Here is a 143,390-nt window from a genome sequence, read left to right on the forward strand (position 1 = left end):
TAGTGAAGCTAATTATCCACACACAGTCTTCTGTGTAGAAGTGTCCATGAATTTGTTTATTCAATGAGCTGATGTTGTGCACTTGTGTACGTCATCTTCACATTAAAGCTACATCAACACAAGTTAATGTCAGATGATGAAAAACAGAAATGCGCTGATGTAACAGTATTTAAATGAAAATAATGTACGTTGTTTATTCATTAATTTATGCTCTTGTTAGGTTTGTAAATTAGCCTTCTCATTGATCATCTTTACACATTAGACCCTTTTAAAACTATTCAAACAAAAACAGCATGGTTTTAACATTATTTCAGTTTTTCTGCCACAGGCAAAGGTACCAAATGGTAGTAATTTGTGTAATAGGCTACAGTTTAAGTTAATTGACGTATTATTCATACAATATATACACATAATGTGGTCCCATATTCCCTTTATACATTCAGCAAGCAAAAATATAACCTATGCACTCATTTAAAAAAGAAGACTTAAACACCTGAACTGAAAAGAACTTAAATGGGCATTAGGTTTGTTCTGGGAAATGAGCCTGAGCCACTACTGCACAAACAGGTCTTATTTCGGTAATTCAGGATTAGGCTGGAGACTGAAAGAATGGTCAGCCATTATCTCACCTTCGAGCTCGGATTAGCAAATCCACGGCGGCAAACCTATGCTACCTGAGTGGAGGGAAGGTCAGGAGAGGGGCTCTGGGTGAAAGCTGCCCTAATGTCAGCTCTAATTAGAGGGAATCCCTTCAAATCCCACTTCAATCCCTCCTATCTTCTACTACAAGCATCTGCTTATGGATAAAAAAAAATAATCAATACCAACACACCGTGGTGTCACCCAGATTGTGTTCTTTTCTGGTTTTAAGGTTTGCCTTTATGTAAAACAATTAAAAAAATTTAGTGGCTTAACAGTAAGTCCAGAGTACCCTGATGCGCCACCATGCCTGACGGATCTGTATTTAATAATAATACAGCAGGCCGCTCACGGACCAACACATCAATGCACACTTGTAGACAGACAATACTCAGACAATAAAATCTTTTTTTTTTTTATAAATCAGAAGTCCAGTTGAGCACAAGCTTGTTTCTGTTGATTCCATGATTATTTCCAGCTGTTATCCATGACCCAACCCCTGCATTAGCTTATGAATAAAGTGTGGGTTCCAATGAGAGGAACTGCAGCCAGTTAACAACAAAATACCAAAAATACTCAATTGTATTATGTTTTTAAGAAACCCTTTATCCAGACATCCTTTATCCGGATGTGAGCAATTTTGTGGGCATAAATATCCAAAACTGGTTTTAAAGAGAAATTCTGGATGTGTCCCAGGCAAACCATTAGTACAATGCAGTGATTTGGACCAGAGGAGTTGTGAGTGAATGACGATGCTTTAAGTTTCTTGCCACCATCAGAGTGGCAAGGAACCTTCTGTCTGAGCATCTCTGCAGTCATACTGTAGCCAGGCAAACATAAAAATACCATCTAAGGCTTTAAGTGTTTCAAGAACCACAGTGAAACTGAAGAGGCTTGGCCCAAGCTTGAACCTAATGTAATGGTCAGTCTAAAAGAGCTCCAAATGTCCTGTGCCCAGATGGGAGAACCTGGGAAGCACTTCATGAATCAGGGCTTTATGACAGAGTGGCAAGAAAGAAAGCACTGTTAAATGATACAACAGGCCACCTACACTTTGCTGAACATTATGTTAAAGACTCTGGCAACATGAGAAAATTCTCTGGTCTGATGAGACCAGCTCAGCAAGCACTATGTCTGACAAACAGGCACTACATATCACCTGGATAATTCCATCTCTATAGTAAAACATGATGGTGGCAGCATTGTGCTATGGCAGTGCTTCTCAGTGACATGAGCAGAGAAAGTGGTGAGAATTATGGGGCCAATAAATGCAACCAAATACAGAAACATCCTTAAAGAACACCTAAGACAGAGTGCAGACAGAGACAAACTCCAACAGCATACAGCCACAACAACAGTGGCTTTGGGGCAAGTCTGTATTTGTCCTTCGTCAAGTGGCCCCGCCCAGAGTGAAACCAGGTGTGCAAAGCTTGTAGAGACGTATCCGAGAAGACTGGCAGCTATAAATGCTGCCAAATTGGCTTTTACAAAGCCTTGAACAAAGGGTTGGGATTCTTTTGTGAATATATGTTTTCATGTTTTGGTTTTTAATTCAATGTTTAAAAATCCAGAAATCAGAAGGCTGCTTGTTCAAACCGCCACTGTGCATCTGCTGCAAGTCCCTAATCCTGAATTGCTTGAAATGTATTCAATCATAACTGTAAGTGGCTTTGGATAAAAGCATCTGCAAAATGCCACACATGTAAATGTAAATCATTTTTACAATGTAATTATAGTTGATTAAACGTAGACTTAGTGTAAATGGAATTTATAATAATTAACGTATGCATGTAAACACATAAGAGTGACCTTTCTAGGACACTTTTTAACACAACCCATCTGATTAGCATTACTGTGAAACATCTTAAAAATAAACTTTTCCTCATTTTATTCTTCCACATTACAAAGTTTAAAATTATACAATTTAAAATAAATTAACAGAACATGATTTCCCATGTTGCATTTCTTAACTTAGTTAACGAAATGTTTCTCAATCACTGCACAATTCTGTAGGTTCCCCCATTACAACTCCAGACAGGAAACACTGATATGTACAAGCAGCAGGACTGAAAAACACCGCCACAATACACATTAACTTAACCAACAAACACACACACACATTTTATATATAAAGTCATAAAAAACCTTACAGTCATACACATGCATACAGTTATACAGGCATGCAAGTGCACACACACACACAGTCATAAAACCTCATACATTCATTCACACTGACACACTCATAAACAGACTCATAAACAGTCATGTACAGTCAAACACAAACTAAACCGAGGCCGTTACTTGTTTTTCTGTTCCAATGAGCCGAACGAACTGTACATTTGACAAGGAGGACGCAAAACAGGGGGCGCCAAATTACAGAAAGGTATGTGTCCCGTTATTTCCTGTTCTTTTACACAGACAGATCTGCAAGAAATAATAACACTGTTATGACTGTGAGTAGGATTACTTCAATCACTAATGTTCCACAACCAGAACTGTAACTGTAAATGTTAAAAAACGTTATATCAAAACAAAAAGGGGGGTAAATGTGATGCACTGTGGTGCAGGATGTTGTTAAAAGTAAATTCCAGCCCCAGAGCGCTTTATTCCAATTAATCTGGCTCTGCTTGCTCTTTCATTACTACATTTAAAAATAACGTTTGATGCAATTGGGATTCCCATGCTTCAGAAAAAGGATCAGAAACGGTAGAATCAGGCTTCGAATCAGGTCTATTGCAAACCGCTTCAGTCTCTCACATACATACAATGCACACATGCCTGCACATCTACGCGCAAGAACGTACGCAGGTAGAAAACAAGGCCGTGGTCGTTGATCAGTCATTTCAAGTAGAATTATTATACCTAGAAATACTTCTAACGTTAGCTACTGCTGCTGTTTTGCACGACTCCGCCACCTTGCTTTCGATATAGCTGAAGCACCAGCTCACGGAGCTCCGCCCTTTTCCTGTGCACCTGCTGCCGTGGAAACCAGCGCTCCAGTCGCAGCGGGAGGTCAAAGTGCACAACTGGATTCTACAAAACAGAATTAAAAACATGTTTGGAGAAATAAGGATCTTCACATAAGACATCAATGTGAGATTTTCGCAGTGTTGTACAAGCTGTCCAGACACACAAGTCCAGAAAAATGAGTACTAGTACAATCTGAGTGTGTGTGTGTGTGTGTGTTTCTGCAATTGCCTAAAGACTGCACATCCATGGTGTGTGTGTGTTGTGTGTTGTGTGTAGTATGTGTGTGGGGGTGTGTGGGGCTGTATTTGATGGGACAGGAGAACATGCCTGAATGTTTCTGCCAGTGCCTAAAAGAAACTGCAAACCTGTGTGCTGTGTGTGTTGTTAATGTGTGTGTGTGTGTGTGTGTGTGTGTGTGTGTGTGTGTGTACCTCCAGGAAGCTCTCTACATACTGCAGCAGGTAAAGGCCGCAGTCACTGCTGTTGTCCTGCAGGGGGACTTTACAGTGGCTGCCCTTGATACTGTCTTCATTAAAAACACGAGGAGTCCCCCGCCGCATTTCCCACTCCACCTGCAGGTACCTGAAAACCCAGAGCATAGGTACAGCTCCTTTATTTGGGGATCGATCCAAGGACCTTCTGGCTGTGAGGCGACACTGTGCCGCCCGCCTAGGGATCAAATGAATGATCTAAGCTGCTGTGTATTTTCGGAACACTTTTGGGAAAGGCAGTTTAAATGTTTCATTCATTCAGAGGAAACAAACAAAAATAATTAAAAATCCCTTAAAAACGAATGTAAGGTTTCATCCCTACCTGAGTCACTGATCGATGCAACATAAGACAAACTTACTCTCGTAAAAGCATATAGATGCGATAATGGTAGGAAAGTTTCAGGGAATCCATGATCAATATGCAGGGCCTATAGACAGAAAGAACAATCACATCAGCACCCCTCTCACAACTGGATCTGCTAAAGCTCGTGCCATGTAAGCAGCACTACAGTATGTGCTTGAGTACATGCAGTAGCATACAAATGGAGGAAATTCAGCAGTCACAACTCTCATTGCAAGTAAACGTCCAGCAAAGATCACACCACCAGCACAATGTGAAATATCAGAGATAAAAAGACCCAAGACCTGCACAATTCTGTAGATTTTATTATTCAAGATAAAACATGTTTGTTTTTATGGCTTGAATACAAATCAGATTACATTTTATGAGAAATGAATTTAAAAAACCCACATTGCAAAAAGTTTAAAACAGTCTCCTGCTACTGTATACATGATCTGCTATAAAGTATGCTTAACTGAAGACTCAGGGTTTCTTACCTTCTGGTGACCGTCTCCTTTTTACAGCTACGTGCTGTACAGTCCTACACACAAAAACACTTAAAGGCTGTGTTCCAATTCAAAGACTTATCTTTAAAGAAAAATGTTCTTTATCCACTTACACCTGATCAACAGACCATACCGCATGCATATGTACAATCTAATATACACATATACAATGTGTTGAAAAAATTTGAAGTGGTTTTTACCGGAAGGTCATAAGATTTGCCATCCTTTGTTCTGCCCTTTGTTTCTTCAGTACTTCCTGCAAACAGTCAAAACACAACAACATAACACTGTAAAGAAAAAATAAGTTTTGTATTCACTGTGAAAACACTGCCCACGTGGCAGGGATACACCCTAAACAGGGCACCTGCACACACTCACCTATCTACTCACTCACATATAAGAAGTTTAGAGTAGCCAATGCAACATGTGAATCCGGCAACTCGTACAGGTGCTTGGACTAGAACGATAACACAGCGACAGCAGGAAGAGACCCTGTACGACATTCCCTTCCTCAAATACAGCCAACTGTGTTTGTGTGGATGCCCTGCCAGGTTAATAACTCTGCTGATAGTAAGTTAGACCTCTGCGCCACTTGAGGGCCCTTGTACTTTAATTGTTATGTAAGGTTAACAGGATACAGAATAGGCCAGCACTAGTTTGAGTCATTAGGGAAAAAAAACACTTTAAATAGAAAACAAAGCTCTTGCTGACCTCTGATCCATAAAAATAAATAAAGCTTTCTGCATTAGTTTATATACCAGTGACATTAGTTTTTTTTTCTATTAAAGAAGATGGGGACAGAAAGAAACAGAACCAGATGGATAATTTAAAAAAGAATACGCATGCACTGTTTTAATGTTCTGTTCATTCAGTTACTGTGTTTACACATCACACTGTTCTACAGACCAAAGCGAGATGTTTTCACACCTTGTTGAGACATTAAGACCATATGTGAGACCATGTAGCTGAGTAATTAATCCAGACTTGTGTGTGTTTGTGAAGTACCTGCTTGGCTCGTCCTCCACGTCACGCAGTCGGTCTGCAGGAGCCCTGGGAAACAGATCACTACCAAGTACCAGTGAGCTCTGGATTGAAAGAGAAAGAGAGAATGGTAGAGAGACCTAGACATGTAGAGAAAGGGTAAACAAGTCTGGCTCAAATCTTCTCAAACAAGTACAGGGTGTTCCACAGACGTACAGGCCATCTCATGTGTAACAATTCAGCTGGAATACACACAAAGATAAGTCTGTGGCTGTTTTTGTGTGCATGTTTGGCTGGCCTCATTTTTTACAAGAACATATTGCTATTGTGCACAATGCGTGCCCTGGTCATTGTCATTGACTATCATTCTCTCACACACACACACACACACACACACACACACACACACACACACACACACACACAACACACAAACACACAAACACACAAACACACACACACACACACACACACACACACACACACAGGAACAGTAAGGTAGTTTTTGTTCTGAATGTTCCTGTTTATTAAAATCAACACAATGTTCCCCTTACCTCAAATGTAATCAGCCAAGTCAGATCTGGTGTCTGATGTTTGCTTTTTTACTTTGGCATCAGAGCCACGTTTGTAATGGCGCTTGCACAGACTCAAATTGATTTGGTTCCTAACACTACACAGACTTGCTAATGTGCTTCAGGGATTCAAGTCGGGAATGGACTGATTAGACCAAGCACCTGGGACAGGCAGATCAGGCCTTTGACTACTGGTCATAGAGTGGTGGAAAAAGAAGTTGCAAAATTTGGCTAAAACAGTAGAGACTCTCAGGACCATTATTTACATTAACAGATGCAACCAAAGAAACTTTTTCTGCATGGCTCAAGTTTTATCAGTTAAATGATGCAGCAAATGAACAAAAATGAATTACGAAGTATTTGACAAGGAGCAAGACATGTTTATTACTCCTACGTCATAATTATTCCACCCCCACACCAGGGCTGTCCAAACTACGACCCGTTACTATTTTTGAAACAGTGTGTTTGCATATTTTTTTACTCAATCTGGCCCCCAGCAAGAAAGGTTTGGACACCCCTGCCCTACACAATACTGCTGTGGCTAATTTTAAAACCTACTACTAGTCTGGATGACCTAATGTTGGGTTACAACATGATTAAACCATTGGGAGTTAATAACCACCTTTGATCTGCTTCAGCTTTAATGGGTTATATAAACCACTCAGACATACAAGTGATCCAGGTGTGTTGCAACCATGGTGGAAACTAAGATTTACAAGATCTTTTATTTTTTGTGGGGTTCCAAAATGTTGTTGGGTCAAAAATATACATAAAGTGACTAGATTGATCATTTGCTGGTGAGAAAAATACTACGTCATTCAACCCTGAGACATGACCGTTTAAATTCTACCACTGGTAACTTCTCTGCAGCCATAGATTCAGTTTCAATAAAACTGGTTTCTTTGCCAAGTTCGAGAGCAAAAAAAAAAACCCCAAACTGTCAACATTTACTGAGAAAAAGTTGTTCATATGTTCCAAGAACCACAAAAAATCCCAGGTCTGCCATGAATTAAAAGTGGTTGGAAAACAGGTGGCACTAGCCACAGTATATCATGCTTCATATCACCCTGGGATTTGAGGTTGCCACACAAGAAGGACGCCCAAAATCAGCACTAAATCAAGACTGAAGTTTCTGCTGATGACACTGACAAACCTCTTCCTTATACGAAAGCCTTTAATCTCATGGCAATGTAAGCCTAGCTTAATTGTAAACGGAGGTACATGTGTTCCCAGCAGCTTCTAGTTTTTTGTGGTTCTTGGGTGTCATCTGACTATCCAGGCAATTTCTTCATAGTAAAAGGCAACACTTTTCTGTTCTTCTTGGCATTCACAATGTATTTTTAATGGGTGCTAAACAAATCCTATTTATATGAGTACAGAAAAGTCAAAGTCACAAGAAATTGAGGGTTTATAAACGTTTGTATTCAAGCCTATGTCTAAAACAGCACTTACTCTTGATTGACAGGTATAAAGAGGAAGTCCTTGCTGAAGATGTCAACATTCCTGGTCCAGGTTCTTACTCTCTGATGGCGTCTGTACTGCGCCCTGTAAAAAACACACAGCCAATGTGAATACATTTATATACAGAGTACAGGTGTAATACATTATATGCATTTTGTGCGTGTGTGTGTGTGTGTGTGTGTGTGTGTGTGTTGCTCACGTGCCACCTGCCTCCTCCTCCCTGATGTTGTCCTTGCGAGTGAGCTGCTTGTAGAAGAAGCTGCTGAAAATGTGAGACCTGTCAGCTAAATCCCGATTTTCACTCTCCAACTGCAGGTATCTATGAAAAAACTGCAACCTTTAGTACCTGCTTATTAGATAGAAGCTGCTAAAACATGGGTGACAGCATCCACAGTAAAGCAAGCAAGAGATTGGCAGGCTATATTAAGAAACTGAAATTGATTAAAAAATTAATTAACAACGATGGGTGTTGGAAACAGACTTACTAACAAAGAAAAGGTATGCAACTTTTTTACTTACAGAATTCTTGAATCTTATATCCTTGGCGTATTATTATTTATTTGGACTGCAATACTCTGCAAATAAATGTCAGAGAAAAGCATTTTGCACTAGAAAAACACAAGTGACTCACTTGAGGTAGAAGTCTATGATGACATCGTTCAGAAATTCACCATCCCTAAGGCACTCAAGATCTTCAGTAGTCACAGTAATGCCACCCTTTGAAGGTGGAGGTGGATACTGTATTAACCTAAACAAAAAAGGGTTTTAAAAAAGGACTTATAAAGACTTAGTCAGCATAAAACAGGTCCAACACAAACTCCTGCTAATCAGGTTAAGTTTGATTGGAAAAACATTCCTTTCTAACTCATGCGTGACAGTGATGGCTTACAAATCACTAAGCTTTAGTACAAACTCTGGTATAATAAGAGGAGTTTTATTACAAAGAGACCCAGAGCAGTGACATGGAAAAGTTTCCAGTAGGGAATACAGGTACCAGCTCCAACCAAAGCAGCAATGAGCTTAATCAGCTTACACAGTAATCACTATTTTACAAAATCAAAGCTCTGCAGTCAAAAGAGCGTGGATATAATTGTAAAGTCTTTATGTTTCTGAACTGTTTTGGTAATCACTACTAATACCCACAACACAAGTCACATTACAAGTAGACAAAGTCATCATTAGCAGCTTATGGTCAAAATCAAAAGCAAACTGAAGATTAAGAGATGCAATGAAAATTATCATCGCAAAATAGACAAAACAGTGAATATGAGGATATGAGGAAAAAGTAGAGCAAAAACAAAAAACAAAATGCATCAAGGGACACAAGTGTACCGAGATAATAGAAGAAAAACTAACAGCAAACCCAATAAATCAAAAGTACTGAAAAACAAAAACAATAAAACCAAGGAAAATATAAGAACCAAATAAACTTAAGAACCAGAGTATAAAATAGATGAGGAAAAAGGATTAATAATGTTTTAAAAAATCAAAAGGAAAAATCACAGAAATTAATAAAAACATAGACAACAACATCAAAAACAAAGATCACTGGTAATAGATCATAAAACTGATGGGTGTACCTTCGAGCCAGAGACTGCTGCTTTGAACCGCTGCGGAGTGATGCTTGTCTCGTACTTATGACCCCAAGCGTTTTGCCATTTTTGGTCCCATTTTGACTCTCCTGTAAACAAAAAGATTCGACAATGTCCCACTAGGAATCTGGGATGGACTCTACATGTATTGCCACCACAATGACAAATTTACAATTCTTGCTATTAGGTCAATACCACAGCAGTCAGCAAAGCCAGTTAGAACAAACATTTATTTATGGACGATATTAATCAAGTAAAGATTGTTTTAAATATAAAACAACATATTTTAACAATTGCTCTTTTATTTCCAATTAACAAGACAGTATTAGAGAACTGACAAGTCGCTACTATCAAAACTTTAGAAAAGTATTAAATTTCTCTATTTTGTTGTCAATCTGTCACCAAAGGAACAACAAGCGACATACCTGATTGGTCCCCATTTTGTGTCTCAGCAGAGTAAGAAGGTGGAAGCCACGAGGGTGGCTCTGAAGCCGTTTCATCCCTTCGGCCAAGGATAGAGGATTGCTCAGCTCTGAACGCCCAGTCTTCAGAGCCATCATCTCGATCAGAGAGACCAAGGAGACATGCTGTATGTCCTCCAAATGTCCAACCAGAACCACCAACACGAATGGGCTAGGCAGGCCTAGAAAGGAGGACAATAAATTCTTACCTCACAGTCACCCAAGTGGTAAGAATCAAGTGTGTGAGATATATGTAATATGTATATCAGATCTTTATAAGATCTTTATGTGCATAGCAGACTTTCGTGGCTTTATGTTGAAGTCCAGTCTGGATTAGTTCAGAAGCTTCAATAAAACTCAATAAAACATCAGGGTTTTTTTTAGTAGAAGAGATTTGTATGATGTGTGTGTGTCTTACTAGCTGTGTGTGTATTGTGTATTGATGAGAGCTCGGTGTGCAGCAGTCGGGCTTGAGCATCGGTCAGTATAAAAAAGAGAAAGGATGACGATGATGAATCCTGCTGCTCAATCAGTCTACAGCCGTCCTTCTTCCATATGCCGTATGCTTGCAGCTCTGAGGGGACGATTGACACTGAAACACTCTTACTATCACCTTTATCACCATCACACACTGCTCCTAAAAGAGAGAAAGTGTTTGTCTAGTGAATATTGTACAGTTTACTTTTTTATTGTTAAAAACAAAAATACAGAAAGCTGTCTGCTGGACACTTTTATCTCATTAGAAGTCGAATTATTATTTGGTGCACCAGCCTAAATAATCATCACAGTCTTTCTCTTAGTTATGTAATGAAACTTTACCTTTCAGTGGTATAGAGATGCTGTCTTCTGTGATCTGTACAACAGACGGGATGGGGGTCACATCAGTGCAAATAAAAGAATAACAGCATAGGCAGTAAGCAACAAGTCCAGTAATGAAAATGTAAAGCAAGAGTAATAATCATCCACAGATGATTTAAAACACTCATGTGTGACACGTGACATCAACTAAATTGATGTCAAACAATTAAAAGTAAAAAATATTAGATAATGTCTGAGCTCTGGCACAAAAAAATCATTATAACATTAAAACATTTTTGTGAAGCATGGGTGACTTGCATATACAGTGTATCACAAAAGTGAGTACACCCCTCACAATTCTGCAGATATTTAAGTATATATTTTCATGGGACAACACTGACAAAATGACACTTTGACACAATGAAAAGTAGTCTGTGTGCAGCTTATATAACAGTGTAAATTTATTCTTCCCTCAAAATAACTCAATATACAGCCATTAATGTCTAAACCACCGGCAACAAAAGTGAGTACACCCCTTAGTGAAAGTTCCTGAAGTGTCAATATTTTGTGTGGCCACCATTATTTCCCAGAACTGCCTTAACTCTCCTGGGCATGGAGTTTACCAGAGCTTCACAGGTTGCCACTGGAATGCTTTTCCACTCCTCCATGACGACATCACGGAGCTGGCGGATATTCGAGACTTTGCGCTCCTCCACCTTCCGCTTGAGGATGCCTCAAAGATGTTCTATTGGGTTTAGGTCTGGAGACATGCTTGGCCAGTCCATCACCTTTACCCTCAGCCTCTTCAATAAAGCAGTGGTCGTCTTAGAGGTGTGTTTGGAGTCATTATCATGCTGGAACACTGCCCTGCGACCCAGTATCCGGAGGAAGGGGATCATGCTCTGCTTCAGTATTTCACAGTACATATTGGAGTTCATGTGTCCCTCAATGAAATGTAACTCCCCAACACCTGCTGCACCCATGCAGCCCCAGACCATGGCATTCCCACCACCATGCTTGACTGTAGGCATGACACACTTATCTTTGTACTCCTCACCTGATTGCCGCCACACATGCTTGAGACCATCTGAACCAAACAAATTAATCTTGGTCTCATCAGACCATAGGACATGGTTCCAGTAATCCATGTCCTTTGTTGACATGTCTTCAGCAAACTGTTTGCGGGCTTTCTTGTGTAGAGACTTCAGAAGAGGCTTCCTTCTGGGGTGACAGCCATGCAGACCAATTTGATGTAGTGTGCGGCGTATGGTCTGAGCACTGACAGGCTGACCCCCCATCTTTTCAATTTCTGCAGCAATGCTGACAGCACTCTTGCGCCTATCTTTCAAAGACAGCAGTTGGATGTGACGCTGAGCACGTGCACTCAGCTTCTTTGGACGACCAACGCGAGGTCTGTTCTGAGTGGACCCTGCTCTTTTAAAACACTGGATGATCTTGGCCACTGTGCTGCAGCTCAGTTTCAGGGTGTTGGCAATCTTCTTGTAGCCTTGGCCATCTTCATGTAGCGCAACAATTCATCTTTTAAGATCCTCAGAGCGTTCTTTGCCATGAGGTGCCATGTTGGAACTTTCAGTGACCAGTATGAGAGAGTGTGAGAGCTGTACTACTAAATTGAACACACCTGCTCCCTATGCACACCTGAGACCTAGTAACACTAACAAATCACATGACATTTTGGAAGGAAAATGACAAGCAGTGCTCAATTTGGACATTTAGGGGTGTAGTCTCTTAGGGGTGTACTCACTTTTGTTGCCGGTGGTTTAGACATTAATGGCTGTATATTGAGTTATTTTGAGGGAATAATAAATTTACACTGTTATATAAGCTGCACACAGACTACTTTTCATTGTGTCAAAGTGTCATTTTGTCAGTGTTGTCCCATGAAAAGATATACTTAAATATCTGAAGAAATGTGAGGGGTGTACTCACTTTTGTGATACACTGTATGTGTGAATATACCATTGATGCAGAGGTGTGCATTGGAATTTAGTGAGACACATGCTGTTATAAAGGTGAGGTCTTTTCCTAAATTGTCCATGATTACTTTAGCAAGATGATGCCAGGCCTCATTCTACACATGCTACAACAGCATGGCTTTGTAGACACAGAGTGTTGGCACAGATTAAACAAGAAAAACAAAAGCCGACCAAAAGAGTCTAATAAACGTAGTCAGTAATTCATTACAGTGCATGTAGTAAAACAGTGCAGTGTCTTTAAAAGTCCCACAAACTCTCACTATGTTTTTTTACTGAACACTTATATGTGGACAGGTGATCGCACAAATATTTGAGTGTGCAATTGTGCCTCGTTAATTGTTTATTAGAGCTAATAAAACAATCTAAAACGCATGCATACACGGTGCTTGAAGAATTTATAGTTATTGGAGATGTGCTCTGCTTTATTGGTGCAGATCTGTGTGTACCGGGGATGAGCATATTCACTCAAGACTGGTGCTCATGTTGCCCTTAAGCAGATGCTGTCGTTTTTTTTGCAGTACACATGAAGCAACTTGATTTGGAAAAATTAAGAGACGTTCTATGATGTGAATATTTGTGAGTAAAAGAGAGACCCAATCTCTTTAAACAACATACTAAACTAATAAAGAAAACAAAATGAACTCTGAACAGGTGAACTCTGTCTTGATGGGCGCATTTCTTTGTAAAGGCCACACACTCACTGTGATGAGTCCGTTAGCGAGGGCCCGCGTTGTGCCAAAGTGGAGAGTGGAGAAGGCAAGTTCAATGATGGACGGGGATAAAAACTGCTCTCCAAAAGTGGCACTGCTGCTTGTTTTCTGAGATACAAAGAAAAAATATTTTGGCTATGTTTCAATCTAATTTAATTTATTTTCATATATGGTGTAATTCAAACATTTACATACAATGCATTGTAGTGCCTACCAGTTACTATAGAATTAGATCATCTATTTTCAGCTGAGGATCTTAAACATAAACGATTTGTATGGACCTTTGTCCTTCATTAATTTGGTCAACCAACAACAACCAACTGAACTCACCTGAACGCTTTGCTGAGCACTAGCACTGCTCACTGCATCAGTGCATTGTTTGTCTGCACCATCTTCATCATCACTGGAGAGCACAACTGCAATAGATTAATAAATTCATTAATCTATCATTACATTGCACATTTAAAAGACACATTGCCTATAGAAGTCTGGTGATCCATTAGATCCTTTAGAGCTGTAAAATGCTGCTACTGGTATGGGTTACTCCAGCACTTCAACATTAGAACACAACCACACACACTGCAACCAAGTACAACAAAAGGCAGAAACCTCTTTAAATATACTGAATGTTAAATAGGCAGACCAAAAACTGATTCTTTAGTTACCATTTTCAGAACACACAGTTAAAATCAAAAGTTTACAAACACTTGCAAAAGAACAGTCCAGTCCCTGTACTGTTGTTATATAAAATAAGTTTTACAGTATGTTTAGGATTATTGTCCAGCTAGAACACCCAATGTACATTTTATTATTAAGTGCATGTAAACTTTTACCTTTATCCTTTTTTCCCAACCCTGCATCCAAAATACCATGATGGTTCTTCAATTAAAAATGGAAAAACATACTTATTGCACCTTTAAAAACAAGACCAAGTCCCAGAATAAAGCAGAACACTTTTTCCAGCTACACTTCCAGGAAATGCAGTGGGGTTGAGTTAAGTCATTCAGCAGCACTGATCTGAAGACCTGTGTGCTCGAGGAGAACTGTACTGTCCCTAACGTCTGAGTTTACAACAGAGAACTTACATTGTTCCCTCATTTATCAAACAGTTCCAACATTTATCAATAATAAATGCAACACAATGTGTTCCTTTTTAGATGAAGTATTTGGGATGAGAATGTAACACAGATAGACAAACCTGTTGGGAGTTGTTCTTCATTCAGGAGACATGATGTTTCCTTGCTGCAGTTCCTACGATGTTAAACTTTTACCTAAACATAAGCTACCTAAGCATTTTTAAAACAATCAGACTTTGAGTACCAAACATCATCGCTGACTCATGTATGGATAAGGCAGACACTAGGTCTACTTTTACTAAAGTTAAAGAGTTCTTACTATATGACCACCCAAAAATGAACTAAAACTGAATTTCAAATAAACCTTAAGAATTAAATATAATCTAAGCTTACAGTATAACAAGTGAAAAGGCTTAAATAGAGAGTCTGGTACATACTGGGTTCTGTAGAGCTTTGTTTGATTCTCTGGTAGGTTTTAGATGAAAGTCTAAGTCTGAGCTTCTTTCCTGAAAAAGGCCAGTTATGGTCAGTTTTTCCGCCTGGAACAGACGAGGCACCTCTGTTCTTGGGGGTCTTTTCATGCTCCTCTGGAACTTCCTTTTTCCTGCACTGGTCAGAAGAGGAGTGTGCACTTTGTCCATTCTGCCTGTTTTCTACACCCTTGTTTATCTGTCAAGAAACATCGACTTTCAACTTTTAATGGACGTTCAAAGCATCTGCATCTTACATTTTAGTACAGAGTTCTAATTTAAGTAAAAAGCCAAAGCATTAAAGCCAGAAATTGAACTCTCACCGTAGACTCCTGTGTGTTTGTACCATTTGCTTCACTTGCTAGAGAGACTGCTTTCTTGTTTTTGTCCTCATTGTCCTTCTTGTCCTCGGACTCCGAAGACCCAACTGTCTCCGTAAAGTTCAATTCTATCAGACAAAAAGAGAGCATGAAGTGGCAACAGTGCCCCCCAAAAAGTAGATTTCGTGTACAAGGCCATGTACAAGACTCAGTTCCACTTTTTGGTGAAAGACCATTAACTTTATATTGCCCTTACACTTTTAGATTAAGCTCTTATTACCAGTACTGGTTTAAACATTGTCTTAAAAATTATATAAAAAAGGTAAAGCCTGAAAATAGGGTACTGGTAGTCCAGTGGTTAAGGTACTGGACTAGCAAAAGATTGTTGGTTCAAGCACCACCAAGTTTCATCTGTTGGGCCCCGTAAGCAAGGCCCTAGCAGTGCTTGCATTGTATTCACTTTGGATAAGTGTCAGCTTGCTCTACCAGTCGAACATTCTGGAAGGTGGAGCTTTATTTACATGTGCACTGATGGGAGGTGGGGTCAAATAAACCAAAAATAAAATCATCTCGATGCAGCTTTAATGCTGACACATGCTGCAAAAGCACCTGCTATGAAGAACATCATTTAGAGAATCTGAAAGTGTAAGAAACTACAAGTGGGAACAGCAGGACATTTTAAAGGGCTTCTTAAAGTTAAACTAGTTCTTTCATCAGTGATCCAGGGCCAGGAAAATGCAGCAGTCGTCCAGCTAAATGTGGGCAACTGAGAAAGAGAAATAAGGACAGGGAGGGAAAAGAGGGAGGGACAGGGTACATTTTTTTGACTTTAAGAGCTCATTAAAGCACCGCATAAGCAAGTTTCCCTCATTAGTTTGATATTAAATCACGCCAGATACAAAGCTAGAGGTTTATCGTGCTTAGCTCCGAATGAAAATGTGCGTCATTGCTAATTGCGTTATGGTGTTGTGCAAAATATGTTTTAAGAGAATTTTAAAAAACTTGCAGTTGGAATTTGTGCATCTGCTTTCACCAAACAGTTACATGTAAAAACTGCAAACACATTTTGGAAAACATTTTCATGTTTAGCCATGCTGCATCTGTTCATAAAGTATTCCAAAAAGGTCAAGTACATATAAAAATAAACACACACACACACACACACACACACACACACAGAGAGATTTATTTGCAAACTACAGTTGGCTTGTGCAATTGCACTGTTTTCCCCCATAATGAATCTCCAAACTTTGCTCTGTGCTTGATGCTACCAAGCAAACAAGCTACCAAGCGTTTTAATAAGTACAGTTAATAACATGTAAAAACAGTCATATCATTTATTTTTGTGGTAATTATAATTCTATTGAAAGCCATGAAAAGCATATTTTACCCTTACCCCTTTGCTTCTTAGCTGATAAGGGATGTTTGTCCCCTTCATGCTGACAAATTGAGTCTGATGCTCTCTTGGGTCTCCAGCTAAAACACAGACATACATACAGATTACATAATTTTAATGTCTACAGATAATTTAGTGTATTGTCAATGTACTTGTAAACCTTTGAATTTTAGTCCTGGACTAGAAAACAATGATTTATTTGTAAGTGGAGGCAGCGTAAGGTAATCAACACAACACAAGGAAAGAACATCATGTCTCACTACGTTTCTGGCTGCTGACAAAAGCTCGATCTTCTCCAGTACATAATCAGTTTTAAGGAACAGATTTAGAAACAATAAGTGAGGTGCGCCATCTGGTGTATGTTTTCTAAAGCACTTTTAGGGCTGATGTTGGGTTGGTTTGCACTGGTCAAGTCAATTAACACCATCATTAAGCTACGATGGATGAAACCCTTGGCCAGATATGGATGTGATGACTGAACACTAAAGAAGGAGGTAGATAGACAAATTCAGGCTGAAAATCTAATGGAGTAAGTTGATCACCACTGAGGCAGTTTACAAGATGGCCAAAGCAGAAAAGGAGCTACTGAACCACATCAAGTCCCACAAGTTATACTATTTTGGGCATGTGATAAGGAAATTATGGTGTGAACAAAAAAGTTAGGAAAGGCAGGAAACCAAAGAAGCTGGAGGAAGCGTGTGCAGACATGAAAACATGCAAATCATTTGCGCAAGTCTAATCCGCTAATCCTCCATCAGTCTTAAGTTTAGAATTACATACAGAGGTAAAGCAGGAGAGCAGCTTGGTCCTCTAAAAGTGATGAAAATGTGTAAAGCCTTTTAAAACTCTGATTCCTGTCATGGTGTTCTTCACTTTTGTTATTTCCTTATAAACAGCCAGTTTGTTGACTGTTACTCTTACATGAACAATTATGAACAATTGATGAACAATTATCAGCTCTTATTATTCTCTCACCTGTTTGCTTCAGGAGATCCAATGTTCACGTCTCTTTTTCCATTAATACAACCATTTCCATTCGGCTTTTTTCCATTTAAAACTTCTCGAGTCCAGTTTGACTGAAATAGACAGACACATATTACGGATGGTTCCAGACAATTCCATATAACTAATTATGGATGCACAATTTTATACTAAAGATCGCTTTTTGTATAATGGCATTGCCATGCAGAAATAGAAAAAGGCCTTCCCCAAATTGTTCCCAAAATTTTGGAAACGCACAACACTCTAGATGATGTAGAGTTAGGATTTTCATTTAAAACTAAGGGGCCATTGTCTGCCAGTGTGATTAATCACTCCAAAAAATGTTTTCTGCTTCAGAGTCCGATGTCAGCCCTTTACACCACTATGCATGGCGATATTAGGATTGTGTGCTTTTATTTGATTGTGGACACACAATCCTTGACACTCCTGAGGAACATTGCTTGTAGTTTGAAACTGAGCTCCTGTGAGCTTCATGGCTGAGCTGCTGCTTCTCCACTCAATGGCACATCTGCATGACACAATGTATTACCAAGGTTTATCTAAGGTTACATGAGCATATAGTTGATTTTATGCACACAATGGTAATAGGTGTGGCTGAAACAGATAAATCTACTAATTATAGCAGGGCTTCTGGCTAAACTTGCTTAGTAAATGCCAATAGGTCAGATTCCAATCCTAATCGAACTCCAAAGCTTGATGTCAGCATTAGCTTTAATAGCAATACATATAATCCAATCAGCTATGGTTAAATAATGGAATGAACTGTAATTATAAAAAATAAATGAAACATCATACTTTAGACGTGGTGTTATTCTGGAGTCGGGAGAGAGGTGAGGTCATGCCAATGACAGATGAATCTGACAGCTGCTTTTTCTTAGGGATCTTATATGGGCTTCCCATCTGAAAAAAAGAGTAGGTGAAAATGCAGCAATATATTTAGTGTTTATTTATTAATGTTCACATTAAATATCAGTACAGCTGTTATTTAGTCTGGTGACCTATAGTTGGGTTACAACATGATTAGGACATAATAACGACCCAATATTTGCTTCAGCTGTGTTAAATACCACTCAGAGGTTTAAGTGTTCAAGATGTGTTGCCACCATGATAAAAGTATCTGGCAAAATATGAGAGAGGGGGTTAATTCATTGTACCAACAGGCAATGGGTATTAAGAATTTGAATATTAAAAATTTTATCCATTGGCCTAAGCAATTGCATCACAGCAATTAAGAAAAAAAATGTTACTGCACAAGACTTACAGGATGACCTGAAGAAAGCAGGAACAAATGTGTCAGTGGCAACCATAAGATCACCTAATAACCAGAGCCATCAACCCCTAATGTGGAGCAAGCTTTTGCAGAAAAATAATACTAATTATTATATTAAATACAATATTTCCAATTGTATGTATGTATGTATGTTGATTAATGGGACATTAATCCACCTGATTTAAAATACCATGTACTAGTAAGGACAGTTTTAATTACTTGTACCTTTAAGATAAATAAGGGATAATATTAAGGATAGATAGGTCACCTTATTAATTCCAAAAGGAAAGTCAAGTATGTGTACAATGTTATGCAAAGACTGAAACGTTGTAAAATATATGTAGTTGTACTTTTGTACTTTGTAAGTACTTCAGTACAATTGCAAATGTACTTTAACAGTGAGTCTAACGTCGTGACCACATAGCTGAGTTTGCTGGTAAGACATTTATTATTGAATATATTTCATATATTTCAGCAAATAAAGCCGTAACTGTGCATCACAATGTGCCTGTGTTTGTCTTTTGTATTTGATGTGTTTGTTTATTTTTACAAATAAATATTTTGTGTATAATTTGAGAATCTTTACACACACAAGTTTAGTTTGTATTTTTAACATGTACGTTGTTTACAAACTGGGCTACAGATGGCTACATACGAACCACTCAGTGTTTATGATGTTTTAATGATTTAAACAGTACATAAACATGAATGTTACCTTTCTTTTTGCTGGTCTCCAGTTCAGACTCGTTCACTTTCACGCGTTTATTATGAACTTTTATCTGCAACATGAAGCTAAAGCGCTACGAATGCTAATAACAACACATCCTTCTGATATCTAGTAGCTACATTCAGCTGACTGACAATATTATAGTTACACAGCGGTTTATGTTATTGATTAAATTACTAGTAAGTACATGTTTTTAAAAACCGAAACAAGTTTTATTTTAAGAATTAAAAAATATATTCCGTTTACAGCAGAAACTAGGAACGGGACTTTTAACATTGAAGCTTCGATGCTCGTTTCAGTCGAATCTAAATGAATCGACACAGTGTTCAGTCAGACTATTTTTACCACGTGACAGATGACGAATCGAGCTTTAAACGTCACTAATGCACCTTTTCCATTGCACCGTTCGGTACGTTTTTAAATCCGTGATCCCACAAATCGCCACTAGAGTGAGACAATGTACGCGGCACTTGATTAGTTTGACAGATGAAAATCAGGCTAGAAAAAGCAGATAGATTAAATAGTAGAAAGAAGTAAATCGATTTTGTTTAAGCAGTTCACCCAGTTGCAGGTACGCTGGGATACCCAGACTCCAGCGGTGGTGGGATAGCGCAATAGACTGCTGCACCAATCCAAGCACCTAATTATAATTTTAGGATATGCAGTGTGTTCATGCAATTCCTTATTTTAATTTGATTTAAAATTCTACAACATTCAGTCTTACATATGTTGTTGTTTAATTCTTAACGCCATGTCAGCTGCTTTGGCTATTATCATGGCTAGCTAATGGTCTTTAAAAGTCAAAGTGGAGGGCCGATTTGCTTTCTTAAGTCAGTGTGGTGGTTAGAGTGATTATGTAACAATAAGGGTATAGAGTTTAAAATAATTTTACATATATAAACTGAAATGAAACTGACAGAAAAATGTATGAAATAACAAAACCAAAAATAAACAAAATAAAACAATAGAAATAAAACAGTATCATCATCAAAACGAAGAGTAAAGGGAATCTTTTTTATTTGATTTAAAGTTCCATTTATTCACAACAATAATAACAAATAACCTTAAATGTATTCATTCATCACTTAAGTAACATGACAACACTTTACTAAAAGTACTTGCTGTCTTTATGGGTTTTTTTTTTACTCCATGTTCCCCAATTCTTAGTCACTGCCAATAACCAATTACTAAATGATGGCCACCAACCTGGGAGGGTAAATTCTTCAAGAATGGTAAAGTCACTGCTTCGTTTTAAACGTCTGCTAATGTACAATTAAAGCTCGTCACTACATAAGCATTCAGCAGCTCTAACCGCACTACTTCCAATCCACTAACTCCCAGACGCCAGAAAACCAGTCATGAAAAAAAAATGTGTCCCCTCCCAGTCGAAGAACAAGCAAATGTTTTACTCTTACATTTCAGACTGAAATAATCCTTTCAGTTTTTATTTACTGGATTCTGAATGCAGATTCCATACTTTGTTCTGTAGATACAAGCATTCGACAGTCATGATGAAAGTCCAGTGTATTAGTATTTAAAATTAAACCAACAAATCAGCAATAAATAAAAATGACTCATTCTGTTGAAATATGAACACAATACGATTACAACTCTACAATGACAACTGCTCAAAATCATATTTACATCCTGAATTCTAATTTGGCGAATATTTGCATTTTATCGATTCGTTTTTCTTTTAAGTTTCTAACCTTAACTAAAAAGTAGGCATCAATAAATATTTTTATCCTACATCTATACGTCAGTGTGACAACCACAGCAATGTTTTCAACAGCATAAACACGTACCAGCTATGTTCACATGCAGTGGTTTTCAAAGCTTTTCCTCCAAAACTCCAGTTACATTAAGAATTGTAATGGAATAAATAAACACACACACATGTTTAAGTATTGGTTTGTTTAAATGAAAGGTCCCAGAGCACTTGGCTAATAACTTTTCTCATATTGATGCTTCTAACACTTGTAATAGAAATCTAAAATTGGAATACACTGCCAAAATCTGCATGTAAACACAACCACTGAATGTTCAGCTGAGCTGTTTGAAAATGAGAAACATACACACACGCACACACACACAGAATACAACACTATTAGGAATGCATGATTAATCCATGCGGATCTTTTGATTGGTCATCCTGTAGATGATGCTGTCGTAGCCGGGGTCCATGTTCCACAGGTTGTACGAGATGACGATGACGGCCACAGCCAGCACGATCATGAGCCACAGTACAATGTTGAACACCACAGCGTACTCAAAGTTGTATTTGTAGGCCAAATTGTAGGGGCTTCCAGGGTTGCTCTGCACAAAAACGTACAATTTACTGCCTTTATTAAGGGATAAAATTAATATAGAGCAGAATTAAGTTCAGCCTATTGGTCCTGCCCTCCACAACAGTCCCAGTTTCTGTAATTGCCCACCCCTGGTGTATATACTTATATACTCACAATCTGTTTGCTCTCCAGGATGGAGCGTGACTTTCTGGTAAGCAGCGCCTCAAATGTCTTTACTGTCACCACTTCCACCACAGCGTTGTTGGTGTAAACACCAAAGACATCATCGGCAAACTAAACCATGAGAGGAAACAGAGAAAGCAGGATTAGAACTGTATTCAAATTCAAACATGATAATATACACATGCAGATATCCGAGTGCACACCAGCTGTGATTAGCTACCAAAGTCTTTAGAAACTCCCACATGTTGAATGGCTTTATGTTTGCTGCAGTAATTGTTACAGTAGAAAACAATTCCAGTACTAAGGTAAGTTAGGTTGGCATAAAGCTATCATTTTCTTTTAAGTATATTATAACTTATGTATTTCTTATTTAAATCGTAGCAACTGTTGGGGGAGTTCTTGTCCTGTTTTAAAAATGAATTGAATTAGCTTTGGATCGTTTACCTTCTGCAGCGCAGCGGCTAGGATCTTCCTGGCATCCTGGAACTGGGGTGATTCAGTGCCATAGCGTCGAGCAAGTTCCTCCATACCGGCCAACTCCAGAGAAAAGAGGTCAGGAGCCTGGTCCTTAGCCAAGTGCTTATGTCTTAGCAGCTAAAGACAGGTAAAGAAATATAGAGTATGACATTTATTAAATTCTGATTAAATTAAGACAGTCAGTCGGGGGGTAAAACTTACCAGAGCAGAGATGTCATGCAGCACTTGAATCTCAGACAGAAAGAGCAGATCCGCCTGCACACGATGGAAAAAAATAATCACAGAATTATATTTACTTACACTCACACCCACATCAATAACGACTGAACTCTCACTGACTATTCATCAATGACTTAGGTCATTAATGAATATTTAACTAAATATGACTGTTTAAAAAGCAAAACATACAATGTCTTAACAAAGAAAGATAAAACCATAAATTAACATCATGTTTAGCAATGCATGCAGTATTTCTATTATTCAGCTCACCAGAAATGGTTGAAGGTTGTAGATACAGCTACTAATGTTAATTCAGTACAGAGGGAAGATTATATCACTGTTCTAGCGCTACAATCTGTTTGCTTTACCTCATTGTTTCGGCTCAGTGAGTTGAGAGGGAGAGAGTGCAGGACTGATCCCTCCTGTGAGAGACGAGAGCGTATCTGCTGCAGAGTGACCGGTAAATCCTCAAACACTGTGTTGGCCATGCCCATCATATACAGCCTCTACACACACAAGTTGATCTAAGTATTAGGATTTTAATGTCATGTTTTACACACTTTGGTTACATTCATGACAGGACAGGTGGTTACTGATTACACAAAATTCAAGTTTTATGTCAAACACAGTCATGGACAAATATGTATCTCCAGTTCATCTCACTTGCACGTCTTTGTACGGTGGAAAGAAACCGGAGACACATGCAAACTCCACACAGAAAGAACCCAGACTGCTCCACCTGGGAATCAAACCCTTCTTGCTGTGAGGTGACAGTGCTACGGAGCCACCGTGTTTGGAGTATTAATCATAGCAAATCAATAAGACTTTGTTGTAAAGATTTGTAGCACAGGTAGGTTCTGGATAATGACATAAACACATTTAGAAAGTCTGTGTGCTGAACGGTGCCCTAAGCACCACGAGTGCACGACAGCCTGTGTGCAGCTTATACAGAGCTTAAGGGAGGAGCAGAATCATGTCTTCACTGCTCAGCAGCCAATGAGTCAGATTAATTTACTACTCATTTCCTATCTCCGCTTTCCCCTCTGTTTGTCAGTTCCGTTCCACTAAAGAGCAGCAGTGTGGGAGAGAAAGACAGCTGATGTCATTTTACCATCCCTCCAGCCTATAACGTTTACCTCGTCGCTGGGTGCAAGCTGCAGAACCACAGGAGTGCCTTCAGCAAACAAACTGTGGATGGAATTAGCAACGCTGTCCAGGGTAAATGGCACCGGCTAAAACAAAGAGTAAAAAATACCAATTAGAATTAAAGAGAAAAAAGAAATCAGAAAAAAGGAAACAGTGTGACACCAAGACTGAGGATTACATAATAGTTCACATGGTCATTTGTCAAGAGAACTAGATGTTTTTCCATCGAGTTTGAAAATGACCTCAATATTCTTTCTCTTTTTACAGAGAGTTCTTGAATATATTTTCATTTAGTTTCATACACATCATCATAATAGCTTTTAAGATGAATGGGGTATCTGTGTATTTATTACAACATACTAGTTCTGTCGTTATTATCTTTGTATTTAATATGACATACTATCCTATGAAAATACTCCTAGACATTTCAGAGTGGTTAGAAATTATTTAAATAAGAAAAAATAAATGTATTACAATAAAAATATAATGCTGCAGTTTTTCCAATAAATATGTAAAACAAATTAGATGATATATAAAAAAACAGAAGCTCAACCATATAAAAAAACAAGCAAAAATTGTTGAGATTTAAGGAACTTACATTGTCAAGTGGATATGAGGACATATTGGAGGGAAGATCCAGACTGTCGACACCACGTACAGCAATCAGGGCATTGGCACGAGGACGCTGGAACAAGGAACCAGCCGCTAGGCCTGGCCATCCAAGATCCTGCACAAAGAAAATGTGCTTATAAAAAATAAGGTCTATAAAATAAATATTTTTTTTAAATGATTAAAACCTCTTGAATGGCAAATTGTGATTACAGTGTTTTTTACTTGTATCAAATATGAGCGAACATTTAAAACAAGTCAGAGGATAAATTGCACACACCTACTAATTTGGCCCGCCCAAAATGTATGCCACCATCTAACATTTATAAAAATGGCATACCTCATGAACAGAAAAGCCCATGGTAAGAGCCACCAGGTCCGGGATCTTCTCTCCTGATATCGGCCAAGTTCCCGGCTTAAAGTTCACATACTGGGGACTACGCAAAACGGTCAGCTGGTCTCCAAAAACACCTGCAGAACATACACACTACTGAAATGCAGAGTACTAAAAACAATACTAGTGTAAAAGGTTGATTACGTTGCAAATGATAAAAAGTACAGACGTTATGGAGTACTTCATCTGTTCTTTTATATATAAAAAAAAAAGAAAGTTGGCTGTTTATTTCATAATTTTAATGCACCTGTAAAATTCACACAAGACATTTTACCAGTGTTAAACTGGTAGCTATACACTTCTCTTATCTGTTCCTCAGATTACCATCAAAACTGCAGTGCAAACCAGAGAGAAAAAGGACCGAAAGCAACATGTTTAGAATAAAATGCCTTTATTTTTTATGACGTACAGTACAACGAAATTCTTTCTTCGCATATCCCAGCTTGTTTGGAAGTTGGGGTCAGAGCGCAGGGTCAGCCATCGTACAGTGCCCCTGGAGCAGACAGGTTTAGGGGCCTTGCTCAAGGGCCCAACAGTGGCTGCATTGCAGAGCTGGGATTCGAACTTTTAACTGTCCCCATGTTTAATAGATTACACTGGTGGTAAGAAATACATTAAGTATTCTTCATCAACCCCAACTATTAATCCATCACATGACAAATACAAACCCAGGGCTGAGATGTCACACATTCATCACTTCCCTAAACCTCTTTATATAGTCACGTGACTTGAGTCATTTGCATTACTTACCGTCCTTAACTGCAGTTTAAACTTTACAGTTATGTATAAAATAGCATATTATTATGTCGAGAGGGGGTGGCGCATAGCATCTTTGTCCTAAAGACTAGGGTTTGAGCCTCCATAAACAGTTAGAGATCTGGCATGTCCTTAAGTATGAGCGAGTAATGCCCTTGTACAGCACTAGGACCGGCACCGAACCCACCGCGACCCTGACGCGAATGAAGCAGTTAATAAAAAGTACCGAATTCAACATTTCATCAATAGTTGTCAGTTAAGTTCATTAAATTAGTGCAGCGTTGCTTTTCGATGCATTACAGGACGGTCACTATGTAAAATACACGGCTGTATCCCAAATCACAAGTTACTGAGCATGAAGTGAACTAGGAAGTCTACATACTGCATTAATACCGATATTAAAGAGTGCAGTAGTGTAGGAAGCATCACGCGATTTAGGATACAGCAGCTACCAGCCAGCAGGGAACTAGCATCCTTAGTCAACCGTCTATTTATACCCTATGTAAACACATCTTCGACATAAATAATCTTATACTGTTTTACAAATGTTCAATAAAAGGGTTACCTGTTAGTACAGATGCAAAAAGAGCAAAATGAATCAAAATAAAGCGGTTCATCTTGCTGGATCTGTAAAGCGATACTTCTTCCCTGCACCGAATCAGCTGACCGGCCCTGCGCAATGACGCTTGTCACATGACCGACCATAAGTAGTACGTAATGACGTCAGACTACCCGTTCGTTGAGTGGGATTCGAACCAAGGCCCATGCATTACCTACCGAATAAACCACCACTCAGCCAAGTAGGCACTACAGGGAATAGCTCTACTTAGGTGGAAGTGCTTAGTTGTCTGACTGTAGAGCAGATTAACTAAAAAAAAACTAAAAAAAAAACAAGGACTTCTAGAGTGGGATTTGAACCAAGGCCCATGCATTACTGAGCAAATACACCAACACTCAGCCAAGTAGACTCTGTAGAGAAGTGCTCTACTGAGGTGGGTTATGAACCCAAATGCTTAGTTGTCTGCTTGTAGAACAGATAATTAAACTAAAAATAAACAAAGGCTTCTTGAGTGGGATTCGAACCAAGGTCCATTCATTACTGAGTGAATACACCAACACTCAGCCAAGTGGACCCTATAGAGATTAAGAGGTTAAGAGCTGAAGTGCTTAAGTGTCTGCTTGTAGAACAGCTAAACAAAAAATGGACTTTTAGAATGGTATTTGAACCAAGGTCTATGAGTTACCAACCAAATATCCCACCACTCAGCCAAGCAGACTCTATAGTGAACAGCTGTACTCAGGTGGGTTAAGAACCTAAGTGTTTAGTTGTCTGCTTGTAGAACAGATAATTAAACAAAAAAATTCTTCCGAAGTGGGATTTGAACCAAGGCCCATGTGTTCTTTAGCAAGTACTGCAACACTCAGCCATACAGGCTCTATCAGAAATGACTCTACTCAGGTGGGTTAAGAACCCAAGTGCTTAGTTGTCTGATTGTAGAACAGATTAACTATAAAAAAAAAACAAGGACTTCTACAGTGGGATTTGAACCAAGGCCCATGCGTTACTGAGCAAATAAACCACCACTCAGCCAATAGAGAAGTGCTCTACTCAGGTGGGTTATAAGTGCTAAATTGTCTGCTTGTAGAACAGTTAATTAAAATAAAAAAAAGTCTTCCCAAGTGGGATTTGAACCAAGGACCATGTGTTATTTAGCAAGTACTCCAACACTTAGCCATACAGGCTCTATCAGAAATAGCTCTACTCAGGTGGGTTAAGAACCCAAGTGCTTAGTTGTCTGCTTGTAGAACAGATAATTAAACAAAAAAAACAAAAAACTTCTTGAGTGGGATTCGAACCAAGGTCTATGCATTACTGAGCAAATACACCAACACTCAGCCAAGTAGACACTATAGAGATTAAGAGGTTAAGAGCTGAAGTCCTTAGTTGTCTGCTTGTAGAACAGATAATTAAACAAAACAAACCTTCCCAAGTGGGATTTGAACCAAGTACCATGTGCTATTGAGCAAGTACTACACCACTCAGCCATACAGGCTCTATCAGAAATGACTCTACTCAGGTGGGATAAGAACCCAAGTGCTTAGTTGTCTGATTGTAGAACAGATTAACTAAAAAAAAAAACCAAGGACTTCTAGAGTGGGACTTGAACCAAGGCCCATGCGTTACTGAGCAAATACACCACCACTTAGCCAAGTAGACTCTGTGCTCTACTCAGGTGGGTTATGAACCCAAGTGCTTAGTTGTCTGCTTGTAGAACAGATAATTAAACTAAAAAAAACAAAGACTTCTTGAGTGGGATTCGAACCAAGGTCCATGCATTACTGAGCGAATACACCAACACTCAGCCAAGCAGACTCTATAGAGAACAGATCTACTCAGGTGGGTTAAGAACCTAAGTGCTTAGTTGTCTGATTGTAGAACAGATTAACTATTAAAAATAAAAATAAACAAAGACTTCTTGAGTGGGATTCGAACCAAGGTCCATGCATTACTGAGTGAATACACCAACACTCAGCCAAGTGGACCCTATAGAGATTAAGAGGTTAAGAGCTGAAGTGCTTAAGTGTCTGCTTGTAGAACAGCTAAACAAAAAAAGGACTTTTAGAATGGTATTTGAACCAAGGTCTATGAGTTACCAACCAAATATCCCACCACTCAGCCAAGCAGACTCTATAGAGAACTGCTGTACTCAGGTGGGTTAAGAACCTAAGTGTTTAGTTGTCTGCTTGTAGAACAGATAATTAAACAAAAACATTCTTCCCAAGTGGGATTTGAACCAAGGCCCATGTGTTCTTTAGCAAGTACTGCAACACTCAGCCATACAGGCTCTATCAGAAATGACTCTACTCGGGTGAGTTAAGAACCCAAGTGCTTAGTTATCTGATTGTAGAAGAGATTAACTATAAAAAAAAAACAAGGACTTCTATAGTGGGATTTGAACCAAGGCCCATGCGTTACTGAGCAAATAAAGCACCACTCAGCCAATAGAGAAGTGCTCTACTCAGGTGGGTTATGAACCCAAGTGCTAAATTGTCTGCTTGTAGAACAGTTAATTAAAATAAAAAAAAGTCTTTTCAAGTGGGATTTGAACCAAGGACCATGTGTTATTTAGCAAGTACTCCAACACTCAGCCATACAGGCTCTATCAGGAATAGCTCTACTCAGGTGGGTTAAGAACCCAAGTGCTTAGTTGTCTGCTTGTAGAACAGATAATTAAACAAAAAAACCAAAAAACTTCTTGAGTGGGATTCGAACCAAGGTCCACGCATTACTGAGCGAATACACCAACACTCAGCCAAGTAGACACTATAGAGATTAAGAGGTTAAGAGCTAAAGTGCTTAGTTGTCTGCTTGTAGAACAGATAACTAAACAAAACAAACCTTCCCAAGTGGGATTTGAACCAAAGCCCAAGGCCCATTGAGCAAGTACTACACCACTCAGCCATACAGGCTCTATCAGAAATGATTCTACTCAGGTGGGATAAGAACCCAAGTGCTTAGTTGTCTGATTGTAGACAGATTAACTAAAAAAAAAAAACAAGGACTTCTAGAGTGGGACTTGAACCAAGGCCCATGCGTTACTGAGCAAATACACCACCACTTAGCCAAGTAGACTCTGTGCTCTACTCAGGTGGGTTATGAACCCAAGTGCTTAGTTGTCTGCTTGTAGAACAGATAATTAAACTAAAAAACAAAGACTTCTCGAGTGGGTTTCGAACCAAGATCCAAGTGTTACTGAGCGAATACACCAACACTCAGCCAAGTGGACCCTATAGAGATTAAGAGCTGAAGTGTTTAGTTGTCTGCTTGTAGAACAGATAATTAAACAAAACAAATCTTCCCAAGTGGGATTTGAACCAAGGCCCACATGCTACTGAGCAAGCACTCCACCACTCAGCCATACAGGCTCTATCAGAACGATTCTACTCAGGTGGGTTAGGAACCCAAGTGCTTAGTTGTCTGCTTGTAGAACAGATAAGTAAACTAAAAAAAAACAAAGACTTCTTGAGTGGGATTTGAACCAAGGCCCATGCGTTACTGAGCGTCTTAAACTGCATTATTTGTGGCCCGCCAGCACAGTTAAACAGAAAAATAATAAAGTATATTAATTCAAGATGTAATTCCCCTTTTTACCACATGGTGGCAACAATACTGTGTCAGTCATTCAGATGCAAAGCGGCAAACTCGTGAATAAGACGTACTCATGTACGACGTCATAAAAGCGACACAGTCTGTACAAACAACGATTAACGGGGACAAAATTTAACGTGACGTGTTAAAACAACGACTTAAGCGTTGGAGTGGTGGAGAGAGTGGTTTCTTTGAACTTTTTCCTATTCGCATCATATATTTGGGACGTTTAGACATACGCCAAAATGCAGTTATTATTGTTCTAGCATGTTCCAAATATGAAATATAAACATTTATATTTTTCATAAATTTGGACCAAATGTTTGATCTTTTTCATATTTACACCATTGATTTGGGACACTTAGACATAAACAAAAAATACAGCTTTTATTGTTCTACTATGTTCCTAAGTGGAAATATGAAGGTTTAATTTTTTATATATTTGACCCATTGTAATATACTGTACAGGCATTGATCACATTCAGTCAAATGATTCGGTGTTGATTGCTGCTGAATCTGTGGATTGAATCATTGAATCATCTGACTGAATGTGATCAATGCCTGTATATTACAATGGGTCAAATACATGAAAAATTAAACTGCATTAAACTACATTATGTGTGGCCCGCCAGCACAGTCAAACAAACAATAATAAAGAATATTAATTCAAGATGTAATTCCCCTTTTTACCACATGGTGGCAACAATACTGTGTCAGTCATTCAGATGCAAAGCGGCAAACCCGTGAATAAGACGTACTTATATATGACGTAATAAAAGCGACACAAGCTGTACGAACGATTAACGGGGACAAAATTTTACGTGACGTATTGTACTAAAACAACGACCTAAGCGTTTGAGTGGTGGAGAGACCTTATGCCAGTGGTGTCCAAACATTTTTCTAGGAGGGCCGTATATGCTTTGGTCATTGTTTTAGTACAATACGTCACGTTAAATTTTGTCCCTGTTAATCGTTGTTTGTACAGCTTGTGTCGCTTTTATGACGTCGTACATGAGTCTTATTCACCGGTTTGCCGCTTTGCATGTGAAGCTGAATGACTTACACATTCAGATTCACATGCCACCATGTGGTTAAAAGGGGAATTCCATCTTGAATTAATATATTTTATTATTTATTTCTGTTTGACTGTGCTGGCGGGCCACAAGTAATGCAATTTAAGACAGAAGACGCGGCCCGTATAAAATTTTACTTCGGGCCGTGATTGACCCGCGGGCCGGACTTTGAACTGGTCTGACTTATGCGCAGTAATAATTTAGAGAAACTCAGAGTTCCTGCCTTATAAGTCGATGACTTATTAAAATCCTCTCTACTTAGGCAGTTGCCTATGTAGACAGCAAGGCAGCTCCCTAGGTTTTCGAATACACCCAAGAAGAGTCCCAGATACTAAGATGGAATCTAGTCTCTATTAAAAGTTTATATACATCCACAATTATTGCCACCTCTGCATGTACTACTTTATATAACCTCTTTTTGCCTATTAAAACAGCTCTTAGTCTTCTCTTTTAAAAACTTAATGTTCGAGAATACAGAGCAGAGCAAGGAATTCGATACCTTTGGGTGCAAAACTGAACTACAACCCCAGATCCCCTCACTCAACTAGTGACAGTTGAGAAGAAAAAGCAAATTATCATCAACATTTTTTGGAAGGTATAAAAAAAAAAAAAGAAAAAAAAAAAAAAAGAGTACCTTCAGAAGACACACCAACATTGAGAGTACATGCCTCATCACAGAGGTTTTGTGTGGCTGCGCCACTTAATTGTGAGGATAAACAACCATACACACCACTTTTTTAATGCTCAACATTGTACACAGACAAATCATTAACATTTGTGACATAAAGTTGCCATGGAAACTGGTTGACCGGTCTCTTGACCTCTGATGCTTGGCGTTTGCTCTCTTGAACCATCAGAGTCACGTCCTTGTCGTCCAGGATTCGCACTAAATCTCCATCAGGGTCACGGTAATTCAGTGCAATGTCCTCGATTTGAAACACCTCCCTGATAAAAAGAGTTCAACAACAAAAAACAACTGTAACATGTCAACTGTGCATACAAGCCAAATACATGTATTTAGAGTAATTAACATATAAAAAAGAGTCAGTCTCTTCATCCTGGTTCAATGAGAGTTGGGTCTGACGGCTATGTGTAAGGTAAAAACACATCTGGCCAGCGCACACGCGCGCACACACACACAAAATGTGTTGAAACTGAAGTGTTGGAAGAAAACCGATCACTTGTTGGAAGACTGGACTACTGCAACTCTCTCCTGGCATGTGCTCCCATGTCCACTATTAAACCCTTGCAACTTAGCTGCACACATTCAGTTTTAACAAACAAACCAAAAATGGACCAGCTCCAAACTACCTTGGAGAACTCATCACACCCCGCTCTGTACCCTGCAACCTCCGAGCCTCTAGTCTCGCTAGATATGCGTGTGTGTGCATGTGCATTTGAAGAATTATAATCAGTTAAGTCAATAGGATTGCAAAATTTCCCATTAGACTGAATTTCCTTTGCACAGTCAATCATCTTTCTCTGAATGAGCTCTGAATGTGCTTTACGCTTGCTCAACTGCATCATTGGAGAGTAATAATAATAACAATAATGAGGACTCTGAACAGCTGAGAAATAAATGAGCTGATATGCAATGTGAAAAATGATGATAATGGTCATAAACAATTTAACTTAACAATCTAGCAGAAAATGAAGGGCGGTGAAATAGAAAAATAAAAAAATTTAAAAATAAGCAGAATACCCTGATGAGTGTGTATTGTATTGTATTGTGGGTTTATTTAGTGTGTGGTACAGTGGTAGTTTATAATGACTTTTGGTATGTTTCATTGTCTTCCTGTTTTGGTCTGGGTACACTGATATCATTCCTCTCACCTAAACCATGCAAAAGGTGGATTGGCTGCTCTAAATAGTGTCTAGGTGTGAATAGGATAGAAAATAGGAGGAAAAGACAGTAAACACACATTCACTGATTTTAGGTGAATGAATGTGAACATAAAGTCAAAAATTTACATCAACTTGAAATACTTAACGTATTTTATAGCAGTCTTGGGATAACAATAACAATAATCAGGAATTCTGATCCATGTTACAAAGTTAAAGGGCATTATAGATACGTTTCTGTATGTATATGTTTGACACAACAGAGTTCCAAAAAAAAAACCACAATAAAAGTATGAAGGAACTAAAATTCATATATATGAATGTGTTTAATCCATCTAGTCAAAAAAAGAATAGCTGCAGAAATCACTAAAATCCCAACACTGCCGTAAAATGCTTTTCTGTTTCTGTGTTGGAGGAACATTTAAAAGCAGACTGGTGGCTTTTATTTAAAGAAGTGTGAGATGTGATTTACCTCATCTGTGCAAGAAGATCAAAGTATGATGGCTGGATAGAGAGATCTTCCTCAACACACACATCCCTGGAACGAACACACACACACAGAATTATACTGATCACGTCTTAATTTGCCTACCATTCACTGCTCCAAAAGAGATGCAAAATGTGTAAACCTGATTTCAAGATTTAACTTTCAAGGAATTTTAAGTGAAGTGATGTGGCCACAACTGATGGGAGTTGAGTTTGGTGGGTCTTATTTTCCCAATATTTTGAGGAACATAACTTTTATTTTTATGTGGCCTTATTGAACATTATTAAAACAACTGTTGCTTGTTCTGAACTTTGCCTTGCCACAATTTGATTGATCCACAGACAGTTCCTTGGAATACATGTTTTTTCTGACCATGCAGTTTAAATTTTGAGCCCTTATAGACCCAGGTATGTGCATTTCCAAAACTATGTCCAAATACATTAAACTGCAACAGAAGAAATTCTAGACAAAGGTTGTCTAGTGGAATTCGTGTTAAGTTGTACCTCCCTAAAAAATAACTAAACATTATAATTAGGCTAAACATTATAATGAGGTGTTATGTGAGGCATAAGCCTGTATAGGAAAGGTGCAAAACAAATAAAATTACTTTTTACCATCAGTGTTATATTAAGTACTACAAACATTTGTATTCTAACATTATTTAATTATTGTTATAATTATGCAATAGTATATTATTATTTTATTATTATTATTAACATTGTTCTTTTCATAATCATCATTATTATCATTATTATTATTGTTGTTGTTAAACTACTTTTCTGATTATTATTATTATTAGTAGTAGTAGTAAACTTTTAAAATGTTTTCCTATTTTGGCAAATTAAATATTTATAAATGTGCACCAGCAGATGGCGCTAACTAATACATTACGATCTTGTTTTCTCAGTTTTTGGTCAGACTTTGGTCAGCTGTGGGTCTCAAAAACAAGGCTCGATGTGGAAACACACCTAAAACTAAACATCGGTCCCTCTCAGGGTAACACAGACTTATAAAGGTATTGACTTAACTCAAATCTAATAAAATTTTAAACAATCAGTCCACCTTCTTCAATATTTTGGGGGGTTTCCAGAAACCTACAATGTCAAAGAAAGAACATTCCAAACTTCTCAAAGACGCTGACCAGACTTCAGAATTAAACCCAGGCTCCCAGGACCCAAGTGTAGCACCCACTTGATCAGCTGGCTTTTTTTTTTTTTTTTTTTTTCACAGGGTATAATGTAAATCGTCGTCTTTTTAAGCCCTTTATCCTGCTCATGGTCATTGTGGGTATGAAACTGGAGTGCCCAGAAGAAACCCATAAGAACAGGAAAAGAACATCTTAAACTCCACACAGATGGTATCTGGGATTAACCCAGGTTGAGCTGTTTTACAGCCAGAATGTGTTTGTTATTCCTCTGACCTTTCATCTATTCCTCCTGAATGCATCAGGCAGCAGTGAAGGCAGCTGTAGGAGCTTGGTGCTCCATTTCTCTTCTTTGACGTCCCACCCTCCTCGTCTGAGTCACTTTCAGGTAGAGGCTTTATGATCTCCACAAACGACTCTGGGAAAATTCCAATCCTGTCTTTAACTGTACCCTGAAATAAAGAAAAAAAAGAGGGGTGGGGGTAGGGTTAACAATGTGATTTATAAAAGGTACAATACACATTTAAATCTATACAATCAATACAAGGTGTGCTTTTGTTGTTTTTAAAAATTCACTGCACTCACAGGTACAGAGGTTTCAGTTTAGTCAGCATTGTACAGGATTGTACAAAGTACTCTGGTTTAATGGTGCACTGGTCCAACAACTGGTCTGCGGTTTGTCCCTCTTAGGATCACTATGGGTGGCTAATCAGCACAGCTGCCTGTGAGCACCACTTGCTGTTTTGGAGATATTTCAACCCAGTCATCTGGCTATAACAATTTGACTCTTATTAACCTCACTTGGGTCTTTACACTGATCATATCTTCTGAATTTGACCCTTAAATTACAAGTAACTCCCATCAGCCTAACATTTAATATAATTCGACCATCACATGTACAATGTTATGAAACAAGCATTGCTTTACACATTTTAAAGGTCCAAATGTTCTGGCTTATTAGTGTAAATCTTAAATTGTGTTTTGGCTGAAGTAAAATGGTATCTAAATTTAATCTTTCTAAATCCACTTTTCTCTTTTCCGATGCTGCTGGACTCCCTCTGTCCTCTCTGTGCTCTGGTATGTTCTCTTTATCTCTCCATCACTCTCTAAGCTGAGGTCATGACTGATGATGAGTCAGCACATTTTATTTTCACCACTGCGGCGGCATTGCCCAGCAGGCTGAACTAACACGTATCAACTTCTGCTTTCTGAACAGATGAATTAACCTGAATATGCAGAGCATTTATTTACAGTGTATGAGATGACCTTCAGAAAAGGTACTTAGTAAGTGCCAATACGTTTTTAATCACAGTTACATTTATGCAGCAATTATAACTAAAAACAAACATAATTCATAGTCTAATTCATTTTCAGCAAGGTTGAGGTCAGGGCTCTGTGCAGGTCATTAGAGTTCCTCACACCTACAGTGTATCACAAAAGTGAGTACACCCCTCACATTTCTGCAGATCTTCTTCTTCTTCTTTCGGCTTTTCCCTTTTTCAGGGGTCGCCACAGCGAGTCATCCTCATGATCGCTCATTGATTTGGCACAATTTTTACGCCGGATGCCCTTCCTGACACAACCCTCCCTAATTTATCCGGGCTTGGGACCGGCACTACAATGCACTAGTGCATCTAGCGGCTAGGTATCTATAGGACAATTCAGTGTTTCCAATTAACCTGGTGGCATGTTTTTGGACTGTGGGAGGAAACCGGAGTACCCGGAGGAAACCCACGCGGACACGGGGAGAACATGCAAACTCCGCACAGAAAGGACCCGGACCGCCCCACCTGGGGATTGAACCCAGGACCTTCTTGTTGTGAGGCGACAGTGCTACCCACTAAGCCACCGTGCCGCCCCTCACATTTCTGCAGATATTTAAGTATATCTTTTCATGGGACAACACTGACAAAATGACACTTTGACATGAATGAAAAGTAGTCTGTGTGCAGCTTATATAACAGTGTAAATTTATTCTTCCCTCAAAATAACTCAATATATAGCCATTAATGTCTAAACCACCGGCAACAAAAGTAAGTACACCCCTAAGAGACTACACCCCTAAATGTCCAAATTGAGCACTGCTTGTCATTTTCCCTCCAAAATGTCATGCGACTCGTTAGTGTTACTAGGTCTCAGGTGTGCATAGGGAGCAGGTGTGTTCAATTTAGTAGTACAGCTCTCACACGCTCTCATACTGGTCACTGAAAGTTCCAACATGGCACCTCATGGCAAAGAACTCTCTGAGGATCTTAAAAGACGAATTGTTGCGCTACATGAAGATGGCCAAGGCTCCAAGAAGATTGCCAACACCCTGAAACTGAGCTGCAGCACAGTGGCCAAGATCATCCAGTGTTTTAAAAGAGCAGGGTCCACTCAGAACAGACCTCGCGTTGGTCGTCCAAAGAAGCTGAGTGCACGTGCTCAGCGTCACATCCAACTGCTGTCTTTGAAAGATAGGTGCAGGAGTGCTGTCAGCATTGCTGTAGAGATTGAAAAGGTGGGGGGTCAGCCTGTCAGTGCTCAGACCATACGCCGCACACTACATCAAATTGGTCTGCATGGCTGTCACCCCAGAAGGAAGCCTCTTCTGAAGTCTCTACACAAGAAAGCCCGCAAACAGTTTGCTGAAGACATGTCAACAAAGGACATGGATTACTGGAACCATGTCCTATGGTCTGATGAGACCAAGATTAATTTGTTTGGTTCAGATGGTCTCAAGCATGTGTGGCGGCAATCAGGTGAGGAGTACAAAGATAAGTGTGTCATGCCTACAGTCAAGCATGGTGGTGGGAATGCCATGGTCTGGGGCTGCATGAGTGCAGCAGGTGTTGGGGAGTTACATTTCATTGAGGGACACATGAACTCCAATATGTACTGTGAAATACTGAAGCAGAGCATGATCCCCTCCCTCCGGAAACTGGGTCGCAGGGCAGTGTTCCAGCATGATAATGACCCCAAACACACCTCTAAGACGACCACTGCTTTATTGAAGAGGCTGAGGGTAAAGGCGATGGACTGGCCAAGCATGTCTCCAGACCTAAACCCAATAGAACATCTTTGGGGCATCCTCAAGCGGAAGGTGGAGGAGCGCAAAGTCTCGAATATCCGCCAGCTCCGTGATGTCGTCATGGAGGAGTGGAAAAGCATTCCAGTGGCAACCTGTGAAGCTCTGGTAAACTCCATGCCCAGGAGAGTTAAGGCAGTTCTGGGAAATAATGGTGGCCACACAAAATATTGACACTTCAGGAACTTTCACTAAGGGGTGTACTCACTTTTGTTGCCGGTGGTTTAGACATTAATGGCTGTATATTGAGTTATTTTGAGGGAAGAATAAATTTACACTGTTATATAAGCTGCACACAGACTACTTTTCATTGTGTCAAAGTGTCATTTTGTCAGTGTTGTCCCATGAAAAGATATACTTAAATATCTGCAGAAATGTGAGCGGTGTACTCACTTTTGTGATACACTGTAACTTATCAAAACTTTAATGTCTTTAAGGCCACCACCTTTGCATACAGTAATGCAGAAACAGGAAAGGACCTTACCCAAAGTGTTTAATTCAATTTAATTTTACGACTAATAACTGAGGGTTTTTATTGACTAGTAAGTGTGAAAATTTAAAATGGTAAAAACTGTATTTTAAAAAAAAAGTAAAAATTGAATAAAATTTTAGAAGATTTTTTAGGGGAACTGGGAAACTTAGGAGGAATATTAGTGGTAATGAGTGGGCTTTACATTTGGTAAAGATATAAGTTATAGATATAAGTTAATATTAGGAGATGTGGTATTACGGGTTTTAAAGTAATAGACATGTTTTGGGTGGGGTGATACAGTGAAAGGAGAGATTAGTATAATATTCCAACAGATTTCAGGAAGAACTGGAAATTCTAGAAAAAAATCTTAATGGTTTTAATAGATCATATACAGTAGATTCATTTTGAGAGTTTTATGATAGATTTATGGTACAAAGGGAAATAGAAATGTTTGGCTGTAACATTGAATTCAGTAAGTAAAGTTAATTCAGCATTAACTTCATCTAGTTCTTTTTTCAGTTTCAATTTTTATGTTGAGCTCAAGGATTCTAGCTGTGAATTAAAAAAAACAAACCTATCACCATTGGCTGAACATCAGTGGGTAGAAGATGCCCACTGTACCCACTCCTACACCAAAACCAGCACGCTCGTCCTCCTCAATCGTATCTCTTCTTTCTCTCTGCATCTACTGTCAATTTATCCCACATTTTTACCTTTTATACTATTTAAAATTTTGTCTTTATTTCTCGTTCTCTCTTGCCTTCATCCCTCTCACTTCTCTCATCCATCTCTCCATTATCAGTGTGTCTCTTATCAACTCTCTCTCTCTCTCTCTCTCTCTCTCTCTGTCTCTCTCTCTCTCTCTGTCTCTCTCTCTCTCTCCCTACTGTCTTCTCTTTCTCGCTCATTCAGCTCACCTCCAGCCAGTCGGCGTTGACTCTGCGCAGGAGGAAGATCACATCTCCAGCCTTTAGGTTCAGCTCCAAGCGCCCATTACCATTAAAGTCGAACACCGCCTAAACACACATACACACACGTGTTATACACCCCTAATACATATATACAATATACACACTTACTTACATACACCCTTATACTTAACGGACAAAACTCAAGCAAACAGCAGAGTGAGGACGCACAAGGTAAGATAAAGGTCTCCTTTCAACTTTCTCATGCGTGTGACTGAAGAGTGCAAGTGATGAAGTAAATGTGATAGAGGGAGTGTGTGATGGAGTGGATGTGATGGAGTTTGTGTAATCGATGAAAGCTACAGAAAGTGATCAACTGTTACAATATGTGTAACTCTTGCCAAGACTTCTATTTTACTCAAGAACTGAACCAGCGCTACATGGTTTAAAATAACAATATGATGATTTAAAAAGGGTTTTAAAATGCATAAATACATAGAATTGCATAATTAAAACATGCATAACATCTTATTACCTGCACAGAATCAATGAGCTTTCTTTGTTTCTAAATTTTTAAAACATAATAAATAGCATTAATAAAAAGTTGCAAGCTATGCCCACCCACTGGGTTTCTCATTAAAGCACATTCTAGTAGCATGTACACTTTTAACGCCCAAATGAGTTTAACCCACAACATAATCATTCCTTATTATAATATTCAGTAGGGTTTTAAGCACTGAGCTGTTGTTGCTTCTAAACATTTGTACTTTACCCTGGCAACTTAAAAAGTAAATATATTGTAGACTACAAGGTTTTTCTGATTGTCTTGTTTGATATGGATAAAATGATACTGTTGGCTTTATATTTTTATTCCAGCATTAACAACAATGGATTTAAAAAACAACACTACTGCTGCACCTGCTACACTAATCCCATTAAAACATGTACTACAATGTCCTAATTATGTGTCAATGCAACACTGGAAACAGCCCACCATTCAGATAATATTTGGGCAGTCAGAGTCCTATAGAGTTTCTTTACAGTGATTGTATAAGTCAGTAATTTTATAACCCCATACTGTGTCTGTATGCATTTATTATATGGTCAATAAATGCAAGTGTAAGTTAGTAGTACCTAAGTGTACCTAAGAAAGTGGGCATTGAGTGGGTGTACTTTAATGTGCACTGCCCTGATCATCAATAATTTTACACCCACACACGCCTACACACACAACCACACTGCAAAAGAAGAGAAGGACCTAAAACAGACAATAAAAAAATGTATGAAAGAATCACCTGTCAGAGCATGTTCCTCTAATACTAGTTATTTATTTATCCCCTAATTTTTACTGCTCTGTGCTGGTCAGGGTTGCGGAGGGTCCAGCACTATTCTGAAACACTGGGCACAAGACAAAAGTATGCCTCTATCTTGGAAGTATATATTTTTTTATATATATTTTAACTCCATACCATATATTTGTACATTGTAGATATACAATCACTGGCTGTAGCCTGTGTGTTGTTCTTTTACTTATTATTCAATTAAAAAACTCCCATAGGATCTCTGCTGACCAGATGTAATTTGGGTGGTGGATCGTTTTCAGCACTGCAATGACAGTACTCTGGTAGTGACAGTGTGTTGTACTAGTATTAGTGTATCAAGTGCAGCGGCATATCTGGGTTCCATTAACAACAAAGGATTAAAAATCCCAACATGTCAGTAAAATGTCATGACCAGACTAAAGTTAAAGCAGGGCTGGGAATGGTCTACCACCCAAATAATATCTGTACAGAGAAACAAACAGGCTACAGTCAGTAATTGTACACACCCATATTAATAAATCTGATCTGGTTACTAAAGAAATATTTAAATGAGCTGTACCTAATACAGTGGCCATTGAGTGTGTAAGTATTAGAGATCTGTGTTGGTTCATTGGAGTGGGAGTGAGTAGGTGCAGTGCTGTTACATATCAGCTAATTATATATTGGCAATTAAACTGTAGTGTGTGTTTTTGTGCGTTTGTATTTGTGTGTGTGTGTGTGTGTGTGTGTGTGTGTGTGTGTGTGTGTGTGTGTGTGTGTGTGTGTGTGTGTAGGCTCGTGAGAAGTAATGTACTGTACAGCGACACAGAGCTGGTGTTAAAAGCATGTGCTCTATTCATTAGAGTGAAAGCACACGGTAATGCAAAACACAGTGGTGTGAAAAAGTCATTGCACCCACTCTGATTGGCTCTGGTACTGCATATTTGTTAAACTGGATAATTATAGATCATAAACAAAACCAAACAAAGGTAATGCACATCTTATAACTTGATATTAATGAGACTCTATCGGATTTGGGTCATAAACTTATCATTTCAGGTTTTACCACAGTATCTTTTACTGGGTTCCAGGCAGCTCAGAAAATTGAGTTCTTGCTAAGCCCTTGGAAAGATTTTGACAGGCAGTCACTTCTAAGTAGAATATTGCTCTTATGTCCAGTTCCCATTGTAGGTGCTTTCACCAAAGGTCAGGAGTTAGCATGATCACTTCAACTGGCCTGTGGCTACACAGCCCTGTACACAGAAAGGTTTGATTCACTGTGTGTTGTAGCACATTCACCTCATTAACAGGATTAAAATGATCTGCAATTTAAGCCACAGTAGCTCTTCTGATGGTCCATGCCAGTTCTCTTGCCTCGATGAGGCTTGGCCGCTCAACAAACTTTCAGCTATTCATGTCTCGTCACTCCTCAAAGCACTGTTGTTGTTGGGTACTCATCACAGCTGGCTGTGAGCATCCCTTGCTGTTTTGGAAATACTTTAACCCAGTCACCTGACCATAACAATGTGAGCTTTATCAAAATCAATCAGGTCTTTATGCTTCGTATTATTATTTGCTGCATTCAACATGTGAATCAAAACTACTCAGCTCAACGTTTAATAGATCCCTGATACTCACATGCACAAGATCGGTCTATAATCAGAATTATTAAACAAAAAAATTACACAAATGAAACATGTATCTGTAAGTGTCCTGCTTAGAAGCTGGATACTATCAGGGCCAGATTATTCTAGACTGGCACGAGAGAGAACACCTAACTTTAGACATGGTTTCCAATTAAGGAGGTAATGACCTGCTAAACGAGCTTATTAGCACATGAATGAGTCAGTAGGGAAGAGGGAGATGGGTTCCTCTGGTAAAATGACTGACACACTTCAGTTTCGGGCGTCTCAAGAGAACCTGGGCTGATATAAAGAGATGACTGTGGGCCCTGGAGCGCTGACATGACACTTTAAGACAGATCCCAACAGAACTAAGGTTATTAATGTGCAATTATTAAGAATACCAATCCTTTCCCACATCTGTGTCATCTTATTGAATACGCAAGCGTGAGGTCAGAAAAGTGTCGTTGGTCCTCAAAGAGCCAAAGATGGATTCTGAACCTAACCCTCATGTTCTGTTCACTAATTAAAAATGTTCTCTCATGATTAAACGGTTAAGACACCTCTAGAATCAATGACTTTCTGCATTAACTGTTATAAAATGAGGTCTGATCTTTATCTTCATATAAAGTCAAACATTTACAAATGCAAGTAGGAAGGTACATGTGAGTCATAGAAGTCTTTGGGTTTTATATTTATTCCTTTGTTTATATGACCAAAAATGTACATTCTGTTATTTAGATTTTTAATTCTATTTCACTTAATTCCTTGTTTGTGATTATAAAATACAGGGTTAGTTTAGAGGCATCTAACTAATTTAAAGGCAGAAGCCTTCTGCAGGATTTTTTTGTGAAACAAAAGATTGAAACAATAAATGATTGGAGGACATAAGGCGGGACATTTAAGCCCAACAACACTGCACCTACTGCATCGCATGTTGGTGGTAGTATTATGCTTCAGAAGCTAAGAACTGGATGAGGTTTGTATATATACAAGCAGTGCAGCAGTTTTAATATACATAACACAGTAATTTTGTGTTTAAAATCTGGTCTTTAACCCCGGGTGTGTTTCAGAGCACTTAGAGCAGCTCATTGAAATTCAGTTAGTTGCTCTGTCCAGACATTTCACGCTGCAAGAGCAGGGAACCGTTCAGCCCTCAGAGAGAGAAGAGTTTATAACATAATGGACTTTCACATCTCGCACTTCACACTCCTTTGCTCAAATTTCACGTTTTGTTGATGGTCTAAGTAAAAATAAGTTAAAGCATCATTTACAGCAGTGGTACCACTGTTGGCTCTCCTCAGTGGCACTAAAGAAGACCTTGTAAAAGTCTGTGTCATACAATATCTTTTTTTGTTTTCAAATTGTTTTGAGTCTACACCGAAACTATACGTCACAAAACCCCTTTCAAAATCTCAATGAGTCTAGAGCTAATAACGCTCTAACATTATTAACATCTTTTGTTAAACTCAGCACAGCGTTGTAAGTGTAAGAAAAAATGGATTTACTTCTACAAAGAACCAAGGTTGCAATTCTAAACTGGCTTACCTCCTCACTTAAACGCTTCCTACACACAGATGTACTGTGTAAAAGAGAGAGAGTGTGAGTGTGAGTGTGTGTGTCCCATGTGTTTTGGTGAAATGAACTATAGATGATCATTTACTGGTACACATACCTGATTTAGCAACCACTCTTATTTTATCCGGGCTTGGGACAAGCACTAAGAGCCAACTTACAAGTGCCACTTCCAATAACTAGAGCCCTGACCCTAACCCCAGTTTAGGGGTCTTTTCGAACACCTAGTGATCTCTCTACATAGACAGCATTTTATGTCATCCTATGTGCGCTCCCGAGAAGAAGGCTGTCCGAATTCTTAAATGCAAAAAAAGCTAAACTACCCTACATTAAACATTAAAAAAACTGTTTTAAGTTGCAGGTCCTTTTGGACATCCTAAGGTAGTTGTTAAGGTGAACATCACAAACACGCTCTCTTCTCTATAAGAGTAAGGCGGCTTAAGGCTGGAGGAGATAAAATAGGAGCGCTTGATAAGATCAGATCACATTTAGTAGAGCCTAATATATTCATAATGGTTCTTTCTAGAAGAGCATTTATCCAGGTGTGACTGTGGTAGGACCAACAGGATCTCTGAGAAGAGTCACATGAAACCCATGTAATAAATAAATAAATCTGTAATAAAGCTTTAAAGGGAACATCAGTGGTTTTTAAAAAGACCACATTTCCCCACAAGTTCGATTAGACAATCTAACATTTTCCTTCCTTCATCCGACTTATTACAGCTCAATGTATACATACACACACTATGAGCCACTATGAGCCATCAGATCAGCTTCAGTGCTCCTTGGCATTGATTCTACAGCCATTGGAACTGTACTGGACAGGTAAAAGAGCATTCTTTTAACATTCTACTGGTCTCAGTTCTTTTATTAATATTATAGTCTCAGCCAGTGTGGGGGGTGGTGCAGGTGGCAAGAGAATTGCAATAAAGAAATTGGTAATCATTAGAAGAACAATTGGGAAAATAATATATAAATAATACTTCATATACACATTAGAATATTTAAGAATAACCTGCCAATCCATCACAGGACTTTAGTACCCCCTTCCTTCTCAGACACAGCCAATCATTTCTGTGTAGATGCCTGGTAATTCAGGTGATCTCAGTGGTGGTGGGCTAGCACCGTAAATATACACAGACATTACTGGGGTGTATTTTATGGCAGGGTGAGTACCCAAACCCACACACACAGCCAAATGACCGTTCCTCTGCCCCCCGTACTTGTGGTGTACACATGCAGTCGCTTAGTTGTTGATGATATATGGGAGACCTTTATTTGATTATACACTATATAGCCAAACGTATTTGGCCACCTAACTATGAGCTTATGCCTATTCCAAAACCATAAGCATTAATATGAAGTAGACCTCTCAACAGTCTCTGCTCCTTTGGAAAAGCTTAGGCTTAGAAGAGTTTAGGCACTAATGCTGGATGAGTAAACTGGCTTACAATCAACGCTCCATGTTGGATAAGTGTGTGTGTATGTGTGTGTAGGCGTGCTAATATACAAATGTAGCTTTGTTTTAACCTCTGCTTACATGCGAATCCCACGCTGCTTTAGAGCTGTGTGTAAAAATGTTTTTACTGCAGTTTACTGTGTGTGTATGTATGAGTAGGTGCAACAGTTGTGTGTGTGTGTGTGTGTGTGAGTCCAAGTAGTCCATGGTGTAATGAGTGTAGTGTGTGCATGAGTGTGTGTGTATCTATTGCACAGTGTTAATAAGTGTGTGTGTGTGATGCATGTGTTTATGTAGTGCGACTATTCATGTGTGAATGTATGTAATGAAATTAATGTGTGCATGTAGTGCACATCATGTTAATAAGTGTGTGTGCATGTAAAAAAAATGCAGTGTGTGCGTCTAGTGTTAATAAGTGTGTGCCTATGTGGTGTGCAATGCATGTAGAGTGTTTGTGTGTGGGTGATCAATACTGTGTGTGCATGCAGTGTGTTTGCATGTATGTAGCAAGACTATTCGTACAGTCTGTTTGTGCATGTATGTAATGTAATGAACGTAGTGTGTGCATGTACATGTGTGTGCATGTACATGTAGTGCACAATGTGTGTATGCAGTGTGAAATGTATGCAAAATGTGTGTGTGTGCTTGTTAAATGTATCGTGTGTGTAGTGCACATGAGTGTTTGTGTGTATGCAGTGCTGGTGTGTGTTTATGTGTGTGGTACTAGTACAGTAGTGTTACCAGGGAAACAATAGCAGTACCTCGGCTCTGGGGGACGAGAGCAAGTCCGTTTTGAGTTTCTCGCTTTTTCTGCAAAGAGAAACAGAAACACAGAGTGAAAAAAAAGTTCAAGTGGCTAAAAATAACCTTCAAGCTTTCTTATCCATGCACATAATACAAGCAGACCCATCACACAAACCAAATCGTAAACGGTTTAATAAACTCCTTAGTATCAAATTTTAATAATAATAATAATAAAAAAGAATTGAATGTCTGTCATATATACATATGCACAGCATATAATCCGCATATTACAGTTTGTTTGAAAGCTGGAATCATAGAGCAGGATCAGCCAATGTACAGCATCCCTGGAGCCGAGAAAGTTACGGGCCTAACAGTGGCTGCATGGCAGTGCCAGGATTGGAACCCAATACATTCCATTCTTTAGCTTAATGTTCTACCCACCAGGAGACCACTGTACCCCCAAAACCTGCAAACAGTTTCTTTGTGGCTCTTTTATTAGAAGACACTTTTAAAAAGACAGGTCCTGCTGCTAAGAGAAGTAACACCAGCCACAATGCAAGTGTTCACAAGCATAATAATGTTTTTATCATTAATTATAAGCATGTGAAACCAGCACACCTTGCCTTTAGGCATGGGGACTCCATGTGATTAAATGGTTGCGTAACTATTGTTTAAAGCTGTTTGGTGTGTTTTCATTAATATGCCAATTTTGCCCTTTTGGCACCACCTCTACTGACTGTCAGTGTGAAAGAAGTTTAGAAGTGTGCGAATGAAAAACGTCAGTAATTATCTTACACTCTGCGGGTGGGGGGTCGGAGTCGCCGGAGAGCTTTAGGAACCTGCAGGCTGTCGTATTCAGTCTGATAGAAAAACATCCGAATCAAATCATCCAGCAGAATCCAGGTGGGTAAGCACAGCAATTTCTACAAAAAACAGAGACAACAGAAGAATTCGTAAAATTTAAAAGCTGATAATGACATCATAAGTCAAAATTGGATGTGGCGGGTCCGGTTCTCTCTGGAAACACTGAGCAGAGCTAGTATACACTGGACAGGGCAATAGTCTAACAAAAGGCACCCCAAATTCCATCCAGACAAAGCCTAAAGTTTTATATCTGTATAGATCTGTAGTTTTGGGCCAAATTTCACACACAATAAAAGAGCTAATATTATTTATAGTTGATATTGTAAACTATATGCCTAAAGTGTGTGGACACCTGACCATGACCTTGTTGCACATCCTATTCCAAAACCACATGCATTAAAATCTCAAGACTGCCCTGATTAACACGTCCCATTTAAGAGTTAGTAAACTCTTAACTGTACATGTTGTACTTTAAAAATCTAAAACTAGACTGAGATGGGTAGAAGACAGTAACTAAGGATGTATTGGAAAGGAGAAGTAAACCCCGAAAAGAGGAAATGGGGGAATTTTAAAACATTGCACTGCTGTTACACAAAAGCCACAACAGAAGGCCTTTAGTAAGAAAGCCACTTTACAGTAAAATGAGTAACAATCATTATGAGGAAGCTCACCTTCATGTAGGTGTTAAGTTCCGGGATTCTGCTTTCAGCAATTTCCTGTTTGTTTCCCATGTACACTTTGCCTGTAGATAAACAGAAGAATTAAGATTTTAAATCAATCAGCATCCAAAAATGGATTCCCCAAAGAAGCAAAACATCCAATCAAATAATTTCCTGAGGCTTGCATGATAACTCATGATAATTAGCCTCGAGAACGTAAATGTCAGAGGAAATTACTTTAATGTTTATTTAATTGTCTGAAACATTTTGGACCTAGAACAGTTCCCTGAGGCACACCAGCCTAGGAGTTTGAGCGTAGTGTACTCCTCCCAAGCAAATATTTTGAAAGGACATCCAGTATGATGAAGCTAAATTTAATATCTGCAGTCTTCGCCTTCAATCTCTTTCTCATTTATTCTTTTTAATAGACTCAACTGATCAGTTTCCAGAATCCTAATTACTTTCAATTTAACACTTGAGGATTTGAATGAAAGGGATGGTTAGGACCAATGTGAGTTCTCATTACCACTTCTTAATGAAACAATCATCCACTTGGACATTTGGGTCGCTAATGTAACTGTTTTTATTATGTTTTATATTGTTTTGTATTTTCACGTACACGACTACCTATCACCACCCTGGGAATTAAAATCAGTCTTTTAGGAGTAATTTGTAAGGAAGCAAGCTGGACTCAGAAAATTACTATGCCTAGATAGTACAACATAAGACACAGACATTTGCCTTGTGAAATCATGCATGTGGTTTACAGTCAAGGACAAAACATTTAGATACACAAAGTATGTGTCTGTATTTCATGGCATGGTATTTTTCTGTACATGTTAAATGTCATTTAACATTTTAATGTTATTTAACTTTCTGCCATGATCTAGTTTTTTTCTGTGATGATTTACTATAGCTGGTGATGTCTCAGTGCCCAGATAAATGGGGATAGTTTGACTACACATTACATTTCACTAAAAAAAAAAAAATGTCAAATTGTGCTGGACTAAAACTCTCGATGATCAGATGAATTAATACAGGGTGACAAATATGAAATACCAGAGGCAGATAAAAAGGGAAAAATTACATAAATATTCATAAATATTTAGCTTTCAAAGGAAAGAGTTGTGTAATGGAGAACAGGAAAAGCATCTGATTTGGTTTGTTTTTTACACAAACAGGGGGTTACAGGCGGGGTCACTAAGGTAATTACTTACAGCTTTCCCTTTTAGCCAGACACCCAGGTTTGAACCCTGTCCTCCGAAGCTATAATGCTAGATACTTTATACGGTGCATTATGTTTGGAAATGTTTTTTGGTGTGTGGTTGGGTTCATAGCTAATCTGATGCGCCAGATAATTACACGTTGAGACGGTTTTCTGTCGGCACCCCGTCCATTAGAGTCATTTCTGTCTGCACCAACACAGACTGACAGACATTCACACCATCTCATCAGAACTGAAGAATTACTTCAGACCGCTTTGTATTTAAGAGCTAAACTTTAGCACTCACTCCAATAAGCTCAATGCAGAAGTGGCTCCAAACTACAGAACTGAATACTGAGTAGAAGGTAGAACTAAAGTGGCACTAACCTGGCAGAGTGGGCAGTACACCAGTAGAAAGCCGTGTTCCTGACTCAGGAAAGAACTTCTGCTCCAGGTTCTGGTGCAGGGTGTAGAACTCACGATACCTGCGATAGATTAGGTACTTGCTTCCACCTTTGGTTTTCACTTCAATTACAAACCTCTACAGAGACAGAAATGAAACCATAAACAGCAACGTCTGGCAATAAAACACACTTGTCAACCTTTAGATTTGATTCAAAGTACAACCCAACAGCCAAAGCTGCTAAGTTAAATAACAATAAAACTTCTTCACAAGTGAGATGTTATGTGAGTTTGATACTAACCAATCTCTTGTTTTACATCACTTGACTGGGAAAGACCATTAAAGCACACTAAACACACTAAAATCAAAACAGTTCTAGTTGGCTGGTACTTTGTTGCACAAAGCATTATGATTTCAAAAGTAGCCACTAAAAATGGTAAATTGTGCCCATATAGCACATGCTACAGTCAGCAACAATACTCAGGTGGGTTGTGGCATAGGAATTCCTCCACTAGCAGCTTAAACTGTTAACAAATACTTACCATTGCTACCGCATATTGCAGAAGAAATTAAAATTTGTCAGACCAGGTGACCTTTTTTAGTCTGTAACTTCAGTTTTTAGTTTAATTGAACCTTAGACACGATTTAATGCCTTGTTTATTTAGAAATACTGTTGTATTTCCAGTCAGTTTAGCTATTCTCCTTAAGCTCTCTCATTAAAAAGTTGTTTTACCCAATGAGCTGATACTCTTGATGTTTTTTTTCTTCTTTTGTGCAACTGTTGTGCGTAAAAATCAGATCAGAAGTTACAAACATACTTAAATCAAACGGCCTGAGACCAACAATAATGCCACAGTCAAAGGCACCCAGACTATTCATCCCATTTTAATATTTTATTGGAATTGTGCAGCACTTGGCCCATATTGATTATCTTCAGCATTAAACCTGACTGCCTAAATACATGAGTAAATATATGTACAGTATATATGCTCCTCATACAGGAACATCTGGACACATGGTGTTGTAATCAATTCCAAAGCCAAACTGTGCTGGACTTTATACATACATAGACGTTAACTGGACACACAGATAAATAAATGAACAAAACTCACGTAGTAGATAATAAATCCTCTTTTCTCCTCGATGTCGGCAATAGTGGCGCTGACTGGTACATCATCAGGTAACTGCTCAAAATCACTAAGACGAATAAAAGCAGGTGAGCAGTCAAAAAATTATATTCATACAGCAAAATAATCCCTATTGTTGCAACATGTCATTTACAACCTTCAGCAGTAACTACCAGTTCCCAGTAACGAAGTCGTTTTTGCGGAAGTTCTGTGTAACTTTGCGCACAAAAATTAGGGCTCGGTAAAGTTCATTTTCTTTATTCAGTAGCATTATTAAGAGCATGTGTTTTCTTACCTCTCGTCTCGGAGTTGTCGGGGAAGAGACATGATCAAGTTTCCGAGTTAGGGCAGAACTTACAGAACAGTCGGCGCTCCTCAACTTCTGTGACCGCGGCTGCTGCGCACCCGGGCGTGTTAATTGGGTTGCCAGATTGAACCAGAAAAGAAAAGAAAAACAGAAAAAAATACACCAAAACTTGATGGACATTTCAACACCGAAAACTGTCCAAACCCGTCTGCAGTAACGTTTCTTTTAAGCTTGTCTGTGGAAGCGTGTGTTCATTCAGTCAAAAAGCTGTAGTGAGGACAGGTATTAATGGTAGACGAGAAGGCCAGATTCATCCCAAAGGTGTTCAGCGGGATGAAGATCAGGGAACTGTGCACACCGAAGTTGTTTAACCATGTCCTTATGGACTTTGCTTTTGTGCACAGAAGCTCAGTCTTACTGTTGGAGGAAAATACTTTCTCTTCTTTCGTTGTCACTAAGCTGAAAGGATATACAGGCTAAATTGTTTCATATAATTAATTTTATCTACTTTGACCAGGTTAAACAGTTTTACAGGTGAAAAAAACATTTGCACATACATTTGAAACAGAAATTTAATGGGTATGATGTAGGCATACTTGTTTAGTTCATCAAATGTGATTTAAACGTTCATACCAATCTGGCAACCCTGAGTTTGAGGAACCGAAACTGCGTTCGTGCAAACAGTAGCGTTGTAATAACTCGGGTAAAAAGAGAATCGTAAATTAAGTACAAAAATCTATAAAATGTCGAATTAATTTACTTTCTTCTCCTGACAATTAAGGAATTGAGGAAATTGCAAAAACAGAATTGAAAAATACTTTTCTTTTAGTAAATTAGACCACTTTTTATTGTACTAAGAACAATCACACTGGCTTGTTTGTACATTTGTATTTTCATGCACAACAGGGAAAATGTTTTTACACTGTATTTAAGTTACAATACCACCAGGGGGCGCCAAAACATATTAAGGACCAACTGGTCAGTTTTACTTTTAAAAACCGTGTTAATGCGTTGAATGTAATCATTTACATCACAGACTGTTTTTCACATGAATTAAATCACAAAACACAAACAGAGAACTAGATTCAAACGTCACCCTTGATTTCTATCGGCAAGAGTTGACATGTTCTCCCCCCTCCCGAAAACAAGACATTAGGTACATTTTCTGCTCTAAATTGCTCCTAGGTGGGAGTGAATAAGTCAGCAATTGAGTTTTTCTAGGTTCTCGGTCTTCCTCCCAAAACAATGCAGATGGTGGATTGGCTGTTTTAAACTGCCAATAGGTGTAAGTGATTTGGTTGTCTAAGTGTACCTATTCTTTGCACCCAGTGGTTCCAGGTGGTACCAAGACCCAACATGATCCTGATCAGGATAAATCAGCAAATGATATGAAGCTTCAGCTTGTTGAATAACCTCTGGTGTGTGTTTTGTCCTCTAGCTGTCCCACTTAGCACATCTCCTTATTTATTAGCTGGATATCGCTGCTTCTCGGATCCTTTTGCATCTATTTTTGTCTTTTCTGTTCCTGCACACTGCTCTTCTCCAAAACCACAACCTCCTCTCACAGTGTGTGTGTGTGTGTGTGTGTGTGTGTGTGTGCGTGCGTGTGTGTGTGTGCGTGCGTGTGTAGGAAGACAAAAGTGCAAGAATATTTCAATAAAATTAAATAAAAAGATAATGCATTTGCTGTTGAAGGAAGTGTAAGGCAGGAGCATCACCGCATGCTGTGCCATCAAACAGTATCTTTATGGTAATTCTAAATTTAAAAAAATATCATTATTAATACACACTGATGAGCCTTAGGATTCACTGTGATTCTTACATGCTCGGCTTACTGCTGTTCCTCTTAGTTTTTCATACAAACCACAGTTCATACAAACTTTAGTTTTTGCATTTATAACTAATAATCATGTCATGCATGAGGCTGACATTGACAGTATATTGGGGGGATTCAAATAACAAATGAGGATTGACAGAGTGAAAAAGAGAGACTGACAGAGAGAGAGAGAGTTAAATTTGGGCCTTGTGGTTTAAAGCCTGTTATGAAAGGACTATGATGATTGAGGTTCATTAACAAGAGGTACAAGATCAGATTACTCTCCACTCTTATACGTCCACTGCTGTCAAATCACCTGGGATCTGATCTGATTATGGAGCCACAGTAGATGAATCATGACTGATAGACAACTCGATTCTGCCGAGCTTCTTTTATCTGTTCTGTGCAGTCATGAGAGACAGGGCTAGAATAGTAAGTATTCAGTAAATGCTTTTAGTAGAGAAGTACATCTACTCAGTCCTACACTATAGTATGCACGAAAGTATGTGGACATCTCATCTAATTATTGAATACAGTTCTACACCCAGATTTCCAACTATGTGGAAACCGCATGGCTGGGCCCCTGTGCACAAAACAAGGTCCATAAAGACAGTTAAACATGTTTGGTGTAGAGGAAATCCAGCGGTCTACACAGAGCCCTGAAACGACATATCAGTGGTGAGTAAGACCTTCTCGTCTAACATCAGTGCTTGGCCTCAAATGTGGGCTAGCACGTTAGACTGCTGCGTCACCCAACCACCCCACCTTTTACAAGTTTTCGTAGGGTGGGACTCAGTGGAAACCCACACAGACCCTGACAAAATTCTTTAAGACACTGACTAGAAGTAAAGATAGAACCAGAGACAGTTTAAAAGCACTTTGCAATGAAGTTGGCATTTTTACATTTCACAAACCCCTTTTCATCTAAAGTGACTTATTAGTTGAATTTGGTTGATATTACAAAGACCACAGCATAAGGCATAAGATAGACATCACTCTTTGTATTAAGCCACTGATGTGTGTGTGTGTGTGTGTGTGTGTAATGTGATCTCCTCAGGCTGTCAACAGGAGTGTTAAGTTAATGATTGAGAAGTGATATTATTTCCTCTGTTTACGTTTACACTGAGGAGAAATGTTCAACCACATGGCCTTGTAAACAATTATATTTTTAAAATATTAATTGCTGAAAATAAAATAGCATTATAATAAAATGCATAGTTGGCAAGATTAGATACATTTAATTTCTAGATATTAATAACGCAAATTAAAAAAAAATTTATATTGTGGATATTGCACCTGGTTTTTATGTAAGATGTTACCACTGTTGGGTAGAATTTTAACATCATACCAAGGTAGGAAAGTGAACAGAAGCCGGCAGAAACTTTTGAAAAAAGTGTCCGTCAAGGATGGAACAGTGCAGAGACGATCTTTTTGCACCCCATGCAAAACTTCATGCACAGACTGGGACATGTTAGAAGAGAAAATATTGTCATTAGCCAAAAAATTTAAAATGTGAAGAAACCCAGGTGGTAAAGGTGCTTTCATGATCTCCAGCTACAAATTCCAGTGAAAATGTATAGAGGGTTTAGAAAAAGTGAGTTTAGCAGTGGGATGCTTGTAACCTTGGGAAATTAAAGAGCAACTACTAAAAAATGGGTAAAAATAGAACCACAATGCTGCAAAAAGCTCAACATTTCTGACAGTAAATATCTTTGCAACAAAGCATTAACCATATTTATTTGTGGTGAATGACCTTTTCCACCTACTACGTACCATTTAAGAAAGCAATAAATGTAGTCAAACGTGGGTAAAATAAAAGGAACTTTAAGGGTCAATTATTATACATCTTTAGTAGCGTCGATGTGCTATAGCTTAGCATCTTTAGTGTTAGAAGGAAAAGTACAGAAAAAGTTATAAAAACAAAACAGTGGCAGAGAAAAACAATAGAAATATAAAAAAAAACCCAACATGGTCAAAATGCAAGCGACTGCACTTCAGCACAATCTGATTATTAATAGTTTGATTCGTAAGAGAGTAGCTGAGAAATGAACACGACCCCCTCACACACATAGTTCATCCTCAGGGTGTAGAACAGTGCTTGAACTCCTCCTGAAATAGCTGCTGTATATAAGACTGAGACTGACCTTTATTTCTTACCTCCATCTCCCTCTGTTGTCTTCTCTCACGCCTCCTCCACCTGTCGTCCTTCACCCCTGCACCCCCCTCAAAACTCAGGTAAGACCAACATCCAGCATTCAGAACATTCAGTCCAGTGTTAAGCTGTCTGTCTAATTCAGGAAAATTATATAAAACCTGCAATGCAAATACATAGAGAATGAATGTAAATATATTTTAAATGTCACTCTTTATCTCAATGTACTAAAATTGATATATTAAGGATTTTATTGCTTCGAACAGATGGAATCTGGGTTTCTTTCACTACTAGATTTTTAAATGTAAACTCTTCTTTCAAGCTCACAAGACCGTTTTTTACTGGGCTTTAGATCTGAGATGTCCATGGCAAAAGTTTAATTCTGCTTTAAAATTCAAAAAAGTTTGCGTCTTTAACTATGCTTCTTACTGCGCATCCTTTACCGGTGTCTAATTATTGTGTTGTAAAAATGAGATCACAGTGATATAGTATCTTATAGATGTGCATTCAGTTCTTTTTAGGAGTCACAGCTGTCAGATTAAGCTTGACGGTTCATGCACAGCTGCTAGAACAGTTTGGAGAGCCACGTCACTCATGTCATCACCTGCAGCCGAGAGAAACGAGTCATTTCTAAAACACGACACCTTTCACCACTCGGTATCTGACTTGGCATCCTTAATGTCATCTTAAACCCAATTTGCACTTCTAAGGAAAAGGAAGGTGAATAGATGCTGGGTCTGTTAACATATGGATTTAAATGGCTTATGATGTAGTTGTATGCAAGTGTTTGGACCCCTGTGGTCACATGACATTTTGTTGTCTTGTAAAATAATAAACTAAAGTTCGACAGCAAACTATTTTCAAATAGCGATGCACAGTTAATAGAAAAAAATACAAAAGTATATGTGATGTGCAAAAGTTTGGAAATATTCCTTAATAATTTTTTCAGGAAAAGTATGGTCATTAGGGATTGTCAGCTGATGACAATAATGGTTTTAAATCTTGTGCTAGCATTAATTATCAGAAGCTTCTTAAAGCAGCTGATTAGAATCTGAAAAGGAAGTGTATTGGTACATACAAAGCAAGGGAAGAAGATCTAAATATTTTAAAGCACCTCAGGCTTGCAATTTACACAGTCTGAAGTTTAAACTGTGGACGTCAAAGCAACATTAAATAGTTTTTGTTTTTTTTGTTTTTTTTAATGCTCAAATTGTAGATAGAACATGTGTTGACCAAAGCAAAGGACGTGCAGCTATGTTTAGCCAAATAAACAAATCAATATCATGTCGTATGTCAGATTGATTGGTATTTTATTAAGAAATACTAATTGTTTAGCATAATAATGGATCAAATATGCTTTGGGTTGTGTCAGCCAGTGACACAGGAAACAATGCACAAGCCAATGGATAAATTATTATTTCCACAAAATATCTTTCAGAGAGGCCCCAAAATTCACCATAAACTATCTTTTCTTCTTTTATCCCCATCTTTAAAATTTCTAGCATACTTTCTCACATTTTCACTACAATTTCACCCTGTTTAGGGTCACTGTGGCTCCAGCAACACTGTGAGAAACATTTCTTCAGTAAAGCTTGCACTTGACTGATAATGCTGACATTAGTTCAGCTAATGCATTGCGTTAAACCAATCAACAGTGTTGACATTGTGTGAAATATGACAGTAATGCACTGGCAGCCAGGGGGTGGGGTAGCAAAAAAAATAGTAGGCTCACTGACCCAAAAAAAGAAAGAAACCCTGAGGTTGGTTGTATTTGTTTGATGGAAACAGTGATCCCCGAGGAATTTGGAAACCCTCTTGAGAAACTCTACATGAGTCGTAATCGTACACTGATCTGTGTGTGTGTGTGTGCGTGAGTGATCAGTGGATATAAAGTTAGATGACATTTGAAGTGTGAGATCTTTACCTCTTATACTCTCCCAGGAATTTCATTGCTTGACCTCAAGCACATTACAGACCAACAGATGTAACCTCCTAACCTGTCTCAGTTGTTGGGTCTCCACTGTCAGAATAGCTTTGGTGCACTCTCATTTTAATTCTAAAGTTTAGAAGTATGGATGTGTTACTGTATCGTGGAATACAACCCAAGGCTGTAGTCACAATATACTAATGTAACAATGATAAACATATCCTGACATTACACAAAGCTAGTGAGTGGAATATGTCAAGTGTTTCCATCAGTTGTTGATACAGCAGGCATGTTTTAGAATGGCTAAATATTTCGTTCACGCCAATGTTTATTTCATGGCTATGACCTTGAGGGCAGGGAAAATTGCTTAGGTATTCTTACTGCGGTATGCCTCTTATACTGTATGTAAGAATCCACAATTGTGCTTTCAACAGAAAGAAGCTTGTGTCCGTGTTCGCTGTCTGTCCGAAAAATTCCACTACAACTGCCAATTTTATGTTAGTTGAAACAGCATTTTGTGCTTGATGACTTGCTCTAATTTAAGCTGTTTAGGAAAAAACAACTTAAACACCATGATAAGTCCATTACTAAATGTACTGAAGGGCTTACTGTACTTTTAAAATGTAGTCTAAAGTTGAAGGGTAATACATCAAATAAATATTTAAGTAAGAGAACAAGTACTTACTTGAGCTTGAAGTCCTTTCTTTCTGTCTTTAGTTGCCGAGATGGCGATGCACGACTTACTGAAAGCTGATGACATCAAGAAGGCCCTGGATGCATTTAAAGGTTTCTGCTTTCCATTTGTAACTGAGCAGAAGTGTGTTAGACAGAAGAAATAAACTAAATACACAGTCAAATAAGATTTTTGAGGAAATTTTGGCTTCATTTACAGTATGCAGAAAATAACTTACTCTGATGTTAGTAATTTGTCTAAAATATGATTGTTTGTCTGTGTGCTTTAGCTGCTGATTCCTTCGACCACAAGAAGTTCTTTGAGCTGGTTGGACTGAAGGCCATGTCTGCAGAGAACGTTAAAAAGGTCTTTAAAGTGCTGGATGTTGATGCCAGTGGCTTCATTGAGGAGGAGGAGCTCAAGTGAGAAACACACACAATCTCAGAGAGACAAGAAATGGTTTTGTTCCCATTATTTATTTCATGGTGTTGACCCCACTTGGCAGTTTAAAGAAAATGCATTACATTAGCATGCAGGGTCCCTTAAGTTTCAGTCCTTGGCACCTCTCCAATTACTGCTGGATCACCAAACTAATTAGCATTGCTATTTAGACAATATCCAGATCTACACTATAATAATAACTAAAGCCCTATACATTAGGGCTGTCACATATCAGTGCAACCTTAGTTTCAGTACCAAGCCCGGATAAATAGGCGGCATTTGGTAGAGGGGCATTCAGTGTAAAACTGTTCCAAATCAAAATATGCTGACGAATGATCTAGTTTTTATGCCTGAACTTTAATAATCCAAGTTAGGAAGTGACACTAAGGGTTCACTGATAGGTGTTCTGCCAATGTTCACGTAATGCCATGCGCCTTCCGAATTTTGCATGGGAATCAAACCCACCAAACTCAGGCAGCTCTTAGCATTACGCCTCACAAGCTCAAAATGTGTTCCATACACTCATGCAACACAACACTTAACTGTCATTTAATTGTGTGTATGTGTGTGTTAGGTTTGTGCTGAAGGGATTCTCTAAAGATGGTAGAGATCTGACAGATAAGGAGACCAAAGCCTTTCTCGCTGCCGCAGATAAGGATGGAGATGGCAAGATTGGCATAGATGGTAAGAGACAGAATCAGACAAAGGGAAAGAGACAGACAGAAAAGTAGACCAGTGTAAAAAGACAGACAAGCAATGAGAAACCTTGTATAATATCCGGGTTAATAGTGGGTCAACTCAGATGAATAAAAGCTGATAGATTAGTGGGTTAGAGACACACTGATTTAATGATCAAAATCAACTACTGGGATAATAAAGGTCTTCTGACATGCATCTACTCTGTATCTGTATGTAAATCTTGATAATACATGTAGACCTGAAACTTACCTATGAAGGAACATAATTAACTGGATCCAGCTTTAAAAATGTCATCATTTCTATTTAGGATTTTCTCAGGCGGACAAAACAGCAACTTAACAGACTGAAATGTTTCCATGTTGTCACATTAAAATGGACCAGGCCTTCAACAAACAGACAAACAAGCACAGATGTACAGACAACAGGCAAAGACAAGCTAGAATAAGATAACCAGAATCAGATAAACAAATAAGCAAGCATGAAAATCTCAACGTTAATAATCATAATAGTAAATCCTGCATTACCTACCACCATGATTTTCTTGTGTTTCAGAATTCGAGGCAATTGTGCACCAGTAAACAGAACAGACCTGGCAACCCAGCCGCAGCCTCTTATCTCCTCTGTCAGCCATTCACACCTATTTATTTGCATCTTTTTATACACATACTAAGAATACACGAACTGCTTCTGTTTATCTTTTCCTTATATTCCTCTTTTCAGTTTCTCTCTCTCTATCTCTATCTCTCTACTTCTTCCTCTATTCAGCATCACATCACTCATCACTTCTTTAGTCTTTCTTCCTGCCCGCTACTGCTCCTTATTCCCTGGTAAACAATGAAAAAGACGAACAGAAAGTTAAGCTGTAAAAGTAAGAAAAACTCTGAGAAACTGAGAAAGAAATAAAGTGATTATTGAAACCTGCGACATCTTTAGATGTACTATTCAGTGGAATTGTGTGGATCTCTAATTTCTATTTAAGCATTAGTTACTCAAAATATACACACTGTGGCCAAAAGTGGACAAATGATCATGAGCTTGCTGGACATCCTATTTCAAAAACAAATGGTATTAAAATTGAGTCTTCTTTCATTTAATTTTTTATTATTAGCTTACTACGCTCCTGAATAAGTCAATTCTTCCTTTGATTAACACTTATTCCATGTAGACATTCATTGTTAGCATATTCATAACATCACAAGAGCATTTGAAAAAAGTTAGAAAAACAATCATTCCTTTTTATTAAGCTGCTTAATATTTATATAACTCATGCATATAACGTATCTGGCAACTCTGATTAAACCATAACACAAGATTTGACGTTGTTTATTTCAGCAGTGAATGTATTTTTTCCAAAATGCTGTCAAGGTGGAGGCTTATAATTTTTATAATTAATTCTGTGAATTACTTACTTTTAATTTTTAGTCTGGAGCATTTTTGAATCTAAGGTTATTTTCAACATGTCATTTAATCATTAATTTTGACTAACAGCTTCATCCTGATCAGAGTTGTGGTGGGTCTGGTGCCACCCAGAAACCTTGGAGGTGAGGCAGGAACAAGCTCTGGGAAAGCCTAATATATTGCAGGACATCTATCAACACACTTACACATTCATTTACCCATTTACACATATAGGTCATCAAATCCCAGCCAATCCACCTTTTGAATGTTTTTAGAACACATGAAGTGAGGATGATACCCAGAACCCAGGTAGGGAGGGGCAGTATTTCTTAACATGTGGTACGCTCAGCATCTTTAGGTCATACATTAGATGGTCAATGGATTTTTGGTGCTGATCTGTCATTGGTCACCGTAGGGCGAAGCTTCACCGTGGCAAATGGATTGGATCCTCTATAAAGACAAAAGACAAAAAAACCCTATTGTATACACATAAACTACACACAAATATCACAATGCATGGTATAGATGTGCTGATAGTGTGTTTGTAAATAACATATTCGAGCAAAGAGTGTGCTCCCAAAATACAACTTTCTTTAAGCTGTATTTAAAAAAAATTTCCATTCAACAAATTTGTTGAAAATGATCATTTAAAAGCACCGCAAACAGAATGGTGACAATAAACAATTATAAAGGTAACAAGAGATAACAGCAGTTATAGTAACGTAACAATAGCTCCTTTTTTATTAGTTGTATTAGTTACTTTTTGATGAATAGACCATAAACTCCATGAAGAAACAATGCTAAGCTTATGTAGTGCCAACTTTTCAATAATATTGTTCCTCTTAATACACTTTAACTTGGTGATATGCAGATTTCTACTGCAGCTCATACAGTTACAAATTAGCATAAGACATTTAAAGAATTTCTGAAGCTTTTGGATGTGACTAAAACATTGGAATTTAATTTTGTTGATAATTATCAATTTAATTGTGTCTAACAAGTGTATGTAAACTTGTAATTTTAACTTGACCTAATTGGTTGGAACTGCTAAATGCATGAATGTCATTAATGAATTTAAAACTCAGACCAAGTTTACCTGGGAAAAAGACGATTTTCCGGCAGCCCTCCATGAGGATTCGGTCTCTAAAAATGAGCAATGCAAAATAAATTACACTTATTTTAAGCAGTTCAGATTTCCCTTAAATAAGGTCAACATTTAAATGTCCATTAAACACACTGAAAGATAAAGGTAAAAACCACAGCTAACCCAGAGACACATCACATCTCGCATTCGAAAATAAAACACCTTAATATAGGTGTTGCAGCATATGCTCTTTTTGACAAACTAACCTCCATGCTGGGTGCCGCCCTTCTCTCAGGGGTGGAGTAACTCTTCACTTCAAATTTACTCTCAAAGTGAGACTCTGCCCTCCTGTCAGGAAGTGGAGAGCTGGGCTGAAAATCCCCAGAGGATCTTCGAAGAGGCTGGGCTGAAGGAGGAATCTCGCCATAGCTCTTAAAACTGGTCTTCGTCTCATAACCAGAGTCTGTTTTTCTTTCAATAAGGGGTGAGACTGGGCGAAGGTCAGCTGGGCTTCTGGAAAGGGGATGTGTTGGGGGTGGGAGTTCGGTGTAGTTTCGAGGATTGACAGATTCTGATGGGCCGGTTAGTTCTAGCAGGTTGTTTGTGTTCTGGAACTGCAGAGATGATCCACTGTAGGAGAAATCAAGTTACAGTAAATTCAAATATCAGTAGTGCAAAAATAAGCAATCAAAACTATAGACAGACAGATTCTTACCTTGAGCCTGAAGATTGAAAATCTTCCATTTTAGTAACATATGATGCAGGAAACCAACCCTGGCTGCAACAAATGAATTTCAGATTTATATTTCATGACACAAACTTATGAACAGGTCAAAACCAATACTGATTTTATATAGCATTTCAGAATGTTTGGTCTGATTGTGGGGTGGTAATATAATGAAAACTGTGTGTGGAGAAAATTTAGAAAATAGAGCAGGAAAAAAACTATATTTGAGGAAGTTTACATGGTGGTTGCTAGGGTGTTGCTAAGCAATTGCTATGGTATTCCAGATGGTTGCTAGTGTAATACAAGGTTCTAATGGTGTTCAGGTGGTTGCTAGGGTGATGCACTGGTATCTCATGTGGTTAATGGGGTGTTGCTGAGTGATTGCTACCATATCCCAAGTGTATGATAGATATAATTTGACAATCCAGGAGATTGTATAGTACAGTCCTGACTCTCACCGTAGGGTTGCATCATGGCGTCCGTACATCCAGCCGTTACGAGGCTCTGGTACGAGGAGTGTAAGTGTGTCTCCACGAGAGAATGACAGCAACACCGGGTTTGAAGAGTGGGGGTAAGAGACGACCGCTCTAACTGACTGGCCTCCACCCAGACGCAGCGATTCACCCAGCGATTCACCCACCGAACCTGAGCGAGAGCGACTCGTTAAGGGCGAGGGTGCTGCAGAGACAGACAGAATTTCATTCAGTGACATTCCTGAAAGGTTGTTTAAAGAAAATCAGTGGTTATTTTGACCTAGGTGGCCATTCTTACCTCTAGAAGGTGCTCTACCCAGCAGCTGGTGGTCTTGCCCATGCCAGCCATCCTCCCTGTCTCCAGGTTGGAGTAGAGAACTCACCGTAGACCTCAACTAAAAAATAGAAAAGGTGTAAACAGACCTAGAACAGGTGACTTACTCATTTTTTGAGTAATACAGGCTCACATGCTCTCAAAAGTATGCATCGATTAAATTATTCCTAATGTTAGATAAAAAGACGTTCTTCTGTGATGCCTTTCAAATAATGTGTTGGCATAAATATGGCATGCTAGTGACTAAATATTTGCCTCTTTAATAATCTCTTACAATGCATGTGTGGAAGATACATTTAGTTATATTACAACTTTTTCATTTTATTTTTTTCAACCATTAACCTGGTCAGGAACGTAACAGGTCCAGTTCCATCAGGAAACACTGGGCGTAAAAACAAATACCCAGAACAGGGTTGGCAATCCATCTCAGGGCTTCTACCTGAACACTGGGTAGGATCCTCTTTGCTGACAAAACCTTCATTTTGTTGATTTTTTTTTATATTTGGTCTATGTTGACATGATTGCATCACATAATTCACTACATGAATCTGAATCCAAGGTGCTCTGTGGAGACCATTATGGTACACTAAACTAATTGGTGTTTTCAAAGTCACTTCGAGTAGACTTGTGCTAAGTGACGGTGTATTTTTATGCTGCTAAAGTGTCTCGTTACACCCCGATCTCTGCTTTTAGTTTTGTAAATCAAGTGCAGTTCTCACGTGCGTATCCTGTTCCACTGGTGTTGGTGTACGAGATCTGGAGTTCTGACTTTCGTTCACTTGCTCCTTCCACCCTTCAGCTTTCTGCTGCAGAGATGCACCAGACTGTCGACACACATACACACATAAATAAACAAACTTAAGTTAGAGTGGACTATATTTAGGTTTTCAAAACAGAGGCCATTTGCCAGGATCTTGCAGAAAGAAGAAAGGATACTGTTCAAGAAGGGGGCAAAAGGATGGTCAGGTGACTTAAGTACTCTGGACAGTATAGTGTTTGTGCTTCTGTGTCTGTGTGTACCTTGTTAAGGAGGTAGAATAGCGACTGTGCTAATCCACAGTGTTTTTCAGTAAGAAAGCGGTATCTCCTTTCCTCCTCTTTCAGGATCTCATGCTGGCTCTGCCTCAGGTACTGCATGTATTCACTACCCTCCTATAAATACACAAACACATCCCTTCAGTCACTAGATATAACTCACAGCCCCCTACAGTAAAACAAACTCAATAAACAATACTTTGCAGAACAACTTTGCAGAAACAAGCAAAACTTACATAAATCAAATGCACAATCTATATACGCACACAAACACACACTGCCTGTAACATACATATACCCAGGGAGCGCGTCCTCACCAGAGTGTCTCGGTATGCTCCACGTCTTAGCTGTCTCTCTAAAGCCGCTGCCTGATTTCTCACCTCCAGCTCATACACTCGCCTGCTGCCCTGCTTTCAAACACACAATCATACACACACACACATACAGGTTCATAATACTAGCTGGATACTGTATATGTAATTATGTAAGAACTTACACATATACACTATTGGAATTTGGTCTTTCCTTTTTATTATACTAACTAAATACCACACAACACACACTTTCTTAAAAACAGAATGATACTCACCCCTATGTACTCTTCATCAAGCTTGACATTCTTCTCCAGAGCCTGCAATACATCCACATGGAACCAGCAGAACTGCACAAACCCACAAATGCTACTTTGTAATTGTGATATTATGCAGTCAGGTAAAACATGTTACATAAAGTTTCCAAATTACATCAATATATAAATGAATAGCAAATATCAGAATCATCACCAGGTGAGGAAACATCTATAACATCTGCGAGCTTAATTAAACGAGTGCAAATGTCACTTACCAATCCATCCACCTCTGCTGTAATCTTTCTTTGAGTCTCTGAGATCTGAATTAGCACATCACCTGTTTAATTAATCAACAATCAATTAAATAAAGCAATTACTCATTAAACAAAATGATCCACCAACAAACCAAGGCCAAACCAAATTGACAAATGTTTATTTATTAGGATTTTAATGTTTTACACATTTTGGTTACATTCATGTCAGGACAGATAGTCACTGTTTACACAAGATTTAACAGTTCAAGTCAGTCCAGACATGGGGAGAACATGCAAAATACACACAGAAGGGACCAGGACCGCTCCACCTTGAAATCATACCCAGGACCTTCATAGTGAACTGGATGTGGAATGTAAAATACACAAGGCAGAAATACACCCTGAAAAAGATACTACTTCATCTCAAGGCATCCCGTATAATTAACTCATTTAAGAAGACAAACTAAAGAAACAAGGTGCAACTGTAAGGCAGCAAAATGAAAATGTAAGTAGTGTGTGTAACCATACAGCTGGAGAAGAAGGATATAAATTGCTAGTGTGTAAGTAAGTAAATGTGTGTGGGTGTGTAGGAATCTGCACTTCAATTATTTAGCCAAAACAGCAAGTGTCATCTGAGACTTTTTCCCAACACACACACACACACACACACACACACACACACACACACACACACACACACACACACAATTCTGTAACCTAAACTGATACAGCTTGTGATGCAACAAATATCACAGCTGCATGAATTGTGGAGTGTGACAATACCTTTTCTTGATTCTCACAGACACACATTCACACACATACACTCTTACCAAAAGAGCGAGAAGACAGTGTATGAAGAGCCTGTTCGCCCATCTTTGCCAGTGCACCAAAGTAGGCCTCACTTGTCAACGTCAGGGCTGGAACACACACCAGGTGTTCAGGTGGAGCATTCAAAATCAACTATACATTAATACAAACCCTGTGTATCTGTGTGTGTGGAGGGTAGATTAATCTTACCTTGAAAAGCTTTGACATAGCTGTTGCCTAAGGTAATTAGATGTTGCAAGCTGGGATTGAACTGCTCCATCAAATGCTAACACACACAAAAAGTTGATGGTGGGGTTTGAACCAGCAACCATCTGATCAATAGTCTAGGTTCTTAACTACCAAGAGTAAATGCATTCCCATTATTACAAGAACAATTGTACACACACACACACTCACTGAGTAGATGCTAAGGGTGGAACGATGCAGCTGGTCACTGTTAGCTCCAGACATTGTCCTACTAAATTAAACAGAACACACACACACATTTAACAAAGCAAATAAAATACATAAAAATACAATACTTTGACAAAAAAACTAAAATTTCTTCACAAATAAAAGGCATGGGTGTATCAGACTGTACCTGATGCACTGATGATGAGTCTTCGTACACAAGTATCCAAGTGGTTCTACTGTACCCACTCTGATGTACTGTATATTTAGTGTGTATATAGTTGAAATAAGGATGATCTGGAATTGCTCTCTTCAACGCTATCACAGAGAAAGAGAGAGCAGGAGGATATCTGATCCAGGTTTTAAATGATTAACATGCTAGGCCTTCACACCCGAGCGAGTACGGCTACACACCGTGATACAGCTGATGCGCTTTAGCACAACACACAACATACAATGAAGAGCAAATACAGTGTCTATGAAATAAATTCACTTTATTTAGCATTTATATACATTATATCATTTATTCAATGCAAAACTTAGTAGAAGTATAAAACACCAAATAAGACTAAACATGCTTAATTTAAACACAAATTAAATATTAATAAAATGTCAATAGGATGAAATATGGTTACAAATAAATAATATTATATTCAAATGCTACATTTCTTCAGGTCAAGAATTTCATACCCTTTTTTAAATTACTTTTCTATTTGGACCAGACATCATTTTAACTAACACCTTGTATGTGGTCTGATATAAAACTCAGAGTTAAAATGGTGAAAAGGCTTTGGCACTCTTGCTCAAATGACATTTTGCAACTGCCTTTCAATTACAAAAATCCACTAATGTGACCTGAGCAGAAGTGCCCAAACCTTTGCATACATCTGTAAAGATTATATGGACTGGACATATCAAGCAGTTTGGTTCCCTTGAACACAAAGCCATTAAAATGAATGCCCAAAATTAGCACGCTAATTCACACTTATAATGTAAAAATGCTGACCACGCAACACAGGATTTGAATAAAAAAAAAAAAAAAAAAAAAACAAGTACTGGAGTGATGTTTTCATATACATACCAAGTAATCAAAACGGTAAAGAATGAGGTTTGCGGTGTTCACTACAGTAATAAAGACTTTAATTTTAGTCTTAAGAAGGTCAAGTTCACGTCATAGATGCTTTAACTGCAATCCTAAAAATAATGTAGCACAAATTTTATATAGCCGGTTTAACAGTATAGTTCAAGAAAATACCCTCGTGTGAATTTAATTAGCAGAAACACGTTAGCTGTGTGAATGTTAATAATTTGTTTTAAAATGAAGCTACAAGACTAAAAAAGGATTTTTATAGATGTCCACATTACACACTTACAGCTAAAAGCAAAAGTTTACATACATTTACCAGGGATGTGAATGTTTGACCCAGCATACCGTTAGTGGATTCCAATCGTTCAGTCACTAAAAAAGAACAGTAGCAAGAATCCTTGTAATTTCAAGCACACTAAAAAAAATTGATGTCCCTTAAAAGCGTGTGTAAACTTTTGGGTTTGGCTGTACAAGTGGTCATTTAAAGGTCAAGTATTTAGCAAAGAAACTGAATGTATACTGGCTGAAGTAAAAAGGGGTTCTGTTTGGAAAGTGCAGCAATTTGTCACTATTATCATTGGTTACTATTACGGTTACTGGTACTCTCTGTTTCACACACACACAATCAGTTTAACAGTCCCCCACAGACTACTGGCAATGATGTGATGAGTTTGACAGACAGTCAATCACTACAATATATAAAATGCCATGCATGTGTGTCATACAATGCTATAATTTTTCATAAAAAACTCTAATCAAAGGAGTGGTGTTTACATAGTGTACAACAGTAAACAAACCAGTTCTAGATACAATTTTCTTAATCTGATTAGCAGGCGTATCATAAAAAAACTCTTTAAACAATTGGGTTTCGTTGTATTCTTCATATATTTTACCTATTTTTTGTTAAAAAGAAAAATGATTAAATATTGACAAGTGCTTTCCGAAAACCACCATGTATGTAGAAGCTTAGAATGTGCACCTTAAGACGACACGATTTTAGGCTAATTGGAGGCTGAGAACAGGATCTACCATGATCTTGGTAAATGACCAACTTATTCCAGAGTCTTCTAACACATGTGCACGTGTATGTGTTTGTATGTGTGTATGTGTTAGTACTGCAAGAGTTGCTGAGCGAGAGCGTGTATAAGCTCCCTGTTTTCGTAGAGGTACATCTGCGTCTCCCACAGCATGTTCACCAGAACAGCATCGCTCACTTCATCCAGCAACACTTCAGCTGAAAGCTGAGGACTCAACCTGAGAAGCACAGGTTTATTTATTTTAGTGACCTAAAATAGCTGTATCAATCAAACATATTTCCTTTTTTAATAATGAACACATCTTGTTTCCAGCTGTGTAGTTAATGGTTACATACATACATGGAAAAAGGAAAGCACACCCCCCTTTTTATTAGTGCCTAAATAATTAAGTCATTTAATTGTGAAGGTTCTTACCAGCTTTCATAATAAATTGAGCCACAGTGCCACCCCAGTGTAGATGTAATCCCACTGATATGGCAGTCACATGGTAGTGTGTAAACACCACTTAGACTTACCTGTGATAGTTAATATCTGTCATTTCACACCAGGCTCTGGCTCGGTCTACTGCACATCCATCGGAGTCAGTGCACTACAATACCAAAAAAATAAATAAATAAACACCAAACCACCAATTATTTGTCTTCAGACTTTCTTGAAAATGATCTGTACAGGAACAGACGACAACAATATGGCAACAGTAAGCACTAATTTATCTCAGATGCATTTCTCCCATGAATGACTGCACCAGCTACTGGTTTACTGTGTTGATGCATTTTAAATTTGAATAAGGCTAAGCCAAACTTAGACAGCAAGAGTGAACCTGGAGTAGATGTGCTTACATATCACTCCGTTATTTTAATCCTGCTTTATCTCAAATTGATAGTCACATGAAGGATAGTGTGGCTCTCTGCACACGGTACGGCTGTGTGTGGGAACACTAGCAGGTGATAAGAAGCTGCCACAGATTGGACACGTGTCAGAATGATCGTGTTGTAATCTGGATCTCATTGATCAGACAGGAGTTTGTGCAAATGGCAGCAGATTTACAACCAGGACTTGGAAATTACTAGATTTGGAGGGGGAAAATCCACACAACGAGTGAGCAGTAGGTTTGTGAAACCTCACATGAAGAAAAGAAAGCTGGATCATATGAAGAAATGTAGCTTTACCTTATACTAAGCAGTATAAGCTAAATGTGAATACGTGTTTGTGTTCTTGCTTACACAGTCCACCAGCATCTTGCCCAGCTCTTTAACTCCGACGAAGCTCTTGGCCAGTTCCAAAGGATTGGATGGTCTAAAAACATCCACCGAGTTCACTGGCACCTGTGGTGGTTTACCTGTGCCTAAAGACACCACCACACCGAGACGAGAAACCTTATCTCCCCGACCCTAAAGCACATAAAATAGTAATTCATTCATTCATTCATTCATTCATTCATTCATTCAATCTTGTGTTCAGAGTTGCAGTGGGCCTGGTGCTCCTTCAAGGAACACTGCATAGGGTGCCAGTACATTGTAGGACATCACTTGCACATTTACTCAGTCTCTTAGTCTCTGAGCAGCCAATCCACCTTTCGCATTGTTTCAGAAGAAGGGAGGAAACCAGAGAACCCAAGGAAACCCACATGGACAAGGAAAGAGCATATACAATTCTTTACAGAGGCTGAGTTCAATGTTTAGTGCTGCTCCCAGACTACCTACTGTACCACCATGCCACCTACTGATGGAAAAAAAAATTATGCCTTGTTAATATTCAGTGTGTGTGGAGATGAAAGTGTGTGAGACCTGAGCTTTGAGAGATTTGTTGTACTGGTGAATCTCAGTCATGGCATCTAATGTCGGGTTGTTAGCCAGCAGCCCTCCATCTAGGAAGCGGCCCATTGGTCGAAAGTATGTAGGGGCGGCGCCACTGGAGCGAGCAGCTCGCCACACTACTTGCTCTAAAATTAAAAATAAACACACATAAAAAGAACTGGCAAAAGTTTGTGGACACCTGACCATTATCATAGACATCCCATTCTTAAGGCATGGGCATTAATAAGGAATCTTCCCCTTATTTGTGAGATCAGGCACTTTTGTTATTAATGTACAATTAATCATTAGAAAGGGTGTCCACATACTTTTGGCCACATAGTGTATATTTACTAACATAAAAAACAAGCTAATGTCACCCAGGGAGTGTGGATTATTCATCAAGTGTCTTGCTCACTGTGACCCTCACGTACTCGTTCAATCTCACACACACGCACACACCTTCATCTGTCACCTTTCTACGCTTTCTGACAGGTTCCTGAGTGTATCCCACTACCAACACATCCTCATCCTCCCAGCCTGCAACAACACCACCAACACAGTGGCAACACACAGATCAGCAATGCACACAATTGTTAAAAACCCTGATTTTCCAGTGTTGCAAGGATCCCGTGATGCAACAGAGTAGGACACTGAGCAATGCCAAAGAATATAGAACAGAACTCTCTATTATACTATGTACAATATCCTGAAAACAAGCCGACACTTGGAATTATCTGACTACGGCGGTCCATAAGTTTAACCTGTCCGACTAGCAAAGTGCACTTTGTTTAGAATGTGACATTAATAGGGACATTACAGACCTGCCATTGTCTCAACATTTAAACATTTCATATGATATAAAGAGCGGTTTTTGTGAAATTTTGTGCGGTATCAACATTGTCTTAGATAAAAAAGGAAAGATCAAAAATAAAGAATTAATCACCATTTATAGCTGATCTTCCTGCATTTGTTTATAGACGAGTCGTATTGATTTACATTTTATTACTAAAATGTGACCATGTCGTTTTGTTGCATAGCAACAAGCCATGTGGTGGTACTATTTCTAGCTAAAAAATTAAGGCAGCTATTTTTTTTAACTTTGCAAAGCTGCTGTATAAAAGCAATCAAGTGATCTGATTCCCTGGCGTCAGATTACGACCGAAAAGCCATTTAAAATGACATACTTACATGTATTGCTAAATTACAGCACAGTACATGTGTCAGTACACAACGCTCAGCCCCAATTTGAGTCCACAATGACAATAACACATCCGAATATTGTGTGTGCACATGCAGGTGTGTGTGCTTTACCTTCTGGGACAGTGAGGGGTTGAAATGAGGCATTAGAAGCATATGGAGGGACTCTGGGTAGTGCTGGTGGATCATAGTTCCTAAAGATATGCAGCTCACCAGGGTGTCTGTCTGCTAGAACACTAGTCACCATCACCCTGGTATGAAGCGAATGAAGAAATGTAATTCAGCTCTACTATTCAAACACAAGTATCTCCCCTTACAGGTTCACACTCACTTGGGATGTTTGACATCTGTCATTTTGGTGTTCTCTCCAAATTCCTGCTGGAGGAACTCCTCCAGAGGGGCTGATTCATACGGGCGTGAGCCTTTAAACACCTGGTCCTTCATCCTGAAGTACAGACAGCGCAGGTACTCCATGGACTTACCTAAACACACAAACGACTCGTTCACAACACAGCAATAGTGCCAGTCATTTTCATATGTGTGAGTTTGTGATCATCTCAAACACTCGACCCACCGTGAACGACGGCCAGAGCCAAGATGCCACCAGTGCTGGTACCAGCCACCCAGTCAAACAGCTCTCTGATGGGCCGACCCGCTTCTTTTTCTAACGCAATTAACATCTGGATCAGAACCAATCCTTTAATTCCTCCTCCATCTAAACACAGTAAATTGTCCATTCTACAGACACAGACAATTAAGCATGATTGTATCTGTTACGAGGAAAGACAATGCCCTGATAACAAAAAAAAAAAAAACACAGTAACTACAGGTGTGTGCTTAAGAGAAATTCACATTTAAAGTACTGTAAAAAGTGGTCAGCATTATGAGCTGCATTGCCCAAAAGGAAATTGATGAGCCCAAACATTAGTGTGCATGGCAATGCATATTTCATTACAATCATGCATGTATTGGTCAGTGATCTATTAAGTGTTGGGCTGATGGTTGTTTCTTGTAGTTCACATGTTGAATGCAAAAAAAATGACCACAGTATAGCCACTGTTTATAGGGCTGCAGTTTAAACACAGGTCCCCAGACTCCCTGCTACACTTCTGTGCCTCTCTTCATTCTTCATATGGCTTCCAAACTACACTAAAATGAATAAATGTCATTTGTTATTACTGCATTCTTCAGACAGACTCACATACTTTCTAATTCCAGATTTCAGGCCGTCCACTTCAGTATACCCTCGGCTCATGGCGGCAATGGCAGCTGCTGCATGCACAAGGCCATCAAAACCTGCCAAAATGTCAAAGGTAAATGAGACGTCAGCTGTCCAATCTAACTGCAGCAAAACTTACTATAATAAAGAAGAAAGCTACAAAAGCTGTGGGTAACCATCTATTTATAAGTATTCCTTAGATAAAGCAGCGACTGGGAGGATAAGAGGTGGGGGAAATGTAGCAATTACAGTTAAACTTGGCATTTTTTGAAGGAAACTATGCACATTTGATCCTTTACATATTCACTGCTTTAATCTTTGGCAAAAGGTTTTTGCAAGTTATGTAAAAGAAAAGAAGAGAAAAAAAGTGAGGAATAAAATGGAAAACTTTAAGTTTGAAAGTTAAATCATCTCTGTATGCTGATCAATCATATGATAAAACAAAGCAGTAGGAATGTAGGAGAGGAGATATGTTCTACTCTCTAAATGAGCAATAAGGGTAGGAGGCAGGGTTTTACCTATAGCAGGGGCTGGGGGTCTGCTGGTAACAGGGGATGGGATGTCGGGGGAGGATGGACCACATCGCTCCAGCCCGACGCTACACAACATGTTCAGCAGCACCTTACGGTTGGAGCCTTAAAGCAAAGCAAGGGGTGCAGACCATGCAAACACAAACACAATCATGCACTCACTTTTATTATATACATGCACGTACTCAAAAGTTCATCATTTTGTCACTGCTTTCTTCTTTTGCTGCTTTTGCCTGTTTAAGCCATAATGTTCAGTATTTACCTTTTAGCATTTTTTATAAATGTAAATGACTAAATAAATCCACAGTCCATGATCACAGTGAGTAGCTAAGTTAAGTGGAGCAGAGAAGCAGCCATACAGACATTATGATACACATCTTGCACATTTTAAGAGCAGTGTGTGTGCGCCAGTGTTCAACTAAATTGTCAGCACACTTTAAGTTAGTAAAATTAGCAATTGCGCAACATCAAAACAATCAGAAAAAAGGAAAAGACTTTCACAAATCACAGTTAAATAGCTTTAGCTGTTTTTACAGATTTTTAAATTTGAATTATTTTTTTTTAACCCTCCCTTTAGTTCTATCCGGTCCTGTTGGAGTTGTGTTGATTCAGGCATTTAGTGGTTGTCAGTATTTCTTATTGCACTTAAAAAAAAAACATCTTTTTGACCAAAGACTAAAAACTGCAGAATGAGACAATGCTTTCATATAAGTACAAACTCTGAAACAAAACTGTTTTACTTCATCAGAAAAACTCTAAAATTACAATGTAGAAATTTGTATAATTAATAAAGTAATAATGTATAATTAGTTTTCAACCATAATTAGTTAAACTGCACTGTTAACTAGTCTCTGTACAAAATGTGCTTAGAAGTGCAAATTAAAATGCATGGATTAGTAATAACTCGTACATAATTATTACAGGATTTCCAATAAAAATCAATGTGGGAAACCCAGTGAAACCAAATGCCAGTAGGGTTACTGATGTTTGGCATAAACACGTGAATACTGTTCTGACAAACTAATATATGTAGATCACCACAAACTGTATATTTTGTCTCTGACCTTTGCTAGTGCGGGCAGCAATCAGACCCGGCGTCTCGCCGAGATCATTGCGGATCTCCAAATCAGCTCCAAATACGATTAAAGCTTTAATCAGGTCCATGTGGTCCAGCTGTGGAACAGAAAGCACAAACCAATTTTTAAAAAGCACTGCAGTCACCAGCTGTCACATACTTTCTGTGTTCTCTGCTGTGTTCTCTGCTTTTGATCATTTAAAGTGGGTCACTAGTATAGTCTAATGTTTCTTTTATGTTGCCAAAAAAATCTTCAGAAACATGTTGAATGCTAAACTGGCTCTGGTCAGTGTTTATGTTCATCCTACTGTTCCACTTTACTGCCATGTTTACTACATCACTGTATTTTTCCTGAAATTAGGACTTAACTTTGACGTGTTTTATATTTTGATGGGACACTATGATCTTGACGGTTAACCGTCGAACAATGGCGGTCAGTTATTGGTCAGTTAAAGAAAATGGCAAAACAATAAAAAAATTTTAACAAACATAAAATATTTCAGAGTTACCATACATAATTCTGCATTTATAGATTTCTAAAATCTACCTTCATGGCCAGGTGCAGTGCCGTATTTCCATCCTGTCCTTTAATGTTTGGGTCAGCACCATGGGTCAGCAAAATCATGGCAGCATCGTAGCGGCCCTTCTTCGTCAGGATGTGTAACGGACTGTCTCCGGTTTTACTCAGGTAGTTCACACTGCAGCCACGATCGAGCAGCAAACGAGTCATCTGTAAATGACCGATTACGAACACGTTTGTTGAATATTTTTTTTAGAAGTAATTATACCTCTTGCAATTGTAATACCAGCATCTTACAGGTCTATTGGTATGGCAATGTCTGTCAACAGAATGGACCTTAAATCATGTAAAAGTCAGGGATCAGATCATAGAGAAGCACAGATCTGAGCTTAGTGACAAGCATCAGAAACCGAGCGGCAAATCTGCACGATAAGGTTAGCGCAGCTCAAGGTAAGCAGAACCTCCCTGCTAATTCCACAATGACTATGTGGGTGCTACTAACCTCAGCATTCTTGGCCCAGTGAAGAGGAGTTCCACCATACACAGGATCCTCAGACTGCAGTTGTTTAACATTAGAAGCCAAAATAGCCTCAGCACAGCTAGAGAAAGATCAGACGAATGAGTACAAAACCCATGATACTGAGGTGGGTGGTTCAGATCAGCCGTAGTTCTAAACCAGCTTAGTTTTGGCTTGAAAGCAATGTACAATAATATTTGTATTTAAATTTTGAACTTTTTACAATTCTTAAGTATAAATTATGGTTTTAATTGCAGGTGCAGTTTTAATTTTTATTATTTAGGACAAATTATGTGTCCTTATAATACACATACAGGCCATAACAAAAAGAAACAGCTAGATGTAGGGCTTACCCTCTAGAGCTGTACTTCATGGCTGTGTGGATGGGATAGCCAATGCCCCCTATGATGTCACTTTGAGCGCCACCTCCCATTAGCGCCCTGGCCGTCTCTGCCTTCCCCAGATGGCAGGCTACGTGCAGGGGTGTCTCGCCAGCCTTGTTCAATTCATTCACACCCACACAAAGCTGAGAGCACAGCACCTGCAACCAGAAAACACATTCTTTCATTCATATCACTGGACTGTCAATACTGCATAGTATTCTCATTTCAAATATTTTAGTCACCAAGTGCAACCCATAGCCACCTTAATGCAACCCTTTGTTTAGATTCATTGATTCCAAAAACACACCCCTGAAAAACTTCTACACAACACAACTAAACAAACCTGAATTTCCAACCACACACCTAAACCCACCTGGGATATGTTTGCATCAGCCCTACCTCAATAATCCCAGCTGAATCCTGCTTGGCAGCACAGTGCATGGGTGTATCACCGTTCATATTTCGGATATCAGTGCGAGCCTGGCATTCCTCAAGCAGCTCACGCACACAGTTAGCATCTCCACGCTCACATGCCAGGTGCAGTGGCGTCTGGCCCTGACTGTCCCGCATGTTTATTTGACTGCACACAGAGAGCATCAGCATGGACTAGATGAAATATTTAATTCACAGGTGACCAGCAAATGTTCCATAAATGTATATTACTGCCCATAGAGTATAAATATTCCTGCAAACGGTTCTCCTGTCTGTAGATAAATTAGTAACTTAAACTAAGTGACTTAAAACAAAAATTAATGACAAAATTCTGATTTTGTGTCACAGGAACCAAGTTTGTCTTCTATCTTTTATTGAAGTAAATCATCAGAAGGCAAAATCAGAACTGTATCATTAATTTTTGTTTTAAGTCGCTTTTTATTAATTTAGCCAAGTGTGTCTGCCCGACACAGAATCAGTATAAAATAACTGATTACATACACTTATTTTCTATTTAAACAACGATTCACATTCAAGTCTTTCTGCTTTTTATCCTCTACCTTAAAACATAGTTGTGTTTGAGGCATTCCCGCAGGCCGGTGTCCACTGCAATGTGGGCGGAGCTCCAGTCAGGGTGGTTCCGCAGACAGTCCACTATTTGCTGAAAAGTGTCCACTTTAAGAGGTGGACGAAGCGTTTCGTAAAACGGCCGGAGCTTGAGGGAATACTGAGGGAACCAGTTTGCAGCATCTTCTTCCGATGTCACCTGAAATAACCTAATAAAATTAAAAAAAATTTAAAAGAAAAGTAATAAACATTTTTGGTTGATATTATTATTAATTTACAAAAACACCAAACTTTTTTTGTCTGAAACAATGGCACTGTGCACTAGACACCACTGCAAGACTTAAATAAGCTTGAGCAATTAGCTCACTACAAGTTTGTTCAGTACTAATATAACCACTGTTAGCAGTTTAAACAAAGAACAGTGTTTCACTCATCTTCATCTGGTTAAAAGCATTGCTTCAATAACAATCTGCAATTGCTCACTACATTTTGTATGACAACTGCATAAACTTGCTATGCTCCATGGCAGCCTTCATGTTAGAGATCTCTGGTTGTAAAACATGTTCTTTTACAGTAGACACAGACACAGTAATGTAATTGTTCTAGTTTTAAACATCTTTTTTCTTAAATGCTTTAGGGAATAACATCTAACATCTAAAACACTTTACACATTTTAGCTTATGAAGTCCCATCAAAGTAAAAATTTGCTTTTCAAAATTAAACAAAGAACATAACCTGTACCTCAGTGCCATGTTTGGACTGTCAGGCATCATGAGTACACAGTCCCATGCCTGCGAGAAATTGTCCCTGTAAAGTACCGTCCTCCCTTCTTGCTTCATCCTTACTTTACCATTGTACTCGGCCGGTTGGACCTCCTTAACCCGGTATGGGTTGGTGAACAGGCCGGAAACAAAGCGTCCCAGGAACTGCATTCTGACCTGTGATGAAAGACGTGATGAAGGGTAAGTAAACAGCTAGGTTGGCTCATACACTTGGCTTACTTTAACATCAGATTATGGGTAATTTATGTAAATATCAAATAATACATTATCCACTTGCAAAATATCAAAACAACTGCACTGATGTATTTGTTCAGAGTATAATCCCACCACCACCATGCGTGACTGTGGATAGTAACATTTATATTCCAAAAGCCTCTAAATCATGGCATACCTGTATTTGATGATTCTTGGATTACATCTGACCAATAATGTTCAGCAAGTAGTCCAGTCTTTTGGACACAGAAAAATCTGCAGTAGAAATAATTAATACATCTCAAGACTACAGCAACATGCAGGTCTTTCACACGTGTATGTAAACTACCAAAGGTCAGTCTCTTGATCAACTTTCCCAGGTCCAAAACTAAACTAAACGTCTTGCTGCTAAAAAAAAAAAAAGAGCTGAAACATCTTTTTTACGTGATTTAAAATAAGATTAGTGTGAATGAATGCATAGCATGAGGCCCTTCTATTGTATCAAAAGGGGAAAATGAAAGTAGAGCTTTATTTAATTATAGATTTCTGACTCTTAAGGTGTTTTATGGTTTATAAATAATCTAAATAATAATTATAAAATACAAAATCGATGAAAACATTTCAACTTATCATTGTTTAGTCACAAACATAATAATTCTCATTCACTCGAACGGATGTTTGCAACCTAAACCTATACTACCGTACTAAATAGTATGTAAAAGCTGTAACGACGCCATATTTATGTAGCATACTATATAGTACGTTAGTATAGGGTGTGAGAGGCGAACAAGGCTACTAACTCTCTGGAGAAACTTTAAAAATAGTAACTGCGGAATAGGCTTAAATTTAACCCGAAATGCATTATAAGGCTATAATAAACAATTCAATTAAACACTTTAATCGACTACCGTCTTCAATACCGAATAATCTGTTTGCCTGGTAGTTAAACCGGCTACTTCATCCGACGCCATTAACAATTGATTCGCTGACTTCTGACCTCAACCTCAATGTATTAATTGACGTCTAAAGGAACCAATAAAATCGCAAGAACACGTCTCGCGAGATTGCTTGACCCAATCAACGATGAGAAAACGAAAACTAGTGGTTTACTGTCGTGCTTCAAATCGTATTGTAATATGGTAAAAAGTGTATAAAGAAGTGCACTATTATGTCGCTTTGTATAGAGAATGACGTGTACGAGAGATAGCATGTCGATTGGAACACATCCATATGTCGTGCCTACAATTTCATTCATGACTGTAGTGTTTTTGGTTTTTTTTATTATTATTAAATTAACACAATATACAATACAAGTCGGGGAAACAACAATAATTAAGAAAAAAAAAATTACAAATAGAAGGAAAAGCAGTGAACATCACAAGTAATCATTCAACTAACAATAAAAAGTCGCAAGGCAAAAAGAAAAGATAGAGGAAAAATGAGGAAAATGGACCAAATGGAGCACAATTAGAACAGAAGATATTTTCTCATAGTCAAAAGCAGGTTTTTTTAGTCTTCTTGTTAGGTTTCTTCATAAATGAAACACTGCGAAAGAAATGAGTGAAGTCGCAAATAAATAGATTAAAAGAGGGTCGGACACTTTTTCCATTTACAAATGTGGATATGATATTTACCCAAAAGGATAATAACATTAACTAAATCAAACATGTGTGGCTCCTGCTGTAGTGTTATTTCCTTGACTGTTGCTTTTCAGTTTCTTCGTTATGGTCTTTCGACAATAAAGTCTCGATTTGATGGTTTTTTTTATTTAATTTTGATGTGTTTTATGGACAGATCCCATCATACTGATATAATTCACATAAGAGGGCCCGGTTATCCATGGCAATTTATTTATTTATTAGGATTTTAACGTAATGTTTTTACTTTGGTTACATTCATGACAGGACAGGTAGTTACTCGTTACACAAGATTCATCAGTTCACAGGTTTAATGTCAAACACAGTTATCTCCAATTCACCTCACTTGCACATATTTGGACTGTGGGAGGAAACCGGCGCAGACACGGGGAGAACATGCAAACTCCACACAGAAAGAACCCGGGGGACTGACCTTCTTGCTGTGAGGCGACAGTGCTACCCACTATTCAAGGCAAGAAAGTGACCGTTGCTATACATAGTTAAGTGTGTTGAACAACAACATAGGTCCTTTGAACCTGGGTTTGATCCACATCACGTCAGTAGTCTTAGACTGTGAGGAATTTGGCACGTTCTTCACGTGTACGTGTGGGTTTCTTTCAGGTACTCAGGGTTTCTGTTTTACTCTTTTAAAGCAATTTTTAATGCCAAGGGGCGTGGCCGGGCCTGGATCACATGGCGCTCTTTCCTACGCTCCTCCTGCTGTAGTGGATGTGTAAGTGTCGCCTCCGCGCGGTCAGCACTGAAACTGTATAATCGGGTAAGAGCATGGAGCTGACCGCCATCGGGGAGCGAGTATTTGCCGCCGAGGAGATCCTAAAGCGCCGCGTCCGAAAGGTGAGAGTCCGGGGGTGTCGGGGTATCCTGTCCGCGAGCGGACGCCGGGAGGGTGGCTGGCTGAAGCTCGCGCTGTGTGGGCACACTGAGAAGAGACCGTTTAATGACGAGGGGGGAGCAGGCCTAGTTCTAAATATTTCCATCCCCCCTACGAGTGTAAATGAACAGGACTGTATAGTGTTAGTTTGCATAAACTAGTGCGCTGTGCACTTTTGCATTGTGTAGAGTTCAGCTGTTCAGTTGTGTTGCAGCTGAACAGTTTGTGTCGCCTAGATAGGACAAAGTGCATCCAGCAAACATTCAGCCATTTTCGAACATGCACCAGTGCATTACGTCTAATCACCAGTTCATGCATGCATGCATGCATGCATGCATACATACATGTGTTCTGAATCATTATGATGCACGTGTATCAGGTGCAAAAAAGAATGTAAAAAAAAAGATTAGTGATGCACTGAAGCTTTAGGTAGTGTTATGCAATACATAGTTTAATACACACTCACCCGAGCACTTTATTAGGTACACATATCTTTTACACACATTACAGGTAAACTGTGTGGGTATACAACTACTGACTGTACGCCATCTATTGCTCTTTGCACTGTAACCCTACTGTACCTAATATATCAATCCAAATGGATGACCATAGGACCCCTATTGAGCAGATAATGTTTGGGTGTTGGACCATTCTTAGCACTGCTATGACACCAATATGACAATGACATGGTGTATGTTATACTTGTAAGTGTAGCAGGTGCAGTAGTATTGGAATTTTTAAACATCTTAAAATCAATGCTTGGTGATCAGAAAGTGGGCATTAATAAAAAAAAAAAAACACACATTAATATGTTATTACCATGTTATAAGTGATACCATGATAGCAGTGCTGAGAATGGTCCATCACTTAAACAGCATCAAACACTGTTTGTTTTTGACATTGAACTTGTGAACTGATGAATCTTGTGTAACGAGTAACTACTGTTTTTGTCATGAATGTAACCAAAGTGTGTAAAACATGACGTTAAAATCGTAATAAATAAATAAAAAATGACAAATTGCAAAATATCTTATTATTATGGTTCAGCATATAACAACCAAAGTACAATCTTGCTTAGAGGTCCCTGACTAAATGGCAGACATAGGACTCGAACACACCTTTGGATTAATACCCAGAGCTTTGTCTACTCAGTGTATTTTGCTAAATAAGTTATGTAGTTTTATAATGCTAACAAATAGTTATTTCAACATAATTGCACATTTAACACTCCTGCTGTTTTCTGTAGGGTCAGATTGAATATCTGGTGAAATGGAGAGGATGGGCACTAAAGTAAGTAGATGGTGTTTATTTGTAATGTTTATAAATTAATTAAACCTATACTGTTCTTTTTTTTTTTTAGAAATCATGAGCTGTTTAGTACTGTGTTTAAGGTAACCTTATATGTAACGTACAGTGCATCATTTGTCACAGTAAAAAGTACATGTATGCATTTCTGAGCAATGAAATCATTGACAGAAAACAATCTCACATGTGCTGCATCTGGTATTTAAGCAACAGAAATTATGCATTAAGAGATTAGTATTGAGCAATAGAGGCAAGGAGGATAAACTTGCATTATGGGTACAGATGGATGTACAGTTACAGTTAGCTGAGCCCTTGATTAAATGCAATGATTAAAGTCGGTTTTACTTAATAATATGACATTATTTTTGTGATTGTATTTGACAAATTTCTCTCTTTTGTTGCAGACACAGCACCTGGGAACCAGAGGAAAACATCCTGGACGATCGGCTCATTGTAGCATTTGAGCGAAAGTAGGTTTATGTCAGTAAATTGTGCCTTCCTGTCTTTATTAGTTCTGCATATAAGTGGAACTATTAGGACCCTGTAGTCTTAATAGTTTTGGCTCAGTGGAGATGTACACCTGCATTCTTATAACAACTTCTTTCATGTCTACATACAGGGAGCGAGACAAGGAGCTTCATGGCCCAAAAAAGCGGGGACCTAAACCAAAAAACTTTATGCTCAAGGTTTGAGTCTTTCTTTATTTTGCCTCACTGTTCTTTATTTTAGAAAGTGTTAGGAAGCTAGGACAGTCCCGGCCCAATTTTTTTTTAGGTGAAGTACCCTAAGGCTGGTTCAGGGTAAAGTGTTTGTAAACCTATATACGAAACGTGCCAAAATGAAAATAATTTAATGGTTCCAGACAGTGTGTGCAGAATTAGATTTAAACTATAAGAGAAGATGTACCTTCTGTCAAGACGTATCAATGACGCTCGTGTTGAGGAATGACCAACCCAGTTATGCCATCATTTCCACTGCAAATTAGAAAAAAAACAAGAAGAAAAAACAGTCATTTATTATCTTCACCTACGTTAGGGTCACTGGGTGCAAAACAGGCTTACCAAAACAGGATACCTGTGCATCTCAGGGCATTACAGACTCACCCAATTTACTTACTCACTTAGACATAAAGGGAATCTAGAGCAGCCAATCCACTTTAGTCTGACCACTTCTGCTATTTTTTAATATTGTTTTCTTGCGTTTGAAGTTAACATCCACCTTCAGTCACAGATGCTGACCTTTGCAACTATATCCGAGTACTTTTTGGTGTCATATCACTATTTGCAACATTTAAATAGTTTAGGATTTAAGAACTTTTTAAAGCACTGTATTTATTTAGTTTTTCATTGCGTCTGCTAATGATACCATTCTATACCACTAGGCACGATCAAGTGTGACATCGACCCGTGTTTCCAGTTCCCATCAAGCTTCTCCGTCCCCTTCCTCATCAAGAGTCCGTCCAAACTCTTCGTCGTCGTCTCAGGCGCCAACGCCCAGGTTGCACTCATTAGCCAATGCACACAAACTGAAGAAGGACATCCATCGGTGCCACCGTATGTCCCGCCGGCCTCTGCCACGACCCGACCCGGACGGCTCGTCGTTTGTCTCCCGCCTGCCGATGTCACCATTCTCCGAGACCGTGCGCATTTTAAACCGCAGGGTAAAGCCACGAGAGGTCAAGCGGGGTCGCATCATTCTCAACCTCAAGGTCATTGACAAATGCACCAATGGGGCAACCAAAGGACAAGGACGGGCACAGATTCCGTCTCGGAATCGCATTATCGGGAAGAGGCAAGCAGACATGCCCTACAGGCCGTTCCAGCCGCCTATGAAGATGCTGGGATTTCCCATGTACGGGCAGCCATTTGGGCTTCAACCGTGCTTACCAGTTTCAAACCAAGCTGGCTCCAGAGTTGGCAAAGCTGGGGGGCGTTCATCAGCAAATTCGTCCAGGGTTCAGACCCAGTCGAATCCTTCGATGGCCAATAAGAGATTGGCCACTGAAATCCAGCCTTCCTCTCTGACATCACCACCAGAGGACAAACCCAAAAAGAGGGGCAGAAAGAGAAAATTGCCTCACGATCAGCCTGCATCTAAAACGAGAGCAGCAAAACATGGTGACCCTGACTGGCACCCAGAGCGAGCTTCCAGCTGTTCTAATGTCGTCGTCACAGATGTCGCCACGAACCACCTTACTGTCACAATTAAGGAGTTCTGCCAGTCTGGAGCGGCGTCCGAACCCCCATCACCACATCCTGCCGACAACACAAAATCTTCCACCACCTAGTAAACAGTATCCCACTTACGACTGACACAAGAACTCGCTATAAGAATATTCAACTTCCAAAATTTACATATTTTTAAGCGAATTAAAGTATCTATACAGATTTTTTTTATTACACATTCTACCCCATTTTTGTCCCAGTTTTGTTCTTACCCACTAGTCTCTCAGCTCCAACATGATGGTTACCAATCTGGATAAGTAAGGGCTAGCACATGGTCCCTGCAAAACGTGTGATGCCGCAGCATCTTTTCAAACCGCATTTCATGCAGCATCAATAAGCGAATTAAGGTGCTTGGCAAAGGGCAATAAATGCACCCTTTCATACACACAAGCTTACGATTGGGTTGCTCTCTGAAGTCTTGTTACAGTGTCACCATGGTTTAAACCCACTTTTAATGATGATCAAAGGAACTGTTTATTGTGTGCACCACTCAGAAGCCTTGTCTTTTTAATTCTTGGTGTTTAGAGTTGGTCCAGCCTCCGTAACCTTAACATTTCTATTTGTACAAATCAAGTCTTACAGAAGTGCAATCATATGACATTGGTTGCACTGGTTTACAGTGAGGCTATGTACAATACGCAGGGACATTTTTAGCATCTGTCAAAAAGGCCACTTTACTTTCCATAAAGTATATTATTCAGGCTAATATTTCTTGATGCATTTTCACTTGTGATTCTGTACGTGATGGAAGCCTTTCACTGTGTTAATGAGCATCAGTGAGTCTTCTGAAAAAATAATCCATCATAATCATTTATATCCACCAAATAAAAGACTTGCTGTGTCTTAAATCACATACTACAGTACTAAAAAAGTAGCCTGATTTGTGCTTTGGCTGTTACTAATTTGATGTCTATTTGGCTGTTTTCCTTTTGTACTTAACACCTGATTTAAATAGATCGTGACTCACTACTCATGAAGAGTCTTAGTTTGGCAGCCCACCAGTGTATACACATGTCTACTGGACATGTGGTTTTTGCTAATGATTATCAATGAGCATGTTGGTGTTCTCATTGGGAAGACGCTGATCTCTGTCTATAATAACCAGAAACACAACACATATAAATGCGTTTCTGACAGATGCTAAAAAAATCCTTGTGAACGCAGTCTTATATGAAAATGTGAAGGGCTGCTAGTTAAGGACTACACTATTGCTTTCATGTTGCTACATGTTTTAATTGCAATAAGCCTCATATTTATTGAATAGATAGGATTTTTTAGTTTTAACCTGCATGATTTGAATGGTTTTAGCTTTTTGGATCATTAACATTCTGTGATTGTGCCAACCACACATCTTTAGCATTTAGAGATTGTGTATTACCGTCTTTTGCAATATATTTATATAGGAATTGTGACATTTTATTTTGCAGATTTAGAGTTGTGCCTGCTTTTGGTTTGGTTTATCTAAACACAGATGTCAGCTCTTGTTTCATCCAATGTCTATTTTAACCTAGACCAACTGCACTTTATGGGGCAGCCAAAGGAATTAAATAGTCCAATGTCATGGTGGACAGTTTGGTACATCCTACTAAACGGCTTCCTTTCTTTTTGCCTCTGTTACTGCATATTAACCAGTGAAGGAGTTTTGAACCAGTCAGCCGTCTACATACAAACTAGGCTGCTGTATCTCTGGGGCGAGGCCTCGCAATGGATTGGCGCCCCGTTAAGGGTGTGGAAGTTTGTTGTAGCTCCCCCTGATACACTAGTTAATTTTAAATAGGGCTAGACCTGTGGCATAGTGTTTTTGTAGAAACAGAAATTTGCTTTGCTTGTTAGGAAAGGCTTAAGATGATTGAGCTTTCTGTTCTGCCTGGCTGGCAAAAATTAAGCCTGATTGCATGATCGATTACCTTTTGGATGGATGTTATAAATCATTTATAATAACTTTCTTTGAATAACTCATATGATTTATAAAAACAGGCTGAGCCATTACCCAGGTCCACTTTGTGTAACATCTTTAATTGATCTGAATGTATTTAGTTTGACAGAAATGCAATCACAGAGGCCGCTAGAAAGGAGACATTTATTTATTTATTCAGTTTTAGCTGCTTGCTGGAAAAAGAAAAATGTCGACCATTTGTTTATGGAATATGAACGTCCCAGCATTAGAATGAGTTCATATGGCAGCTAAATTAACTATGGAAGGTTAAGTTAAAAAGAAAGGAAATACCATGTATGATTTAATTAAAAATGACAAGCAACATGCTTTGCTAATCCCTAATGAATGTGCCTTTGGGAATTTTAGGGGTGAGAGAATTTTAGGGATAGGCAAACTGCAATTTCCTGTCAGTAATTTAATAGCCATTCTATTAAATTAGACAGGTGATAAATATAAGATTTTATGTTTGTCCACTACCTAACAGTGTTGGCCAGTCTTTTAATAAACTGCTCTGCCAGAACAGACTGGAGATAAACACGTTTGCTTTGCATCATGAATTGCATTTATGTCCTTGTGAGTTGACTTTATTCTAGCCATAGGCAGGCAAGCAACAAGGCATTTACAACCTGAATGTGTGTGTGTGTGTGTGGGGGGTTTGGGCTTGGCTGGGGTCCACCAACAGAGAACTGGGCGCATGTATACACAAAAACACACAAACATGAGAATAAACTTTCTCAAAAATCACTGGAATTCTTAAATAATAACCTTTTGCCACAGTGTATCAAGGCCTTTAGGTTTTAATGTTCTGTTAGGTTATTTGATCTACTATTGTGTTCAGTACGGTTAATTTGTTCTGTTTTTTCTATGTTTAGTCAGATTTTGCTTTATTATTGTATCAAGTTAGGTTACTAAATCCGTTATTCTTTGTATTCATGTTTTTAAGTTTGTTAAGTGAAGTTTATGCGAGGTCTGAATGAGATGAGACTCCATGACTCACAACATTTTCCGGTGCTGCCCGTACGCAGGGCACCTTTTGTGGTGCATTTATATATTATAGTGCTGGAAAAACAAAACAAGGAATTCCCCTTTTTCTGATCGCCTCTGTTACTACATGTTTGTCACAGAATGATTTTAGGTTATTCAAAAATGACATTGTTACAGAAAGGGAACTTGATTAAACACATTTAAGACACAGTAGTTCAACTTAAGATGATACTAGATACATCTGCAGTTGTCCAGATGTTGTTTAGGCTGTGTTGTGAGATTCATGGACTGTTCTGTGGTTCGGTCAAGATCTTGGTTTTGTAACCTATTTTCAGTCTAACATATTTTAAGAACCTTTTTTCTGCTTAGATATTCTGGAATGTTCTTGCATTTATGTCTTTGGAAGACTATATAGTTCAGAATGACATCTACTTTTTTCCTGATGTTGTAGGGGAGAAAAACCTACATGAGCTGAGAATGATAGCTGGTTGACCAGAACTTCTCTGAGTTTTTTTCTCTGGGCATAGTGTCCCTGTAGAAACTTCTGTAGGAAGCCTCGTTGTTTTAAAATGTATTGTGGTGTACTGATAGAGTTGCCAAGAGTAATATCAGTGTTGAAGAACTGTGTGAATAATCCTGACATTGTAGAAAATGTATAATGGACTTCTTTTAAATGATCTGAAATCGTTTGATGTGACAAATATGCAGTAAAAGTCTATCAAAAAGAAGTTACTTATTTTACTACAACATATGAAGGTAGATAAAGCATGTCTTTGGCCATCACGGTCTTACTATGAAATGATCCAAGTTACAGGAAGTGGAGTCTGTATATGTTTACTTTTGTGTGCTATGTAGTGAATAGCTGTAGGTACTGTTGAGGCATTTCTTCCCTAAAGTATCCAGTGGCCTGTGTACATTTCTAAGAGGGCTATTTTTATAGCACCAGTTACAAGAAGTAATTTCAAAACGTTGAAGAGAAAAAAAAAACAGGACTTGACAAAGCAGAGGAAGTTTAACATTGAGTTTGTGAGGGCTTTACTTATTTCTGTACTGTAGGAGTGATGCAAGTGCAGCGTTTGCCATCTGTGTTCTATTTTACTAGTCCAATTTGGGTTTGGGAGACCCAGAGCTACATGTGATGTATGAAATGTAACTGTATGGTTTTATGTATAAGGTGATGAAGTTATTGTTATCGATATTAATAATGGTTTATAAACAATGATGTATCTGATGCATGTATGGAAAATCTTAATTGTACAGCTCATTCGAATGTCAGTTATCGATGTTGCTTTGTGTGTTTTTCTTGTAAAATGCTTTTAATAAAAGTCAGCCTAAAGACATGGTTCGTCTGTTCCTTTTAATAGATCTGCCCTGCACAGGTAATGTTTTTGTTGTTCTTACTATTACAAACAATGGGGAACACACTTTAAAGCCAAAAGTATGTAGACACACCTTCTTAAAATTAAGTTCTTTGTATTTCAGCTAGGTCATGTTAAGCAGTCTATGTCATGAGCTTATAACCATCATTATGTAGGACTGAGTATCTCCTAGCAAACAAGTTATTTACAAGGTTTACTGGCTCTCTGTCAAGCAGAAATAAGAGGTCCTGCTGTTGGCTTTGGTTAAAGCATGATGCTGTAATGTAGAAAAATTAACAACATTACTTACTTACATAAACTTAAAACAAAGATAAAACTCTAAACTTGATTAATACTAAGTAATATACACATATTTACCTTACTATTTACCTCGTTATCCTGCTGCTTTTCTCTCTACGTTTTTGGCTAGTAGATAAGTTGGAGTCTATGCAGCGCACCCTGCTCCCAGCCAATCAAATCAGTTATTCTGTTAGAGCAGACATGTCCGGCCCAAGGTTAGATTTTATACGGCCCGCGTCTTCTGTCTTAAATTGCATTACTTGTGGCCCGCCAGCACAGTCAAACAGAAAGAAATAATAAAGTATATTAATTCAACATGTAATTCCCCTTTTAACCACATGGTGGCAGCAATACTGTGTAAGTCATTCACATGCAAAGCGGCAAGCCCGTGAATAAGACGTACTCATGTATGACGTAATAAAAGCGACACCGGCTGTAAGAACAACGATTAACGGGGACAAAATTTGACGTGACGTGTTGTACTACAACAACGACCTAAGTGTTTGAGTGGTGGGGAGAACTTATGCGCAGTAATAATTTAGAGCAACTCAGAGTTCCTGCGTCGTTCTTTTAGTACATAAAGCCACGTTAAGCTTTATTTCTTCTTTTATTTTTTATTCGTCTTTAAAGTTCAGTTTGTGTTTTTTTCGGCGAAATTTTTGACTTTCTTTGATTTTTTTCATATTCGGATCATATATTTGGGACGTTTAGACATACGCCAAAATACAGTTATTATTGTTCTAGCATGTTCCAAATATGAAAAATAAACATTTATATTTTTCATAAATTTGGATAAAATTTTTGACTTAATTTGATCTTTCTCATATTTTTCAGATTTGGGACACTTAGACATAAACATTGTTCTACTACGTTCCTAAGTGGAGATAAATATATATAAAGGTTTAATTTTTTATATATTTGACCCATTGTAATATACAGGCATTGATCACATTCAGTCAGATGATTCGGTGTTGATTGCTGCTGAATCTGTGGATTGAATCATTGAATCATCTGACTGAATGTGATCAATGCCTGTATATTACAATGGGTCAAATACATGAAAAATTAAACTGCATTAAATTGCATTACTTGTGGCCCGCCAGCACAGTCAAACAGAAAAAAACAATAAAGTATATTAATTAAACATGTAATTCCCCTTTTTACCACATGGTGGCAGCAATGCTGTGTCAGTCATTCAAATGCAAAGCGGCAAAGCCGTGAATAAGACGTACTCATGTATGACGTCATAAAAGCGACACAGGCTGTACGAACAACGATTAACGGGGACAAAATTTTACGTGACGTGTTGTACTAAAACAACGACCTAAGCGTTTGCGTGGTGGAGAGAACTTATGCGCAGTAATAATTTAGAGAAACTCAGAGTTCCTGCGTCGTTCTTTTAGTACTTAAAGCCACGTTAAGCTTTATTTTTGTGAATGCGCCCTATCTTTTTTTTTTTACAGACTTTTTAAAGTTCAGTTAGTAATTTAAATGGTTTGTTCTGTGTTCTGATTAGTTCATCTGAATGCTTACATTTGGTTGTTGTTCGCTGTGTGAAATTACAATTAATAAATAACAGCGTATTTATATGCATATTTTCTTGTTTTAAATAATGTCATCAGGGACTGTTGGCCCTCGGGCCCTTTCACATGATCAAATCTGACCCTCCTAGTAAAAGTTTGGACATCACTGTGTTAGAGTCACACAGGTGAATCATTCTGGGAAGAAAACCTATATTTTAAAAAATTAACTAATTTACTTAAAAAAAACAGAAGATTATTGTTGTTTATAATAATATTGTTACTATTATTTGTATTTAAAAGATAAAAAATGTTGGTCAGTGACCACAGGGGAAAATGAAGAGCATAAAAATATGGCCAGTGAAAAGTAATAAACTAGCTTGACCAGCATTAAAACTATAAAACAATATATGCTGCTTGATGGCCAGTAAAAACAAGTGTGACCAGGCTTAAAAACCAGCATAAAAATATTACAGATGTTGGTTGGTGATGAGCAAAAACTAGCACAAAACCTCACAAATGCTGAATGACTAGCAGAAAACAACATAAAAAGCATATAAAACAACAAATGCAGGTTGGTGACCACTAAAAATGCTGTTTATCATGGTTCCTGGTCATGATTCGGTGTGTTGTACACATTTACAGCATTTAGCAGACGCTTTTATCCAAAGCGACTTACAGTACTGTGACAGTATACAATCTAAGCAACTGAGGGTTAAGGGCCTTGCTCTAGGGCCCAACACTGGCAACCTGGGAGTGGTGGGGCTTGAACCGGCAACCTTCTGCTTACTGGTCGAGTACCTTAACCACTAGGCTACACCTGCCCTGTACACAAAACCATTACTTTCCAATTTTAACTGGTTTCTGTCCAAGATGGTTTCTGCTAATTACTAATCTATTACTGATTAATGTTGTGTGTAGTTTTGTTTTTGGAGGGTAAACGTGACCCGTGGACAAAATACAAACGTATTATTGGGGAACAGTTAGGGAAATGTAAATGTAATGTAAATGAACAGTTGGTTGTCTTGATGTGACAGTTTTGACACTATTATGTGAAATCTGGCAACCCTGAGCAGCCACAGTGCGCGCTGGTGCTGCATTAATAACAGCTTCTTCCTTCCATCCTCCGGCCTGTACACAATTCAATCTAATTCAGAGGATTTGAATATTGTCTGGACTAGACTGACGGACGAAGAGAGAATATAAAATTGTATACAGTTAATATTCTAGCGGAATAGCGCAGGTTGGTTATGGAGGTGAAGTCAGGCGCTCCTGGGCCCGGATCCGCTATCTCCGAACAAACGCGTAAATCCCGCAAAAGGAGAAACAGGAGGAGGGGCAGGAGACGGAGGGGTAAAAAATCCAACGAGCCGCCGCCGTTTTTACCCCCGGAGGTACCGTTACAACTCCCGCAACACTCAGCTTTAATAAAGCCGCTCTGAGGTGCGGTAATTCACACACACACACACACTTGTTCCTTGGTAGCCAAGGTCAGTATAGACTGTATGACCCTATTCAGGGTCGCGGTGGTCCAATTCACTGGGCGAAAGGTGGGTAATACCCCGGGCAGGTCGCCAGTCCATCACAGGGCACACAAACACACTCACATCTCCAGTTGGTCTAACTACATGTCTTTGGACCCGGAGAGAACATGCACAGATAAGGTACTCGAACCCAGGACCTTTTTGCTGTACAGCGACAGTGCTACCCACCGTGCCACTGTGCTGCCCAAACTGATTTGTTGTTTGAATAAATACAATGATGTGAAAACATATTTGCCAAACGTGATATTACACAATGGGAACTTGAGACCAACAAAAGCTTAAGTAAAACCAGTGTCATGTTAAAAAGTGCTATTAAAAATGGTTATCAAACACCCATATCACCCCAGTAAAAAGTAAAATCGGCACCAGGATTATAAGCTATCTTTTACGCAGGAGTGGACAATGGAGCCAGTATATGGTATATAGTTCAAAATAAAATGATTACACACGCTTTAAAGGACATGTATGTCACACAAATTTGATACAGACTGTACTCTAATATAAAAACATTTATTATCTGTTTCAGGCAGAGGAAGGAAACATTGAATATAAGGTATGATGTTTCCACATAATGGCAATGATTAATACAAACTGTTAGAAGAGTTAAACTCACAGCTTGCTTATGTGTTCCATTCTTAGTTAAAGCTGGTGAACCCGACACAGTACCGATTTGAGCACCTAGCCACGCAGCTAAAGTGGCGTCTGCAGGAGGGCCGAGGTGAGGCCGTCTATCAGATCGGTGTAGAAGACAATGGACTGCTGGTTGGACTCAGCGACAATGACATGAAGGCCTCATTAAAGACACTACGCAGAATGGCTGAGAAGTATGGAGAAATCGTATCTTTTGTGCTACTTCATATCCCTAACCTTGTACCCTGATCCAGCATGGTGACCCAGTACATTAACCCTGTAATACCCTGTATTACTACCCCTCAACGGTGTAGCCTGACTGTGTCTCAACCCTGTAAATATTTTTTGTTTGTTTAGTGGTATATATGTGTGTGTTAGTATGTGTGTGTGTATATTTGATTTTGCAGGGTCGGAGCTGACATCACACTCCTGAGAGAGAGGGAGGTGGACTATGAATCGGACAAACCAAGAAAAATCGCAGAAGTTCTTGTGAGAAAAGTTCCAGATAACCAGCAGGTAAATATTTTTGCACATGAACAAAATGTGGGTCACTTGAAAAAAAGTTTGAAAAACCCTGATGTAATCTGTACTGTACTGTACTGTATGTAGTTTCTGGACCTGCGCGTGGCTGTGCTGGGAAACGTGGACTCAGGAAAGTCCACTCTTCTAGGTGTCCTGACGCAGGGCGAGCTGGATAACGGACGAGGCCGCGCCCGGCTCAATCTGTTCCGACACCTGCACGAAATCCAGACGGGCCGCACATCAAGCATCAGCTTCGAGATTCTTGGTTTTAACAGTAAAGGAGAGGTGAGATGGATTAGGGGTTACACAATGTGAATATTTCACACTAATATGCAGATAATGAATCCCAAAGTTCAAATAAGAATATATGTGTGTTTGGATTAGGGATGGTAGTGATTAACCTATAATCAAATAAATTGAGAGCAGAGCTCCAGATCTCTTACAACCATCAGCAGTACCACAGAGTACTGCTAAATCTCGTCACCTGCCTTCCCTCATATGCCCCATCTGACGTACGATTAGTCAATGGGCACTTCTGATGGTTCCTTGTGCAGACAACTTCGACCAGCTAGCAGGGGCCACAATACCTGCAACAATGGGGAACCCCATTGATCTTCCTCCCTCAGGCACAGCCAGTTTTTAAGCTGTGAAAACAGCATTGAAACCTAACATAGATGTCCAGTTTTCCATTTTCAGTTACTCTAGTTCAGATCTGATATGCTAGTTCATATATATGCATCTCATTTGTATTTTATGTATTTTATGATTGCCAGGTGGTAAATTACAGTGAGTCTCGTACAGCTGAGGAGATCTGTGAGAGTTCGTCCAAGATGATCACCTTTATTGACCTTGCCGGCCATCATAAGTATTTAAAGACCACCATCTTTGGCTTAACCAGCTACTGCCCTGATTTTGCCATGCTTGTGGTGGGTGCCAACACAGGTGTCGGTGAGTGTGTGCAAGTATGTGTAGATCTTCTGGTATAAGTGTATTTATTTCTGTTCTGGCCATTATGTAAGCTTGCTCAGTGGTCATCATCTTCTTCAATGTGATTTAGCAGACACTTTTGTTGTTGGAAACTTAATGTGGTCAATTTAGTGATTTTACTGTCCTATGCCAATTTTGAAACAATAAGTGCTCTAATATAAGGTGCCTTATTGTGCAAGTCACAGTACTTTCTTTTTCTCAGCGGGCACTACACGGGAACACTTGGGCCTGGCTCTGGCACTGAAGGTGCCCGTGTTTGTGGTGGTCAGCAAAGTGGATGTGTGTGTGGGTGGTGCTGTACAGAAGACTGTACGCCAATTGGAGCGGCTTTTGATGCTGCCTGGGTGCAACAAGGTGCCCATGCTGATTGCTAACCGGGACGACGCAGTCACCGCCGCCCAGCGCTTTGCCCAGTCCTCCAGGTACATTTCCTTTACATATCTGTAGTATTTACCACAGTGTGTGCATTTGGATGTGTTCCTGTGGACCTGTAGCAGTGTTTGTTCATAACAATGGGAAATATACTATTAGAATTTAAAAACATAAAAGCATGTAGATTGGAACACACTATCACCAAAAATTGCATCCTTACAAGAAATTGCATTTATTGTGGACTGATTAAAGTAATAAACGGAACAAATAACCAAATATTTCTGTATATTGCCCACCCTTAATGTAAGTGAGTAAATGAGTAAACTCGGACCTGCCTTGCTGTTATTCATTTCCCCTCACGTGCAGCATCACTCCGATTTTCACCCTGTCGAGCGTATCAGGAGAGAACTTGGAACTGCTGAAGATTTTCTTTAATATTCTGCCTCCACTCAGCAACAGCAAGGAGCAAGAGGAGCTCATGCAGCAACTCACAGAGTTTCAGGTACACAGTCTGGCATAAATAAATTAAAATAAAAATCACTTTTCCATTAAATACAATAATTGTGTATATGTAAAAAGATATATTTGTCATAAGTGTTTTGGGATTCCTGCAGCTGTACATAATATGTGACTTATTATGTAATAATTAATATGTAATAAGTATATTAGGTAAAATGAGATGCCTACATTTTTACTCAGTCTTTCTTGCACATCTATTTTCAGGTTGATGAGATCTACAGCGTACCTGATGTGGGAACAGTGGTCGGAGGAACTCTATACAGGCAAGTCACTATACACTTCAACCTAAAATGGGTTAAATTACTAAACTAAACGTAACACTACATTTTACTATTGTTCAGAATTTTTACATTTTTGTAACTGTGTGAGACCACAGCTGTCAGCTTTTATGAGATATAAAAAGAGCTATTTTGATTGCACCCTTCAAAAAGTAAGCTTGGACAAAAGACTAAAATGGTCATCTTAGGGCAAGAGGAAATTAGTCTGGATGGCCAGATGTAATCTGATAGCCACCAACAACAGGTCTGCCATAAATTAGAAGACACTGTCCAGAGTTAGGCAGTCTTTACATTGCTGCATCCAAAAAGCATCTGCTTCAAAATTAATGTTCGAGTTGACCCGAAATTAGGTGCTGATGACATGGACAAAGATAAAAAAACAGGAGAAACAATGAGCATGTCACCCAGGGCAAACCAGTATGAATAACTAAATCATTGAAAAACTTACACATTTGGTGAAAAACAGTAAATATTGGACAAAAAGTAAAAACAGCGAGCTACATATAACAGATTTTCTGCATGCTTGGTCTGTGTATGTGTGTATGTGTGTGTATAGCGGTGTGTGTCGTGAAGGAGATCGATTAGTAGTGGGACCTACAGATGATGGGAAGTTCCTGAGGTTGAAGGTTTGCAGTATGCAGAGAAATCGATCAGCCTGCAGGGTGCTACGAGCGGGTCAGGCAGCTACTCTCGCACTAGGCAACTTTGATCGTTCACTACTACGCAAGGTAATGTTTACCTCTAACATAGCATGGATAGGTATTAAAATACCAACAGCTGTGGAAATTTACTGTAGGGATTGAACACACCAATCTAAAAATGTAACATAGATATTAAATGAGATCTAGGTTGAGATCTGGTGACTGTGAAGGCCACAATTCTGTCTTTTCCGTACCCATTTTACTTTCTGTTAATGTAACTGGCTTGTGATAACAGACGTGCTAATCAATCCTAATAACTTTGTCTGTGTGTGTGTGTGTGTGTGTGTGTGTGTATGACAGGGAATGGTGATGGTAAGTCCGAAGATGAACCCCACCATCTGCTGGCAGTTTGAAGCAGCCATAGTCCTGCTGTTTCATGCTAAAACGTTCAGACGCGGCTTCCAGGTTACGGTGCACGTAGGAAACGTTCGGCAGACAGCCACAGTGGAGTGTTTACTTGGAAAGGTATGTGTCCACATAGTATTGCATAGTACTGCATCTCTAATTTTGCATTGCATTGTATCTAAGACAGACAATCATGATTCTAATCAAACCAGCACCCTTGTATTTTTGCATGCGTGTTGTGCAGGAGGAGTTGCGTACTGGTGAGAGGGCTGTAGTGTGTTTCAGATTCCTGAAACATCCAGAGTACCTGCGAGTCGGGGCTAAGCTGCTGTTTCGAGAGGGGGTGACCAAGGGCATTGGTCATGTGACCCACCTTGTACCTTCTGTCCTTAATAATGGCCCTGACCAGAACCACAAACTTCACCAGAGCCAAAACAATTAGAGGAGAACTAAACAAAAGAGATTGTGAGGGTGTTTCTTGCTGTAGTTTGCTGTCCACAGTGGCAAATTAACAGCTTCTGTTCCTACATAATTGTGAGGTGTGGGGTGATGTTGAAGTATTGACATGCTCAGAGGTATTTCATTACTTTATATGTGTCTGATTTATCTCACCTCTGACAGAGGGTTGTGTTGGGTGTTATGGGTAAAAGAAAAAAACCCTTACTACAGTAATGACATGTGAATATGGCCTTGAAATCACATCGCAGTGTCACATCAAAGTTGCACAATGCTGTGTATGATAATGCAGTTTCTTTATGGTTATGCACATTAGACAGTATAGTTAGATATATTATGGATATTAATATTTATTACACATATTAACATTTTTTTCTGCAGCAGCGAGAGATTAGCAGGTCTAATAAAACTGGCTGATGAAGTTACCAAGTTTAATAGTCCACGACCAACAACTTTTATTTGCACAGTTGCCAAATATTACCAGATGGTTTCATAGGATAGATTTTTTTTGCTTTATAAATAAAAAATTAAATTATTTGATCATTTCCAACAACGTTTAATGATGTGTGTAACTAAATTACAAGCTAAACTGCTTGTAAATGCTGTAGGCTCTTAGCATGGATATTATAAAGAAGCATAAATAAAACCTAACATGAATTGTTCTAAACTATAAATTTTTTGATTGCCTTATCTGATGCAACACTCCACATTTTATCCGAGCTTGGGACTGGCACTGAGAGTGCACCAACAAGTGCGACTCTAAATAGCTGGCCCCTGAGATATAGCCAGTCATGTCTGTGTAGACACCTGGCTGTTGGATAGCACAGCTTGAAATTCAAAGCCAGGATCTTAGTGGTAGTGTACTTTACCACTTTGCCACCTGAGCATCCATGTTCTAAACTACAATACACTTAAAATAAAAGTAAAATAAATTAACTAGCTTCATTAAAAAAAATAACTGAAGGAATAAAAACTAGGGTGTGGGCAGACTTAAATACATTAAATGTTTGTGGCGAATTAAAATGTTAACAGGTTTAGAAGGAAAGATTTTTTTTGGATAAAATATGGTGTTTGTTGAGGGCATCTCTGCTTTGTGAACCTGTAAACCCTTGCTAATTCTCTAGTTCATGTTTTGCACTGCTTAAAACATTTAATATTCATGTGTGTACAATATTATTCATCGTCATCTTGCACAGCATTAGGACGGTAAACTGCATGCTGTGCTTATTCCAGCTATAAAATATATATAAAAACGCTGCTGCATCTTGTGAAAGCTTCAGATTTAACAGAAGCGTTCAGTTTGCACTGTACTGTACTCACATGCACCTTACAAGAAATAAAGTGTTTCATTGTGTGTTTCTTTTTGAGTGAAACTGTGTTACTTACCTCAGATATAGTGGATCAGCCAGCAAGTAGGTAAGACACGAAGTTATGATCTTGAGATAGAAAACAAAACATATTAAGGTGACAAAAGACGAAAAAACTGAATTATTTATACATTCTTACAGAGATTAAGTAAGAGGCCGACACGAAGTTTGTCTGCATTACAAATGGTTTATTTTCTTTTAAACTTTATGCTTGAACTTCAGACGTCACTATGTACAGAAAGTAGCAGTGTAATTCTGTATTATTAAGCACCATCGAGATGATTTATCCTTTCAATAAATTTTCATTTGCCTTAACTAATAAATACTTTTTGTTATAGAACACAAAAATACATTCAGTTTAAATTGCAGAACAGGGGGAATTTGAAGAACCTGATGGTAGAAATATGTTATTGCAAGTAACTTAAGAAACATTTTGTAACATTCATTAATGGTACACCTCCCAAGGGACAAATTACATACAGTACTGCAGTTTTTAACAAACTGAGGTTAGTCACAAAGAAAAAGTGATTATTTCTGTACATTTGTACTTATCTGTGCAATTATTTTCAACACTTTTTTCTCTTTAGAAAGTAGTAACAAACATTCGTTAGCTGTAATATGAAAATCCACATCCTATTGTGCTCATGAATTTTACAGTTCAGTCCAAAACATGGTACATCATCATCTGGATTGCTAATGTGGTTTAATAAAATGCTTTCTTTTCACTTCCTCCTATTTTTCTCCTATTTTCTTTGAACTGAAATGTCTTTCTCTCCACACAATGACCCACTTAATACAAAGTGAAGTTCAGGAATGCAGCAGCTTGTAGGAAGAAGCACTTTGGAGTGTATTTGTCTTCAGCTGAGAAGTGTGCACTATAACTGATGGCACATTAGCAATTTGGAACTGAACCATGAGGATTTAGGCTAAACTCCTTTGCCTGGGCTTGATCCGTGGATAGAGCTGCAAGAAAACACAGATTTTAGCATAATAATAATAAAATCTACACATACACTTAAGGTCAACTGTTTACAAACACTTGTAAAAAAAACTATTGATTTTTGCAACTGTTCTTTCCTGTCAATACACTAATTGGACACCATAAATGTAAAATAAAAGGTTTATCATTATAAGAAAAATCTGCAAAGTTAAATATTTGAACACATCAAATTAAATTATTACTTTGGTTTTACAACAGTATTTAACTTATTGAACACACTCTTAATTACTATGTAAAATGTAAAAATCTAAGGAGCTCTGAACTCAACATTATTCATACAAATTATAGTACAAATGTTAGCTTTACATCAATTTGCATTAACAAAAGTCCAACAATGTGAAAACCCAACACCACTGTATGTACTTTCAAGCATAGTTATAAGGTGGTAGTGTTATACTTTGTTTTGATGACAAAAAACTGGTGCAAAGATGACCACAAAATCCTTGAATTTTGGACACAATTTGGTGTTTCAACAGAACAATGAAACTAGTTTCAAAATGGTTAAATCTGGCTGAAACTAGGGTGTGGAGTGGCCATCCTTAAATGTTTCTGTTTTTTGGCAGAAGTGTGTCAATGGCTGTAAAAAGGCAGCTAACCAAGGTGAAAAAAGCTTGTAGACATATAATCACAATCCAGTCATGAAAAGTCATTACATGTGTCTCTTACAAATGTATGTAATATGTTAACCTTAACTGTTCACACACACACACACACACACACACACACACACACATACCCCAAGCAGGTTGCGAGGGATGTAGCCCTCGTCGTCCCCACATTGCGCCCACCACCATTCAGTCTCTTCTTCATCGTCACGTCTCAGCACTGTAACGCAGTCGCCTTCGACAACCAACAGCTCGTCAGCTGTTTGAGCTTCATAATTCCACAGAGCGTACACAACACCCCGATTCATCACCCCCATCTTCTCCTGCACACCTACACACATGTACACAAACGAAGGTCAGATACACTATATGTCCAAAAGTATGTGGATCCCTTTTAAAAATTCAGTTATTAGAAGTTCTGTCCTCTGGCAACAGGTACCCTGTCCAGGGTGTGTCCTCGCTTCACACCCACTCAGCACAACCTCAACCAGCATAAAGTGATTAGTGAAAATAAATAAACTATGTTAACTCTGCTCACCATAGAGAAACTGTGAGCACTGAGCGTATCCCTCTTCCAGTTCCTCACACTTCTCCGCCGCAGTCTGCATGTCACTGTAGGTGGTGGCGAACACAGCCGCACCCGATTCGACCAGGAACTTACAAACCTGCACATTATTACACGAAGCAGCACAGTGCAGGGGTGTCCTAGAGAACAGAAAATATAAGAGCTGTGATATACAGGTGGTGGACAACAGATAAAAAGCAGCTTGACTTTCATTTAAAATTACAATTACAAACAGTACTGTTGAAGTGAGCCTATTAGACAGTTTTATTAATAACAGTATGCATTAGCTATAAAAGTGCGCTGACAATTCCCACTCTAATAAATAGGATTTCAGGCAACCAACAGAGGTCCAAATATGTCCCTTCACAGAACTTGCATATTTGAATCTGTGATCCCATTTTTAGTGGTTGTTTCCATTCCCAAGTGACCTGAACTGTACCCTAGTACCAACGCTAAATTTGTTTACATTTCTTGACCAGAGACCAGTGCACGATGCCCTGTGTTACAGAATGCTTTTAAATCTGTGATCCCACATTTAGTGGTTGTTAAAAATGCACCATTGTTAAATATGGTTACCCTTCTTGACCAGGGGTCGAGTGTACCGAAGTGAGCTGTATGGGTGGGGTGAGAAAAAGTGCAGACCGTTGACTGGTCAGACAGGATCATTGGAATAAAACAATACAAGTGCCAAATAAAGAAACTGGAACTGGAATAAAGAAACCTCATATTTACAAAATTGAGTCCCCTGAGCATTATAAAACGTGTATATAATCTAATTTATGTTTAGAGGATTATACGAAGAAAACAATGAGAAACTAATTGTAAACTGCTAATTGGACAGAACAGTGCTAGAATTTCTGGTCCTTACAGATCACCTCCTGAGTAAGTGTATAGCTCAAACAGTTCACTCATGTTCTAGTTTCTTCTGTTTTCTCTTACCATCCATCACTGTCAGCAGCATTAACGTTTACTCCAAACTGAACCAGAAACTTTACAATTTCTGTATGTCCTGCACACACTGCATTGTGAAGCGCTGTAATGCCCTCATCATTGGGTAAACTGGGGTCTTCAACCTGCTCACGCAAACACACGCGACCACACACACACATAATTTTTTTTGCACAATATGTGAAGTTTTGACTGAAGAAAATTAACTGCAAGGTAATTAATAATAATAATAATCAATCACCTCATAAATGATCCTTTGTACCAGGTCATATTCCCCCTCCAGGGAAGCATCCAGTAGCAGTGCCAGTGGATTAAAACGTACTCGCATACCATGGCTGATTCTATCTGACCCCGTCTTCCTCAGGTTCGTCCTCTTCCCCTACAAAGCAAGTACAAAACGTTTGACATTTCAGAATGTATTTTTTTTATTCAAGAAGCAGTTTAAAAACAAAACAAACACTGAACCATAAAGTCACTTCTTCCGACCATAAAGTAAAGCCAGTTAATCTTAATTTCATAATCGTATCTAAAGTACGTACCGCTGGTAGCATGACCTGCCCCATGACCTCTGGTGCTTTAATGCTTCTGTCCTCAGCCACATCCTGTCCTCCTTGTTTACTTGCACTGGGGTAGGGGGGTGGTGGGTAAGGTGGGTACTCCTCTGGGACTGATCTTCCTTTCTCCTGCTCATCATCCACTGGTTCATCTCCTCTGCTCGCCTCTTGGATAGAACCGTGCGGTTGAAGAGAAGGCGGGCTCAGATCTTCTTCCTCTACCTTTCGTTCAACATCTGGTCCTTTCGAAGTGTCATCTGAAAGTGTCCCTGCGTCATCAGTTACCCCTGTGGTGGCCTCAGGCATCTCCATGGCTGCTAGGGTGGTCTTCTGATACAGGAGCTTCTGAATGTTGGGTCCTCCAGGCCCCTCGGGCTCAGTGATGGAGCTGCGCTTCTTAAGCGGGCGTGGCGCGTGATGTAGGCGTCGGCGTAGCACTTCCAGGTCTGCATCGCTCTGCAGGCGATGCGGGTGTGATAGAAATGGTAGCAGCTTGGTGGGGCTTAGTGGGCGAGGTGGCCGATCAGGGTCAGTGATCTCAGTTGGTGCGTTGCTGGTACCTTGGTCTACCAGGTCAGCCTCAGCAAAGCTGGTTTTCTCACTGTGGCTGCTGTCCTGGGTGTGTGAGTGCTGTCCCCCACTGGATGGGATGACTGGCTTTCCGTATACTGCGAAAGGATTGTTGGAAAAATCAGGTGCCAGGAAAACTCACTGAAAATATGCTTCAGTACGTACCCCATTAGACTGGGAAAAGAGATAAGGCACATGCTGACATATATTCATGTTTTACCATTGCCACCCAGCTCTATATTTCTTTATTTAGTTTACATAAATGCCCCCCACCCCAACATAAGCCGTGTAAGTCAGACTTACCCCGAGGTTGTGAGCGTGTAAGTGTGCTCTGGCCCTGGTAGCCCTTTGCTAGGGAGCTGTGCTGTGTGTACATGGAGTAGATGGAGCTTGCTGCTAGAGTCTGTGGCTTCTGGATAGTGGATCCTTTGCTGGTTGAGCCCTCCACAGTAAATGGTCGTACAGTGGCAGCGGGCATCGGTGCTTTCTGGATGTGGGTAGTGAGCTGGTACGTGGGTCTGGCTTTGCCTGGGAAGGTGCCAGTGTTGAAGCCAGTCTTAGAAAAACCAGACTGGACTGGTTTGGGTTTGCTGGGGATGGGAGGAGGCGCTTTACCAACACCCTGAGAAAAAAGAACAGATAAGATTCAAATGTGTCAAGAATGACAAATGAGCTAAAATGGACATGGACTGCTGCTGGTACACAGTTACACATGAACAGACAGTGGGTGTAGTCAACTGGTCAATCATCACAGGTAAAAACATAGTGGGTGTGGTCAATTAATTAACAACTATGTCGGAATAGTGCTAGAAGTCTACTGGTCATCAATCAGACTTCAGCATAATCCAGTTTAATTGTTGACCAATAGTCATACTTACTAACAGGTTACATTTGATTACTGACCAATAGACCCTCGATAACCCACTATAGAGTTGATTTAGTTGGTTGGTCACATTTAAGCACAGAGTGAAAGTGGCCTATTGGTTAACGATCAAACTGGATTATAATTGTGGCCTATTGGTTGATCATATTTAAGCAGGGACTGGACTAGCCTTTTTGAAATCTTGCTTTTTTGTGCAAGTAGCCTGGCATTTATTTAAGTACATACCTGGCTTTCACTTAAAAGGTCCTCATTGCTCTGATTCTTCCGTAACGGAAGTGGTGGAGGCTTCAAATCTGCTTCAATATCTATCCCAAAATAAACCATCATTAATATTTATTAACCTCATGGACAGTTTGCATGCACAATGTATAAAACAGACCTGACTGTTAAAACTATATTTACTGTAGCAAATGTTCTGCTAAAGTTCAGCTACTGTTTATGCATAGTTACATAATATTTCATATATATAAACACCTTCAAACATTTTATATTCATAAACACAACAGTTGTACAGCTTGCTCAGAAAGCGTACTCTTATATGTACGTCTGTTGGCACAGAAAAATACCTTTTTCTGTTGATCCATGATTGCTCATGCGAGGCAGAGTGGAGGCGTAACCTCTCGGAGACCCGCCCAGAGAGCCGTTATCAACACTACTGCTCCAGTCCGAAACCTTGGAGAGCTTACCTGTGTGGGAGGGGAAAGGATGCAAACTGGTTCTTAATGGTGAGAGGCGCTTGTGTGAGGTATAAAATTACAGATATATAACACAAATATTTTAAGCAGTCACACTTTTAATTGTGTGTGTGTGTTTACCACTAGATTTGGCAAGTGGCCTTGGCAGTGTGGCAGTACCATCCGGGTAGGCTGGCTTTACCAGGACATCCTGCTTAGGAGGTAGTGGAGGAGGGGGGGACTGAATATAGGGACCAACAGCAGCTATTCTAGACGGAGCAGAGGAGGGATGTGTGCTCTGTCCATCTAGAGGCTGCTAGAGGGATGAGACAAAAATCAACTTTTCACTTCTACTCACTCCAGTAAAATATTTATATATAAAATGTTTATATAATATACTTGTATAAATTCAATTCAATTCTATTTTAGAACATGCCGATCTCAAACACACAGGTAGGTTTTCCTTTTGCTGAAGAGCAGCTTTCTTTTTCCAAAGTCTCGCTCGCAGTTCAGCCAGTCGCCGCTCCATACTGGCTGCTTCCTGGCTACGTTTACTCAGACATTCCTTCTGCTGCTGGAGCTTAGCACTCTGCTCCTGGTTTAGCTTGTTCCTTAGCTGCAGAAGAACATAAAGAGCAATGGTTCTCAGTCTTGACACAGAACATCCAGCCAATTTTTTTGTACTGTTACTTCTTTACATAATTAGCTAAATGATGCCCGTTCTGGACACTGCTGCTATTCAGGTGATACAAATGTAATCATCTGCGCAGATGTCAGACACCTGAAGTTCTTTGTAGAGTCGCTCGAGCTCGTTGGCTTCGTCCAATTTGCCACTGCGTAACATCTCCAGCTGCCTGCTGAGCTCCTCCACCCGGGACACGGCCCTTACCAGCTCCCTCTGTTTCTGCTGGAACAAACCATTCATCTGCTCAATCTCTTCCACTGCACACAAAGAGAGCAGGAAAGATGGACAAGTTTTAATGCCAGTTAAACTTTTAAACTTTCTCTTCAGAAGGTGCACTGCAGTGATCACTCACTTAACGTATAATTACTATTTTTAACTTTTGGCCCTGCCTGCGAGGCATGGCCCTGAGCTGCAGCTCTTAAAGACCATTGGCTTAGCATGGCCCTGATTCTGGGCGTATAGCAGGTCTAACAGAAAACGTACAGATACAGTAAATGCAAGATCTGAAATATCCAAGAATAACAAGTTCTGACCCAGTTTGTTGTTGTTAATCCGTTTTTGTTCCACTTGCCCCTTGAGGGCACGTACACGTCTCAGTTTGGCCTCCTGGTTTTCAGCGTTCTCGCGCAACATACGTAGTTTGTCCTGCTCGCGTTGCTGCTGTTCCTGGAGCCTCAGTAACCAAAGGCGTTGCTCCTGTTGACACAGTAACCTTAAGCTGAGGTTGTTTACACACACACGTTACATGAGTAATACAGCAATTAATCATTCAGCTATTTAAAGAATTAAAATTAAACAAGGCAGTTGACTGCTTAAATGTTCTGTGGTCTAGGTGTTGCATGTTCGACTCAACACACCAGCCCATAACTACCCAAAGGTGTAGATCAACCAGCAGTTAACTACACTAACATGTTTTTTTTTTTCTTTGGTAGTTTAGAGCACCTTGGAGGCCAGTAGCTGCTGCTGGGCATTAATCTGCTGCTGCTGGCGAGATGCCATCTCCTGTAGCTCTGTAAGACTGATGTCCATGGGAGGTGGAGCCAGCTGAAAAAAAACAACAGGTATTTAAGAATCATTATGCTGTGATGCTCTGTCATAATTATTACTTCTTCAAGTTGCCAAGCTATATATGGACACCAGACCCTAAGCTTGTTGGACATCCCACTCCAAACCAAAGTTTATGTAAGGCAGGGATAAAAACAAACTCAAATTTGCTGGAATTTCAGGTAAACATTGTCTACCAACAGGTTATTCAATACAAGTCCAATCCAGTGCTCACTTTCGGTGGAGCATTTGTGGCTATGGAAAAAAAAATATCACTACCAATTCTTATTCCTTTCAAGTAATCAAGAATTCAAATACTCACAGCCATCCCCAATCCTGACTGAGACTGTCTTGCTATTTACTCAAGCAGCCTCCTCCCAATTAGAGCAAGTGTATGAGTATATAAGTGTACATGATAAAGGTATTGTGTGTTAAACATTGTGCTATAATTTAACACTCACCCCGTTGTCGAGATGTCTGTCTGTGGTCATCGTATTCCTCAATAGGGATAGCTCTGGAACTCTGGGACTCCCTACAAACACACACAGAAATAAAAGGAGGTAAAAGTCTGCATAACACGAATAATTAATCACAATTAATGAGAAACTTGGTCCCATCGAGGTTCGGATCATTACTCTGCATGGGGTGCATCATTTAACTTAAACCATAATTAGTATCAGTGAACAAAATGTAATTTGTTTTCCTGAGCTACACCACAGTTAAAGTTAGCACCAGCCTGGCACTAAAGAGTGAAAAGGGTTTTTCTGGCTTAGCACATTTATTCTGGACCAAAGACCACAAGACCCAGAGTTAAAGAGATTTGGGTATGCACTAAAGCAGTTTTTAAGCTTTGGTGTGGTCCCAAGCTCTTCTAAGTGGTCTGTGACTGCAGTAATATAGAAAATGATTTCTGCTTTGTTACTGTACACCTTTAAGAAAAGCAAATGATTCGTACAACATACCAAGCTATCTGCCCATCTGTCTATTGGCGAACAACAGAGCCTGGCACAAGAAGGTGGTATTTGCTGGCGCACACACACACTCACAATCTCTTAGTGAAGGCAGTGAGGTGTTGACCCAAAAAGTATGAGGACACATTTGTGTGTGTGTGTGTGTGTACTTTATCCCACTGTGCCAGGCTACAAAATTAGAAATGGAACTGGTGCTGGTTGTGCAGTATATTTTGGGAGCTGGAGGCCTATGAGTCTCTGTGAGTCCATGATCGTGTGTGTGTGAAGTTTGCTAGATGCTACTAGAACATCGACTGGAGCCTGGTTCTATGGTCAGATGAGGGGAAAAAAAGATTATGTTTATTAACAAACACTCATGACAGGGTTGTGGAGTAAAAAGCTGAAAGATCAAAGATTGCAAAGATTTTTGCAATTGAGGATTAAGGGCCTTGCTTAAGGGCCTAGCTGTGGCAATTTGGCTGTGTAGGGGTTTGACGCAACAATCTTCAGACTATCTGTCCAGAAAACTAACCACTGAGATACTACTGCTCCGTTAATGATCCATGTGAATGAACTAGATGTTACCTGTTTCATGGCTGGGTGCTTGATCATGGCGGAGGACGAATCGAACATCACTTTTTTGTTGTCCCCAGCGCTGCAAAACCTCAACTATTCTCTCACCAGGACCAATCACACGCTCTGCACGGCAGATGCCAGGTTTATAAAAGATTTAAAAACAGAAAATAATTAGATAACAAAAGATACCCTGAACAAGTCAGAGAGCCAGAGCAAGACAATGGCTTTCCATTAAGCTTTTGCTTCATGCATGAAAAGCTTTAATGTCTCCTCTTATACCAGCAGATATTCAGAGCAAATGTACATACATAAACACCAATCAGCCAAAAGAAATCAGCCACCCAGCAGACTCGGTGGCCAATTCTGTCCGCTGCAGGTACTGCCAATTGTGCTGAAATACCTAACCTTAATAATGATGAGGGGTGTCAATATTATTGTGGCCATACAAGATATGTGACTTTGCCACTATAGCACCCTAACTTTAACTTAAAAAAATTTTAATAAAAAGACATCTGCTCTTACCTGATCCCCTCCAGGTCTCAGCAAGGTAGCAGTCAGTCTCTCCAGGTTCCTTACAAACCTCTACTATGTCCCGACACAGAGTCTCAGGGGTTAAAGGTACCTCTGTAAAGTGCTTATCGCTGTTACTGAGGTACACAGTCAAAAACATCTGCACACAAAAGACAAACACACAAAAGAGAACTTTTTCTATTATCTAATAGATCATCTAATAGATCATCACAAGCACAGGTTTAACTGTAAGTGGCTAAATCTTAGGTAAAATCTAGGTTCTGGAATTGGCGTAATTAAGAGATACAGTGTTAGGACCTTAAACAGGCAGTTTATGTCTGAAAAGCCTTCTGTTGTGGCTGAATTAAAGCAACCCTGCTAAACTTCTGCACCAGGTATGGATGAAGAGCATTCTCCCTTCAATAAATAAAATCATCATATTTAAAATGCATTGTGTGTTTACTTGGGTTATCTTTAATACATTTAAATGTTTCAGATCATTAAACTACTTTGAATACTAAGCAAATATTTGTTTCAACTCACTGCATATTAACATTTTAAAATGCCTTTTAAACAAGAGGTGAGAAAAAAAAGTGTAAATACAAAACTGCAGAAACCCAACACAACCTGTGCATCAATAATTTAACCTGATGATATTTAAGCATCTGCCAGGCAGGGTTAAAAACCAACAAGCTGGGGAGTGTTTTTCTTTCACTTTTATTGTATTTCAATAAATAAATGGCTCTTACTCTAAGCTCGTTAAGCTGATGGAAAATCGAAGCTGAATTAAGTTGGCTGGTTTCTGTCAGTCTGCTTAATGTATGACCATCTGAGCTGATGGAACTGACCATATGGTCAATGGACAGATTGCATACACAGTGTCACATGACAGGGGTTCACCTTTGTGTTCTGCTGACCTCAGAGAATAAGATTATGGCACTAATCTTTATTAAGCACAGTGGAGAATCTTATTTGCTGGTTAATATGGTCTCCCAGTTTGACAAGTATCCAAAAGCATTCTAAAGACCAATCTGACCTGCTGATGATATTTACCTGCTAAGGCCACTTGTTAACCCAGGCTGTTTTTTTATTTACTTTAGCAGGGCCAGTTTCCTGACCTAAAGCCTTAAGGAAGGCAATGAAGAGAGGATCTAAAAGCTTGGAGGATCAGATGAGAATATAGATTGAGTGCTCTCAGATTTTAGTCTAGATCTTATCATTCATTATAGAGTATTTTAATTACTTTCAGTTAATGGTTTCTCTAATAAGAAAATCAATCACAACGGCATTAAAAAAAAAAAAAGTGCCAATAATACTGGAGCTGACACATAGAATAGTGAGAATATACTTGTGGAAAGTAAATACAGTCCATTACCAATTAGAATTCATGTTTTTCAGTCAGTGGGGAATCCACTGCTAGGCAGTGACTAGAACACTGGTTACCATGGAAGGCAGGTTACCATGGTTTTTGTTGCCACAGAGACGCCGCCCAGCACTTGATTGGTGCTGTGCAGAGTTCTGACTCTGCCGTCTAAAAGCACGTATGTGTAACGTTTTACATCTTCCATGTCTCACCAGCAAACTGAATGCAACCACAATATTGGCGTTTTTGCAATCATGGCATTTTAAATAAATGTTTATGATAGAAGGAAGGGTCAGGAATTGAGTTACATAGAGCTAATGACATTTAATACATTTGCTGCATAATGACCTTCCATTCATGTGTCAAGTCAATGATTTAGGGTTAAGTCTTACAAAACCGACAAAAAAATTACCCCACGCTGACTGGAAAAGACAAGCTGGCTGACTTCCCCAGGAAGCTACTGACAATGCTTATACATCTTGGGACAATGGACAAATTTAAACAATAGCCAGTTATTTCCTGAATATTAATGAGCTGGGAAATCCCAAAAAGTTTTATCTGACTAAAACCCTTTTAAAGGCTGAGTGGTGGTACATTGTTATTTAGAAATTATTTTATGTAACTATTTCATTTACTTTTTATTTCATTTTCATGTTTTCATGGTTTATCACTGGTTTGGATTGCAGTGGGTCTAGTCTCTGAGAAATTACTGGGCGCAGTGCAGTAACCCCAGACAGGACACAATTTACCTAGGGGTCTTGACCATCTCTCAAAACCTAGTAACACCCCAACCCCATTCAAACATAGTTAATCGTGTTTGTATGTAGACGCCTGACTAACTGATAGCACAGCTGGGGATTAGAACTTGATTCCAGCATGGTGCAGCGTTATCCAAGCTCTATTTCATAATAGTTTACATTACATATGACTTATATTTTGTTCATATTTGGAAATCAAAACTCAAGACATTATGTTTACATGTGGTATGTTTACATGTGCGCTGAAAGTTTATAAAATAAAAGCAAAATTGGCTAAGTAATTGTTTCCCCCTTACCATATATCTGTTTTAAAATAGCTCAGGTGTCTGCAATAGGGCTCTTATGTAATCATTTTGACATGCCTAATAGTAATGCCGCTACAGTTTTATGTGGCATCACATACTGTCCTCTTAAGAAATGTCTTGCATGCTTTACGTTTTTATGGAAATACAGTGCCAACCATCTGTTTTGACCTTTGGCTGTAATGCAATGCATTTTCTGCTCTGATCCCACTATGAGCACAATGATTTTCTATAATTAGCCTGTATAGACATGCAGGAACTTGTGCAACAACAATCTCTCAATCTGGACTGGGAATTAAGTCCATGTACAACGTCCCAGTGGGTTCAAGACATTCAGAATTGTTTTAACGGGTTAACAAATGGTTTAAATCAGACCCAATCTGTAGTGCCAGGGCTGACAGAGTTAATATTACCAGTGATACTATTTAACAGAGCCATTGTCTGAAAATCTCCGAAGAAAACGATACTCCCAGAGGGTAGCCAATTGAACCCAGGTCCTCAAACCCAAGTTACTGTATGTGTTATGGGTTATTTCATGAAGATTGACCTACTAAGTCAATTAATATAGATGAGGAACATCTCCCTTGCCACACTCCTGTTCCTACACCACACAAAATCCACCCAATATCTGGTCTGCCATACTTCTGCCATAAAAGTTGAGAAGATTTTACATGTGGAGCAATGATGGTAAAAGTGGAGGAACTTTGTAAGTCAAGAAATAAAATGATTACACAACACTTAAATAAAAACTTTTGGAGCCATAGAAAACACATTCACCAATTCTGTCAAGACAACATGTTCAATACTTTACAAGTGAAAGGAAATCACAAATTGTTCCTGGATATTTGCGCCACAGATGTTTTGCAACACAGTCTAACTATTTGTAAGAAACGTAATAGAGAAGACAGCAGTCACTCAAAAACAGTTCAAAAACCTAAAAGCAACAACAACAAAAAAAACACAGAACAATAAGCAATGAACTGCACTGCAATCATTTTAAATTCTACACCTCACACATACAACAAAACAAACCTAAACATACCTCACAGCAATACCAATACCTCATTGGTTTTTTAATGAGAGAGAGAGAAAATCATATATATACACACACACACACACACACACACACACACACACACACACACACACACACACACACACACACACACACACACACACACTTACATACATACATGTGTGTGTGTATATATATATATGATTTTCTCTCTCTCTCATTAAAAAACCAATGAGGTATTGGTATTGCTGTGAGGTATGTTTAGGTTTGTTTTGTTGTATGTGTGAGGTGTAGAATTTAAAATGATTGCAGTGCAGTTCATTATATATATATATCTCACTCACCGGCATCATATTGTCTGTAATTCTGGTGATAACAGTGAGCCTCCTTTAATTCCTAATGCACGCTCTATTGTGCTTTTTGCAGCACCCGCACCTGTGCGCCGGTATATATCCCGGTGTTGTTGATCTTTACGGTGTATTCAGCGGATCGCTCTTTTAAAACCTGTTGCGGTGTTCATTAATAAACACAAACTGCATCACCTACATTCAGCTAAACATACCGACAAGCGCTAATTACCCAACACTGTTTCATTACAGCACCGAGTCTATCCTCACGCTTCACCCACCTCTCTGTACTGACATGTAGGTAACTCTCTCTCTCTCTCTCTCTCTCTCTCTCTCTCTCAGGGTTGCCAGATTGCTTCAATGTACAGCATTAACATTAAAAAAAAACGTACAAATCATTTAAAACAGACATGTCCAAAGTCCGGCCCGCGGGACAATCACGGCCCGAGGTTGGATGTTATACGGCCTGTCTTCTGTCTTAAATTGCATTATTTGTGGCCCGCCAGCACAGTCAAACAGACAATAATAAAGTATATTAATCCAAGGTGTAATTCCCCTTTTTACCACATGGTGGAAGCAATACTGTGTAAGTCATTCAGATGCCAAGCGGCAAACCCGTGAATGAGACTTACTCATATATGACGTCATAAAAGCGACACAGGCTGTACCAACAACGATTAACGGGGACAAAATTTAACGTGACGTGTTGTACTAAAACAATGACCTAAGCATTGGCGTGGTGGGGAGAACTTATGCTTAGTAATAACTTAGAGAAACTCAGAGTTCCTGCGTCGTTCTTTTAGTACATAAAGTCACGTTAAGCTTTATTTTTGTGAATGTCTTTTATTTTACAGAGTTTCAGAGTATTTTACAAAGTTCAGTTAGAAATTTAAATGGCTTGTTCTGTGTTCTGATTTGTTCATCTGAATGCTTACATTTGGTTGTTTGCTGTGTGAAAATACAATTAATAAATAACTATTAAATATTAATTGTTTATTGTTTTAAATAATGTCATCAGGGACTGTTGGCCCTCGGGCCCTTTCACATGATCAAATCTGACCCTCCTAGAAAAAAGCTTGGACACCACTAATATACCTGGTATCTAGATACCTAAACTGACACAAAAATGTTCAGAATAACAGAATAACGGTATCAGTAAATACCGTCTCATTAATACTCACAAAAGCTTTTTCGATTAAACGGGCACAAACTTTCTCCGACACACTCCAAAAATCTCTATATCTATCTATCAAGCGATCTGTTTGCTTGGTTCTTTCTTTTTCTCTTTCACATCTGGTTAGATTGTGAAACAGACGCATGTGCAGAACCCCCCTAGGAACTAATACCCTCATCCCAGCCTTTTCTTTCTATCACTCATTCATCACCCCCCTCAGAGCCTCTCATACCTGCCACTTTTACTTTTTCATCTGTTTTCACCTGCACCCGCTTCTTTCTTCTTTGTTCCGTTTCACCTGCATGTGATTATCTGTCTCTGTCACTTTTCCTCTCATATTCCATTTCAGCTCTCTGTACGTGTCTTTTCATCCCCATCACTTACCTTCTCTTTGTACTCTTCAACGTTTACTTTACTAAGGCGACTCTGAATAGTCCTCACCGTTTTTTTAAGAATGCATAGAAGCCCAGTTTCAAAATAATAGTACAGCAAATATTAAGCTCATGGTTTTGAAGTGTGTTTTTAGGAATTTGTTTCAATGAGGTTAAAGTATCTATAAGGTCAAATATTGATGCTAGACAAAAAGGTTTAGCCCATAAATTATGTTCTAATATCTTCCTAGAAGTGTTCAGTAGCGTTGAGGTCAGGGCTTTATGCAAGCCAAAGTTCCTTTGGTACCGCCACATTATCTTTTGGGTTCATGTCAGGACCTCAACATTTTTAGCTATTTAAATGTAATTTTACTTTTGTATTTCCGTGTAATGTTTTTTATGCTGCATAAGCCAATCAATTTGACAGGCCCTAATAATAACAAATAATAATAATAATAATAATAATAATAATAAATAACTGTGACTCCTGCTGTCTGGTTAAGCTACCCACCACTGGTTGGTAAGGAAAGGAAAATTGCTGGCTAAGCAATAGAGTTTTAGATAGTGCACCTTTTCATTGGAAAGAGGTGTTATGTTTTATGTACAGTGGTATAAATGCCCTCTTTCTGATTGCCTCTTTTGTTTCAGACTTGTCTTGCTAAATGATTTCATATCATTAAACAAACAGGATATTACACAAAGGAGTAAAACACAGCACATTTTTAAACAAATTTATTCAAGAATCTAGGTTATCCTACACATATCACTCTTGTAAACAAAGTAACTGCCACCTTTACCTGGTCGGCCAGATGGAAACTTACACATAAAGAGCTCCTCACAGCCAGTTTGAACTCAGAGCCCTCGGCTGGTGTGCAGCACTGACTCTACCAGTGGCCTGTTCACCAGATTTTGATCAACCAAATCAGCTATTTAATTTAGCAGCCCTGTTAAATATGAATCATACTCATTTTAAGCCATCTAAGTCAGGCAGTCACTTAATAGCATATGTTTTTGACCCTGCAGGTGTGAAGCTGCATGTGGTCATCTGAGGTTGTCTGAAATAAGGATAACTATGTTTTTCACTAAGGAAAATATAGTTGCAGAAATCATCTGAAATTGAAATAAGTTAGGTGTCCTTCACAAGTGTCTGTAGACTATTGACTTCAAGTTGTAATCAGCCAGTTTCTATCAGCACTTGGAGGTCTACAGTAGTTGGTGAGTGAATGCAGTATTACTTTGTGTCTTTGTTCATCCTCTTCTCTTTTTTCTTTCTTTCTATCTCAGGCGGATATGGTGATGAAGTACAGCTCTTTATATAGCCATGCAGAGACTGATGAGAGTCATTACTGCTGTGTGTGTGTGTGCGGTCACATTCATTATAAGTGAGAGTCCTTGTGAGCAGAGATCATTAGGCACTAACGTTCATTTCATCAGCACTAATGGAACTATCAGGTTGAATCAGATAGAGAGATCAGACTGGTGAAAGTGAACAAGAGGCTGAGAGTCACTGAGTTACGTGACAGGTTATTTAAAGTTAATTAGGTACTGTGACTTATATTAGGTACGCAAGCAGTGCACACAGTGCCCACATGACAAGCAGTCACTGGTCCTTTTTAGAACGCCTATTATTAATTGTCACATAAATGCCATAACTGTCGCATTAAATGACTTGTGATCATTAAACAATAAATAAGATTGTTTTCCCTAATCTAGGTTATATTATGTATGCATGAACATGCATGATATGCATGACTTCCATGACAAGGTTAAAGATAAATATGATTTTCCTTCTTACAAAGCTTTAAAATTAAGCCTAACTGGTTTAATCTATATTTGCCTACCAGTTTCGCAAGGTTGGTACGCAAGTTGGCAAGTTTGTTTCTTTAGAAAAAATAGTTTTACATAATGTTTTACAGTGTAAAAGCTTTAAAATGTTTTCTTTTGTAACCTGAAACCATTCAATGAAAGATCAATAAAAGAGAAAATATGAGTCTTAATCAGAACAGTGAGTCTTTTTAATGAATACACTCACCATACCCTAAAGGCACGACTGCTTAAAATTCCCACATGACATCATTCAACCACAGATTGAAATAATCTCATCACAATTAGCTTGTCTGATCCAGGATTTATGACATTTTTAAATAGAGTGCGTCAGCGAGGGTCCCTGAGTCAGAGATTCCAATCATTTCCACATTACACAAAGTGTCTGTCTTTTTCCAAATATTAATAATATTTCACAAATTAAGGTTGAAAGTGTATGTACACTTGTCAGGGAGTTTATATCATGGTGGTCTTGGAATTTTAGGTGTTTCTACAATTGTTCTTTTTACTTACTAAAGAATTGGAAACACATTTTTTTACCTTTTATAAATGTATTTTGGCTATCCTAAATTCATGACTGTCTGCTTGATCGAACAATATAACATCACACCTAATAGTTTGTGTCCAGAGATCTGTCCAGAGCTTCAGGACCTGGACAACTCTCCATTAGTGCAGGAAAAATAAATTCCACTCATTATTTACAAAGTGTATTATTATGATTGAAAGTATGATTATGAGTTAGATCTGAGGAGTATTTCTGTTATGCAACAGAACAATGATCAAAATAAAAATGTCATTTATATTCTAATGGCTAAGAAGAAATTTATTTATTTTAAAAGCCAAATTCTATTCTTATACTTAATAGAGATGCACAGGTGAAACCTAAAAGAAGCAGTTTAAACTGTTTCAATAAATTGGTCCTTGGTCAGGTTCATGATGTACTGAGGATACACGTTTTACGTCCAGCGTTTTTGTAACTGATGCTGTGTGTGCCGGCTATTGTCTTTCAGCTGTTTTGTGTTCAGCTTTCTGACTGTGTGTGTGCTCACACCAAGACAATGCTGGAATGTCAGGAACGCAACTTGTACTTCCTGTGTTTTCATGTAGTCGCTAGGTACCACTTCCTGTTCTAAGGGGTCGAAAACACTGGACTCAGAGGTCCCAGAATATCACACAGACACTGTGTATCTTAGGCTGTCGGTCAGTCAGTGACTAACAGCTGTTTTTTCCGTTGTGTCCTTGTTTTCCAAAAGATCCATCATCTTCCAAAAATGACAAAAAAACCTTTTCTAGGAAAAACCTGCAAATGTGTCTGCATGTTTTCTGATTTCTGACTTTGTTGTCATCATTTTAATAACAACATTACAGTAATTTGCTGTATTATAATATTACAGTAAGGTGGTTTACAAACCCAATTTTCAAAAAACATTAGAAAAATTTTAAATAAAAACAACAGTAAATATTTTTGACCTATGTTCAATTAAAACAGTACAAAGATAAGAGACTTTAATATTTGAAATACGTCACCTTTTTTTAAATATATATGCTTATTCCAAATTTAATGTGACATGTTAATAAAAAGCTGACAATGAACAATTCAACAATCTATAATCAAACTCTAAGAATGTATCTATGAACGAATTTAATTTCTGTAGGCCACCAGTAATTGTACAGTCTGCTTGCTTTTGTGATTTGCCTCTGTTTTAAGGTTCCCTTTTTCCTAAAAGGTTGCGGTTATTTGTGCTTTCTTGTGACAGGGATAGTTGTGCAACATACGGATGCAGATTATACGATTTAGCAATTTCCAAAGCTGACCAAAATAAATGGATTGCATCAGTGATCATGGTTCGCTTGTCATGGAGACTGTTGAAAAGCATTTTTGTTGGTGTGTACTGTGTGTTCATTTCAGCTTCATGTCTTATAGCAATACCCACTGCTAGCAGATGTATGAAATCAATTCTATTAAAAAAGTAAACACTTCACTCCTCCGACGCACTAAACACATTTTGTATTAACTGTGATATTAGTTGCACTTCAGGACTTCTTGTTCAACCGCATTGCTTAAATTTCTTATGGGTTTTTTTGACTGAATGAGCACAAATTCCCAAATGAGCTCCTTCATGTTTATACACAGTGCTTGCACACACACACAAATTACACCGCTATCTCTACACGCACATAATAATCACATAGACACTGGTATAGAAGCACATAACCGGAGACACACTCACTTCAACACACACCACTATAGAAAGTTGGGCATACCAGAAATAACAAGACAGAGATAAAGAGAGGTGAGAGATGACAGAAGACGTGAATTACAGCTTAATGTTTTGTTCTGACAGGAAGCAGTGCTGACAGATCACTTTCAAACTCACAAAACAAAGAAGAAGAAAGAAGAAAAAAATTACATTTTTACATTTTCATTCAGGCGTTTAGGTACATTTCTGTTTCACACCTTTAATTTACATTTAATTTAAAGAGCAACACAATGATTAACATGTGACTTTTAATGTATAATAACTTATTATTATGACTTATTTAAACTATTTGAATCTGATCCGGGATTTCAAGATCTTGACATAGTGTTGTTAAGATTTCTTGATTACACATTTTGAACCTTTTTAACCTTCGAGCACTCTATGGCAACCCAAACCACCCAAATAAAAGTCTCCTGCTGACGAGACTGCAGTTTCTCAACACCATTACAAAAAAAAAATGCATCCGCATTTTTTACATCCGCTCATGTGGGCGCAGGGTGTTGAAGAACTCATTCTGAGTGTGTTCCAGCCTCCTTTACTTATGTTCTAAGTAAAATGGAGGGAAGAACAGGAGGAACATGGAAGAGCTGCTCCAGCACTTTTCACTTCTGTAAAACCACCAAGAGGAAACAAAACCGCAGTTTTTTCTTAACTTTGTCACATAGCTTAGTGAGTTTAGTCATGTAAACTGGGGAATACCAATCATGCAACCAGACAGGATTTGCAGAAACATGCAAACAGCCAGCAAAGTTTTATTTACCAGCGGCAAACTTGGGATTCTGAATGATATAGAAGTTTATGAGATGTGACGTGTAGTAAAAAGTACCAAATGTTTATACTGAAAAGTTGACACCTTCCTAAAAAAATCATTCATTTTTTAAAATAATAATCATAAAATAAGGTCTTCTTATTTTGTCTTGGGGTGGTTACTGCTATTATAGCTTTTTTTCTTATTTTATTTTCATTTTTTTTACCACTGTTTTATTCTGGTCATTGTTATGGTGAGTATGGTTACTTAGAGTTAAGATCAAATATCTATTCATTATCCCACTAAACTTGCTCAAACACAGACCCTACAACAAAGTGTTTCCAATAAAAATCAAAGGAACTTGCTTGCTTTGAAGTCATGAGCTGTGTGTAGAAGGTTTTTATTGTGTGGGTAGTAAGAGCTACATATTTCACAAAAACCATTGTTGGTGTGGTGACATTGCACGCATTGTGCATTTGTATACACTCCCATCTCTTACTCCAGCTGACTTAATCATAATCATTAGAGCATTACCAAACAGACGTCCGGACTAGTGACAGATGGAAAAATGCCCATGTATTACAACGTATTAAAATGCCAAACAGGACCACAGAACCTTTGTTTGGCTGTTTGTTTGACAACAACATTCATGCATTTAGGTGGTCATTTATCTGAATTTGTAAGAAAAAAGTAAAAACGGTTACTCAAATAAAGTTTTTGTTCTGTTTTGTGACCCACAGATCTTTTAATGCTGTTGTCATGTTGAAAAAATAAGCAATTTATATGCTTGCTTTGTTAAATGTTATTCATGAGGAAACATTCCCCGCAGCCCATCTAGTGATAATGTGTCCCCCAGTTGCCAAATTACTTTTTTTTACTTTAGGCTATAAGACGTGGTACTCTTGTGTTGTAGGACATCTGACACTGGAGGCAGTGGCACATTTAGAGGACATCCCCAACAAACTCTCTTGGCACAGTCGTTTTTAATTCATTCCATTAAAATAAAGCTAAACTGGTGTAGATGTGGTGACATCATTGCTGAAAAATCTAAATAGTGGTTCTATTTCCATGCATAGAACATTTACATTTTCAGCATTTAGCAGACGCTTTTATCCAAAGCGACTTACACAATGAGCGGAACACAATGAGCAATTGAGGGTTAAGGGCCTTGCTCAGGGACCCAACAGTGGCAACTTGGTGGTGGCGGGGCTTGAACCGGCAACCTTCTGTTTACTAGTCCAGTACCTTAACCACTGAGCTATCACTGGCCCAAGCAAGAAGCAACTGTTTATTCATTAGAAAATGTTCTGGTGGCTCATGGATCAGCATTTTACTGAAATTTATTTTGTTATATTGTTTGTTTTTGTTTATTTGTCACCTTTGAGTGTTTTATGAAGTTGAATGCTAATTAGCTACTAAATTATGATTACAGTAACTTTGAGACATTTTTTGTTAGACTACATCTCAAAGGAAATATACTTCCTCTACAAACTAGCATTAAGGACACACCCTTTTCCCAGATTTTCCCAGAACACAAAGTGCATGTGTGAAGTTATATTACAGTGATAGTGTGAGTTAGTGTGTTAATGTGTGTAATGTCTGTCTCTGAACAACACACACACACACACACACACACACACACACACACACACACACACTGTATTGTCTGCATGGTAGACATCACAAACACACTGTCTGGCTTTACCAGAGCACACTTTACACAACCGCCCACGCCCGGGTCAAGGTCCTGAACAGTCCACCCGTTCGTTTTAGCTCAACAACTCTGTGAGCTTACCCCCTTTATTGTCCATACCTGGTTTTCACATTTGCCATTTAAATCATTTTAACAAATATTTATTCTTTTTATATTATTAAATTTGTATCTGCTGGCAGCTCAGTTTGTTTATTTGTAGCTGGTGCCGCTAAACGTGGCAAAAGTTAAATTCAGTGAAACAGAACTATTCTTCCACGACAGTGTGTTTATTCTTGGTCTTGGTGGTTCTATGATGAATTATCTTGCTTTCTGCCTGATATTGTTCACAGTCTCATTTGAACTTGTTCTTCTCCCAGTCTTATGTATGTATGGGTATATATCTGGGTTGGCCTGGGTCTTGATCTAATCCTGAAGTCAATCTGTATGGGTCTGATCTTGGTGTTGTTTGGTAAGAGTTGTTGTTTTGTCTTATTTTTGACTACAACATTGGTCCACAGTAAAGTGACAGTGTATGGGTCTTTGAATATACAGTTTAAGTGTGTCTGTCTGTCTGAGTGAGACTGAGTCAGTGAGTTCAGGGTCATGTGACTTACACCCTGAGAATCTCATCTAGTTCTAAAGTTTACTGATTAATCAGTTGGGCGACACACACACACACACACAAACTCACACTTGTCCTCCAGGCCTGGATTTTTTTTTATTTTATCATGGTACAAGATTTAGACAGATAGGGTAACGCTAGGCTGCTAGATTTGGCAAAGCATGGTGTTTGGATTTACCAACCAAATGTGATTTTATTGTAAAGGTGGAAAACAGGCATGAGATATTGTTCAACACACACATCAGCAGGTTCATCCATTCATCCAACACACACACACACACACACACACACACACACACACACATAAAGAAGTTAGTAATGCACATTATTTTAAAACAGACAAGTCTTACATTCACACACTGCTAGTGTTGAGATTGGGCTATACTGCTTCACTTCAATTCACCTGACTGCATGTCTTTGGACTTTTTGGAGAAAACCAGAGCACCCACACTGATACAGGAAGAATATGCAAAACAAAAACTTTGATCACTGGCCAGGGATTCTAACCCTGATCCTTCTTCTTGTGCCATTGTGCCAGTTTTCTACCTTTACTGTAGATGGAAATTAGTGTTGGCAGTGCAGTATAAAAGTCACCTTGGATGACAGTGGCTGCTAAATGATTGTGTGTGTGTGTGTGTGTGTGTGTGTCTGTGTGTCTGTGTGTTGTGGCTGAGTGACCGGGTCAGGGGACACAGAGCCAGCTAGAGCTCAGGTGTGAGTGTGTATAGTATGTGTAGAGGACTGAGCTGCAGGGTGAGCCAGAGGTCAGTAAGAGGAACTCACACTCACACCAATCCACCAAACCACAGCATGGTACATTACAGTACACACACACACACACACACACACACACACACACACACACACACACACACTTATGGTAATGTGGGCTGTGTTAATGGGTCATTTCTAATAGCTTAGAGACTTTTGAGACAACATGAGACGGTGATATGGATAATTTTAGGTATTTTTGAAATATTGGTGTAGATAAAAACAAACGCCTTTCTGATTGTTGTATATGTGTGACAGTAACTAATTGTAGTTCAACAAAACATGTCACAAAGTGTAATTAGATGTACTTAGACTCACGCACAGATGACCTTACATTCTTCTTAATTATTTTCTAATAACTAATAATTTATCACTTAAAACCAAGCAAATTGTCCAGGTACTATGCATCAGCACACTGCTTCTGGTATAATGTTTTTACTATTCTGTCATGAAGAATGAGATAAACTGCCCAAACCCACCAAGAAAACATCCTTGTATTTTAAATCTGTGGTGTCGTTAAACCATCATGCCATCAGTACACCCCCATCACACACACACACACACACCTGCCCTTTACATTGGGCAGTTAATAGTGTACATGACTCACCCTAGTCAGCAATTTATCTTACACATACAGTACACTCTCTGTACAGTATAGGTTTCACCACCTGACCTCTCACTATGTACATGCCCACCCTGCTACCATGGCAGCAAACACACACATACACACTCCCACCCAAATGCACACACACACACTATTGCAGATTTCTGAGGATTTGGTAAAATGTAGCATTGTGACACAACAAATTTGAAGTTCCTTCTGCTTTTGATGTTCTTTATTTTTCTTTCTCATAAAAATCCTAAATGCAGTGTCACATACAATGCTTTGAAAACTAATTTACTCCCAAACATGTTATATTTTATTTTCCTAGGTTGCAAATATCAAATATAGGAAGGTAAGGTCTTTATTGTTGTGTCAAATTAATAGAAAGTAGTGTGCTTTATAAAGTATTTACAGTTTATTTACATACTGTATATTGAGTTCACTGTGGTCCTGGGAACATTAAATTCCTTAGATTTTGTTTTATATCCACAGTTCCCTGGACTTCATGGGAAAATTCCAAAAGGTGAACTCTAACTGAATTCTAGGCACATCTAGAGGATAATAAAAGTAAACAGGATACACCTGACATTCCCATAGCAAAGTGTCTGGAGATTTTTGAAAATAAGATAATAAATCAGATTTTACAGATGTGTTTTATTTTTAATCAGATTTTGTTATTGTTTAACAAGAAAATGGTAACTGGAAAATTTACATATAAACTGCATTAAGAGTATTAAGAATATTACACATCTTATATGTTCTTCAGCAGTTTTAGGTCCATTGTTTAACAGGATAATTCCTTCTTGCTGTGTGTACTTTAGTCAAACGACCTTCACAGTAACAGGGTACATTCAGTACAGACTTACCCATACACCTGCTAATTGGGAATGGATTTACCAAACACAGAGTAACAATTTAATTATGTCTTCTATTGCTTAAATAACTAATGGTTTTCTGGGATTAATCCAATTATAATTAAATTATAATGGCTAACAGTGACAGCCCTACTGGCAATGCACCTTTGAGGGGACCTACTGGGGGGTTGGTATACTATAAACACTGCCTATGAAGTTGGTGTGCAGGCAGAAAAAGCTAACCATGTAAAGACACACACACACACACACACACACACACACACACATAGAGGATGTGTTCGTCTAAAGATGAAACATCACATTTTCTTTGTTGTAGCTTTGTGTTTATGTAACCTAAATCCTGTTATGGCTAATCAACTTCCTTTTCTTAATACTTTTACTGTTTCACACATGGAAGTAAAATGAAAATATGATGTTGCTTTAAACCCAGACACAGTGTCCATAAAGAGACGTTTTTTCTTTCTCAGGAAATAAACCAAACAGAGTCAAAAGACATGGTTCTCACATCTTATATTAATATTAAAATAGCATTATGACAATAATTATCAATAACATTTATACTCTGAAGCAGATGGGATCGCATCTACTTTTATAAATAAGTAAAAAAAAAAATAGCAGATAAAAATAAAAATTTGTAACATTTACAATATAGCCTTACATCACTTAGCGAACAGTAGTTTTAATTCATGCTAGCACTTGTAGCATCAGTAGTTTAGCGTGACCAAGCACCGTTTGACATTTTCTGTGTTGTCACTACAGGTGACAATAACACACAATAGACCAGTCATATTTTGCATCTTTTTGTACGATTTATGGATAATGCGCTCAGGCTAAACATGCAATATATTTCCATCACGCTACATCTGGCATTGCTAATAGTATTGCAAAGTACAGGGCACATTCCAGTGTGCGACATTCCAGTGTTTGCACCTTGGTTAAATGTCAATATCAGACTTTTTTCCAAAGACATATTTAAGCCACATTGTACTCTCTTCATGGTAGGTGTTTCTTTAAAAAAAAAAAAAAGTAGCATGAAGCTAATAAACAGGAACATGCTACTTCCTAAGAAAGCGACCGTGAGCAATGCATTAGGTTGTTATATTGAACACACAGTTTTTAGCAAGTCCATGCTTAAGTCTATATTTATGTCCAGTTAAAATCCAGTGTCCTCCACAAATGTTCTATTGTCCAGTTTAAATTTGGATGATACAGATCATGGGCATCTGGGTTTCATTTTTTTGGCAGCTTATAGTCCACGTTGGACTTTTCTTTTTTTACACAAACAAACACAAAGACAGAAAAATGTCATGCCAGCAGTAGGCATGTTTACTATTTGTGTATGATTCTAGTATCAGGCAGATTGAGCTTAGTCTCATTTTTTCTGTCCACTGCATGCTTTTAGACTTGGTTTTGTTATCAGGTAGATTTGAGACAAACCGTCTCAGTTTTTAGCAGGCTGTCCTCATCGTGGTTGCTGTTTCATCACTTGGCAGGAGATGTGTATGGCATTACATGCAGTCTCATTAGTTGGCAGCTCAAGTTTGCACTGTTTTAGATGGAATCTCATTATTTGGCAGGCCTTGACCTCACAATATTAATTGCAGTGTCTGCTCAAGTGCAGTCTTATTTTTGGCAAGACACGTTTGTTTTAGACATAATCTCATTATGTGGCAGCTGGTTTCTTTATTTTCTTGGTAGTCCTATTCTATGTCAGGCTGCAATAGTATTATTTTTCATGCAGTCTCATCATTTGGCATTCAACATTTGCACTATTTCAGACATAATCTCATTTTTTGGCCCTGCTTTTTGGTGCAGTCTTACAATTTAGCAAGCTAGATCCAACATGTTTAAGATGCAGTCTCAATATTTGGCAGGCAGTGCCTGCACTGTTTTAATGTCATCTCCTAATATGCCAGGCTGTGTCCTCATGACATAGTGCAGTCTCCTTGTTTGGCAGGATGAATCCACTTTGTTATAGGTGCAGTCAGTAAGCTCTGTCTGCGTCTACATGCAGTCTTGCTTTTTGACACACTCTAACTGCACATTGTTAGATTCATTCTCACTGTTTTGCAGGCCATCTTTAAGCAGAGCCTGTTTCATTTTGCAGTGAGATTTCCCATAGTGCAGTGCAACCCTGCAGGAGCTTTTGAAGCTTATGTAGCAAATCAAAGACGTTTCCAGTAATTGTAAGCAACGTTTCCAGTGTCTCAGTGTGGGTCCATCCCTTACTCAGCATCTTTGGATTTCTTCTGGTATGTGATGTTGAGCTGCTGGTAGGATTAGGACATGACCCTGCAGGACAGAGGAAACCAGAGTCCTTGTTACACTCGTAATAAGATTCACAACCAACACAATTCAATTTCTTTTTCAGTTAATGACTACAAAACATGTTAAAATCCAGATGCCAAGAGTTCATTACCCAGAACTGTAAAAATGATAATAAAATCAGAACAAGGCGACCGTTTGTTTTGTTTGTCAAAGAAACCACTGTTCCATGTCTTTTGTAGTAAAGAACAATTGTATTTATTTATCATCTTGTGATATAAAGTGAAAATTTTTGTGATAATTGTGAAAATATAATGTGCTTGTTACTAAATCTTATAGGTTTAGTCAAATTCCAATACTGTAAATAAGCTTACATGAAAGTGCCATCCTTTTACACCACCAAATGAATCATCTAAGTCGCTGTATGTAGATATTTGACCCAGCAGATCTTCAAAAATCCCACAAGAAAAGAACTCAAACTCATCAAAGCTTTTTTGAACAAAGAACTACATACTGCAATCATTCAGCCCTACAAAAAGAACAGTAGCAGAAATGATTCAAATCCCTGGTTAATAGCTTTTAATTTCTTTTTTTTTGCATTAGAATTTTTCCACCAGGCTTTTGGAGTAATGATTAAAAATAGTGTGGTTTTGGACCTTCAATTGTCCCTGAAGCTCCCCTTTGTTCTCAGTGGATAAGCTGTACCCCCTGTGTAAGCTGTGTTTTCACTTACATGATCATGGCTCTCATGGCGGACTTGCTCATTCTCCTTCTTTGCTTTCTCCTTCGTTTGCGCTGAGCGATGGACGGAGGGGGTGTGTGGGGCAAGGGGGGTTTACTAGGAGGGGCATTCATCACTGTGGGGTAATGAGAAATACAGAGAGGAAGGAAATTGTGTTACATGAGTGTGCAGAACTTCTTGACCTGTTAATTGATGTCAAGCTGGAAAACAGGACACAGACGCTATGCTAATTTACATGCATACAATCTAAACTCTGTGTGTGTGTGTGAAAGAGAGAGAGAGAGAGATAAACAATGCTTCCTGTATGAGACACACCTGCTTGTCTTGTGCTACTTGGATGACGTGTAGGTGCTCTTGTTGGATGACGTGTAGGTGCTCTTGTTGGATGATGTGTAGGTGCTCTTGTTGGATGATGTGTAGGTGCTCTTGTTGGATGATGTGTAGGTGCTCTTGTTGGATGATGTGCAGGTGCTCTTGTTGGATGATGATGGTGCTGATGATGATGTGTTTCTGTCTCTGATTGACTGGATTGGTGGCCAACTTCTGACTGGCCAGAGAGATCTGATTGGCCAGACTGGCTGCTGGATTGACCAATGACCTCGACATCACTGAATCTGAGAATAGGTGCTTCCATCTGGCCACTGTGTTGAAGAGAGATTTCTGATTGGCTGTTATTAGTTGCATGCGGCTGGGTGGGCTTGTGCTGTGGTTGTTGCTTTGTTGTTTTGTCACTGTGATGTTTGTGATAATGCACATGTTTTGTACTTGTGGTTGCTTTAATGGTATCATCTCCACTTGCAAAGTTCATGTGATGTTTCAACACTGTCTTAGATTCTGTATGGTGTGTTCGGTTTTCTGGAACGTTTACAGATTCTGAATGGTGTGTGTGGTGTTCAGAAGCTTTCCCAGATTCTGAATGGTGTGTGTGGTGTTCAGAAGCTTTCCCAGATTCTGAATGGTGTGTGTGGTGTTCAGAAACCTTTCCAGATTCTGAATGGTGTGTGTGGTGTTCAGGAACCTTCCCAGATTCTGAATGGTGTGTGTGGTGTTCAGAAACCTTTCCAGATTCTGAATGGTGTGTGTGGTGTTCAGGAACTTTCCCAGATTCTGAATGGTGTGTGTGGTGTTCAGGAACCTTCCCGGATTCTGAATGGTGTTTGTGGTGTTCAGGAACCTTCCCAGATTCTGAATGGTGTGTGTGGTGTTCAGGAACTTTCCCAGATTCTGAATGGTGTGTATGGTGTTCAGGAACTTTCCCAGATTCTGAATGGTGTGTGTGGTGTTCAGGAACTTTCCCAGATTCTGAATGGTGTGTGTGGTGTTCAGGAACTTTCCCAGATTCTGAATGGTGTGTGTGGTGTTCAGGAACTTTCCCAGATTCTGAATGGTGTGTGTGGTGTTCAGGAACTTTCCCAGATTCGGAATGGTGTGTGTGGTGTTCAGGAACCTTCCCAGATTCTGAATGGTGTGTGTGGTGTTTAGGAACTTTCCCAGATTCTGAATCGTGTGTGTGGTGTTCAGGAACTTTCCCAGATTCTGAATGGTGTGTGTGGTGTTCAGGAACTTTCTCAGAATCTAAGTGGTGCTGCTTATCTGATTGTTGGTGTTTTATGTGTTGCGTCGTGTCGCTCATCATGCGTGTAACACCGACTCCTGTTTGCTTGGTTGTCAGGTTGCCCTGATTTATGTATGGCGTGTGAGTGAGGGCATGCTGGAACGGACTGGTGTGTGAGTGTGTGAGTGTGTGTATGGGCGTTCTTGGTGTGTTTCCAGGAGTATATTTCTTTTGCCACTGAGTCTCTCGGTCATCCAGCTGGAATCTTTGGTTGTGTTTAAGGTCATCATGCCGATGCAGTTCCTCTTTAGATTGGCTTTTGGATGCCGTAGCTTTGGTGAGGACTCTGGGAGGGGGTAAAGGGGTGGTAGTCTTGCTCCATGTGGCAGGACTGGCTGTTCGTGATTTACAGCTACAGGTGAGATGATCCTCAACAGGTATTATGACCTTCTCATAGCTGGGCTGTCTGTTCACAAATGTGATTTTAGTCATCTGGACAAAAAAATAAAACATAACATGTCATCTTTACCATTGAAGGCCTAAAAATGCTGTAAAACGTTCAGTGATGGCTGGGCACTCATGTTGGTCAATAAAGCCTCAGTTGATGTTCCAGTTCATTACAAAGCTGTTCAGTGAGGCTGAGCTCTGAGCTCTGGCTGCTGCACAAACCCCAAAGATTCACCCCTGTTCTTAAGTTGTTATCTTTGATTATACATGTTATTTTTTTCTGACTATGCATACCTGTAAGCGGCGTGTCTCACTGGAGATTGGTACACACTGCAGGGTTCTAGTATTACAGCATCCTGAGCAGCGCTGCACCTCCACACATGGAGGCCATAGCAGGAAGTTAGCGTTGGTCCGGTCAAACATGGAGCGCGTTACCTCCATTACCTCTGTCCTTACTTTACACACAGCCTGCTGTGCTACCTGTACATCTGCTAAAGAAGAAAAAACAACAAAATAAGCTTTTAATGTAGACAACAACTAAATCAGGTCTCTCTGTAGATTACAAAGTGTGTGATTGGGATTATATGAGGAAGTGTCTTTAAATCTTTAAGTCTTAACATTTCCAGTACAGTGGTAGCTTAGCGGTTAAGGTACTATACTAGTAATCAGAAGGTTCAACTCACATAATTGTAAATCGCTTTGGATAAAAGCATCTGATAAATGGCAAAAATGTAAATAAAAAATTATAGGATTTTGAGTTTCTTTCTCATAAATAAAAATGTGTTCATGTGTTTGTCGTCGGATTGGATGATATCTAAACTAGTTCTTGAGTTAGCTACTGAATAATGACTCAATCACCCTGTTGTATAAATATAATTAGTTGTAATAGTACTTGAATGACTTTTTATTGAATCAACCCATTATTTTTTACCTGTCAGGCATATTGATGAACCAAATCAACCAAAATAAAAAAGACTAGACAATAACACTAGACACACTCAGACTTCATCACTGTTAACCCTGTTGAATGGCACTTATATACCTCATGTAACTTTGGAATTCTTTTCATACCACTTTCCACTTAAGGGACATAGAATTTTTTCCAGCAAGGTAAAAGAAGCTAACAGGTCTTAACAAGCAGCACAACATACAATGATCAAAAGAAATTCTAAAGAAGTTTGGAAAGGATCTGTCAGTTTGGAAAGGATTTGAAAGCAGTTTCTGAAATTGTGGGACTCCAGAGAACCATAAGATGGCAAAATGAGAGTTTATCCATAAGAGAGTTACAAGGTGAAAAACAGTGATATCTAAGAGGAATGTTAAATTTTACTTTTGCAAAAAAACACTTTGATAACCTCGAGCCTTTGAGATAACGTTTTGATAAATGTGAGTTAAAAGTGGAACCTTTTGGAGGATGTAGACCCTCTTTATAACTTCTACAACCACAAATCTAACACAGTATTATACAAAAAAATGTTCATGCCACCCTAAAACATTTACAAAACACATTTTAGAAAAAAATATAGGAAATATACTTCACCAAGAGCAGAAATACACACACACACACACACACACACACACACACACACACACACACACACACACACACACACATACGCTGCTCCACCATGTATAGAATCAGGACTGAATTCCCTGCATGACCAAGCCACACTGTACCAACAGTGCTACACACACAAACCATAACTCAAATCCTCTGCTCTGTCCAAGTGTGTACACTACACTGTCTGAGAGGCAGCTAGAGGGTTTAAAGAGGACACTTAAATCACAGTGTGATGGTACAGAGGTGGACTAAGGACGAATGGCTAGACTGGATGCTGCCTCAGAGACACTCAGACTGATGACAAGCACAAAGACAAAACTGAAAACGTACACACACACACACACACACACACTCACACACACTCATACACTAAAGGGAACCAACACCCATTGTGAGTAAAGAGGACTGAAAATAACAGCAAGGAGAAATATTTCCAGATGAACACAAAAGAGACAGAAATGGAGGAAGACAAAGAGAGGAAGGGAGCGGCACTCACCAAGACTTCTGGGAAGGCGTTTATGGGTGCCATTCAATCGCCCCTCGTTCTCTTCTTCTTCTTCTGTGAAAAAACCCCCCCAGAAATTAGTGTCTTAATTGCTTAATGTTAAATATCCAATAAAGTGTGTCCACATGTTTCATTGATCAAATGTTTTCTTGGTACACATTGGGCCCCTAAGCAGCGTTTGAATGCCACAGCCTTTCTGACCTTGTGCATCCATTAATGGCTGGATTTTACAATCATATAAATGGATCTCCAACATAAGGTGCCATGTCACACAGAACTATTGTCATGTTCATGGAACCAGTAAATGACCTTCAAAAGCCTTTCCATTTACCAGATTTGAATCAAATGGAACAATGTGGTAGAAGGGAAGATTTGTCCAAAAAGTCGTTTAAAATATTATCCATAAATACCAGATGTCTAAAACTTTCCTCAGATTCTCCTGTTATTTGTAATATTTTTAATGGAATCAGGCTGGACTGCTCTGTGTAGTTTGGTCACGCTGGGCTTTGATAGTAAATTTTATTCTCAGAATTATTTTATTTAAATTGCAGTACAAAAACTGTTGCTGCTCTTTATTCCAGTGCTAGTCTTCACTTAGCTTTAATTACGAGCTTGTACTGAAAAGCAACAGCAACAATCACCAGTGTGTGTGTGTGCATGCATGTATGTGTGAGTGTGTATGTGTGTTTGAGTGTCTGTGTGTGACCTAGATGATATATATATATATATATATATATATATATATATATATATATATATATATATATATATATATATATTATATACTGTATATATATATATATACATATATATATATATATATATATATATATATATATATATATATATATATATATACATACATATATATTTGAGCTTAGTCTAGACTTTGCCCTCGGATTGTGAGTCACCTGTCTAAGTCTCTGCGTGTGTGTGTGTTTTGGTAAGAGTGTGTATAATTGTAGGTTTAGGTGAGAGTGACTATGGAATCCAGGTTTTCTCTGTGCATCAGTCTATTTATTGTGAGCTCGAGTTAACAGGGTTCTAGATGTTGTTAAATTAACAGGTCTGCTGTGCATAGTACCACATTGCCAAAAAGTGTGCCAGCTTTAAAAACATTCAACCATAAGCAATTGCATAAATATCATAAAAATGATTTCTTTGCATATATTTACCAAAGAAAGCGTTAAAGTTAATGCAGTTAATGGTTATATATCTTGTCTTTGTAAGATTTCTGTTTAAATACTGGTTAAAGCAGATTTACAAATAATTGCTTTTAACCTACTAATTCTGCTCATTTTTTGAAATTGAGGTTTGCAGTTATGTGTTAGTATAACCCACATTTCTCACATGTTGAGTATGCACTATCTGTACATGGATGGTTTTAAAATTCTTCAGCAGTTAAATAGGTCATATTATTTTGACAGAAGGTTAGGTTGCCAAGTCTTATAGTAAGATCGGGGTTGCCATAAGGCATAAAAAATATTTTATCATTTATGTCAAATGCCTATTGTTCGCTTTCTTTCTTTGTGTGTGTGTGTTTGACGCTTTCAAATAGCCACTCCAGTGATTGTTGTACAGTAGAGAAGCATATTCAACACACACACACACACAGACTAAAAGGAATCCAGTGTAGAGAAACAATGGCCCTGTGTGTGTGTCACAGTGGACACACTCAAGGTCATTGCCATTGTCCCTTTCTGCAGCTCCACACCGACACTCCATATAACTATTACCATCACACATATATGAACACACACACACCCACAGACACCACCTAGTCATGCTGACATTCCTTTCTGTCACTGTGACAGTGACTGCCACTCTGTGTGTGTGTCTGGGTGTGTGTGTGTGTGTGTGTGTGTGTGTGTGTGTGTGTATTTGGGCAGCCTGTCTGTATATACAGTTAAAACAGCTCTGCTTCTGGAAAATGAACGCATTAAACCAATCCAACCAAATATAAGATCAGTAATCACTTTACAGCTAATATGTAAAATGAAAAGTCATAGAGAAGAATTTGGGGTTAAAGTTCAAGAAGATGTAACCCTTGCATAAAATGTTGCCTTGTTTCTTCTTCAGATTGTATTTGCACCAAAAGATAGCACTGCAAAATTAATTCAGCATCACTGATATTCAAATAAATTTAGCATTTAATAACTCTTACTTAAAGCTAAGTAAAAGAAAGTACTGCTTATTATAAAGGTTAAAAAAAGTGTGGGTGTTCACGCTTTACCTACGGAGTGATCATCCATCAGCTCCTGCAGATCCTTCATTGATGAGATTGGAGAGTTCATTACCAAATCCACTAGCGAGAGAGGGAGAGGGTCGGCCTAAAAAAGAGAAAGAGAGAGAGAGCTAAATACATGAATAATTCAACTATACTTTACAGCATTTACCTTCAGGCTGTTTGCTCTCATCAGCTAACACACACACACACACACACACACACACACACACACACACACACACACACACACACACACACCTGCTTTAACATCTGCAAATTTCCATCCATGATGAACACAGACATTTAGGTCACACTGAGTAAGAATCAAACAAATAGATGTTTTAGTATGTACGTGTTTACTAGAGATGTAGTGGCACCCTTGGAAAGATGACAAAGGTATAAAAAAACGTGGTTAATCACCTCAAACTCACACTAAATATCTAAGAAGAATTCTACTCCTAAATTAATTTCCTAAATAAATGTTTTTAACATCCCAAGAGAAACGATATCACTTCAAGTTCACCTGCTTGATGCTCTTAAACAGAGTTTCTATTTTACTAGTGTATAAATAATGACACACAGTCCAAATTCCTTTAGTTGTTTATTAAACTAGGAAAAATTAAAAATACCAAAATTATAGAAAACAAAGTGTGTTGGCCTTTATAAGTCAGGGTATGGCTGGATATAGCTAGATATTAATTGTCCGTGACAGAGGATCTTGGAGTCTCAAGGATCTGTAGATGTGTTGCATTCAGAAGTCACTCTCAGATTACTTGCTCTAGCATTACAGGGAAAGACTCATATGCTGGCAAAGGAAGAACTAAATGCATGCAGAAGTGTCAATCATTTAAAAAAAAGACATCTTTAAAATATTTAAAATAAGTTCTATTAACTTCAATTAATGGTTTGATGTCTGCCGTATATTTAGTGCATGACGATGTGTTTATTTAGCACCCGGGCAGTGTCCCAGGGTGCTCGTTGTCATTTATTTTCGCTGTATTACAGTGTCACATGATAGTGACCTTACTGTGCATTTAAACAGACCACCCCCACCCCCTTCACACACTACAGTCAGTATCATCATCTGTTTCTAAGCTGTTGCAGTAGTTTTAACTGTTTGGTGTCCAAATGTTCACGTGATTGGGTGGGGATGGCCAAGGCCTCATGATGGTTTGGTGCCCTCTCTGTGGTGTGTTATTGCATTGTGCCTAGTAATTTCGGGGAAACAGGACCAAGCGCAACCCTGACTAGGATAAAACAGTGGTAAACATGACGATGAAATGAAAAAAATAAGGTGTGGTTACTGACCCAGAAAGATCAACTGGTTTACCACACTACACACATCTCTTCCTCTTTTAGTCGGGTGTTGGAAAATTATGAAGTAAAATTGACGGCCATTCAGCTTGCTGCTCGTTCTTCACACAGCTTCATTTTATTCAGAAATACACTTTTCATTCATACTCCTTTTCATCACTGCAACTTCTTTTGAACGCAGACAAGCAGAAAAAGGCTTTTTTTCAAATTCACTTCTTCATTCAGGTTTTTGTGCTCGTGTTTAAAATTTGAAAAAGATTGCTGATTGTAAAGCCTTCATACTTTAAATGGTCCTTAATACTGTCATACTGTAATTTTGACAGGGTTATAATACTGTGTGTGTGTGTGTGTGTGTGTGTGTGTGTGTGTGAATACTCTATGAGTCACCCAGTCATCTAGCCATAACACACATAAACACCAGCAATAACATACAGACAGTATATTTGATAAGAGCACTGTTACAAACTGTCACTCACTCATTCACTCCCAAGAGCATATTAAAACAGCCAATCCACCTACCACCACCATGAGAACATGCTTAACTTCATTCAGACTGTAACTGAAGCTTAGAATAGAACCTGAATTCCTAAAGCTGCGTGATGTCTGTATGTACCACTCACATTGCCTAAATGTGAACGTGAGTCCTGTCCAGAATGCAAAGGTCAGTAAAATTAAAAGAGTAAGTGATGTGCAGTTTTGAGATGCTGTCTTAGCCTCACTTCTTTACTATTTAATTTATAATTTTAGTTTTTCTTCATTCTCATTATAAGTGTTTATTGTTAAAACATGTCAGGGTAAAAATAACATGATTAAAATTAGTCTCATGATTTCATGATAAGCCGATGGTGTACTGAGGTGTGGCTGGAGCATGTGTGTCATCAACTAATATCACAGATAATATCCATTTGTGATGTTTATGGATGTTAACGATTAACCGAGAATCAAGACATCAGCTGTTCCTTGATTAATGCTGTCTGTTAAAAAGATCGTTTCAGTTCATTCACAACAGCAGACAGTTGATTTAATTCAAGAGTGGAGTTACAAATCCCTAAGCGAAAAACAGGAGCAGTGTTCATTTAAGACACATGTTCACAGTAAGCTGCGGTTCAAACTCGAATCGGAAAACTTACTATTATTTACATCATGAAAAACGGAACTATTACTTACTGAAATCGGAGATGGAAGCGGTCTTGTGTTATTTGTTTGTTCCTTTATTCATTGTCTGTTTGGCTGCCTGGCTGGGGTATCAAACCCAGTCCCTTCTTTCTGTGAGGTGACAGTGCTTCCCACTGCATCACCGTGCCACCTGTTTTGTGTCAGTAAGGAATCTTAATATTAACATTATTGATTTGCAAAATTGGTTTGGATGTTTTGCATCATGCTCCAATATAAAGGAACTTCTCGTCTTTAACATACCGATTGCATTACTGTTTTGTGTTTGACATGTTATTTTGAACAAAATTCTACATTGTGTCATATACTATTTATGCTTAATGTGTATTTGCTTATCTAACTGCCATGTTCCCTATGTACACAGTTTTTTGACGTAATATGCTTCTCAGCTACCAGTTAACCATCGACTAATGATGGTCAGTTAATGTAAAATAAATTAGCATTCCTAGTTTTCTGCATTGGGTAAATAAATGTATATTTACTATTCTTACAGTGCAAACTCTTACAGTAGGTGATGTGCAGCAATAATGTCCAGCACCATTTTTTGCATCCTTTTTTTTTAAAGATAACAGCACAACACTAAGCTCTGATTCATATCATAGAGTTTATATTTTCTGGACTGTAGTTACAGTCTTTATCAGATATTCAAAGCACTGGTATTCACTTCTACTTTCTGATAACAATTTAAAGACCTCTGATCTAGATGATACCATAAAATGAAATGAACTGAACACTTAAATGGGAATTATAGTGTGTGAGTGTGTGTGTGTGTGTCTGTGTGTGTGTCTGTGTGTATTTCTGTGAGTGATAATCGTAAGCTGGTGATAGATGGTTCACCGTTATGCGCCTGTACTCCAACACACAGACACACAATAAATCGGTGTGTTTCCTGCCAAAAAATGTAAGGACCCATCGAAACACTATCATGCTGCATTACCCAGCTGGATCATGGGATACCGGAGAAACAGGAATGCTAATAGTCCGTCGGAGAGGAGAGGTGAGGGGAGTGGGCTATAATTACATACCCGGATTACCGTGCACACGCACGCAGTCCGCCAATCCTCATGGCAAAGTGCCAGCCTGCTGAGTACCGACATAAAGAAATAGTCTATCCCAATCTGGCAGGTGGTGCAGACGTACACTTATAGCCTGTATAGATTCCACCAGTCACATAAATATGCTGGATGATGATGGATGGATTGATGAAAGTTAAGGGAGATAAAAAAGGGCCTGGATCTGGCTTAAACAGAATATTAATTTCAACAAATAAGCAACAAATTTGTCATTATTTTATCAATGCAGTGTGGAAAAGGTGATTACAATTCATTTTACACAACATTTTTTTTGCTGCGGATTATCACAGACATCAGCGTCAGAGAGAGAGAGAGAGACAGTAGTGTACTACCTGAGATCTGACTTGCCTAGAGCCAAATTTTGTGCCCCTGCCGACAGATGACCACCATTAACCAACAAGCTTGTAGCAACTCATTTGTACATTAAATACACATCACATAATTTGAGGTCAATGCAAAGAACAGAGAACAGTAACCAACAAAAATCTCAAGACCAGAAATGGTTTAGCATTTGATCTACAGGCCAGTAAAGTTCTTTGACATCACCATGCAATGATTTCTTACAGAAATCGCTTATAGAGCTTTATTTTCAGTTGGCAAACACCCCAGCTTATCAGCCGGAACTGGTGTGAAGATGTTTTTGGCCATGCAGTTTATACATTTACACCTAATGAAAAGAAAATGTAATCCAAATCAGGTTATGTGAATAAACAGCTGCTGTTGTGCACATGTTGTATCCTACATAGATTATCCGTTATATCTTATATAACACACACACACACACACACACACACACACACACACACACACACACACACACATTTCAAGTGTAATCTGGCATCCCATGTTCACCAGCATCCCATAAGACATTTATAACATTATAACATAGGGCTTGAGAAACCCCAACCTGACCTCAAAGTAATAATAAAAAAAAAACATTCGTAATTTCATCAGTTCTGGTGATGTAATGTGTAACTAGAAGCAGCAGGATTAAGAGAAAAACCATCAGTGAGGGATTTACTGCTTAGCCCAGTCAGTGTACGTGCATGTTAACGTGTGTGTGTGAGTGTGTGTGTGTGTGTGTGTGTGTGTGTGCATTTAATATGGCTATTTTTGTGTAGACACCTATTACAAAATAACAGAGTGGCCTCAACAGTGCTGACCCTATTCTCCTTACAGGTTATATAACCTTATCACAAACTATCATCAGTCCACAGTGGACACATCCCAAACTCTATTCGCTATATAGGTCATATAATCATCAGAATTAATACTGATAGCCCATTCTGGTTGTGTACCAAATGTTAATGTTCCCTGTATAGGCAACAAAAACAACATAATATTCCATCCATATGAACGTGTCCATATGAACGTGCGTCATAGGCTACATAAACACCAACACTAATATTTTTTGTCCACTATGAACATTTTCTAAACAGCATTCCCCACACACCCTATTCTCTATATTGACCACTGAAATAGGTCTCTTGTATCTTACTATCATCATTCCACTAGACGTGTTACAAACCACACAACCTATTCACTACATAGGCAACATAATCATTATCGGTTTGTTATGGATCCTTCCCAGTTTACAATATTTCTTTTTACTAAACAGACAAAACTGACACCATTAGTAGTCTCAGCACCAGTACACCATGAATGGGTTCCAGACTTATTTCACTTACAGGCTGCAAAAAGATATCCCACATCTCACCATCATTCGCCCACTCTGTGCACATCTCAATATTGCTCTATTTTTACTACAAACATTTATTTTCCTCACATGATTAACTTACTGTAGTCGTGTCTCCACACTGTTTTTTATTACATAGGCCACATAAGCACTAGTATGTATTTAAATTAAATTAACATGTTCTGGAAGAAGAACGAAATAAGTGGCTTTTGGGTAGATCAAACTTTGCTATCAAATCCGAGAATGACAAGAAACTTCTGCGTACAGGTCATTAATGGTAGTAAAGCCCTTCTCAGACCACATCTGAAGACAAGACAAAAGAAACTGATGTTTTGATCTCTACACATTGAAGCCCCCATAGGGAGGCCAGTCAGTTTAAACCATATTTTAAAATCCCAGCAACACTGCTTTCTCTGATACTAACATGGTAAGGACATGGTAATGTGTGTTGTTCTGGTATATGTGTCATTGCACTGCTGAGAATGGGCCACCATCCAAACATTATCTGTTCAGTGGCGGTCTCATGGGGATCTCTAAATAGGATACAGGAAGGGTAACAGTGTACAGAGCAACATATTGGACTACAGTCAGTAATTGTATACCCACACAGTTGATCTTTATGGTAGGTGTAGCCTATTAAATGATGAATGATTATACGTACAAGATAGGCATTTCTAATAAACTGCTCAGTGAGTGTATATGTGTGTGTGAATGCACTTCTGGGGAAAGTTTCTCAGTGCATCAGTTACAAAAATTATAAAAATGATCTGCAACTAAAAATGTTTGGGATCCCACAGTTTTTTGTTTTTTTTGGAACCTAGTTGTATGGTTTCTGAGGGAAACAAACCTAACATTCCTCTACGATGCTGGATGCAACCTGTTCTTTTCCAGGAATGTTTAGCATCCTGTGTATTAACTACAGTGTCATGGAAAGAAAACTAGTCACATTTCTGGTAATTGCAGGACTTCCTTTAATCTCATGCAGCACATTAAACTGCCAACTCACACAATAAACAACTTTTACCAATGACTTCACAAAGATAAATAGCCCATCTCATTGTGCAGTCTATCACTATTTACATTTTCAGCATTTAGCAGACGCTTTTATCCAAAGCGACTAACACAGTGAACGGAACACAATGAGCAATTGAGGGTTAAGGGCCTTGCTCAGGGACCCAACAGTGGCAACTTGGTGGTGGCGGGGCTTGAACCGGCAATCTTCTGTTTACTAGTCCAGTACCTTAACCACTAAGCTATCACCGGCCACTATGGTACAAACTGTCCACAGAACAAGTCACTCAAGAACAAAGCATTCAAGAGAAATTAGCACAGACCTGGAAAAGGAAACTGAACCATCTCAAAAGAATGAACATACCTCAGAGCTTAGTTTAGTTTATCAAAAAGAACTGGCCTACATAGAAGAGTTACACCGGAAAAAAATATGCAAAATGTTATTTGAAAACTCGTCTGGTGGGACTAAGATGGAACTTTGCTGCAGAATTTTAAGCAGTAAGACAGTAAACGCTATCCAAACTGTAAAATGTGGTGGTGCTAGCACCATGTTATAAAGATGCTTTTTGGAAGCTGGGACTTAGTATCTTGGTCAGGAAAATAATGCACAGTACATAGAGGAGAAGGTTGTTTATTTATTTGTATAAGGGCCTAAAACGCACTATTGTGGCTCGGTGGGTAGCACTGTTGCCTCACAGCAAGAAGGTCCAGGGTTCAGAAACATATGTTCAGTATTCATTTATTATTATTTAGAGATTTAATGGATGCTTTTTATTGCACTGTGTTTGTAATACGGATCTATTTGGGATGCAGCCCATACACAGTATGCGAGCATGAGCGCACCTGTGTGACGTAACCCAAGTCTTACCTGCGCGCGGCCGAGCCGCAGACACGCCGCAAACGCGACGAGTAGCACGAGCCCCCACGAGCTCATGTCTCCGCGCAGTCCCGCGAGCCGCCGGGCATTGAGGAGCGCGCCCTGCCCGTGGCACGCACACACTCGTCAACCAGGGTTAATGCAGAAAAAGTTATGTTATGTTTTGGGGTGTTTTATTTGCTTCTTGACTGTTAATCCCAGGTAAACAAATCCCTCTGATCTTTGCGGGCTGGCATCGCGCTCCTTAAAACGGCTCACGCGCTATCCGAGTAATGCCAACTGACAGCCGTCTAGGGTTCCGTTATTAAGGGCATGAGCATGGTTACGGTCCAGTTAATGCATAAGGTTAAAGAAACAAGTGGGTCCTCTAGATCAAAATATCCACGTTAAATGTCAAAAGCAAAAAGTGCAAAAAATGCTCCTTTTCGTGCACCCGGTAATGTAATGTGGTATAATCAGTATAACTCCGTTTACTGCACACGCGCTCAGGTGCGCCCGTTTCACAGCTCCGCGCGCCTCTGGCCGCACCGGCTCTCAGCATGCATAGCTGCATGCAAAATACAACGCACCTCCCTGTACGTACCCTGATTGGTTCACAGCCCTTTAAGAGGCAGGCTTTAGCTTTCCATGTAAGGCAGAGTGTTATTTAAAGGGTGGGAACTTGATAGGTAGAACAAGCTAAATTAAGTAGAGTAAGTAAACATTGGTTCCTGGATGTGACGCAATTTAACACCCAGGTGTGTGTATACCTGCAGGTTTACAGCCCTTATGCACACTTTAAAGCATCTCAGACTTTCTTGTGTAAGAAAGATGGGTGACTAATTAAATAATGAAAGGTTTTAGTATGGTTTTGGGCCACCCAGAAGTGGTGGAATGCTGGGATCCCTGGTACTTTTATGTATTGGGCATCTTGCCACACCCCATTTTTTCATAACCACATAGTTACAACATTTATAAATAGTAATATAAGCAGCACATGTTTGAATGAACTTTGGTGTGGTAATTCTGTACTTCTGGATGCTTTCTTTTTAATATTTAGGGGCGGCACAGTGGTTTAGTGGGTAGCACTGTCGCCTCACAGCAAGAAGGTCCTGGGTTTGATTTCCAGGTGGGGCGGTCTGGGTCCTTTCTGTGTGGAGTTTGCATGTTCTCCCCATGTCTGCGTGGGTTTCCTCTGGGTTCTCCAGTTTCCTCCCACAGTCCAAAGACATGCAAGTGAGGTGAATTGATACAAAATTGTCATTAAACTTGTGAACCGATGAACCTTGTGTATCGAGTAACTACCGTTCCTGTCGTGAATGTAACCAAAGTGTGTAAAACATGACGTTAAAATCCTAATAAATAAATAAATAATAATACTTTTTAATATTTATTTATTTAATACTGTAAGATCACCAGTTCCCTAAAAGTGTTGTGGTCTGTGGTTTGGACCACAAAAGTTAGGAACCCTTATTTTACAGCATAAGCACATTTGATCACAATGCTAGGGTTTTAAAAGGAACAAATTCTAATTTTAGTTAATGTTTTACTAGCTTAAACTTGAACCAAAATAGTTTGATAAAAATGATAGTTTTGTGATAATTAATCAACTTAGAATCACGACACTTTTCAATATTAAATCTCTGTGAAAAGTCCATTTAAATAGTAGAAACAAAGATGGCGTAAACAACTTTCTAATTTGATGTTCCAACCTTCTGAAAACTGAGATGACATTTTCAATTGGGCTATCCGCCAGCACACCAGGTTAGATGTTTGACCTCCAAGGTATCAGTTAAGGCAATTAAAAGTATCAGTTTTCTCTGGTTAAAAAAGAGAAACTATCCTGAGAATGATGGGAATTTATGAGTAGAAAATGCATGGGCTACGTCTGTGCACATATACACCAGCAATTTTCTTCTTAACTCTGTAAAATGTGTGTGATCATTACAGACAGTTGTTTCTGTAAATGTCCCCGTGTTTAAAACATGACAGAAAACTGTTTACTCCAAATTATAAACCATGATGCTATGTACCATAATTCCGATGAAGAATCTGTGATATTTTTGGGTTGTTTTTTTCAAATGTCATAAGAACATTAACCATTGTAAGTGACCACCTTCCTCACTTTGCACAGGTGCAAAATACACTTGTGTTCTCTTTCAGGCAGGTTTATTGCAGCTCTAATCGGATTAAACTTTTGTCAGCTGTCTAAAGGTAAACATATATTTTTTTTCTTATTTCATTTCTGTATTCTGTAATCTCTCTCCTGATGATTATCATGTCTTTGTCATCTCATATTGATACCCCGAAAAACAAAGAGTCATGGTGTTTCAGCCACAACTATTGCTTAAAAGTATATCAAATCAAGAATATAAAAGAAATTATAAATATTTATTCTTGTGAATACAGTTTAAGGAAGGCCCTTACTTGGTCCAGCCACAAAGCAAGGTCCATAACAGCATTATTTGAGTTTAGTAAGGGAACACCACCACCACGGCTTGCACAGATTTCTGACCTTGACCATCAAACACCTTTGGAATGAAATGAAATGTCAAATGTAAGCCAGGCCTTCTTGTCCAATATCCGTGCCAGATTTCCACAGGAAGGCCTCTAAAATCTTGTCAAGTGTTCCCATACTTTTGGCATGTATTGTTTTTTGTTCATAAGACTTTTTAGGGGTACCAGTAATTGTGACATGGGGTTTTGGTAAACTTGTGTGTGTGCTGTCATTAATTAGCACTTATTGCTTTTGGGTAGTGCCCACTTAAAACTTGGTGAGGACATGGACACTCACTGTCAAAGTGAGGAAACCCCAGAACTGCAGGCCAGCAGTCATCTCGATGGCATTTAAACACGCACCCTGTTCCATGTTCAGTGGCCTCTCTTGCTTCTCAGGTGAGCACCCATCACACATCCCAGAAGAGGTCAGAGATCAGTAGGACAGCACAGGATCAAGTGCTGTGTCTCCTTCCAAACTCACATACTGCTGTACATGTAGGCAGGAAGTGGGTACAGTGGTGTTAGGAACGTCTCTGGGGAGCTATTTATAAACCCACTGACCTTTCATATTCATTTACGATGAATGATTGACACGACAGACATTGTTGTGAGGGACTGGAAGTGTGATCATCCACAGCTGAAAAACTGCACTTCTGGCATGAAGTGCTACTGTAATGCTGTAATAAATTATCAAGACAGAAAGACACTCAGTAAGTGGACAAAATGATGGAACGTTTGGCACCCTTTCAGTTAGGTTTTTATGTAAAGTGCATATTATAGTTTGTTGGTTCTAGCAGTTTATTACCATCACAGCTAATAAATATTGGTCTAAATTGGGCCTAAATTAGTTCATTACCACTATTAGTTAACAATGAAAATTTTGATTTCAAATGTGCTTTTGGTAGAATCTTGGTTGTAACTCCTCTATTAGTTTATAGGGTAAACTATAAAAATGGTAAACAGCTACTTTACATCTTGATCCTACCTCCTATCCATGCTCAGGTACAAGCCTTGCCTCCCAAAACCTACCAAGCAACCATTTTTGATGATTGCCAAAAGGAATTCTAGGGGATTTCAAGTAACATTACAGCCGTGGTCCAAGGGAGTAACTAAGGTTGCTAATTTCTGGTTGGTAAAACAATGGTGGACCCGTTGGCTCTGTGAATCGGCCTTGACGTTCGTTCTCAATCGTTGTGTGGATGACGGGAGGGTGCCGTGCTGCATTGTTTGTATTTTTCCGAGTCAACACGGGAGGAAATGAACGCAGCGGCTAAATATACAAACGATGCATTGTGCTACCGCTGAGCAGCTGCTCACAGGGACACGGACCACAACGAAGAGCGGATATGAAGCTGTGCTAACGTACGGAGAATGGATAGATGGATGGATGATGGTATGAAACCGTGGTGAAGGAGATGATAAAAGGAAAATAAAAGAGGAGATGGAAAGATGTGTGAAGTATGTTGTTTTACCATGAATGGATATTAAAGAGCTGAGGTGTGAGGTGGAGGGTGTAATGCACTGTTCCTGTCTTAGGGAAGACAACAGGACGTTCTTTATTTTTTCTATTCTTTGAACCGCCTTGGGTTTGTATGAACAGCACAGTAAAGCAGTTGTGCTATTGGTTGCAGACTAAAAGTCATGGGTCAAAGTTGGGACTAATTTAAACAGTATATGTGGTTAATTTTTGCACCAGAGGGTGCCAAAAGTGGCCAGAGATCAAGGGGTTAAAGCAATATAGAAAATGTCTGAGGGAATGATATGGGGGTTTAGGACTATGGGATGTTGCAGGTCAGGAGTTTTTTACCAAAAAAAGGGTACTAGCTTTGTTCTTTCTTTGAAACCTGTTCCAACACATGAGTTATTTTACACAATTTATCAGTGTTGTGGGTTGCAGTAATTAATATCTCAGCCATGACAAATTTCTGACATGTGACAGAAAATCCAGCAAATAAAAAAGCTGCCTGAAAAAAAATTCATCATGCTTTGATTTGAAGCCCCAGTCTTCTGAGGAGCTTTAGGGCTTATGGACGAAACCCCTGCACCTTTTTATCTCTTTCTTTTCATGTTCTTTTGGCAGCATTTTGCAGTGCAAAGTTTCTTTTTCATACCTATTTAAAAATTCTGCACTACATAAATGAGGATCAGTGTGCAGCCAGGTTAAAACCTTGTTCTCTGAGGTTCAGCTCGATTTGACCAGATCTGATATCTTATATATCTTTCATCTGTTCTCTCATATTTTCATGACTGGCTGTGTGCCGAGTACCCTAAGAACCCAGCCATTCAAAGCTTCTTTGTACAACATACACACACACACACACACACACATCAGATTTAATTTGTATGCATTTTAAAGAGATGTGCTCTATATTTTAAATAGCTTTTATATCTGAGAGTCTCGTTGACTTCCCATTGCTTTTTCACATTGGGGACTTGTTTTTTAATATGTTTCCTAAATTACATTTGACCATTCTGAGAAATTTACTAGGGCAGTTTGAGTTTTCTTCCCAGGTTTAACAGAGACCACTGCTCCATGTAGTTAGAAGTCAGAAGATGTTATGTTCGTGACTCAAGTCCTTCAGTCCTTCGTGTTCATGTATGTTCTCGCCTCTTTACCTTTTTTGCCTCTTTTGGTTTAGCTTTATCAAGTGTGTACACAGCTAACCAGAGGTCACACATAGGAATTCATGGGTCATTTTCAGGTTTCGGGTTGAAGTCTAAAGGCAGCTGGGAGGGGACAGCTGTGTATAATTACACACACACACACGGCGGCTTTGAGCGTTTTGATACAGGCAGGTAATCAGATCTTCGGTAGTTATGCTGTGTGATAAGGGGGTTCCAAATGCTTTAGGTTAAGTGTTTAGTTCAAGGTCAAGGCCAGGAGTGTATGTAATAATGGAGGCTGTTTAGGTGTTAAATCCTCATAATTTAACACTGTCTACGACTCCTGTCAGCCGTGCCTGCCAGCCAAACATTCCACCTGCCAAACTAAGAAAGAGTGGCAAAATTAACTCGGCCTGTGTAGTACTGCTGTTGAACTGCTGAACTTTAAAAACATTACAATGAACAAAATATGAAATAGTTTCCAATTATCTCACTCTATATAGGGTGATCGTGGGGCTCAGCAGTCTATCATGCTAGCCGACCACCACTGAAATTCGTGTTTGAATCTCAGCTGTGTCTTTGGACAGCCAGGTGTCTACACTCGCGATTGACTATGTCGGCCTTGACCAGATTAAAGTTGTTGAAGAAAATGAAATAAAATCCTTCTATACATTCAGCATTGTAAACCTAACATTGGCAATACTTTGTAAATTATTGTAGAATTATCCTAACATCACACATTTTCCCCCAAACTGACTTAGCATAGTAAACTGTTTAATAATTAACATATCATATTAATTCTCAAATCAGCCTAGCATAGTAAATAAATGATTGTAACATAAACCCAGCATGGTAAATCATTCCTAATTGAATCTTGTTTTTCAGATCATTATAAAGTTGATCTAGTGTTTTACATTAGACTGAAGACAACATGAGACTCTGAGACTAAATGATTCTAAAGTTAGTTTAGTCTACTACAACCTGATCGCTACGCTAGCTGAAATGAGCTAGTGCTGTAAAGTTGGAAGGAGAAAAGAAGGATTTTGGGTTTGCCATGTTTGTGCTTGCAAAATCCTGACAACAGTGAAATAGTAAAAACTTTGCTTCAAGATTTATGAGGCTTTATGTGTGCTGGGCTCACCTGCTCTAAATCTAAACAACACAGTGAACTGCTTTACCTCAAATCTAGAACTTCAGAGACTCATGGGAAATTCCCACCAAATCCGGAGAAGGCGGGGGTGGGGGTGGGGCAAACTCATTTAGTCTAAAATAATTGTACAATATAAAACAAACTGTACAA

General features: G+C 38.8%; 10 protein-coding genes across 14 annotated transcripts; 3 read left to right on the forward strand and 7 right to left on the reverse strand.

The window, feature by feature from the left end:
- Nucleotides 1–2,503: 2,503 nt before the first annotated feature.
- On the reverse strand, nt 2,504–20,041 carry senp7b (SUMO specific peptidase 7b). The gene is made up of 21 exons (XM_062989903.1): nt 19,768–20,041; nt 18,578–18,682; nt 17,756–17,856; nt 16,781–16,860; nt 15,388–15,512; nt 15,032–15,263; nt 13,849–13,934; nt 13,510–13,626; nt 10,833–10,866; nt 10,432–10,650; nt 9,978–10,195; nt 9,541–9,641; nt 8,592–8,708; nt 8,160–8,279; nt 7,952–8,044; nt 5,952–6,031; nt 5,147–5,202; nt 4,938–4,981; nt 4,460–4,528; nt 4,041–4,191; nt 2,504–3,672 (listed from the first exon to the last, which is right to left on the reverse strand). The coding sequence occupies exons 2-21, from the start codon at nt 18,680–18,682 to the stop codon at nt 3,520–3,522; spliced, it is 2,301 nt and encodes a 766-aa protein (XP_062845973.1). The 5' UTR covers nt 19,768–20,041; the 3' UTR covers nt 2,504–3,519.
- Nucleotides 20,042–20,774: 733 nt separating this feature from the next.
- atp6ap2 (ATPase H+ transporting accessory protein 2) lies at nt 20,775–26,509 on the reverse strand. Its single transcript, XM_062989591.1, has 9 exons — nt 26,417–26,509; nt 25,042–25,172; nt 24,691–24,819; nt 24,083–24,178; nt 23,315–23,452; nt 22,929–22,982; nt 22,695–22,844; nt 22,242–22,361; nt 20,775–22,095 (listed from the first exon to the last, which is right to left on the reverse strand). Exons 1-9 carry the CDS (start codon nt 26,466–26,468, stop codon nt 21,901–21,903), a joined length of 1,065 nt encoding a protein of 354 aa, XP_062845661.1. The 5' UTR covers nt 26,469–26,509; the 3' UTR covers nt 20,775–21,900.
- A 5,288-nt stretch (nt 26,510–31,797) lies between these two features.
- Nucleotides 31,798–51,591, reverse strand: ncf4 (neutrophil cytosolic factor 4). Of its 2 annotated transcripts, XM_062989967.1 has the most exons (11): nt 51,572–51,591; nt 50,248–50,349; nt 49,938–50,022; nt 48,810–48,963; nt 47,231–47,301; nt 46,491–46,618; nt 45,713–45,761; nt 39,004–39,102; nt 34,824–34,999; nt 33,389–33,454; nt 31,798–32,019 (listed from the first exon to the last, which is right to left on the reverse strand). In XM_062989967.1, exons 2-11 carry the CDS (start codon nt 50,277–50,279, stop codon nt 31,812–31,814), a joined length of 1,068 nt encoding a protein of 355 aa, XP_062846037.1. In that variant the 5' UTR covers nt 50,280–50,349; nt 51,572–51,591; the 3' UTR covers nt 31,798–31,811. The 2 variants fall into 2 exon arrangements, with proteins under 2 accessions (XP_062846037.1, XP_062846038.1); XM_062989968.1 differs by lacking the exon at nt 51,572–51,591 and having other exon boundaries at nt 50,248–50,357.
- pvalb7 (parvalbumin 7) lies at nt 39,010–58,918 on the forward strand. 3 transcript variants are annotated; one of them, XM_062989970.1, is made up of 5 exons: nt 39,010–39,228; nt 56,872–56,940; nt 57,117–57,249; nt 57,843–57,952; nt 58,520–58,918. In XM_062989970.1, exons 2-5 carry the CDS (start codon nt 56,880–56,882, stop codon nt 58,543–58,545), a joined length of 330 nt encoding a protein of 109 aa, XP_062846040.1. In that variant the 5' UTR covers nt 39,010–39,228; nt 56,872–56,879; the 3' UTR covers nt 58,546–58,918. The 3 variants fall into 3 exon arrangements, with proteins under 3 accessions (XP_062846040.1, XP_062846039.1, XP_062846041.1); XM_062989969.1 differs by lacking the exon at nt 39,010–39,228 and adding an exon at nt 54,159–54,310; XM_062989971.1 differs by lacking the exon at nt 39,010–39,228 and adding an exon at nt 54,885–54,947.
- Nucleotides 58,919–59,144: 226 nt separating this feature from the next.
- baiap2l2b (BAR/IMD domain containing adaptor protein 2 like 2b) lies at nt 59,145–65,118 on the reverse strand. Its single transcript, XM_062989966.1, has 14 exons — nt 65,065–65,118; nt 64,858–64,933; nt 64,671–64,757; nt 63,862–63,923; nt 63,608–63,679; nt 63,336–63,425; nt 63,004–63,135; nt 62,703–62,807; nt 61,948–62,044; nt 61,635–61,854; nt 61,165–61,227; nt 60,716–61,079; nt 60,462–60,508; nt 59,145–59,815 (listed from the first exon to the last, which is right to left on the reverse strand). The coding sequence occupies exons 1-14, from the start codon at nt 65,116–65,118 to the stop codon at nt 59,740–59,742; spliced, it is 1,545 nt and encodes a 514-aa protein (XP_062846036.1). The 3' UTR covers nt 59,145–59,739.
- Nucleotides 65,119–65,620: 502 nt separating this feature from the next.
- On the reverse strand, nt 65,621–76,686 carry pla2g6 (phospholipase A2, group VI (cytosolic, calcium-independent)). 2 transcript variants are annotated; one of them, XM_062989493.1, is made up of 17 exons: nt 76,592–76,686; nt 76,160–76,356; nt 75,412–75,627; nt 74,819–74,999; nt 74,390–74,577; nt 74,022–74,118; nt 73,547–73,729; nt 72,989–73,097; nt 71,913–72,029; nt 71,381–71,471; nt 70,750–70,913; nt 70,507–70,657; nt 70,290–70,426; nt 68,970–69,124; nt 68,406–68,573; nt 67,698–67,771; nt 65,621–67,399 (listed from the first exon to the last, which is right to left on the reverse strand). In XM_062989493.1, the coding sequence occupies exons 2-17, from the start codon at nt 76,348–76,350 to the stop codon at nt 67,255–67,257; spliced, it is 2,367 nt and encodes a 788-aa protein (XP_062845563.1). In that variant the 5' UTR covers nt 76,351–76,356; nt 76,592–76,686; the 3' UTR covers nt 65,621–67,254. The 2 variants fall into 2 exon arrangements, with proteins under 2 accessions (XP_062845563.1, XP_062845564.1); XM_062989494.1 differs by lacking the exons at nt 65,621–67,399; nt 67,698–67,771; nt 68,406–68,573; nt 68,970–69,124 and adding an exon at nt 69,313–69,515.
- Nucleotides 76,687–78,807: 2,121 nt separating this feature from the next.
- On the forward strand, nt 78,808–83,233 carry cbx6a (chromobox homolog 6a). Its single transcript, XM_062989794.1, has 5 exons — nt 78,808–78,884; nt 80,168–80,211; nt 80,631–80,696; nt 80,846–80,912; nt 81,608–83,233. Exons 1-5 carry the CDS (start codon nt 78,816–78,818, stop codon nt 82,511–82,513), a joined length of 1,152 nt encoding a protein of 383 aa, XP_062845864.1. The 5' UTR covers nt 78,808–78,815; the 3' UTR covers nt 82,514–83,233.
- A 6,557-nt stretch (nt 83,234–89,790) lies between these two features.
- Nucleotides 89,791–96,243, forward strand: gtpbp2b (GTP binding protein 2b). The gene is made up of 12 exons (XM_062989498.1): nt 89,791–89,943; nt 90,620–90,646; nt 90,733–90,917; nt 91,131–91,239; nt 91,333–91,530; nt 92,019–92,193; nt 92,435–92,654; nt 92,971–93,106; nt 93,328–93,386; nt 93,958–94,129; nt 94,403–94,567; nt 94,692–96,243. Exons 1-12 carry the CDS (start codon nt 89,800–89,802, stop codon nt 94,887–94,889), a joined length of 1,788 nt encoding a protein of 595 aa, XP_062845568.1. The 5' UTR covers nt 89,791–89,799; the 3' UTR covers nt 94,890–96,243.
- Nucleotides 96,244–96,447: 204 nt separating this feature from the next.
- tp53bp2b (tumor protein p53 binding protein, 2b) lies at nt 96,448–109,651 on the reverse strand. The gene is made up of 18 exons (XM_062989416.1): nt 109,617–109,651; nt 105,847–105,994; nt 105,334–105,447; nt 104,260–104,330; nt 103,697–103,798; nt 103,288–103,450; nt 102,851–103,011; nt 102,521–102,685; nt 102,211–102,385; nt 101,962–102,081; nt 101,621–101,700; nt 100,816–101,134; nt 99,928–100,610; nt 99,630–99,767; nt 99,380–99,513; nt 98,414–98,580; nt 98,007–98,206; nt 96,448–97,233 (listed from the first exon to the last, which is right to left on the reverse strand). The coding sequence occupies exons 1-18, from the start codon at nt 109,623–109,625 to the stop codon at nt 97,192–97,194; spliced, it is 2,991 nt and encodes a 996-aa protein (XP_062845486.1). The 5' UTR covers nt 109,626–109,651; the 3' UTR covers nt 96,448–97,191.
- An 11,416-nt stretch (nt 109,652–121,067) lies between these two features.
- pdgfba (platelet-derived growth factor beta polypeptide a) lies at nt 121,068–137,153 on the reverse strand. The gene is made up of 7 exons (XM_062989624.1): nt 137,000–137,153; nt 129,871–129,967; nt 127,629–127,691; nt 125,866–126,062; nt 123,885–125,616; nt 123,561–123,684; nt 121,068–122,854 (listed from the first exon to the last, which is right to left on the reverse strand). The coding sequence occupies exons 1-7, from the start codon at nt 137,063–137,065 to the stop codon at nt 122,842–122,844; spliced, it is 2,292 nt and encodes a 763-aa protein (XP_062845694.1). The 5' UTR covers nt 137,066–137,153; the 3' UTR covers nt 121,068–122,841.
- Nucleotides 137,154–143,390: the final 6,237 nt, after the last annotated feature.

The sequence above is a fragment of the Trichomycterus rosablanca genome, chromosome 27 (genome assembly GCF_030014385.1).
Source record: "Trichomycterus rosablanca isolate fTriRos1 chromosome 27, fTriRos1.hap1, whole genome shotgun sequence".
NCBI lineage: Eukaryota > Metazoa > Chordata > Actinopteri > Siluriformes > Trichomycteridae > Trichomycterus > Trichomycterus rosablanca.

Bases quoted from the DNA above. Each gene is read 5' to 3' on its own strand.
- pvalb7 (XM_062989970.1), top strand. From the start codon at position 56,880: ATGGCGATGCACGACTTACTGAAAGCTGATGACATCAAGAAGGCCCTG. The intron at 56,941-57,116 runs GTTTCTGCTTTC...TGTGTGCTTTAG, and splicing joins GGCCCTGGATGCATTTAAAG to CTGCTGATTCCTTCGACCAC. The intron at 57,250-57,842 runs GTGAGAAACACA...TGTGTGTGTTAG, and splicing joins ATTGAGGAGGAGGAGCTCAA to GTTTGTGCTGAAGGGATTCT.
- tp53bp2b (XM_062989416.1), bottom strand. The intron at 105,448-105,846 runs GTAAGAGCAGAT...TCTGCCGTGCAG, and splicing joins TGAGACCTGGAGGGGATCAG to AGCGTGTGATTGGTCCTGGT. The intron at 104,331-105,333 runs GTAACATCTAGT...GTGTGTTTGTAG, and splicing joins AGCACCCAGCCATGAAACAG to GGAGTCCCAGAGTTCCAGAG.
- cbx6a (XM_062989794.1), top strand. From the start codon at position 78,816: ATGGAGCTGACCGCCATCGGGGAGCGAGTATTTGCCGCCGAGGAGATC. The intron at 80,697-80,845 runs GTAGGTTTATGT...GTCTACATACAG, and splicing joins ATTGTAGCATTTGAGCGAAA to GGAGCGAGACAAGGAGCTTC. The intron at 80,913-81,607 runs GTTTGAGTCTTT...CTATACCACTAG, and splicing joins CAAAAAACTTTATGCTCAAG to GCACGATCAAGTGTGACATC.
- ncf4 (XM_062989967.1), bottom strand. From the start codon at position 50,279: ATGTCTCTTCCCCGACAACTCCGAGACGAGAG. The intron at 47,302-48,809 runs GTTAGTGCCACT...GTTTATCTACAG, and splicing joins TGTACTGCCCACTCTGCCAG to GCAAAGTGTACATGGGAAAC. The intron at 45,762-46,490 runs GTAAGATAATTA...TTCTCTTTGCAG, and splicing joins CGACCCCCCACCCGCAGAGT to AAAAAGCGAGAAACTCAAAA.
- baiap2l2b (XM_062989966.1), bottom strand. From the start codon at position 65,118: ATGTCTGGAGCTAACAGTGACCAGCTGCATCGTTCCACCCTTAGCATC. The intron at 61,080-61,164 runs GTAAGAATCTGT...TTTCTCCTACAG, and splicing joins TTTCAATCTTCAGGCTCAAG to TGGATCATCTCTGCAGTTCC. The intron at 59,816-60,461 runs GTAAACTTGGTC...TTGTCTTTATAG, and splicing joins GAAAATCGTCTTTTTCCCAG to AGGATCCAATCCATTTGCCA.
- pla2g6 (XM_062989493.1), bottom strand. From the start codon at position 76,350: ATGCAGTTCCTGGGACGCTTTGTTTCCGGCCTGTTCACCAACCCATAC. The intron at 73,730-74,021 runs GTTAGTAGCACC...GGTCATTTACAG, and splicing joins ACTGGGCCAAGAATGCTGAG to ATGACTCGTTTGCTGCTCGA. The intron at 70,427-70,506 runs GTGAGTGTGAAC...GCTTCATACCAG, and splicing joins ACAGATGTCAAACATCCCAA to GGTGATGGTGACTAGTGTTC.
- gtpbp2b (XM_062989498.1), top strand. From the start codon at position 89,800: ATGGAGGTGAAGTCAGGCGCTCCTGGGCCCGGATCCGCTATCTCCGAA. The intron at 89,944-90,619 runs GTACCGTTACAA...TATCTGTTTCAG, and splicing joins CGCCGTTTTTACCCCCGGAG to GCAGAGGAAGGAAACATTGA. The intron at 94,130-94,402 runs GTAATGTTTACC...TGTGTATGACAG, and splicing joins ATCGTTCACTACTACGCAAG to GGAATGGTGATGGTAAGTCC.
- atp6ap2 (XM_062989591.1), bottom strand. From the start codon at position 26,468: ATGAACCGCTTTATTTTGATTCATTTTGCTCTTTTTGCATCTGTACTA. The intron at 25,173-26,416 runs GTAACCCTTTTA...TATGTTCTGCAG, and splicing joins TTTTGCATCTGTACTAACAG to GTGTTTTTGGAGACCAGCTG. The intron at 22,362-22,694 runs GTAAACGATCCA...CTCATGGTTTAG, and splicing joins TAGCCGCTGCGCTGCAGAAG to TTTGCCGATGATGTCTTTGG.
- pdgfba (XM_062989624.1), bottom strand. From the start codon at position 137,065: ATGAGCTCGTGGGGGCTCGTGCTACTCGTCGCGTTTGCGGCGTGTCTG. The intron at 127,692-129,870 runs GTAAAGCGTGAA...GTTTTTTCACAG, and splicing joins GATGGATGATCACTCCGTAG to AAGAAGAAGAAGAGAACGAG. The intron at 125,617-125,865 runs GTATGCATAGTC...TTTTTTGTCCAG, and splicing joins GTGAGACACGCCGCTTACAG to ATGACTAAAATCACATTTGT.
- senp7b (XM_062989903.1), bottom strand. From the start codon at position 18,682: ATGGGAAGCCCATATAAGATCCCTAAGAAAAAGCAGCTGTCAGATTCA. The intron at 17,857-18,577 runs GTATGATGTTTC...TGTCTATTTCAG, and splicing joins AGAATAACACCACGTCTAAA to TCAAACTGGACTCGAGAAGT. The intron at 4,982-5,146 runs GTAAAAACCACT...TTTTGTGTGTAG, and splicing joins GCAAATCTTATGACCTTCCG to GACTGTACAGCACGTAGCTG.